Source organism: Salvia hispanica, chromosome 3, assembly GCF_029641045.1.
Source record: "Salvia hispanica isolate PSC_SH4W2 chromosome 3, Shi_PSC_v1, whole genome shotgun sequence".
Taxonomy (NCBI): Eukaryota; Viridiplantae; Streptophyta; class Magnoliopsida; order Lamiales; family Lamiaceae; genus Salvia; species Salvia hispanica.
In genome coordinates this window covers 27,283,384-27,422,085 of record NC_142694.1, presented here as the reverse complement: position 1 = coordinate 27,422,085, position 138,702 = coordinate 27,283,384, and the positions used below count along the sequence as shown (strand labels likewise).

Here is a 138,702-nt window from a genome sequence, read left to right as displayed (position 1 = left end):
GAGATGTGTTCTCTGCAGCATCTTCTCAACCACCACAGAACTCCTCTGGACCTGCATATCCAACAAGTAGCGGACCTGTCTCATCTATGGGGAATTCAGTGTTGTCTAGAGACCAGCCTTCAGTTAAGCCAAGTGGTGTTTCTCAACCTCCAACTACTCAAGCTCAACAAGTCCAGTCCGCTGGAAAAGCAAGCCAGCATGTTTCGGCACATAAACCTCCTCTGTTTCCACCTGCAGCTGGCCATCATCCACCTGCAGCTGGGCACCATCCTCCTGCAGCTGGACAATCTAAGGGTCCTTGGCCAAGAATAACCCAGTCTGATGTTCAGAAGTATGGCAAGGTGTTTGTACAAGTTGACACTGACAGAGATGGGAAAATTACTGGTGACCAAGCACGCAAATTATTCTTGAGTTGGAAGTTACCTCGAGGTAAGCTCTAAAATATTTAAATCAGAAACCCTGAACCCTTCAAATCTTATCAAATCTTCTTTTTCTAAAATAACTCAAATCATTATTAATGCTGAATCTTTTCACCTAAATCTGATCCTAATCCATTCAAATCACCAAAAACAAAAATAAAACCGTTGCAAAAAAAAAAAATAGAAAAAAAAATGAAACCATTGCAGCTCCTCCTCTTGTCAAGACATTAATTATTCCTCATTATCCTCTCAATTATTTCTTCCTTCTTCTACTCTAGTTCTTTTTTAGTATAGCAAGAATAGAAGGTTTCTAATCTGTTGGTGGACTATCTATGCCTCACTCAGTGAGTAACTGATTTTATCCAATTTGGGAGATTTGACTAGTACTAAAAGAGTAAAAGGTAAAACCGTGCTCAAATGGTTAAAAGGGTATAGTCCGGTGGAAGATCTATTTTCCCTGCCTTGTGCTGGTCCCTTTGGTGTGAAAGAATGAAGTCTCAAACTTAGGTGGTTTGTTATTAATGGTATTTGCTGGATGGATCTTATGATTGCTTGTAATCTTTGTAAAAAGCATGTCGCCATTAAAAGTTTAAAACTATATGCTATCACGGCTGCCTCTTACCAGTTTTCCTGATATGGATTGTTGTATTTGTTTTGTTAGAGGTCTTAAAACAGGTCTGGGACTTGTCTGATGAAGACAATGACAGTATGCTTTCTTTGAGGGAATTCTGTGTTGCTCTCTATTTGATGGAACGGTACAGGGAAGGGCGCCATCTTCCTACAGTGCTTCCTCACTCTTTTATATTAGATGAGACATTGTTTTCTGCCCCTAGTCAACCTACTGCTGTGCACGGTGTTACATCATTCAGACCACCTTCTGGTTGACATTTTATTCTGTTCATTAACAACATGTACATCGACAAATGGTTTACTTGACTAATGTCAATCTATTCTATGTAAGGTTTTCAACAACCCCAAGGGTCTAGCAACGCAAGAGCTATGCCTTCTACTGGTCCCGGAAGGCCACCACGCCCAGTGCCTGTTCCCCACCCTGATGAGCCCATTCAACAAAAGGCTAAAGTACCGGAGCTGGAGAAGCATCTCTTAGACCAGCTTAGCTCAGAGGAGCAAAATGCATTGAACAAAAAGTTTGAGGAGGCAAAGGATGCTGAGAAAAAGGTTACTTATTTTACGCCGCACTTCTTCTTTTTCCAGAAATTCATTCTTGTTTTGGATACTAAATTTGATCTTGTTGTGGTTTTTGTGTTTAAATGATTTGGTTACAATACTGGACAGAGAAGTTATACTAGTATAGTCTCATAGATTGAAATTGTGTATGCATGTGCCATGTATATCTGGACTATCTCTTCTATCCCAACCTATCCCTTTCATGCTTATTTTCTCCCTTGCTCTTATTCTTGTTGAAGTCACACTTCAATAATATGGTGCGGTCAATACACAGAACTTGTAAATCAACTTTTGTGAAGTGACACTTAGAGATCAAAGCAGAATGCTTTAATACTGGTCAAACTAGTATATAATTTGCTTCTTATTTTAATTGACATTTCTTAAGTGATTTTGAATTGACTAGTTACAATACACAAAACTTGTAAATCAACATTTATGAAGTGTGACACTGAGTTCAAAGCAGAATGCTTTAATGCTGGTCAAACTAATATATAATTTGCTCCTTATTTTTATCGACATTTCTTCAGTGATTTTGAATTGTCTAATTACTCATTGCTGTTGGAGCATTTTTTTTGAACTCATGTCATGTAGCATTTTTTTTTTATCATGAAACTGCTTGTTGTTGCAGCTGTTTCTCACACATCATGTGTCTTTTGTTATTGGTCACTATTTTTAGACCAAAGAATTCAACGCATTTAACTATTTATCAAAGTAACTTTAGTAGAGTAGCAAAATATAATTTGAACATTTGTTTTACAACAAAACAATATGTTAAAATAAAAATAAGGATTACAAGGGGATGAGAAATCCCCAAGCCTGAAATTAACCTAAGTACATACACAATTCAATCCTTAATATCTGATGCAAAATAGGCTGTTATCTTTCACTTTGCCAGCATTATCTTTTGTACAATGGAGCATTTTCTTTCTCTTAGGCTTGTAGTTGAACTTGAGGGCAATATGATCAAACCAAAGAGCAGAGAATCTGATATCAGTTTTCTCCCCTTTACTTTGGAACCCTTAATTTTTTGACATGCAATCTCTTCTATACAGGTGGTAGAGCTGGAGAAGGATATTCTGGAGGCTAAACAGAAAGTTCAGTTCTACCATGCTAAGATGCAAGAACTTGTGAGTTCTTTGTTCATTTATGAGAATGAAAAGGCATAAAGACACAAATTTTGTGTTGGATATACACATGTCAATTTTTTATCTCAAAAGTTATCTTGAGCTTTTACATGCCATTTCTTTGTTCAAATTACCAATGTTTTCTCCCATTACAAAAATTCTAATAATAAGAAATTCCCATTTGATGTCTTGTGCACTTATGACATATCTGCTGCATCCCTCATGTACCATTTGATTTCAGGTCCTGTACAAAAGTCGATGTGATAATAGGTTGAATGAGATATCTGAAAAAGTTGTAGGTGACAAGAGAGAGGTATATTCTTGCATATGACTCATTCATGTCCACTTTTTATTGCTATTTGTTGACTCATTTGTCTGAGCTGTTCTTCCTCAGGCTGAGTTATTAGCGAAGAAATACGAAGAGAAGTACATGCAGGTTGGAGATGTAGCTTCCAAATTAACAATCGAAGAGGCCACATTTCGTGATATTCAGGTGACCATTGTGTTTCATTACTCTGTGATTTATAACAATGGTGTTGCCAGTTCTATGATTCTCATTCTTTTCAGATGTCTGATGATACTATTTTGGTCATTTGATATGTAGGAGAAAAAAATGGAACTGTATCGGGCAATTGTTAAATTGGACCAAGGGAATGCTGATGGTGCTCAGGTATGTACCACCTCCAATTGATTTAGTTGGGACCTGTGAGAATTTTCAGAGTAAAATATGTTCACTGTCTACCAGGATCGAGCTAATCAGGTCCAATCAGATCTTGAGGAACTAGTGAAAGCTTTGAATGAACGTTGCAAAACTTATGGATTGCGTGCAAAACCAACTTCACTCCTTGAACTTCCATTTGGTAATCACAATATATGCATGTGCCATCATCTGCATTTCTTGTTATTTGAATAATTGAAAACCACTTTATTAGCCCTAGTTTATGCAAAGTACTATGTTTTAGTACAAGTTACTACTTTGCTGTGTTATTTGTCACTGCAATCTAATTAATGTGTGGTCTCTATATCAAATCCAGGCAATTAGTTATGTGCATATCAGGTACTAAAAGCTGGAATTTAAAACTTGAAAGCATTTAATGTTTGTTATCTATAATCTGCAGCTGTACACCTTCAGTTTTCTCTATCGTTTAAACTGTTTTCTTATGTTACATGATTTTAGTGTTGACCTCTCTTTGTTGTAATGATGATGTTTTGTTTCTTGCTTTTGGTTGGTAAATTTTCTTTTATGCTTGACTTGCATAAGTGAGTCAAGCTAGTAAAGATAATCTACATTTTTTCTGTAAACTACTGTCATCTTCACAGTGCAATTGGATAAATGCCTAGGTTGCATACTTTCCACTAGTTATAGGTTTAAAGAAGTATTGATTTGGTCAGGATTCTCACACAATCATGAATATAAAGCTGCCGCTATAGTTTATACTTGGAACCCTAAATTCTGTTAACTAATCCACAAAAGACTCTGTACCTTGAGAGAAGCAAGGTAGATGGCAGCTCAACCAATTGGCTTCATTAAACTGATTCAAATAAGATATGATGAAGTTTGTCATGCTTGATAAGATATATTTTGTTTATCAATATTTCACTGCTAAGCTCATGTCCAGGTTGGCAACCTGGCATTGAAGGAACAGCAGCTGACTGGGATGAAGATTGGGATAAGTTCGAAGATGAAGGTACTTTTTGTGAAGCTAGATTCTATTGATGTTAAAAGCATTTTTGGATACTTATCAGGGTTCAGAGCTTTTTACTTTTACCTAGAAAGAGCAGAGAATTCGTTTTCGAATAATTTGCTCTTATTTGCCTCTGGTGGTGCTCATTATTGTAGGATTCACCTATGTCAAGGAGCTTACTCTTGAAGTGCAAAATGTGATTGCTCCTCCCAAACTAAAATCTGCCTTTAGAGAAAAGGTTTCTTCATTTCACAACAGCACGACTGGAAAATCACCTTCTAAGGCTGATAACAACTCAGAGTTGCCAAGTTCTGTGGAGAGAGTAACTGAGGATGACAGGCTAGAGACCAACAACTCAGAGCATACAGCAAGAACTCCACCTGACAGTCCAGCAGGAAATAATGCAGTTGCCAGCCCGTCCAAGGAATTCCGAGATTTGCGAATGAATAAGGACTTCAACATGAATGGTTCACCGCATGCATTTGACACCCAAAGGTAATGGCACTACTTGTTTCTCCATATTTTAGATTAAAAAATATTTTCCTGTCACGAATAGTCTGGCAACTTTGACATCTGAGTACCCCATCTACTAAAGGTTTTTCGATCTTTTTATTAAACTTCGTGCTCTTGTACAAGACATCCTGAAGTAACCTGCTACACAATTGCAGTGAATATGGGGCTGAATCTATATTTTCTGGGGACAAACGTTTTGATGATCAAAATTGGGGTACCTTCGATTCACATTATGATGCGGATGCAGCATGGGATTCTGTTTCTGTTGCTTCAAAGGTATGCTGGAAGAATGTTATTGTTTCAGTAGTTTTTCCAGCTTTAATTTGTTCGTTTGCTATGGCGTCTTAAGCCTTCTCTTCACATTGTTACTCAGGAAGCTGGTTCGTTGTTTGGCCCTGACGACTGGGGTCTAAACCCAATCAAAACAGGGGCCAGAGGCACAGATGGATCTCTTCCTAGGCAGGGGCCATTTTTCGATTCAGTTCCAAGCACCCCATCCAACACTGGTTTTCCAAAGCAGGGCTCATTTTTCGATTCAGTCCCCAGCACCCCATCCAACGTACCTTCTCAAAAGCAGGGGCCATTTTTTGATTCAGTTCCAAGTACTCCACTTTACAATTTAAGCTCTCCTCATGCGGACAATCTGTTTGCAAGGAATAGTCTGTTTGCAGACTCCGTGCCAACCACGCCAATGTACAACTTCAGCTCTCCGAAAAAAATTAGTGAAGGTTCAGAAGAGCAGCATTCATTTGATAGCTTCTCAAGATTTGATTCCTTCAACATGCAAGACAGTGGCCCTTTCAGTTCACGAGACTCCTTCTCCAGATTTGATTCCATGCGAAGCACTAGAGATTCTGCTGACTTTGATCAGGGATACTTCGCTCAACCAGAGACCCTCACAAGGTTCGACTCTTTCCGCAGCACTGCAGACTCTGATTATAATTTTGGGGCATTTCCTCCACAAGCGTCAATGACGAGATTTGATTCCATGAGTAGTAGCACACGGGATGCAGATTATGGCCATGGATTCGATGACACAGCTGATCCGTTCGGGTCAGATGAGCCATTTAGGTCGTCTCGTGAAGCTCAAACACCATCGAGGGACTCTGGTAGTTGGAAAGCTTTCTAGTTTCCGCAATTTTATCATTAATTTTTTTTTGTGTGTGCAATCATGTTTGCTATGGAGCTATGTTGTGTGGGAGTTCAAGTTGTAGGTGAGGCGACTTGGTTCTTCCATTTGACAGGAGCATTGAGCCGATCAGTTTTTCCTTTTTCTTTGTGTAATTACTTTATTTTGACTTGCTTTTGATTATTAGTACTAGTATTTTTTATGGTGTTGATAATAGCATATTCATTTTCAACATTTGTCAGGATTGTAAAATTTGTAACACTGTATGAGAAGTCTTTTCTTTAATGGTCAGACATTTTCAAATTTTGATGAACGTGCTTGTGTGGTTCCCTTCTCATATGTCATTGAAAAATTATGACTGTATTTATGTGGAATAGGGAGTGTATTTCTTATTTATTTGGATAATCCGCGTTTGACTTGACGTAGTATTTTATAGGAAATCTAATGAGGTTAAGATAAAAAAAAATTGATGCCAATAATGCTTAAAGGTAGGTTCACGTATCCTTGTTAACCGCCGAAGCTTAGAAGCTATCAGAACAGCATTCACAATATATTAGCTCAACCCATGACTCTATTGCAGTGTGCAAGACAGAGGGACGGCCTTGAAATCCACCCTAAGTGCGGTGCATTGCAATGGTGTATTCGGTGCCATTGTGGCTTGAGAGTTGCAACAGTCACACTGTAATTTACTTACTAAAAAAAATGCAAGGAGTGTGGTCGAATGACATGAGATTTGTCCATTCTTAACCAAATGGTTAGGGGATCGATCCTTGAGTATGGAGCAGTCTTAAATTCTTGGACTAGCTAACCCACCCATGAGGTGACTACAAATCTGCTAATACACCAAAAAAATAAAAAAATATATATCCTCTATTTATACACACTTTTGCAAATATCTTCATTTCATTTTTAAATATATTTCTCACTGATTTCTTTTCTATACCAGCCAATATATCACCCACTTTGAATCTGACGTGCATTCATTGGCATAGCTGGATCGAGTAATGATATGAATCATTCGATCACCGATCATCAGTGAAGTTTGTGCCAATCGGGCTCCAACAAATACACCACCCACTCTGAATCAGACATGCATTCATTTGCAATAGCCGGATCGAATAATGATATGAATCATTCAATCACCGCTCAGCAGTGAAGTTTGTGCCGATCAAGCTCCAACAACTGAATTCCTATCGACAAGATCATATGGGGTATCACTTTTGGCTATAATGTGATTCATCCAAAGTGGTTGATATTCGTGAAGTTGCTTAAATGTTCGACTGATCTAAACAAGGCATCATGCTCAAAGGCAAAAAGTAGTACGAAAGGACGTGAGAGGGCATTTAGTGTGTTGCAATCTCACTGAAGAAACTACTGATAGTTACTTTGTTAGAACTTTGAAGGATTTATCTCAATACAAAGTTGAAGATAGAACTACACGAATTTGGCGGAAATGCAATGAGTTCAAACTGCAAGTCTAACTCCACAAAATTTGAATGGGCATAAGTTGAGCTCTAAGCTTTAGGAGGCAGCGAAACAAGGGATCTCCATAGCAAGAGTTTGAGAAGATATAGAGGACGTCTCCCTCTTCAATAAACAACCTAGAGATCCAACATTTTTTCTAACTCTATGATTTTGCATAAATAATTAAAATAATTCTAATTCCTCCACCTCAAGTCCGAATTGAAAGACTGCTATGGAAAGATTTATCAAATTACAGAAACTAGAACAGCTAGGGCTTGCTCGGCTCGGTCACCTGACCCGAAAAAAAGGCCAATGAACACAAACATGTCTGAAAATGAATTCCTATACCAACCAAATAAAACAATAGCCACTCCTTCAAACAGACCCACTTTGCTCAACCAAGGTCTAGACTCTACGAGGAGGTTCGACTCTTTCCACAGCGCTTAACTTGGGGTCAGTGAAGCTCAAGCACCATCTGAGGTTTCATTATATTTTTGTTTGCCAAGTTGTGTGGGAGTTATAATCAACTTGGCTCAGTCCCTTATTCAATTTAGTCAATCTCAGTGCAACAAATAGATAAATATCTCAAATTCAAACATTTCTATGCTAACAAACACAACAAATAACTCAATCTTCTACTCAGTATTTGACATATTCAAGCACAGACTTTTCACCTGGGATAATGATACATAACTAAACCCTCACAGTATAAGATTGAACTACACTTTCAATCTCTCTCCTTATTATGGTGATAAGCATTTTATCATATTAAACATGGATCATAGGCAAAATTCACAAACAACAAGCACGAAGCATTCATTTTTATAATCATAACATCAAGAGTTGATAATTTGTTCAACAAAAATTAACCCTAACAAGCCAATCAAAATGATGAAATCAATCAAGCTCTTTCTGCACCTTAATACCCATGGAATTGGCAGTTCCAATAATCGACTTCGAGATGGACTCCAGCGACATGTACTGGCAGTAAGGATCGCTCTGCTTGATCTTCGCGATCTCGTACACGTGCTTCACCGTGATCGTCGACGCGCTCACGTGGCCCGGCCGCCCGCTCCCGTTCTCGATCCCCGCCGCCTTCTTCAGGTACCAAGTCACCGACGGAGACTTCACCGTGAACTCGAACGTGTTGTCGGTGAAGGCCGTTATCGTCACCGCCATTGGGGTTTCCGCCTTGTATTTCTGCGTTCTAGCGTTGAAATCCTTGCAAAATGCCATCAGATTCAGCCGGTACTGACCGAGTGCAGGCCCCACCGGTGGCGCCGGCTTCGCGGCTCCCGCCGGCACCGTCAGCCGGATCGTCGCCGCCACTGGCCGCCGTGTTAGGATTTCTTTGAGCGTCGCCATTTTTGGATGTTGAAGTGAGCGACGGCTCTGTTTTACCCTTTTGCTTGGCCCATCAAAGGGTTTTAGGCCCAATAAATGCTTGGCCCATCAAAGGTTTTTAGGCCCAATCCAAAAAAACTTTTCTACTCCGTATTTTCTTATTTTTAGCTTTCAACAAATAAAAAAAAAACAAAGAGAGAAAAAAGACGCTCCGCCTCTCCCACCACAGCAACAGCTTCTCGACGCCGCCGTTTACCTCACAATCCCGAGAGCTTTGCACCGAGAAAGAAGCTTGAAGATGTTGCAGAGCAAGTCGTTCGTGAAGAAAACGAAGCAAGGAAAAGTTATGAAGGTCATTGATTTCCCCTAGCTATATAGTTTCTCTGTTATAAATTGAACACGTCGCTCTATTTCATCTAATTTAGTGATTTTAGTTTGTAGAAATGTAATTTGTGATTTGTTATATTGGAACTAGGGTTTAATTTGGCATTTGTTTTATTCAGGTAGTGAGAGAACACTATTTGAGAGATGATATTTACTGCGGCGCGCCTTTCTGCAAGGTTTGCGATGTTACTGGCGCGCGCCTTGACTCGAATGCCTCAACGATTATCGTAGTAGACACCAATGTCGTTCTCCATCAGGTGGAATTTATTTATTTTGGACAATTGTGAGGAGTTTCAGGACTGTTACGAGTAAGAATTGGATTGTGCTTATGCGTTGTTTTCTGGTCTTTCTTATCATGTTAGATTGATTTGTTGGAAAATCCGGCAGTGGATAATGTTGTGGTGCTATCAATCGTCCTCGAGGAAGTGAAGAACAAAAACCTTGCTGTATATAATAGGCTTAGGGCCCTTTGCAGCAATACGCTAAGGAGGTTCTTTGTCTTTTCAAATGAGTATCACAAGTAAGTTCCTATACTTATTCACAGTCATGCATTAATAGTTGGTTGCTCTGTTTGTCATGTTTAACATATTGCCATCGGTGTGGTACTTGCTTTGCTTTAGATTACATGTTAAAATGTTGAAACTTGAAATCTCATTTGGAGCTTGAACGAGCTTTTGTAACCACTAGTTCTAGTCGATAAGTGTGATAATTGGAGCTATGTAGTTGTAGTAATTAACTAGATTGCGTCGTAAACTTCATCTGAGGGTCAGAAAATTTGGAAAATTTGAAAATTTAACAAAAAATTGATGCAATTGGACCATATGCTGTTGGTTTCAAGGTAGATGACAATCATGATATATGTCCATAACTTCCAGAACAAACCATAAGTGACATCCTATATAGATTGCCTCAGTTAATATGAGAGTAGAGCATACTTTTGCTAATTATGGGGTTTGTTGATTCATTTTTCTTACCCGATAATATAGCTTGCACTATTAATATTTAATAGTCGGTGAATTGTTGCTCTCTGAACGTGTTGCCTTGTGCTTTCGAACTGTCTTTCTGCAGTCAGAAAAGATGAAAAAGTGTTACTTATTTGTTCGTTCTCTTGCTTTAGGGATACATATGTAAAAATTGAGACTGGTGAAAGTCCAAATGACAGGAATGACAGAGGTATGTTCTTGCTTACAATTCATGGCTCCACCCTAAATTAAGTATGCCAAGATAACTAATGCAACAAAATTTGAGCAGTCATACTGATAAGAGGAAGAAGGAAATCTAATTTTTTTTACTGAAACTGCCAATTAGGTTTTTCTCTGCGAACTGATTCTGATAATATTAGCAAACTAGTACTTCACTAGGAAAGTTAAATATAATTCCCATATAAATGTAATAGCCAGACACACTGGACTCTGCAACAATATTTTTCTGCTTGAAATGTTATATTTTTTGGCATTAATGCTGATTTCAGCAATTCGGGTGGCGGCCCAATGGTATCAGAATCACCTCGGCGCTGCAGTACGAGTATTGCTGGTTACTAATGATAGAGATAACAAAAGGAAGGCTATTGAGGGTGGCATTCCTGCAGAGACAGGTATTGTTTATTGTTTCTACACCATTTATATTGGCTTTCTCTGCACATAATATTCAACTTGAGGAGCTAAGTTGGTTTATAAATACCATTGGTGCTGGGCTTTTACTCTGCTTGTATATTAATTTTTCCCTGAATTATATTTGTATGAAATGATATTGTTTTTGGGCATACTTACTTAGATATATCTGATAATATCTGGTGAAATTGTTTTACCATTGCAGTTGAATCATATGTCAAATCTCTTGATCAACCAGCACTGCTTGACCTGATTGTTCAGGCTCCAGCTGAAGATGTTACGATGGAGGATGCTGAAGATTTACGGCCCTCGAAGAGAAAAACAATATATGCTGAGGTATTCAGGCCAAATATTATCCTGCCTGGATGTACCTAACATGATTGATTTCTGTTCTTTCGCGGATGGATTTTGATAATTTGTTTTGTAATGTGTCCTCATGCAGCATAAGCCCATGTCTGAAATTACTTCTGGCATGCATCGTGGAATTTACCACCAAGGGAAACTTCGGGTTAATCGTTATAATCCATTTGAAGCATATGTTGGGAGTGAAAGTATTGGAGATGAAATTATTATTTATGGACGTACAAACATGAACAGAGCTTTTGATGGTGATATTGTGGCTGTGGAACTTTTGGCTCAAGATTGCTGGAAAGAAGAGAAATCTCTTGCAATAGCAAATGATGGTTTGTGATTTTAATGCATCTATTTTATGCTGTCCATCTCTTTGCCTGAGGATTTTTTTGATATGTTGAAATCATAGTGTTGTTTTCATCCTAACAGTTGACATTCACAGCTACACTTGTTTTCTACAGTTCTTGCTGTGATGTTCCATCTAACCCTTTCTTATATTGTGTATCAGAGGATGAGGAGGAGGATGATTTTCATTTAGCGCCGAGCAGTGCTGATGATGCTCCTAGAGGCTCACATCCATCACAGGTTTCAACCGGAAACAAGAGTGACATGCCTACTCGCCCATCTGGTCGTGTTATTGGCATTATAAAACGGAACTGGCACTCGTAAGCTCTAGTAACTGAACTAACACATGTATTTTTCTTCACGAAGCAACTTGTCCTCCTGCGTTCTTAGGCATTTGTCAAGTGCTTCACATCTATAAACCATTTATAAGTTTATCTGCATTTCCTGATATGGAAATTTTATTGTTGGTTGCTGAGTTAAAGCATGATTTACACATCTTGATATGACCGGAACTATGTGTTGGGATATTATACCATGAAAGCTCTATATTGCCCCTAATTTACAATAGAAGAACATAATTCTCTGTAAGAAGTCTTGTAGAGGTAATCAATACGTGCCTGTAGGCATTGAAGGAAAACCGACTGTCTTCTACTCTTGTACTTGTGAAAAAAATCATTTAAGCAGCTCATTGAAACCTGAACCAAACAAGTAGTTGAAGTTTCGTACAGATAGTACTATATCAAACGGATGGCTAGAACGAGTGTAGGCGATACATGACTCTTTTTATTTTAAAGGTAACTGTATTGTTCTCTTTATAGTTTATCGTAAGCTTTATCTTATGTGCAGTTATTGTGGATCTTTGGAGCCAATGCCTATGCCTGCTGGTGACGGTGGTATTGCACATGCTCTGTTTGTCTCAAAGGATCGGAGACTTCCTAAGATTCGCATACAAACCCGACAGCTTGGAAATTTATTGGACAAACGAATCATTGTTGCTGTGGATTCATGGGACCGCTTATCTCGATATCCTTCTGGACATTATGTCAGAACCATAGGCAATATAGGTGATAGAGACACCGAAAGTGAGGTATGTTGTAGTGGAATTTTGCTTTTCAAAACATATGGCGTCTTTTCAGTATCATGAACAAAGTGAGCAACAGCTATGCCTTTTACCTAACTAGGTTTAACATCCAAAATCAGCACGCCTTCATACTTCCGTTAATGAATATCATGCTCAAAGCTTGGCTGAAGGAAGTTATAATTTTTATCATTTTAATAGACATGCATGAATAAACAAGAAAAACTAAAATTGAAGATATACTGCGGTTACTCTCATACTTGTTAATGGTAATGGAATAATCTAGTCTTATGTTTTGTTTATACCTGCACATTAACAGTTAGTTTAATTGTGTTGTAATCAATTAAATATAATAGGGGATGGCTAAAAAGGTCTAAATAAGGTTCTAACCATCAAATAATTTCTCATATATCCATGATTTGCAATAATAAGAATAACTGGTATGGATAAAAATAAAGGGAAAGATCAGGTAGACTCATGGAAGATTAAATTAAAATGTTACCGTAAATATATTAGGTAACCAATAGAAGGCCTGCTTAGTCAACACAGTGTCTGGTGGGACCATAATAAATGAAGCACCCGTGATCAAACATAATATCAACCAAAAAAAGTTAATCAGAAGATGTATAACCTTTCCTTCTAACCTGACCGTCATGGAAAAATAATGTCATTCAGAGATCTGTGTCTGAAACAGCATAAATGTGTTTTGCAGGTGGTACTGATAGAAAATGATATTGATGCAAGACCATTTTCCACTCAAGTTTTGGCATGTTTGCCACCCTTACCGTGGTCTGTGTCTGCTGAAGATATAGCAAATCCCATCAGGCAGGATATGCGTCATATTCGTGTCTTCAGTGTGGATCCTCCAGGTATTTGATCTATCTGTGATTCTTCATTCTTCAGAACTGAACCACATGCTCTCTTCTTTATTAGTGTTTTATGATTTCCTTAAATCTCCTACAATGTGCATGTGGAGATGGCGCTTTTGGGGCTTCATATCTCGGGTAAAAAAATTGGTTTTGTTGGTGCAGGTTGCAGGGATATTGATGATGCTTTACATTGTACACTTCTTCCGAGTGGACATTTTGAAGTTGGAGTCCGTAAGTTGTAGTTTTTCACAAATTCGATGAGTATTTAGTTTCCTTGGTTCTACTGCCAGTGAAGTATTTTAGTTCCCGCACCTTCTACCATGTACAGGCTCAACTGCTAGTTTTCCATGCTTATATTAGCATGCCTCCTTAATATATTTGAATATGGATGATCCACAGTGCGTTACAGCATAATATTTGCTTAATAGTTGGTTGTGTCATACTGTCATTTCTTTTAGTTTGTAGACTTCGCCTTCATCATATAATTATTTGTAGTTAAAACCAATGTGTGATGTTTGTTCTCTCTATATGCTTTAGATGTTGTATCTAATTTTTGAAATGCTATTAGAATGCTTTGTCCCCTTCATAGATAGATGGTTGTTTGCTTCGTTGTTGATCTTTAGTTCTGTCAACTAGATATCGCCGATGTTACAAATTTTCTTCATTCTGGAACCCCGTTGGATGACGAGGCTTCACAAAGGGGCACTTCTGTCTACCTTGTTGAGAGGCGTATTGACATGCTTCCAAAACCTCTAACAGAAGGTGGTCTTGCTTATATTTTTAGTTATTCATATTTGTTTCCAGAACTTGCAATGTTGCTGTATTTTTTACCTAAATGATTAAGTCTATTTACGTGATGTTTTCTATTTTTGCAGATATATGTTCTTTGCGCGCAGATGTAGAGAGACTAACCTTTTCTGTTATATGGGTACATGCTTATCTCATTATAATTAGATTGAAAAAGGTTTATCTTCCATTATTTCCTTGTTGCTATGTGTATCATGAATTGAGATCTAGATCTGCTTTATGAATGGCCCTTCTAGAACAATAGTTTGACTAATTGAAGAAGGGTACATAATTTGCAGTGCTACGGTTGTACCAAAAAATGATGTGCTTGCAGTCATTAGTCTCAGTTATATGGATGCTTTGTGAGCTTATTGTAGTTGCACAATTGAGACAGTGCACTGCTTCACACTGAAGATATTTCTTGCGAATTCTAAACCCTATTTTGAGGGGATACAACTAACTCGTAGATACCCTATTCATTTGTCATTTTTCTTGCTGGGCTGGAGATTGGGAGCTCTTTCAACTATCGACCAAAATGAATTGGCATTTTGAAAGATATGGATGCAAAGTATATTCCTCTCATATTCCTTCTGTGTGTCCCATATCGGCATTCAGCAATTTGATTCATTAATTTTCCTTGCAAGTTCCTTTGACTTCCAGATTAGACTAAGTCAAACAATTGAAACCTTTGCATTGCGGTTTGCTTTATTTCATTTGGAAACTTGAGTATGCTTAACAGTCTGATTAGGTACACTGCATTATATGTGGCTAATCACCTGTAGGCAATCTATCTCTTTTTCTTCTTTCTCTATTCTCCGGTTCCCCGTTTCTCTATGCTCTCGTTCCCCCTATTCCCGTTTACATACCTGTCTGTTTCCATTGTTGTGTGTGGTAAACCAACAGGTCACTGAAGATTTCACCACCTACATTTTATGATATAGGAAATGACTCCTGAAGCAGAAATTATTTCTACAAGATACACAAAGGCCATTGTCAAATCTTGTGCTGCATTATCTTATGTTGAAGCTCAGGCGAGGATGGATGATAGGTAGCTATCCCAAGGATCATCTTTCAAATTCATCCCTCAGTTTCTTCCTTTTCTGCATGTGGCTGTTCTCTTCTGTTTTATCTAATACTACCTCTTGTGTTTTTAAAAACATCTTTCTTTTTTTCAATCTGTTTGTGTCTGGCTTGTTTAATTGCTTAGAGAACAAATATCTGCTTCCAAATTAGTACTCCTGTTTTATATAGTAATTGATCCCTTGTGTCCATTCATTAAAGGTCACACATCTGGTAGTTTCATTTAAAATAAGTAATGTTATGTGATTGCTGAACCAAATAACTGTAACATTATCCATTGTTTCTCTTAATACATTACCTTGATTGAAATTTACTTTGCTTTGTGTGTATTTATTTGGAACTACCTCTTTTCTAACAGCATTTGGCAATTTTCTGTCATTATTTTGTATGCAAGTGAGACATGCACTAGTTATCTGATTGATAATTTCCTTGCACATAAAATCTTAATCTTCTATGAATGTTATTTCCCACCTAATCATTTAAATTTACAGTCGCATTGCTGATCCATTAACTACAGATTTGCGGAATCTGAACAAATTAGCTAAGGTAACTTTTGAAGACTTTTTCTAGTAAACATCCTTCCTTTCCCTTCTTATGGCCATTATATAAAATGTTTTAATGTGGTAGATAATGAGGCAAAAACGTATTGAAAGAGGAGCCTTGACTCTTGCTTCTGCTGAAGTGAAGTTTCAAATTGATACTGAAACTCATGATCCGCTTGACATAGGTATGTTTTTCCTTTTCATGCCCTTTTAAAGAATTTGTTAATAACAGAAGTAGCAAAAGGGTTTTAGCTATTCCAGGCTAGATATTATGAAATCATACTGAAAAAAGTCTTTATCTTCTCATTAAAGGGATCGATACTACAAGTATTGTTTTTGTTTTTGGGAGGGGGCAGGGCGAATGTTTTTTGGGGGGGGGGGGGGGGAGAAAAATACACTAATCTGCTGCCTCTCATTATACAGACTAAGAACATTAACATGTGACTGAACTTAATTAATCATGCTTTATGATCTGGAACAACTGAATTTGATGTTTCAAAAGTGTAAGGTTCATTATCTGCTGCTTTTTAAATATTAGTAGTATGTTTGGAACACCAATATGTTTTTAAGATTGATCACGTTCTGCAAAAGTAAATTGAAGTCGTAGTCAATAGGTCTAGCCTTTCTGCTTGTTTTGGTTTGCATTTATTGGACATCACTGTGTGTTCTATTTAAAGCCCTTTTCTCTTATGTGGCTATTTGATGTGTTTATGTGCAGGCATGTATCAAATAAGAGAAGCAAACCAGATGATTGAGGAGTTTATGCTTGCAGCTAATATATCTGTAGCTAAAAAAATTCTTCAACATTTTCCCCCCACTTCTTTGTTAAGGTACTGTTAAGTCTCTTTCACCAGAAATATCATTTTCTCATTTGGTGGGATTGTCAGTTTAGAATCTGTTTTGAATCTCGTGATTCACAAGTAACTGCTCCTTGCTTAAATTAATTTATTGAGTGTTCCTATGCATCCATGCTGCTATGTCATAGAGAAAGATGGTGGCTGGTGTATAATTTTTATGATTCTACGATTATATTCATTGTTGGTGGTGGCAATTGTAGTGATGCTAAATTTCTTTTGCAGACGGCATCCAACCCCAACTAATGAAATGCTTGAACCTTTACTTCAAACTGCTGCTTCTGTTGGTCTCTCTTTGGATGTGACGTCTTCTAAAGCACTGGCAGATTCACTTGATCGTGCTGTGGTGAGCTAGTCACTCTTGAACTTCATTGCATTAGAAGTCCAAGGACACTTATGTGTAGTGCATACTACTTATCCGTACTACAAAGAGGAATACTTCAGTATTCTAGTGATCATGTGTAAAACAATTGTTTACATTCAGTGTTCCCCTTTTCATCCTAGAAATAACATTTTCTTATAAATACGAGTGCATTATATGGGTAGTACTAAACTGTTAAAGTTAAGCTAGATATTATAATACCGCTCTACTCTGCTACAAAGAAATTAGATTTTTTAGGAGATAAGTAAAGCATGTGGTATGTACGATATATATAACCTAGGCTGTGTTTTTTGCATGCATATTTATTGCATTCGATATCTGTTTTTTTCATTTAGATCTGAACTCCCTCTTTCCCACACATATCAGGGTGATGACCCATTTTTCAATAAGTTGATCCGCATTCTGGCAACAAGATGCATGTCACAGGTACCTAACTCAATATAAGTAAATACTAGTATATGTTTCTTCACGATAAGGTACAATAAGAAATGTGGGTTTATCCATGTTGAATTTTCAGGCAGTGTACTTCTGTAGTGGAGATTTAAGCCCTCCAGAGTTTTATCATTATGGTCTTGCTGCTCCCGTATACACACATTTCACTTCTCCCATAAGAAGATATGCTGGTATGAGTAGGAATCTGTTATTTTTCATCAGTTTGTGATTTGAAATTAGTTCTGTGATTTTAAAACTCAATATGCTTACAGATGTGATTGTACACCGATTGCTTGCGGCATCCTTGGGGATATGCAGACTCCCAGATATATTCCAAGACAGACCACGGCTTACTGGCATTGCTGATAGTAAGTAACCACCTTGACAGATTTTATTTACGTCAACGTTCTGGTTGATACATATGATACTTTTGCTCTTGTTTATTTCATAATCTTGGAATACTATAAATTTCAAGTGGTGCATCCTAGTGCTACATATATATTTGTCTTGTTCATTCTGTAATCTCCATGTGTACTTATTTTAATAATCATCAAACGATGGAGACACTTAAATTGGGCTAACCTAATCTTTGTTATGAGATTGTCACCTTCGGTCATGCAAGATGCTGTAGACAATAGATGGTAGTTAATTTCGATGTTCAAGTGACTTCTTCACTAATCTCATTCCATCATTTTCACAAGGAATTGGCTCATTAAGTAGTTAGCATAACTCATTTTGCCAGAGTATAGCGTAACAGTTTCACTGTAAATCCAAACATGTAGAGCCAATTTTGTTGCTCAATGTCTTACGGTATAATCTAGGTATCATTCCGATTGCAACAAATCGAAAGGTTGCATTGAGTTTGCTACACATCAAAACTGATGTTATAAACCATACTTGGCGCTAGGTGGTGATTCAATATGCAATTAACCCAAAAGAAAAAGGATGCTTGTTTGTACGTTTCTTACAAGAATTATGGTTTAATTCTTTGTATCGATCTTTTGTAGATTGTTGTTTTTTGTTGCGTTGAAATTCTCGTCACTGGTAGTAAAGCGTGGTGTTTTGTGCTACAGATTTGAATTATCGCCACAGGAATGCCCAGATGGCTAGTCGGGGTTCAGTTGAGCTCCATACACTCATTTATTTCAGGAAATGGTAGCGACTGAACTATTTACTCACACCCTTTCTTACTCTCCTCTCTCTTTCTCTATCATTTAAATGGCTAATGGTATCTCTTATTCAGGCCGACTGATACGGAGGCAAGAATATTAAAAATAAGAGCAAATGGCTTCATTGTGTTTGTGCCAAAGTAAGTTTGACTATAACTGATAGCATATTTATGTCTTTCCCATCTGACCCTTGCCACTTTCCATATCGAACTTGTTTGCTAGTTTAGTACTCGTTCATTTACTTTTCCATCCTACAATTTGAGGCTGTTAAAAATGGTTTTGTACACTATTAATGTTACCATTTACTAGCAATGCCTTGGAGAAAGTCCTGTATCGCCATTTATTTCTTCTTATTGATGATGATAACACTAAACTCTTGTGCATATTGTTCAGATATGGGATTGAAGGACCTGTATACTTGACATCGAGAGGGCAGAAAGGAAGTGGTGAATGGATCATTGACGAGCAGCAGCAAAAGATTAAAAAGACTAATGGGGAGGTGTCTTACGGCGTTCTGCAACCAGTGAGGATTCACATGGAGGTCGTAGAACCACAGCCCAACAGGCCTAAGCTTGAACTCACGCTTATCTGATAACGGTGAGACTGTTTCCTTATAGTTTCTTCACTACCCTCTTGATTGTCTGGGTTACTTCCATAAGCTTTTATAGGAAACTAAGTTTTTAATTTTATTTTTCTGGTTTTGTTATCTTTTTTTCATTCCATGCGTTAAGTTTATTAGTGATTCTTCGTGGCTGTAGAGTAGATGATGCTGTTATGCATTACTGTTGTACACATTGTTCCCTAAAATAGCTATACAAGTACTAATATATTTTTTTGCAACGGGGCACTATATATACTTCAAATAACTCAAGAGTGATGTTCTATCAGACTCTAATTCTCCACACATTTAGGGCAAAAGCTTGTGTACATCCGGCCAGAGTTTTGTACTGTGTTTCTTTGCAGTACATGTGCTGACTTGAATGAATAATACTATGTCTATATATATGCATCAATACAAGCAACCAAAAAATGAAAATATGATCGAAACAATCAATAGAATACCAAACGAAATAATCTGCTGACTTGACTCGTAGTATCTTTATTTGTTCGATTTTGCTGCTGCTTCTTTGAATTATGGGGCTTCCAAGGATTGGCATCCGAGGTCAAATGCATAATTGGTTGATTAGGACAAAACCCACATGAAAACAGTGCACCACGCAGTGAGCGAAAAGGCGGCTGCTATGTAGGTCCAGAGAAATAGGACAGAACATTCCTCTTGTGCGACATCAACTAGTTGTGTCATGGTTCCAATGTTCATAGCTGGTGGAAGAGTGTACTGGACCATGAGCACGAACTGGAACAGTGGATCTTCCGGGAGAAGCCCAAAATGCGCCGCTGCTTTCACAACTCCAATTCCCGCTGCTGGAAGCAACATGTATCTCACTACGATCACCACAACTGCCAGTTTTGGCTCCAATTTCGACTTGTTGAATCCTGCATCCAAACATCATCGTTAGTCGTTACTGCTAGCTCGTTTTTGAATTTGAATCAATCTACTTGATTATGCAAAAGTACCTTCTGTGAGGTTGCCCCCTAGGATGAGGTTGATGCAAGGAATGGTTGCATCCCTAAACACAAACCCAGGTTAGATGATGATGAACATATATACATCAAGAGAGATGAGTTAGGCTCCTACATACCCTATGACTGTGATGGAATCATTGACCACTTTAAGTGGAGCATTGCTGCCAACGACAAGGTTTCTAAGCCACGAAACAGCACCAAATACGAACCCCACAAACTGAAAAACAACCTCCAAGTGTGAGTATGGACATATTCATAGCAAGGAAGCGAAAAAACAAAGAGAGTAAGAAACTGACAGCAGCAACGACGGGAGGTGCTTTTAGCTCTTCCAATATTTGACGCGAAACTGCCAACAATTTGTTCCCTAGTGCTTCAGCTGGCTTCAGATCCGTTGCCTACACAGAATATTCCCCATTTCGCAATCAGAGAAAACAACTTAATTGTAAACAGAAACATCAGTTAGAGGTACATACACTACTATGATGATGAAGAAGACTTGTTGTCTGAGTGGCTTCCAAATCCTTGTTTTGTTCGTTCGCGGTCTCCCCCTCCCCAAGCATTGCACGATACACTGTGCTCGAGTTTTGTATCAAGTGGTACGTGTACGTCCACATGTAGAAGCAACCTAGCTGCTCACCATAATCAAACCAAACCAAACCAACATTATTATACATTAAAATCAAACACATGAGTTGTTGTTAGTAAGTACTAGTACATTATAATTTAGACTTACAGCCATTGAGAGAGAAGCATAGGAGAGACCAATTGTTCTGCAGGCGGATTTTTCTCCGAAGGGGTTGCCGGGCTCTTCACACATAGCTGGGATAAGAATGACCATAATGTTTCCCAAGTTGCCAGTAGCGCACATAGCCACCACCAGATATTGGAGGTAAGGTTGTGGTTTTAGTATTTTGACAGCTATCCATCCAAGTGTGCCTCCTATCATAAAGGTGATCCCAATATTCACAGGCATGAACCACCATGAAATAAGGTCTTGGAGCTTCACTGTCTTTGCAAGACTTGAAAACACCAATGCTGGAGTGAACACTGAAAACACAATCTGCCACCACAAACATGTACTATTATTACAAATCATGCGTATTGCAAGTTGGATGAAAAGGAGGAGGAATTCAATGTAATTACGCGGTTCAAGGCTCGTCGAGTTTGGGCCGGGAAAAGCTTGAGATAATCAGTAGCCATGAAAGCTCCCAACATACACAATATAAGCACTTGTAGAATTGGCATCAATGACACCTCCAACAATGATATCAACCCCATTTTTCACCTCCAAAATTCTAAAATCCCACTTTTTGCTTAATCTGCCACACAAACAATATTTATTAGAGCAATTGAAACATTTTCATTTGTACACAACTAATTTGAGAACATAGAGAGGTTTGACCTTCACAATTGTATAACGTGTTCTAGATTCAAAAGCCGAATCATGCAAAGAATGAAAGTAAAGTGACCTTAAAAACTACTCAAACAGCTAGAGAAGTACTTAATATTTAAATACATGCACGTCTAATTTAATCTATCTTCGTTGATTTTATGCATTTTGAATTGTATAATGAGGAGGCCACACACATGAATTATCACCTCCCTTCAATTCAAAACACTAGTAGCATTATTTAAAGAGTTACTATGATTTTTCACCAAATAAGTGCTGTTTTAGAATTTATATTGTCGATATTTCTTCTTTCTCAAATAACCTCTATATCAATCAATTTACTTTAGAAAAAGAGTAAGTATAGCTGGATTCTTTTTTGAACAGTGGTCCATACCACATAGTATTTGATTCTCCCATATGGATTCCAGAAGTGAAAATAATATTTTCATATGAAAAATATAATAGTAATAGGTGAGATCAAATGAAGTGAATTAAAACCATATTAAAATACATTATTATATCGCCTGAAGATAGTTGCGATATTTATTTTGAGTACAAAATTTAAGAAATTAATATTTAAAAAATTAAGAAGACGGAATAATACATTAGGAGGAAAAAAAATACTAGAGTAAGAAAAATTAAAATAATTTGCCCCCCAAAAAAAGAGCAAATTAGATGAAAATGTAAGGTGTCAAAGCTGTCACGTCACCTAAATTACATCCTCTATAAGTACTCAACGCGTCAAATCCCGCCTCATATTCCGTAACGAAATTTAACTTTGCACAATGTGGCATCGTTATCACAATTATTCCACTCAAAATTATTGTCATCACAAATATTTCCACCCTAATTTAGTAAAGTATACAAAAAATTACTAATAGAGTTCGTTAAAACAAAATAAACTGGTTGTACAAGTGTAATTACTATTTTATGTGATTCTGGAAGTTTATTAATTAATAGTACTCCGTATTTATTTTGCTGACGTAATTTCCAAATAATTATTGAGTTAAACAGATAAAATCATTATGTTTTTTTGAAGAATATTCACGAATTGAAGTTTTGGAATAAGAGAAGTGGTGTTGATAATGAACTTGGTTTTGAAGTCAAAAATAAATGTTTGAAAAATGAAAATTGTTGGGCACAATATTTATGAGTGAAAGTACATTTTTCAAGACAAATCCATATATTCCAGTACGAATCTCAAAAAAAAACAAAGAATTTCCCAACATAATAGAAAAATAGGAATATGAAGTAAAGCAATTGTCCATTACGTCGGAAGAGAGCCAAAATTCTCCGTTGCCTGACTGTACAAATCTGGAGAAGAAATAGCTGTCACAATTAATGAATATAAATCCATTACTAATTAAGCTACGCCATAACAACACACATATATATTTTATGAATTGATTATATAGGAGTACTATATTTGGTCTGTGTGTGTCTGAAGAGAGAGAGCATGCAAAATTTTGGTGAGTCACTTTGTTAACACCACAAATCAACAATTTGTTTGGAAAGGAGAAGCAAATCTATTAAACAGATTATATATGTATATGGTTAGCAAGAATGAAAGAGAGAAATAAAATGAAATGAACAAACCTTAATTTTAAGTGAGAGAATTTGCAGGCTTGAAGTTTTGTTTGAGTATATGAAATAATAGGGAGTATATTAATTGTGGGTAGATGTATGTGTATATATATAGGCGATTGGTAGGTGATGACTCAGCTTTATATATGAAGAAGAGTAGGAAATTAATAGTTGGCAATTTTGGTTTTCACATGTTGGAATTTCATTACTGGCCCCCTACTAACGTGCTACAATATCATAAGTAATCTACTATTCCCATCAATTTTCTTTCATTATTAGTAACGCAAAAATATGAATACAATCATTGTTCACACTGATTTTTTAACCAACGTAAAATTCATGCTACCTAAAATCCTCATTATCCATTATTATTATGTCTACATAGTCATGACTCATCGCTATTTAAGGAGTAGTTGTTTCCATCAAGGAAAGAGCCGTGTATGACCTGGCCAATGCTAATTCTATAACTTTTAGGGTTATTTTTTGGAAAATATAAAGTTTTATAAATGTTACTCCATCCCATTTAAAATGGAGTATTTACTATTTGTCACATAATTTTATGCATCCTTATTTTGTGATTAGAGAGAATGAAGTGTGGATGGTGATATTTTTATTTTACTCACTTTTAATTGAGATAGATAGAATATTATTGAATTAATTATATTAAGAACAGAGAAATTTGTCTCGTACTTTGATAAATATATGTTTATTTATGTAAACACATAGTACTTCATTCATCCTCCCCAAAAAATAGTGCCATTTTTAATTCATCTCCTAATATAATTCAACTTTGTTTTTTGATAAATACTTCACTCATTTTCTTTTTCTTTTTCTTTTTATTTCTCATACTTTAATAACATGTTATTTTTAGATATTATATTTCTAAGGAACGGGGAAATACTATTGTTTTTCAAATTTTATTACTTCAATAAATATTTAAATGAATTTTTTTGGATGCTGCACAATCTATTATAATTCGTTGCCTAACTTCTCGTTTCTTTTGAGTTTGATGTAAAATCCAACTGTATTGTTGGATTTTTTTTTTTAATACCGTAGAAATTTGTTTTTATATACCACGTACGAAAACTATTTTTTTTGGACAATGCCAAATTACAAAATACTTGTACTAAAAATCGTATGTAGACATTAATTCGTGAAAATATTTTTTTTTATAAAATAAATTTAAGTTGTGCTTCAAATTTATTTTTTGATTAAATATCTAGTCCCGTCATTGGTTCACATCTATATCCTAATTAATGTTCTCAACTAACGACCAATATTCACCAAAAAAACCCACTCAAATGCACTCTAGATAGATCTACAATAATTTACAATATACTGTATATACAAGCACAGTAAATAATCAATTAAAATTTAAACAAAATTGGTTTTGGGTGGGAGTCTTGACTACCCCAATCCAGACAATAAAATATATTCAAATTCAAATATTAGTTGTAAAATTATTACCTAAAATATTATCGTATATATATATACGAATTCGTAGATAAAGTGCGTAGCTGAAAACAAAGAATGTTGTTGTATACAAACGCGGACGAGATTTTACATAATTAAAATAGTCAAAAAGTAAGATTATGTAAATGATTATAAAAATAATAATTGGTGTGCTTGTGCATGATTGGTTAGAATCATTAGTGTCGTCAAGAATAGTGTTGATCACGTGTTTAAATTTGATGTGACACATCAATAATTTAATTGAATTTTACAATTTCTGGATAGAAAACGCCAATCAAATTAATTTTTATTATTTAATTGGAATAAAATTTACAGTATTTTTCAATAAGAATATACGAAAGGAAAGAGAAGCGAAGCTGCCTATCTAAAAAATGACAAACAGTAGTGGGGAAATTGAAAGCGTCAAATTTGTCGTCGCAATATAACTCTCTTCCCCAATTTAATTATACTCCATTTTCGCTTCTTCTCTAAAGATGGTACCCAAATTTGTTAATGCTACTCATCTAAATTAGATTACGACTCAATTTAAATTGATTCAATTTAATGCTGGCATGCTCCAACAAAACGACGATATATTTAGATATTTGTAAAATAATATTTATATTTTTTAGATTTTAAATTAAAATAATAAAAGGATATTTTGGAGAGAATATAAAATTAATACTAGTACTATATTTTTATTTTTATAGCCACTATTAATCTTTACCTAAGAGCATTAGCAATAAGGCCTGAAATTCCGACTGCCACATATGGTGGAATTTCCGGTTATTGTAGGTCTTCTTTTTCTCGGTCGCCGGACGTTTTTAGCCCCAATCTCAGCGGGTGCCGGGCGTTCCGAAGGGTTTTTGCGGCCTTATTGTGAGTCGTTCCCCGTGGAATCCGTCCACATTCTTAAATTTCATTTTTTAAAAACATTTTTCCATTTATTAATACCTTCATTCTACCATTCCCATTAGCCATTTCCATTTGACGAAGAAATTTGGACCTTTAGTTATTAAAGTTTAATGTAGGATTTTAAATTAAGTTATGTCATTGTAATGGTTTGTTTAAATCGTATTGGTATTTTAATTTGAGTAAAATGAAAAACTAAAAAAAAAAACAAAAAAAAAATGGTGAAATAAGTTGAGGCTGATTTTAGAGCTGATTTATTTCAGGTGTTACGGTAAAAATTAGAAACGCTGACATAGCAGGAGAAAATTGGGCTCAAAGTAAATTTATTTAATTATTTATTATTTGGCCTCTTCTAAATTTATGTGTTTCCAACTTTAGTACGTAATTGATGGAGTACTATTCTTACTAGTTGTAAGTTCATGTATCTTAACTGTCACATATTATTAATCAGCAATTATAATTATTAAATCAGCAACTTGTTTTTTGGAAATGGTGAAAACTATTGACTTGTGTTTTGTACTCTCCTAATTGATAAGCCTAACCTCATCAGATATTTCGTTATTATCTCAAACACGATCGATAATGGATGGCGACACAACTGTTCTTAGCTTCAAACATTATGTGGTAGAGAAAAGTATTAACAAACACATTATTTAATAAATACAATAAATTTTAATGGGCTGTTGCATTCTGTATAATATTCTCTCCGTCCGTTCTATGGTAATAGAATTATTTTGTCATTTTGGTACGTTCTATAGTAATAGAGTCATTTCCCTTTTTAGTAAAAGTCAACATCTTTTTCCACACCTACTTTACTTTTATCTTCATCTCTCTATCTTTCTCATTTTTCACTTTATTCTCTCTTTACTTAACTCACCTAACACAATTTTTCTTAATTTTCGTGCCGAAAAGAAACGCCTCAATTACTATGCAACGAAAGAAGTACTACTATATTATTATTAATATTATTATTATACTCCATTTGAATACAAATTGTATGCACAGATATTATCGCCTCGAATGAATCTCAGGTATTCTGCAACTTCTAGTGATAAGTGCATCTGAAAATAAATAATCAAGTGGGTCAGAATTCAGTGACATATATATTTATATAAACTATTTTTAATATTAAAAGTAAGAATGTACTGTATATGAACAATTTCATTTGAAATTGAGTGGTTCTAACTGGACCATGCGACATTATTGGATTGAATCAGTACCTGTATAAAATTTGTTTTGTTGTAAATATTAAGTTGAATTATATAATACTACAGTATTGCATACTAAGTATAACATATGTTAGAAGCAATTCAAGATCATATAATGGGTGCACCACCTTCACTCAGGATCATGTTTGAAATACAAGCGCATAACTCATGGTGTTTAATTAGATCAAATTTCCCACTACTTGCTATTTAATTACATGAGAATTTTATATAATAATCTTGTAATTTAATTTAATTTTTATTTAGGTAAATAGTCAACTGCGTAAATCAAGACTCTTAGGTTATTTTTTGGGTTAGGCAAATCGCGTTCTAAATTTATATAATTGCTTGCAAAATCAAGACTTCTATCTAAGTGGCTACATACTTTATTAATCACGTTGGTCGCAGTCGCATAACTTCCATGGAATTAATTAGTGCCACATGCCACGAACGGATTCATATCGCTTTCTTTATTTTAAATGTGAAATCAAATTTTTAATAAACGCGCATCACAAATAATAATACTCCATATTTGTGAATTAAATTTGTAAACTGTAAAACTCTATATACCTTCTACTATATCCACTCCTTCCATTCATCAATCATCATGATATTGATATGCTACACTTAATTCCACAAGTAAGAGTTTTTTCTTTTCTTTTTTTCGTAAATAATAATGATCTTTTAAAACCCATTGAGTACAATGAGGATTTAATATTTTCAACTTTGTAAATATACCAATTCCTTCATAACAATGTACTTTTGGGCATTTGGCAGCATCAACTTAGAAATTAAAGGGCTTGATTGCAATAAATGATAGGATAAAACCTTTAACTATGAACCTCTGTATTTAGAAATTAATTTGCAACCTAAACATATATAGGGGTATATTCAAACAAGTAAACAACCCCTTGCAAAAACTATTGAATTAAAAAACAGAAGAATAGGAGGCGGCGGCTTTTGTAGAGATGGAAAAAAGAAGAGTCAAATTAAAAATGACCCTTTTGTTGAAAATCCAATTTTGGGAAGTTCATGTTTATCTTACATGCTTAATCACTCTTGATCTTTGATTAAATTTTATCTAATGACTCTTCAATTTTCCAAACAACCATTAATTCTTTCTCAAGTGAAAGAGCTCTCTACATCACCTAAACACGCTTCAATATTTTATCGAAAACATACAAAATTATCCCAAAACGAAACATTGAGTATTTATATATATAGATTAAATATATTGATAATAAAAAAATCTTAGCAGATTGAGCTGATTAACTAAAGAGTTCTAGCTTAGAAACTCAATTATTTAAATAATTCCATGATCTGGAAAATATTATACTATTGAAAGAAAATTAATCAAAAATAGGAAGTAAAAGTGAGAAATTAGGGTTTAGGGTTGTTGGACCTTTGCTCACCTTCTATGGTTTGAGCCTTTCTTAAACAAATAAAAAAAAAAGTGAGCAACCACATTACTAAATTAGTAAATTGGTCGAAACTGCGAAAATCAACATCAATATAGGTGACAAAGACGTATGTATATGAAATGAGATGATGATTGATATCTCAACAAATATGATTATTTTATGTACATTAGTTTCATACTATAGTAGTATATATAAAAATATTATATGAAGATACTATCAATCAAACTGATTCACGTGATGCGTGTTGAATCTAGATTCTGAATAACTTATATAATAGCTGGAATGCAAGTTGAAGCCATTTCATAAGATTTGGTTGACAAATCATGATTATACTTCATCTTTTGGGGCAGCTGGTTGTTGGTCAAGAAAGATTAGTTGACAAATCATGTCCAATTTTGTCAAAAAATGATGACATAAATTTTGGGTAAGTAGCACAGGTCAAATTGGTCATTTTTGGATTTTAAGGAGACACATTAGAATTAAACTGGTCAAAATTTAATTGCTAACAAAATCAAATAAAATTGAAATTTTAATCATTGCTGAGAGAATTTATAAATTAGTGTGCAAATCCAAAATTTAATCAAGTTCGTGGACAGTTAATCCCTAATTAAAATATGAGAAAGTAATTGCGAAATCTTGGTGAGAAAATTTAGAAGTTTGATGATTTTCAAGTCATTGCACTTCATTTATTGATGATGATAAGTATTCGAAAATAAATAGGAATATATTTTTTATGATGGTATTATTATAATAATACAAGGGGACAAGGAAAAACATAAGCTGCAAATTGGTTTTCATTTTCGGAATTAACGAATACGTTGTTGAATGGAAAAAGAAAAGGTCAAAAAAGGTGTGTAAATTTTCAAAACTTTAAAGAATAAATTAAGGACCGCAAAGAAAGAATATATTTGATCGACTATTCGATTTAGATGGATTGCAATAATCGAATGAATAAAATACAAACTCATTCTCAGCATGTTAGATGGAGTAATAGATTTGATGACATTATATTATTAAAACAAAAGAAAACAACTTAGCAGATCCTGATCCTTAACATGGAATTATTGGTCTGGACATGGAATTAGATCAACTAATTTAGTAGCTCTCCTCTAAAATTAAAGAATAACAAATCGGAAAAAAAAAAAGGTACTACTAGTACTCCCATTGTCCCTCGCTAAGCGAGACACTCTTTTTTTTCACTTGTTTCGAAAAATAAGTAATGCTCCTATTTAATAGAATATAGCTAAAATGGAGAGAAATAAATAATGTAAAAAGGAATGTTTTCTATTCCCCTTCCATAAAAAAAAATGGAACTACTTTTTTAAAAGGGAAAATTTATACTCATACATTACCCATTTTTCCTCATCTCTTTTAAATTTTATCCATTTTTTCTCTCTATCTCCCTTATTTTAACTACCTTTTTCAACACCTTTCTTATTAATAGTTTGTCATTAAAATTCGTGTTGTCTATAAATAAGACTATATTTTGTAAACCGAAGAAATAATGTTGTTATCTCCGAAAACTACAAAACATCAATAATTGTACTTGTCCGACAAAGGCAATTGGGTATTGTCCAGCAATTTAATCTCTACCTTTTCATTTTAAAATTTTAATTGTACTTGTCAATCAAATCGAGTTAACTGAAAATTTATTAGCTCACCAATAAGTATAATTACATTTCTATTAACATTAAAAAAATACCGTAACACTTGTTTCTTGATGCAAAATATGGATAGTGAAAACCAATTTTCTTAAGAATTGAAAGATGCAAAAACAGAATAAGCAAATAAATTGTTCTCATCTCAGAATCAGAAATTTTCTGCAGTAGACAAAAGCTGAATCAATTTTCTTCACAATAAATTGCTCTATGAAATTCCATTCCTTTCATGAACATTTCAAAGTTACAAGAAAAAATACATAGTAATTCTCCTGATATCACTTCAACCTTCTCCAGATCCTCTCACCATTAGTATAAGATTATGATACAAAATCGAAGTATCTGATAAACGAATAAAAGAGCAAGTGGCCAGACAATATTCTCCCTATCAACAATCTATATGCCTTCTGATTAACATACATCTTTAGAATCTATACTCCAAGTTGTGAGTGCATATCCTTCACCATTTCCTCAATCATATCCCCAATGATCAAGCATTCGATGTCTCGACTCAGAGCATTTACATCGTCATCGATTGATCTAGACCACGGGGTGGATTTCAGATCAAGGGCCAACAAGTTATCAAGAGCATAATAACATCTGTCTGTTGGAGGATGTACATACACTCGAATACTATTCCATACGAGAGATAGCAATATTCTTCCATTTGGAGACTTGTGCTCGAGCCCGTTAGCCTTCTCCATGTATCTAGATATGTTCACCGGTTCTCTAAGTATGGCAGGAAGCACTTCATTCAACAAATCAACTATCATCTTGTGATTTGTTTTTTCTGCCTGATCTTTAACCTTGGTGCTTTCTTTATACATCTCTTCAACTTCCTCGAAGACCTGGGCGGTGATAGGCTTACCAAGTGGTGTCCATTTTGACAGCGATCGACTAAATGAATCATCATACAGACCAGCAGCAATCAACAAATCTCTAATGTAGGCTTCAGATTGGTCCTCTATATCTGTTTCAACTTCTGCAGGATGTGGTTCATGCATAGTTTCCTCTAGACAAGCTCCTTCAAATTGATCTAATTTCCTCCGCAACTCTGAAATTTCAAAGAAAATGAGGCTTAAACAACATGGGACAGGAAAAGAAGAAGAATTTTAAGTTGACCGTGTGTAGTGGTATCAGAGAATGACATTGTTTAGTATACTTGAACTGATTGCTTCGACTTGTTTCATAAAAACATATTCATTCAAGTAACGAGATTAAGGCCTATTCAATCTTTTTAAAAGAAATGGAGGTTCGGAAAGTTTCCAGAACCTCAAGATAAGCATTTCAATTCAACCTAGCTCTAGAACAGCAGCTCAGGACAACCCTAAAATAACTAAAAGCCTACATGAAGCTAAACTAAAGATGAACAGTGCCATGGTTTTGTGAATTGAAGATTTTTCTGAAAAACTAATTGAGAAAGTATAGCTAGTGGACTATGTGCTTGATCATTTATAAGTTCAATCATAAAAAAGAAACCCATGCAAGATTACTCCATGATATTTTCTTCATAATGTTCAAACTACGACACCTTATAATCAAAATCATGGGCTACTTCCATTACTAACCCGTCAAATTTGAGTTTATTTCTCTGAAAACATTGGACACGTCGCTGTCCTCCAGTTGAAGTCCACCTGATGATGATATAGGACTTAGGTAGTCATTTGACCTCCAAAACTCATCATGAACACTACTGCACACGGATGCGGGGCTGGGTGGCACTTCAGTGGAATTCCCCTATAGTAATATCAAAACGAAATTTAGTACTAGTTGTCCGTTTTAGCACTTCAGTGGAATTTCCCAACAATGTATCAAAATTCAATTATCAATGTGAGTCGAATAAGATCCTCACATGTGTGTCAGAGAAACTCATCATGGATACTGGTCCATTTGGAATATTGTTGAAGAGGTTGTTTTTGTTTTGACTGGATCTCTCCATAGACTTCACTCTCCTACGGAACAGTCTCACTCTGAGCGTCAAGTTGTATCGAAAGCTCGAAACCTTTTCCCTTATGTTAAATTTATCCTTTTTCTGTTTTTTAATGTTCATGGGGACCTTCTCAGTTGCTTCATGCTTCCTCCTGATTTGTGTCCCAGTTAGTACATGGCGATCCTCCAGAAGGAGATTTCCAAATGATCTTCCAGATACCGAGACTGGAGTTGATAAAGATCTCACTAGGTTCCTCGGAGACATGTCTTCCTGGTGGTGCATCCCAACTTCATCAGGATCCTCTCTGAAAGAGCAGCTGCGCTTTTGTAATTCATTTCTAAAACTATCATGATGGCGCATTTTATTTTCAGTCCATGTACTCCTTAACTGTCCGGGTTTACCCTTCTCAAAATCTGACATGGAAAACGTTGAACTATTACGGACAGCTTGACGATGTCTTTCTCCTTTAAGAACATTACTCAACCTCTCTGCTAAGAATTTCCTTGTATCTCTGTTGATGAACTCAGGAGAACCTGTTCCGTTCTGAATTCCACTTCTGTACGATCTTGTAGACTGAGAACGAGGTAAATTCATCCCAAGATCCCTTGAGACACTATCTCTCACCTCTTGTGCGATACACTCAGCTATTTCTCTTGATTTTGATGGTTTTTCCCTGTAAGGGGTCTCAATCCCTCGTCCTCTCACAGTTGTGCTCCTCTTAGAACATTTACCTTGCAACTCAGACTCTAGTCTTTCCTTCACATCTGCAAGAAAATCTTCTATAGTATCTGCCCCTGCTGAAGTGCTGGGAGTATTGCCCCACGAACCATCACTGATACTTGTCATATCAGGACCAGGCCTTAAAACCACAATCTTGGAAGGAGCTGAAACAATATTAAGCAAATGACCAGAACTCATGAGTTGAGAGGCCCTAAAGTCTGTTCTTATCCCTCTATTTGGATGTAAAGATTCCTTTCCCCCATCTGAATAGCGTAAATTTTTCTTTGCAACCCTCTCAAAGTCAAGCATGTTGCAGGAATCATTTAGTTCTGATAGATCATCATCTTCCCTTAGGCTCTCACACTTGTTAGTTCTACAAGAAGTAGCATAAAGATACATCTTCTCTCTATTGAGTTCTTCTTGTGCAAGCAGCTCGGGTGGAGGACTGTCAAATTTTACAAAATTAGAACATTTGTTAAATCGTGCTGCTTGCCATACTTCAAAGTCCTGCTTGAACTTCTGTAGCTCCTCTTCTTGAGGATGTTCCCTGGGTTTAGGTCTATTCGACTTCAACCTGCTGCTGGACTGATAAGGATAGCCATCAATATAACGACCAGTGTGATCAACTTCTATCTGCTTGGAGCAATTGGGGATAGAGACTGTATGACCAACTGAGCCCTTCTTAGATCGATTCTCGTCCATAAACTTGTCCACTGGACTTCCATTTCTTATATCAGTCAGTTGCATCCCAGGTTTTGAATCAAAAGGTAACACATCAACTCCCATTAGGCGAGCCACTACGCTTGGTGATTTTGATCTTAAATCAGGTCTTTTAGAAATCTCTTCACATATTAACTTCTTCATTGGAGCCTCAGTGGAGTAGTAGTCCTCACCAGATAATTCCTTTGTCATGTGATGAGCATACTGAGACACATAGCAAACATTACAAATATTATATACATGACATCACAAGTCTATAACGCACACTGAGGCTTGAAGTGTAACTAAGCTCAAACCATTCATGCTAAAACTTAAAATTAGCAGTTTCGACTATGATAAACCAGCCAAACAACCACCTTGCAAAGGCAAGAAGAAAATGATTTCATAAGTAAAGGGTGAGAGCTAAGACGGAACTGCTTGTACCAATATATTATCTCTTGCAGCATATAATCCATAGGATGACTCAACTGGCAGTTCCATACTATTTCGTGGAGCTTCAAAACCTGAAAATGTAGAGAACAAATCCATTACCTTATGTTAATAAACAAAATTTAAAAGAGCTTTTAAGTGAGTACACTACTTTCATGGAACATGGACCCCTCAAATATGGATTAATGCCAAATTAAAATATCCTTTATTCTGTGAAAATGTATCCTCACCAAGCATGGTAACCGGAGCTAAAAGATGATAAATGTGAAAGCCAAAAAAAGGAAAAGCATATTAAGCTCATTATATTGATCTTAATTAATTGCTAAAGTACTTTTTTGTGCATTGATATTGTGACAAAATCTAAGAAAAAGCACTACTGGTTGAAGTAATCCCAAAATAAAATATCGACCAACTCATTTCATGAAAATTATCTCAGTAATCTAACAATTCTCTTGAGTACCGCCAGTGCCTAGCTAGTGCTTACCACCATCATATCTCTTATGCAGAACAACTTTCCTAGCCATCCCGTTCTCGTTATTGTCAGGCAGGTACATCAAGCTTCCCATGCAAATATACCCAAAATAAAGCAGCAAAGTGCACAGAATGTCATCAAAACATTATCCGGTAAACTGGTCCCATCTCACTAGCTACATCCCAATCACATCCTGCATAATCAAGAATAAGAAATGAGTATGTTTGAACAACTTCCTAATAGAAGAGAATTATAAGCAATATCTAAGTATAACTAATTCCAACTGATCAACACTAATTCATTCATATCACTGGCTAAACTTTCCTCCTCATAGAGAAAGAAATATACAAGCTTGTATGCTGCCCCTTTGAGGTAGACTAGTGCAGTAGAGTGGGCAAGCTTATGACTGAAATCAAATTTCACTAATACATTCTCTAGTGTACTCTACCTCTCCTAGGTGAGAACCGGGCACAACACACAGAACGCAACCTACTCCATGTTTCTCCTTCTCATGCTTAAAATAGACAGTAGCATTAATAACAATGACATATACTACTGCACTATTTCAGAAAAAAAAAGGTCAAACTACTGTATTTTGTCCATTCATTTATGGGAATAAAAAGAAACATGCCTCTCCTGTGTATGAGAAGATGCTTTTCTGGCAATCTTTAGTACATTCCACAGCAATCTAAGAAAAATGCATCTCTTAAACAACAGAAAAAGCTGCCCAAAAATATTGCAGAGAAAAATTACACAAAAAAATACTATAGTTCTGAAAAGCATCGCATCACAAATCATTAGATGCTAAATTCGATAGCAGCCACATTATTTTCAAAAAAATCTGACAATTTCCACTGTTGCATCAAAGACAATTATTGATGATGCTTAATTATTTCCACACTTTAACAACCTAAACAGTATAATGATTAAAGCAACGCCAAGTCAATAAAGTCGTTGATTATTCCTTTTCAGTAATAATGCCTACAAAAACTCCGAATCAAAACAGAAATCAGCCATCACCAAGCACGAATTTCCAGTTTAAAGTAAAAAAAAAATGGTCACCTTTAGTAACTGTAATCAGAACTTCAACAGGATCACAAATTGGTCATGAAAAAGTCAAAACTGAAGCGGAATGAAACGATTGGACGAGGTTTGGATTGAGGAAGGGAATTTGAAGAAGGATTAGAAAATGCAGTTGGGGAGAGAATGAGGAGGTGGCAATAATGAGGGAAGAAAAGTAGTAGTAATGGTTATAGCATGACGATCCATTGCTGGAATCACACCTCTCTCACCAAAACTGTAACCTCTTTCTGGATTTAGTTTTTTTCTTGGGCTGCGATCTGGTGCGGCGAGGCCTACGTAAGGGGTTGTAACTTTCAGTAGAGCTGGCAAGGGCCGGCCAATCGTAGTCAAGCGGGTTATGGACAGCGAAGGTGGGTGCGAAGCAGGGGATTATGGGACCGGTGATGTGGACAGCGGAGAATGACCTATAGCGTATAACCAAACAAACGGAACTGTTGCTTTCTTAACACAAAAATTTTGGGATATGTATTTATGATTATATTTTATTTATTTATTTATTGGCAGTTGCGGAATGAGTCAAATGTAACAGCTCAGGTTGAGATGTTGTTGCCACGACGCCACCATCTATAGCCTGCAATACACCCATATGTCATAAGGCCTCATTTGATTGTTTTGTACTCTCAAAAACACAAATGTGGAAATAGGCATTTTCAGAGAAAATAGGTTTGGGTTTTTAACAATTACACAACATTTGGTTCGGAAAGTGGGCTATGTGTTGTTTGGTCCAACATATATTGCGAGTATGTTTTATCCTTATCAGATCATCTCCAACCATACATTAAATCTAATTTTTTATGTAACTAAGGGTGTGTTTGAATGAATAGATGGACACATTTAGAATGTATTTAATGGCCTAATTTAGTGTTCGATTTGTTGGTTAAATTTTTCTGTGTGATCCGCTAAATGGGCAAGGGCCCATTGAATTAAGGGTGAAAATGACCGTTTTATTATCATGAAAAATTGAGTGATTAAAATATAACACTATTTCAATCTTAGATTGCCTAAAATTAATAATGTAGCCCTTAGTCATGGAAATATGGAAAAAGTAAGAGGATAGTTTGGAATTTCCTACTATAATATGGCTTTAAATAATAAACCAAACATGTATTATTAAGGACTATAGATAATAGGGTAGTGATAAAATGCAAACTTATATATTGTACAAACTCAAAACTTCTCAACACAGCTTCAACACTGTTTCAGTAAAATATCAACACAGTGTAAAATTTCAAGATTTTAATATCAACACAGCATCAATCATTGACTACCATTGAAATTCTGTTGACATTTTTCTATTGATATTTTTTTGTGATCTGTTGATATTTTTCAATGGGCCAGATTATAGTTTTGAGTTTGTACAATATTTAGATTGATCACATTCTATAGATAATATACCATCAATTCAAACACACCCTAATCATACACTAAATTCAAATCTATTTTTGAGTTTTTCTATGGAACAAAATCAAAATTTAGGGTAAACACCAAATGTTGGTGGGTATGCAAAAAAATTCAAAATATTGCATATCAGCCCTTATTATTTTATTGTTGTAAATGTTGCATGCATATAACAAGACGTCTACTTTCTTATGCAGTAAGTACTTGCTAGATTATGGATTGGAAATTTTGAATATCTCTTTGGATTGGTAGTAGTGAAAAACTAAAGAAACAACGTGGTAATAGAGATCCAACAATGTTTTAATCAACGTCAGTGTCTATATTATTTTATTTTATTTAACGGTATAAAATAAGTGCTAACAAAATAAAACATATGGTGCATCGGACATGTGTGACACTAGTCCAATACTACCCATCACCCATCACCCATTTCCCCTAGTTTTTTCATGTCTCTGTACATTGTAGCGACGACCCAATTTGCAACTCATAGGCGAGATAATCAATCTTGGAATGGAGATGGATCGAGATTATAAGCACGATTTTGCTTATCATCAATCAATCATCAAATACTAGGATAACATTAGCCAAGAATAATAAGTTAATCTTTGTTCTAATCTTTCTAACCATCCACAGCCTGGAATTGTTGAACAATCATCCCCTGCTTTTGTATAATGGCATAACAAAAACAATGTTGGCAATTGCATTATGTATTTGAATTTATGAATTTTTACATTTAATAAGCAACCATGGCCCATACACATTGCGGAGCCTTGGCTTAGTTTTCCGAAATATTTTTTCGAGGGAATTTTTACATCTTAAACTTCTTAATTAGCCTTAATTGAGACACCCAATAGAGGAAAATTTAATCAATCAAATCGGTTTTCAATAAATAGAGGAAACATTCTACAATGATACCTTTTATAACAAACAAAACAAATGGCCTATTAGCTCAGTTGGTTAGAGCGTCGTGCTAATAACGCGAAGGTCGCAGGTTCGAAACCTGCATGGGCCAGAAATTTCTTTTAAAATATTTTTCGGTCTTTTAAATAATTTTTCCTTCTAGGGCTGTTTATTTTGAATAAAAGCTTTCCAGTCTTTTCAATAAAACTTTTCTGTATTCAGAGGTATTTCCAGAGCCTCTTTTAATGTATGAGTGTGCAATTGATAATCAACAACATAATCTAATAATGTTGGACAGTTAATATATATTGTCAGTAGTACACAATGAAAAATGTACTACTAGTTTATAAAAAATATTAACTAAAATTTGTGGAAATTAGAGAATGCATGTTTTAGTTTTATATTGGAACTACTTATTCTTTTTTTAAGTGGTATAAACTATTTATTCTGTTCATTCCTTTTGTTATAGACTATGTTCCCATTGGTTTCCAAATATGAAGGATAGGAAAGTATAGAAAATTTATCAAATTTAGTGGTCCACGGATATTTTATTGTATGTTCTTTTAGAAGGAGAAATAGGTTTAAGAAAAGGTTAAAATACGGAAAATTGTCATTTAAATTACAATTTTTGATTGACTTCTAATCAATACCATAGCTTATAAAAATAGCTAATTAAATCATAATATTTGTATATTGCTCAATTATCCCATGCAAATAATATTTTAATATTATTTATTGTGACTTTTATACTTTTAGTCATTATATCTTCACTATTACATAATAATCATCTAAAATCAACCACAATATTTTAGAACCACAATAATATACTCCTAGAACAATGCTAAATTTATTTAAAATTTAACCAAAAATTAGTATGATTTAAATGAAAATTATCATTAAAATATTAATTGTATGGGACACTTGAGAAATGTGAAAAAATTATGATATAATTAGCTAGCTTTTAAGTTCAGAATTCAACCAAAACATATGATTGAATAACAATTTTCTATAAAAAAATACCATAGCATCATTCACTTTTAAGTTATGGGATTGACCAGAATTCAACCAAAAGATACAATTTGAATAACAATTTCCCATAAAAGAAATATAATAGCATCAATACTCCATGATATTATTATCATTTCAAGAATCAATTTTGAAAAACTATGTTGTGACTTGTGAGTAGAGAAATAGTGGAACATGTGTGGTATAGTTGTAAATGATTAGAAAAGATATGGATAAAGGATAATGAGATTGTGTCCAAAAAAACCGAGAAATAAGTGACACCGTCATTTCTATAGTAGGAGTTGGGCTTTAAAATTCATTGTCGAGTTGTTTAAAATCAAGCATAAGAGAAAGTTCATATCTAGTTTACTAATTATGGCACCTCTACAAAGATGAAATCGTATCTTGACTATTATGATGTGATGCAAAATTTTGTTATTGGGTTATTCACTATTTATGGGGAACATGGCACTGCTCATTTCTTTGGTCCTATTATTTCACGCTACAAAGATAAAATGGCATGTCTTTCAAAAACATTTTAAAAGGATTAAGTAGTGACCACACGCCAGGTGTACTAAATATGGATATACCATACACATATGATTAGGTAAAATGTTACATATAAATGTAAAAAGCACATGCACATTTAGGACTTATTAAATTTAAATATTAAAAAAAGTTCTCTTTATTCATGAGAAATTTACCAAATTTTAATTTTCAGTTTGTCTATGAAAAAAGTTGTTACTTCCATTTTCATATAGGGTGTGGCTAAATTCCACAAATATATTGAAGTTTGATTAAATTAATTAGCTAAGGGCACTCCCAATGGTTTTAGGCGTTATTGTCGGCGAAAAATCGCTGAAAATCGCCGAAAAATCGCCGGGCGTTGGAGGGAAATCGGCGATAATTCGGCGATAAATCTACCGATTCATCGCCAACTCCCTTATTATCGCCAATTTATTGCCGAATCATCGCCGCCCACTGTGGGCGCGATTCGGCGATAATTTTTTTTTTTTTTTTTCCAACCCCTAACTCTCCTCCACTATATATAATTCCTCCTCCTCCATTCATCACACACAATCTTCATTCTCTCTCTCAATTTTTCAATCTCATTATCTCAATCTTCAATCTTCAAAATTATGAGTTCAAGTAGAAAATTTCCCGAAAAGGTAAGGGAAAAAAATGATGATGTATTGTTCCAATGATTAATACAACGATGAATTGTTCATTATAAATCTATTTATTAAACACATTTGTAGGGAAAATTAAATAATATTAAAAATGATGATGTAAAAATGAAATGTTGAGTTAGGGAGAAATAAGGGAGAAACCATTGGAGCAGTTGGCTAAAAGTTGGCTAAAAACTGGGGATAAATTTTGGTGCTGATGTGGCGCTGATGTGGCAGGAGTTAGAGAGAAATAAGGGAGTTTTTAGGGAGAGCATTGGGAGTGCTCTAACTTTGACATTTTTTCTCAATTGTTCCATTGATTTAGCTCTGGAGATTTGAAAGCTAAAATCCATGACTCTTTTTTGCGTATTTGTACTCCCTCAGTCTCAATGTAGTTGAGTCGTATTACTTTTTGAGTTGTTCAAAAGTAGTAGAGTCGGTTCTTTTTTAGCAAAAACTTTATCTTCTCTCATATCTTACTTTATAGAGATATCTTACTTTATTTCATCTTTTACTTTACTCTCTCCACTTTAATCTTTAAAGTATCAATTTCTTAAGACCGTGCCTAAAAGAATGTCTCAGCTATCTTGGGATGGACGGAAGTAGTATATCAAAGAAAAAATTGGACTATATATGAGAGCGTTAGAAAATAAATCTATTTTCATGGTATAAATGACCGGACAACATATGTTAGGGCTGGCAATTTTTGACACGACACGATAATCCGACACGAATCCGCACGAAATTATTGGGTTTGGATCAAGTCTTATTGGATGCGGGTCATTATTGGGTCGACCCACTAAGAACGCGAAAAAATCGGGTCGGATGCGGGTTGGATGCGGGTCGGGTCGGGTCGGGTAACCCGTTAAAAATTAATATTATTATTTTTATTTTGAGTAAAGATAAATTTGCAAAAATTGTATACACAAAATGCCCTTCAAATTTTAAAAAGGATAATATTAATTTATTTTGATTAGATAGCATCATTAATTACATATTTTTGTGACTAATTTGACCTTATTTACTATAATTTTTCATTTTTCATTTGTATTGTTGTACAATATGTACCAAGACCCTTATTAAAAGATAAAATTTTAGAGAGAATAACCATCCATAGTATTTTAATGGAATAATTTTTTATTCATTTTATTTAAACTATTATAATGATATAAAGATAAATAAATTGCTTTTTTTTTTATAAAGTATAAATTAGGAAAACACTCTTTTGTTAGGAAATTCTCTCATATTATTTTTGAAACCATTGATATTTTATCATTAATTTCTAATTTTTAATTTTGAAAATAATATTATACATATTGGTTGATTATTCTATCTAAAATTATTAACATTATAATATGGGTCATTCAATGATGAGACACTGTTGGACTCAACACATATAATAGTAATACAACATTCAAATGTATAGCACTTGCTCCAAAAATTGATAAGATCATGAAAAATTATTAGTATTACTGTATAGCACTTGCTCCAAAAATTGATAAATCACAATATTTTCAATATTTCATTTACTGTATTATTTTAATATTACTTTTATAATTATTTTCATAGTGCGTAATAATATCATAATAGAAATGGTATGATGATAACATGTGGAACCCAACATGTAAGTTGTAACATATCCTTTAATTATATGACTGCTATATAAATTGATATATTTAAATATTATGATAAACCACGACAAATTTTAGACCCATATTATAAAATTAATTTATGATTAATAATCTGTTATATATTATAGTGCATCAAATGATACATAAGAGCTAGTTCGACGATAGAAGGTTGTTGCTATCAACGTCTAGGCGTGTGACTTCAAGTATATTAGTTAATATATTCAAAATATATAATTATGTCTTCATTCATGTAATTTTGGATAATAATATTAAATGACCATGTAATGACCCTACTTTGCATATTTCTTCATGTGTTATAATATATAGAAAATATTTGAAATTACAAGCTTCAAATTATATTTCAAATTACAAAAATTAAAGTAGTCGAAAGAAATGAAATAATACAATGTACGTGAGAGATCCAAGTGAAAAATAAAACTAAATCAATTAGTGTTTAGAATAAAGGATAATTTGAATAAATTTATGAAAAATAAGTTTATAGTTATAGATACAAAACGTTAATTCAGATATTATGTACTAGCAAAACTAATCAACAAATAATTTTATAATATAATTTATTTTACTATTATATTCTTTTTATTTTGATTCAATAAATTTAATTTAATTTTTAGTATTTTCACTCTTTTTTGTTTTGTTCTTTTTACTTCTTTAGTTCTTTTATCTTGTTTCAAATTTTTTTGTTGGGTTTTGGAACAAAAGTTATGTATTTGGAACAAAAGTTATGTATTTTGTTGGGTTTTTATGATTTTGTTGGAGTTTTGTTGTTTAAAATGGAACATCTTCATGCTATATGGCTTTTTAAAGTCTTGATCATTTTTTGAAGCAATATGTAATCGTGTTGTTATCGTGCTTAGGTTGTTGTCGTGTTGTTATCGTGTCGGGTCAACCCAAAGTGGTTTGTGTTGGTATCGTGTTCAGGTCGATATCGTGTTCTTATCGTGTCCAGGACGATATCGTGTTCTTATCGTGTCGGGTCAACCCAAAGTGGTTCGTGTAGTTATCGTGTTCGGGTCGTGTCCAGGTCGTGTCCGGGTTTGAAGGTGGCGGGTTGGGTTCGTGTTCGGGTTTGGGGTTTCCTTAACAGGTTGGGTTCGAGTTTGGCCTTATTGGATTGGGTCGTTATCGGGTTGACCCGATAACGACCCAATCCGCACGATTTGCCAGCCCTATGTGTGAACACACGAATTTAAACTAGTCGGGCCACCAAACAAAGAAAAAGGGACCTTTCGACTAACAATACTTAATGAGGCAACCTACATATCTTTTCTTGTGTATGTATAATAATTTTATTGTGGTTCCACGCATAAATGTGTGTAGTGTTTGTGGGTGCAATTATTATGATAACTTTTAAGAATCAGCATCTTATCTTATAGGCATTTGTTGACGTGGAAGTTCCATTGGCATTCATAATAGATTTTCTAATAAGATACGAGAAATTAAGTGGATAAGAGATCAAATCCTTTTAAAAAATCTAGAGTAATAACTAAATAAGCAATGGTCAAGATTCTGCAAGGTACAAGTTTTGATACCAAATTCAGTGAAGAGCATAAGGTGTATGGTTCATATTTGACCTTATAGAAGGTCATATATTAAATGCTTGTTACTCTATTATACCCTTCAATAACTTTTCATTTCTTCACAAACCAAAACTACCAAGTATAGTGATAACAGAATTACCTGTAGCATCATGCAGCTGCAGAATGCCTAGAGAGTTGCTTCCCTCAACTACACTTGAAATACTTTCAGCCAAAAAAAACACTATTCAGATCAGACGAGAAACTCAAATACAGATTTACTTGATGCACAACAAGTGGAAAAAACTGACTTTCATTCCACACGGATCTTCTAGAAGTTCGAGGAAGTCAGTTGTGTGAGTCACAGAGTAGGAAGCTCAAGCTTTTGACAGAAGCTAGTGGTTTTGCAACAAGTCTACCAAGTTGGAGTATATTTGTTCTTTCATGGCATCTCGGTTGCTTGTATTCAGCGTATAAATGGTTGCTCCTGGATGATTTTTCAGCCTTGCAACTGTGTAGCAGAATACTTGCATTATAAAATGATCAACCTGGTTCACCAGAAAGAATATAGAATTGTCTACAAGTTTTAATCAGGAATAGGCACTCTAAAGAAAAACTGCATGCGGCTTGCATGAGATGTAAAGGAAGATCGAACTTGTTTTAAAGGGAATGCAACAAGGGAAAACCACCAAAATGAGGGGGAAGGTATGCATATTTGGATATCTAATTCCTCAATAAAAGGAAAATTTTCAGTTCAATTCAGAGTTGGATGGGATTGCCAATATAATAAGGAAGCTGACATATGGTTGTAAAGGTCCAAAGCCACTTCTGTAGTCATGATGAACAAGAACAAATAGATCTAGTTAAGCAAGTATGATACAAATTGACCGTTTTCAGATTTTACACCATGTAGCATTTCAACAAAACCATACCCCTCATGGAGTACTTGCGGAAGAACAGGCTGATGCTCCTTCATTGACACGCACTTAAAGAAATGGTTTCATAATCCAAGTAGATTCATTTTACTATGTCTTATCATCATGAAATAATAAAAGTTGCAGCAATTGTCAGATTTTACTCAACCAAGTACCTCCAGGAATATCTCTGCCAGATTTTGGGACAGGGACTGTTGCCAACAGAGGGATATTGGATTCTAGAACTCTTAAGACAGCAGGGAAGAATGATGCACTGAACAGCTCCATTTTACCAACTTCATCAATAATGAACAGATCGGTGTCTTCTTTAACCTGGACATAGGTGCATTCAGTTCAAACTAAAAGATTCACCTGCATTACAAGAAAACTGTTTGGCAGACGTCATCCTAGATCTACAATTTTAACAAGATTCGCCAGGAATTGATCTCAAGGTTCACATAGCTCTCTAGAAATAGTATAGTACAAAAAGGTAGAACAACAGCATAGAGTTTACTGACCTCCAACTCAGGCAATGCTAATGACTCAAATGACGAGACATCTACTTTGTACCTCCCCACGTTTGGCCATTTGTGAGATTCACGGCTGCAGTAAACAGGAAACTTTGTATTGAAAATATAGCGCCCACAGTCAAAGGATAGAAATGAATTGTATATAAGGAAGGAAATATAGCTAATTAACTTACACTGCCTGAAAATAACAAAGAAATAATTATGCCCAATTATACTAGCAAGTGGCTGGCATAATAATAAGAAGAAAACGAACTAAGAAAGAATCAATTAGGAACTACATATTCTGGATGCAGCAACATAGTCAGACTTTGTTATCGGTGTTCTTGGTTAGAGTAATACAAATATGACTGAGAATTCAATCTCGAGTAAGAATCACATGTCTTATCGAGGACTATGGTCAAAATGTAGAGGACATCTTGAAGCTCTCTTGAAGGCAAGTGTTGAATCTCTGAGTAAGATTGTTATCAAGGTGTATCCTCTTCCATTTAAGCTATATATAATCAAGTGTAATAAGTAATGCATGACTTCCAAAGTTTACTTATTAATACTAGATTTAAGAGTTCCATAGAGAAGTTTTTAAGCATTCAAGCTATTAAAATACTTAAATTCCACTCTCTTATGTAGAAAGAATCTAACAGAATAGTGTTAGTAATGTCATCCTAAAGCAAAGAGAGTATGAAGGTTAGCTTTGCTCTCACATTTAAATATTTGTTTCAAGAAAAAGTGTCAACACAATGGCTGTTTGATTCTTGTCTTCTGTTATGTTATACTAGCAAACTTAAAGTAGCAAGTGAGTGCAGGCATTGTGATAACATATGAGTTGCTAAAACACAGTAGTGCTGTTCTTGAAAATGTTTAATCTTCTATAACCATAACGAAACAAACACAATTTGGTTCATTCCATTTCGAAATGTCAAAATACAAACTAAATTAAAGAAATGATCATCGCAACCTCATAGCCAAAAGCGATCCATTGCTGGTATACTTGAAGATTCGGTATAACATAAAAATGAGAATGTGGATGGAAGAAATGAAAGAGCAAATAGTACCTGGTGATATTGGTGGATGCCAGAGGACCTCTGCGGCTATCAACAGTAACCACTTCAAATCCTACCCTATCACACCCTTCTCTTACCTCACCTACGTAAATCAATTATATTCATCAATAACATACTCCATTATCATCTACCCAAAGCGAGATTCAATAATTTCCTCATCAATTAACTAGTGATCAATTGCAGTTATTTTAGCTCATTTTACTCCATATCACTTCAAAGCAATTCCAGTAACACACCAAACAACAGCACAGCATAGAAACAAAGATATCAAATCTAAACAACATCGAAACAGATTGAAATAATCAACGCAATTGATTTAGTAAAAGGAAGAGGCGTGATTAGGATCGCGTACGAGTATAGAAGCCCTGAATATTTAAGCTAGGATTGAATTGTTTGAGGGAATCCAGAACTCGGATTATCAGAGTAGTTTTCCCCACTCCCTGCATAAATCACCAAACAATGACTGCACTGAATAGTATAGAGAGTTTCTGCTTTTATTTATATAAACAGATACTCACCGGAGATCCGGTGACGAGAAAGCATTTTCCGGCGCCCGCCATTACAGAAGCGCTTCCAAAATTGCCACGACACCGTTTAACACTGGGCTCACAAAAGAGTGAATTTCGTTTTCGGTCCCCACCCTTTTCACCAAATACATCTTTTAATTTCTGTACTTCGATATTTTAATATAAAAATGAATTTTCAATTGCATAATAAAACTTTACCTTGTTAATTCGGTTTGGATATGCTGTAGTTTGCGTTTATATTCTGATGTTAAATTATTATGATTCAGAAAAGAAAATGATATTTAAATTATTTTACTGTATAATTTTAACATAATTTATGAAATATTACTAACAATCATCATTTCCCAATTTATTTAAAAAATTGAATGGTGAACAACTATTTCAGGAGATTTTTCCTTACTTTCAAGATGCACAAGATGATGTGATTTTGTTGATGTGAATATGCCAGCTTATTTGAGAATAGCATAAATTGACCATGGAGTATTTGTCAAGTATGCATTTGTCAACAGTGATTTTATGGATATTTCCGATTTCATTGGATTAAAATAATACTAGTACTAGTATATTTCGCTTTCAACATGCAAACTTCCATGTTGAATATCAATATTGAATTCTTAATTGCTCAAAGTCCATCAATAATCCTACTCAACAAACCCATTATTTTCGCTTTAGTAAGACCGAACAGCACATAACGTTAATTGAATATTAGATAGAGTATTCCACACTATAATCTAATACCATATTGTTTTCTATTCTATTCACCACTTTCAAGATATTGTGTTAAACAAAATTCCATAATAGAAGGTCAAAGTCCAATCTAAATTGTAACCAAGCATAGTCAAAATAATCAAGGTTCAAAATTGGAACTTCATTACTGCAGTTAAAATATTACTAAAGACAAAAGGTATATGCCTCAAATCATGAATATACGTTTCCATCAACACAATCAGGATATATCTAAAATACTAAGAGCACTCCCAATGGAGTTCCCTAAAAACTCCCTTATTTCTCCCTAACTCCTGCCACATCAGCGCCACATCAGCACCAAAATTTATCCCCAGTTTTTAGCCAAGTGCTACATTGGTTTCTCCCTTATTTCTCCCTTATTTCTCCCTAACTCAACATTTCATTTTTACATCATTATTTTTTATATTATTTAATTTTCCCTACAAATGTATTTAATAAATAGACTAATAATGAACAATTCATCGTTGTATTAATCATTGGAAAATATAATACAACGAGAAAAAAAAAACTACAAATAAAAAACGCAAATAAACAAAGATTTTAAAAAAAAAAATCTAAGACGGAGGGGCCGGAGGGGCGTCGGGATCGAGCCCCAGCGTACTCTGCAGGTGTTGGATGCATTTCCAGAGGGCCGCCTTTTCTTCAGGGGTCCCGCCGCCGGTGAAGTACAGCGTGTACATCTGGGTCAGATTGGCGACATTGCTCGAATAAGTGGCTTTTTCTAAGTCGATGACGGATTCCGACGCGACTTCCGACGTTGCGCCCTTCCCCTTCCGCCTCCCCTTCGCCTTCTTCACTCCCTCCGGGCGCTCGTGCGGACCATCCCCACTCAAGTCGATGTGGGCCGCGCTCCCCTCGCTCTCCGAAACGCTAAGTCGCGAGCGCACCGATTTCCCGTGCAGCGCGTCGTGCATTCCCGTCCGGAATTTGGGGAGATCCTTCAGCTTATCGTAGATGTTCCAATACTTGAAGCCCTTCGTCGACAAGTACTGGCTACTATACATCCGGATGGCCTCATCTCGGACCATGTGCTCGTTCTGGCCACTCGTCATGTGAGTCATCAAGTTAGAATAAATACCGTTGAAGTGCCCGCAGTCCCTCATGAGGCGCTCCCAATGCCGACGGATCGCCTCGCTGCCATGGTCCTTCATTGAGGCAGTCTTGTGGCTCCTGTACTTCGCGGCAATCCGCTCCCAGAATATGATCTCAGTCTGGTAGTTGCTGCGCTCCGCGTCCTGTGACGTGTCCGCCCAGCAGTCGGCTATCAGCTCGGACTCTTGCAGAGTGTAAGTAGTCCTTACCCGCTTCGGCCTCTCATCGGAACCCGTATCAGTCGCAGCCGACGACGCCGGCGCCTTCCCCCTCCCGCTCCTAGAAGGCGGCTCGGTGGGCGTTTCTTCCACCTCGAAGTCCTCCGCGCTCAGTGTCGCGGCCTGAGATTCTTGGTCGCCTGGGGTTGATCCGGGGGTGTCGAACTGGGGCCGATACACATCGTCGGCTGGAAAGGGCATTCTGCCGGCAGAGTTGAAGTACGGAGAAAGTCTCCGCGCCGGAGGAGTCTGCAAAGGAGACGGACCCCCGTATGGAAGTTGGCCGGGAGGAGAACCCATCGCCAACAACGACTGCATCCACTGCTCGTTTGCTTCATCCGTGTTGGGAATTTGTGAACTCGACTCTTTCCCCTTACCCTTATCCTTACCCGATCGGGAACTTTTCTTCCAAAAGCTCATAATTTTGATGAAAATTGAAGATTGGGAGAAGAGATTGAAAATGGAGAGAATGAAGATTGTGGGTGATGAATGGAGGAAGTGGAGGAAATATTTATAGGGGTGGAATGTAAAATAGCCGTTGGGTTCAAAAAAAAAAAAAAAAAATTTTAATTATCGCCGATTATCGCCGAGCGTCGCCACAGTGGCCGGCGATCGCTCGGCGATAATCCGGCGTTAGAACGCCACTCGGCGAAGCAACGGCAACATTATCGCCGAATTATCGCCGACTTCGCCACAATGGCCGGCGATAATTCGGCGATAACCGGCGATTTATCGCCGAGAATTCGCCACCTCCATTGGGAATGCTCTAAGCACTACAAATATAAAACTCGTTCAACTAAAATACACATGTGAGTGGATCGGGCGAATATTAAGAGAGACATGACCAAATACGTTTTCAATGAAAACACTATTTACAAACCTAAATCATGTATTTACCATTGCTAATAATATCAGAGTCTACTTTTAGAAAAAAGGAAAATGAACGAGACCGGAAAAGACAGAATAATGAATCAATGTGTGGACAGGTGGAAGCGCAATTTAAAAAGGTTGAAACCATCTCATAATTCTCGTGTTTGACCAACACACAAATATCTCATACATACATCTACCACACAATTCATTAAATTAAAATCCAAATCAACAATAAATCAAGAATATAAAAGCATTAAATCAGGAATAGAAAAGAAGTGCGATTGATTATCATTAAGCACCGAAAGATCTAAACAAAGAGTACATAAACCAATCCCATCTGAACATCACCTATTTTAATTCTTTTTTCCTACACCAAATTAAAAACAAAAAATATAGGAAAATAGCGAAGAAGAAGAAGAAGAAAAGATGAAAGCTATTTATAAAAAGAGAGGGGTAACTAGTTCAGATGGCAAAGTGGTAGTAGTAGCATAATTTCTAGAAGACCACGTCTCCTTCACTCGTCGTCCTCATCCTCATCATCCTGCAAATTGTAACATAAATTAAAAATATTCATAACAAAAATTAATTTAATTAAGCAGTGCTTAATTACATCTGCGCTGCCATCTTCGTCTTCGTCATCTTCATCGTTCACCTCCGACTTGGATTTGTCGGACTCGTCATCAGCACCACCACCGTCGTTCTGTTTGGAGATTTCTACTTAGTTGACTCGTGAAAAATTAACAAAAAATAACAACATATGGTGAGAGAATTACGAGTTTCTTGTTGTAAGCCTTGAGTGTCACTTCATAATCACTTTTCCTTTTCTCCGCCTTTGCGACGTATGGAGCTTTCTCCTGTAAACCGAAGATCATGAACTCAATTGAATAAACCATTTGAAATTTGAAGAAAAATGATGCTATAATCATATTTCAGAGCGCTTACAGCTTCAGTCATGGATTTCCATTTCTCACCACCAGCCTTTCCAACCTAGGAAGAATTTGTGTATATGATTCGTCAAAATTTCATAGAAACAACTAAAACTATACTCAATTCTGGATCTAAACTAGGTATAACTACTCACAGCGGAGACCGATTTGTTGTTCGGGTGCTTCTCTTTGTAAGTCTTCCTGAAGTCCTCCCTGCGAATTTAAGATGTAACAAATCAGAAAAACAAATTCACACAAAAAAGTAGAGGAAAAATCAACATGTACAAATCCATACATGAAGACGAAGAAGGCACTAGCAGGCCTCTTAGGCTTGTTCGGATCCTTAGCCGCCTTCCCCTTCTTCACCGCCGGCTTTTTACCGCCCGCGGCTCCTTTCTTCACCGAAAGCCTATTCAAAGCAAATAATCAATTAGTCTCGGAAATCACGGATCTAAACCAAAACCGATCGGGAAAACCTACTTCGCATCCGCTTTCTTCGTCTCCGCCTTGGATCTTCCTCCTTTCATGACGAACCTGCGAAATCGGCGGAAAACTCGGTCAGAATCGGTGCAACTCGGCGAGAAACACAAATTTGCACTCACCGAATTCTAGAGAGAGAGAGAAACGAAGAGATATGCTTTGCGTTGGTGTTGTGTTTGTGCGTTAGCGAGAGAGAGTGGTATATGTGAGAGGGAGGGATAAGGGGTCTGAAAGGAAAGAGCCTCAAAAGTTCTCCAAAATTCACTCACAAACCAAATTGAAGTCCGGGTTTGGGCGGGATTTCAATTTCCCCCTGCCATGTCACCAATCCGCGTGAACCCCATCCGACCGCTCTCATTGGTTGGATTCGTTACGCGCTGCACCTTCTCTTGGCTCTGTGTTTTCTCTGTGTTTGTTGTGGAGGGGGTCGCGGCCGTTGGATGTGGCGCTGGCGGTACTGTAGGGGCACGTGGCGCGATCGCGTCGGCTGGGGGTTAAGTGCCTCATGGGGCGTAATGACTCAATTAGCCTTGTGTGTTATGACGATTAAGGGCCTGGCAGAGGTCGTTGTGGCCCTTTATTAAACAAATATTGATAAACTTGATATGATTGAGATGCGCTATGTGAGCTGTAAGGTCTTTTTCGTAATTTCGTGTGCTGCTGCGATATGTTGAATTTAATGTAGTCTAGTTACCGATACGTGTTTCATTATTATACACTCTAATTTTAGATTTTCGAATTTGAGGCAATGTTTCTGACTCAATAGAGCGATAATAGGATAATAGCCACTTTATAAAATTTGAATGACAATACAGTATTTTCAATTATTTTATTTCTATTTTTCTCAATGTTGTTCTTATTTGTAGGTTGGGTCATTATTTTATTTTAGGCATAATATAGTCAAAATAATAATTCGCATAATAATCAATTTAGTACTAGTACAAATTAAGTGAGATCCAGGTACAGAAAAAAAATTACTAATACTTTACATAGAACCGAACACGATAACTGTACAAATGAAATCAGATTAATTTCCAATAACCGAAATCTTGATTCTTTGCAACTAAACATGCTACTAGTACTAGTACTAGTATTTAGTAAAAAGGAAAAAGATAAATATGCTACTAGTACTAGTACTAGTATTTAGTAAAAAGGAAAAAGATAAATGTACATAATTGTACATGTAAGAATAAAAATGAAGTGATATAGAAATTTTATGTCGAATCATAACATGATTTTGAGCTTGATTTGAATTAATTATACAATATTTAGTTTATGTCGAATCATAACATGATTTTGAGCTTGATTTGAATTAATTATACAATATTTAGAAATAAAATATTTTTTTACTTAAATATACAAATATTTAAATACAAATTTAATTTTTTTTTGAAGTGTTACAAATGATTAGTATGAAATTTATTTTAAGTCAATTAATATTTATAAAATGAGTTGTCAATGTAAAATGTTAATAAAAGTTCGGTTATGTATTTAAAAACTTCTTTTTACCATATATGTATGCCATGTGCCCATGTCGTTATGTTTTTTATAATTATATTTTTATATTTTAATTAATATCTTAATGCTATATTAGGATAGTATAAAACTGAATATTCTTATCTAAAAAGATGGAGTACATATTTTCAAAATTCATATTATCATATGTTTATACATATGATAATATCAAATTGAAAGCATATAACCATTTATGGAGGATTGTGGCATGAAAAAGTAATCTAATTCCAATTTTATGAAAATTTAAAAAGTAAAATGATTCCTAACTATTAAATTATTGTGTTTGGTTGAATTAAGAAAATTAAGGAAAGTAATCAGATTCCTAAAATCAGGAAATTTAATATAAAATATGAGGATTCTTTTTCCTCCATTAATCTTAAGTATTCTTTTTCTTTAATCTAGGATTTTAAAAGAATGATTTTCTCTCAGGCTCCACTCTGCCGCTCTGCATCTCTCTTCTCTGTATTTCTTCATTCTTCATCTATGTTTTATCTGTATGTTATATTCAAGTTAAATACGGTACATTTTCTTCTTCAAGCTTTCATCTATAACTCAAATTTCGAAGTAAAATTCTTAATTAGTTGGTAGGAAGTATAGTATAATGATTAATTAGAATTGCGACATATCCAATCAATATATATTAGTTGAGAATCATCTAAAAAAATTCGCACCCAGAAGATGAAAAAGCAATAGTTGAAATCATATTTTTTATTGGATTTCAATTTCGCAGCATTGGTTTTTGTTGTTTGCTTAACTTACGATCAAATTTTATTTGATCATTAAGCTTAATAATGATACCACTGCTACGATTTTTCTGAATTTATAAATGTTGTGGCTCAATCTACAATTTTTTTTATTTCAACCTTGTTTTCTATTGAAAGAAAGTTTTGTTTAATTCAAATTCATAATAAATTCAATGTTCAAAAAAGTTTTGTTTAATTCAAATTCATAATAAATTCAATGTTCAAATTTATGTAAATAATATATTTTTAATATATTAATTTAATTATATGAAAATGATAATTTATGAATCTTAACATGTTTCCAAACACATATTCTACTGGATTCACATTCTTAAGAATTAGATTCCCAAGAATCATAAATCCTAAAATCATAATCCTAAGAATCATAATTACAAAAATCATTTTTCCTGACAACTTTACTTTCCTGCCATTAGTTCTTAGGAGTAGTTTATAAGAGTTATAATTGAGTAAACATTTGTGAAATAAAGAGTTATATTACGATCTTTAGAGCATCCGCAGCGGTGAAGGCTGCGGTGCTCGTCTGTCCGTGCCGCTGAGCACGGTATCGTCCGTCCGTGCCAGCAGCACGGCCCTGCTCTTAGCTAAGAGCACGTCCGTGCCGCTGAGCAGCCATATGTGGCGTCTTCTTATTGGCCAACGGCATAGCCGTTGGCAAATTCGATTTTTATTTTTTATTTTTTTTAAAATTCATAAATAATGCCGTTGGCAAATTCGATTTTTATTTTTTATTTTTTTTAAATTCATAAATAATTCAGAATAATACCAAAAAATAAAAAAATATATTTTTGGATTCCCAAAAAAATAGAGCCGTTTATAGACGTTTTTTTTTGGATTTTTGTGAAATTTTTTTTTTTTTTTTTATCCCAAAATCATCTATAAATACACACATTCATCATCCACTTTGCACATCAAATTATCTTTCATTCATACTTTTTCATACTAAATCATCTACATCATCCTCTCTCACCCAAACTCTCTCTAAAAAATTCAAAAATGGATTTCACCAATCTCATTGCGGAAGCGGAGCGCGAAGAACAAGAATATTATGAACAATATCGTGCCGCCTATGAAGCCTATGTCATCGCCAATACCCCCGCCCCTCCTCCTTAACCAACTAGAGCAAAACGTCACTACATCCCTCGTGATCGAGAGGGAGCCCATGAAAGGCTCGTTGCCGACTATTTTTCCGACCAGCCGCATTATCCAAAAGATTACTTTCGGCGCCGTTTTCGCATGTCAAAACGGTTGTTTATGCGTATTGTCAACACATTGTCCACCCGCGTTGAATATTTTCAAGAAGGTGCGACGCAACCGGTCGGCAAAGTCTCACGGCGTTGCAAAAGTGTACTTGTGCCATCCGACAACTTGCTACTGGGCAAACGGCTGACCTCTTCGACGAGTATTTGCATGTCGGTGAGTCAACTGGAATCCTATACCTCAAGAATTTTTGCGACGACGTTCGTTCTGCTTTCGGCGAGGAATTCCTTCGGGCACCCACCACCGACGATTGTCAACGGTTGCTTCGTCTTCACGAAACAGTCCACGGTTTTCCCTGTATGCTAGGCAGCATTGGCTGCATGCATTGGAAGTGGAAGAATTGCCCGACTGGTTGGAGGGGGCAACACTTAAGCGGCCACAAAGGTGGCGGCCCAACGCTTATCCTTGAAGCGGTCGCCGACTACCGCCTATGGATTTGGCATGCATATTTCGGTGTTGCCGGATCCAACAGCGACTTGAACGTGTTATATTCTTCACCACTCTTCGATGATGTTTTGAATGGTGTAGCACCGGCGATCGACTTCACCGTCAACGGAAATGCATACCACACTATCTCGCCGATGGTATCTACCCAAGGTGGTCGACATTCGTGAAGTCGTTCAGCAATCCACAAGAGCAAAGACGGATTCTTTTTGCGCAGCGTCAAGAGTCTGCTCGGAAAGACGTCGAAAGAGCTTTTGGTGTCCTTCAAGGCCGATTCAACATTGTGAAGTCCCCTTCTCGGCTTTGGTACGTTAAGAATATCGCCGACATCATGTACACGTGTATTATCTTGCACAACATGATTATAGCTGACGAAGGACCGATGGCGGGTAACTTTTACGACGAGGATGAAGCCGGAAGCTCAGCCGTGAGGTCTCCCCCACGCCGAGGTGTGCATGCGACGGTGAACGAGAGGATGGAAAGAAGACACAATGCGCGATACAAGAGCCCACACTGGGCTACAAAAAGATCTAATCAATCACATTTGGGCGAAATTCGGCAACGAGTAGTGTAATTTTTAATTTTTAGGATTTTAATTGTGTAATTTTTAATTTTTAGGATTTTAATTGTGTAATTTTTAATTATTTTGTAATTTGTAATAGTATTTCGAATATTTTAATGCATTTTAATATTGTGGAAATGTTTTTATTTAAATTGAATAATAGAATGGTGGGACCCTTGAGCTTATCCTTAGCTAAGAGCACGGATGTGGGTGTTGTGCTCTTAGCTAAGGAAAAGCAGTAAAAGTGGGTCCGGGCCCACTTCCGTGCTCTTAGCTAAGAGCACGGATGGGGATGCTCTTAGTACTACTTAGTTTATGGAGTAAGAGTTATAATTGAGTTGACAATTGTGAAATTAAGAGTTATATGATGGTCTTTAGTTTTAGATATGTATATATAGTGGGTGATGTGATCAGATCAATAAATGAAATTATGTCAAAAATCAAAGCAAATCTCAGTAATTGGATCTTGTGATGTAATCGTTAGATGAATGTCACGTGTCATCTAATAAAGATAATTTTACACGACATATATCAAATTAAATATAATTTTATAAGTATTCTAACAAGATCTCACTTGCATATGTTCCGATGTCAACATTTTTAAAAAAATTAAATTTTTGTAATTTTCAAGTAACAATTTTATGACAATATAATTATCATAGTATGTTAATATAATGCATATAAAATGTCAATACTAAATTGTGTTGACATATTTAATGAATTTTATTGATATTTTAATACACTATATTGATATTTTAATCTAAAAACCTAATATTGGTAGTTTTCTAATCTTTTTAAATTTAAATAATAATAAAACAAAATCACACATGACAATTTATATACCACTAGATCTCTACATACCTTATAATTGTAAATTGGTTGTAATTAGCAATTAAATGATAGTTAGCAATTGATCACTCATTTGTATATATAACTACTATGTTTATGAGTCGCGTTAAAATAAAACCAACCTTCTAATCCAGAACCCAGAACTATCTCAATATTATGTATTAAAATTATCAACACAAAGACAAAACTTTCTCAGTATATTTGTGTTGATAAAATTATATCTTTGTGTTGAGATTTAAATTTATATGTTATGTTGATAAAGTTATATCTATATGTTGAGAAATTTCCAACATAATGTTGAAGTTCTGGATTATGGATTGAGAATTAGTTAGCATTTGATTACCCCCTATGTTTATAGGTTAAATGATCAATACCTTCTTCTATCTTAAATTCAATCTTTTTCATACATATCATATGTACTTATTAAATTTAATTCGGTTTATGATATTATGATAAATTAAATAATCATTTCACGATAATAGTATTTGTTGAATTGATAAAAAATGTTACATAAAAAATAAGAATATCTAATGTTAAATCATACGAATTTTATATTTAATCAAAAATTTAAAAAAATAGTATAAATTAATCCTTAGTATAGCAAAAACATTGTGTCTCGTAAAGTCGGACGCTTACACTTGTGAAAACAAGCGTGCTTTATGTGAGAAAAAATAAATTAATATAAATTGTACATACATAATCTCTCTTAATTTGATTTTAATTTTTAATGATATATTCATGTCAAAATTATCCTTAGTATATACTCCCGTCCCGATTAAGAGTCACAGTTTTCTATTTCGGTCTGTCCCCGATTAAGAGTCACACTTTTCCATTCCGGTCTGTCCCCAATTAAGAGTCACACTTTATTTTTACCATAAATAGTAAGTAGGTCCCACATCCCACTAACTCACTTCACTCATATTTTATTATAAAACCAATATAAAAAAAGTGGGTCTCACATTGCACTAACTTTTTCAACCAACTTTTCTTTACATTCCTTAAAATCCATACCCGGTCGAAGTATGACACTTAATCGGGGACGGAGGGAGTATTTTTTTATAGGTTTAACACTATTTTTAAAAAATTGTTGAATTAGATTATGAACTAATTATGATAGTACTAATTATTAGTACTACTAGTATGCTAGTACATGTTTATATTAATATAGTTACTTATAAAATAAATTTATAACATAATATAATACTTATTTTATAGTTTTCTTTATGATTTGTGTTATTCTTCTACAACTGGTTACCTTTTTTTTGTTTAAAATTTCTAAATTAAATCATCATAGATATAAATCATCAATGATAACAATGAAGTCATTCATCTTAATATGTGAAAAAAGTTAAGTATTTTCTTATTGAAATAGAGTACATACTAAAATAATATATTTATAATTATTAAGCATTTTTCTTTTGCTCTATCTTTTTATTTTAGTGTTATTTGCCTTTTATGTCATTTTTCATTAAATAGCCAAAACATATTGTATGTGAATATTTTTTATTTTAAATTTAGTTTTTGAGATGAGGTTTTTATATTAAAAAAAATATTAATTATTATTTATTCTTTAATTAACATGAAGAATGATTACGTAAATTGAAAATTTTAATTAAATAAAAATTCATTACTTTCTAAAATTATGAAAATGGCAAAATTATCCTATATATATTCTCCATATAATTATGTAAATTTATTACTATCTTGTCCATTAACATTACCTAGTCATTTTTTTTGCTTTAAATAATTATATCATAAATTTATATTTATAATTACCAAGAACCATAACTCAATTGATAAAACATCCGACCAAATTGAAAGAATAAGTATTAAAGTCATATGGACCATACATACGTTTAATTAAAATACAAACAAATGCACATGAGATTTTGTAGTCAAGCGACGAATCTAGCGTTAAGCTAGAAAGGGGCAAATGCTATGCACATATTTCACTAGAGTAACGTGATCAGATGAATATTCTAAATATGGTATAAACTCAAAATTATGATCTGAACCATTGTAAAATGTCAACAGATCACAAAAAAAACATGAAAATGTCAACAGAATTTCAACTAGTCAATGATTGATGTTGTATGATACTATGTTGACATTAAAACCTTGAAATTTTACACTGTGTTGATACTGTATTAAAAATGTGTTGAAACTGTATTGAAAAGTTTTGAATTTGTACAATATATTAGTTTGCATTTTATCACTACCCTTCGTATACATGAATAATTTATTACAATTTTTTGTATTAATCTTCCAGTGATGGCCTCTTCTTCAATTTTACAAATTTCTCCATATATATATTTGCCCATTTTACTATGAATTTCTAGCTCCATCCCTGTCGTCAAGTATGCATGTTTATATAATTACACATTATACTTAGGGCATGTTTGTTTTCTTATTGAAAACAATATAAAGTAAGTATATCTTGAAGCAAAAGTGCCTTTCATAGCCTCCACGGTGACTCTCCGAACAGCCCTAGATCCGCCGGTGCCTCCACCCACGCATAAATAATTGTTGGAGCTAGATTTAACATGATATTGTTAGATTTAAGTAGACCTGAAATAGTAGGCCAAAGACTTAGTTCTTGACATCTTGATATTGTAGTAGTAGTGTGATACGAGTGTGGAACTCCCGCTAATATTGGATCCTCCAGCAGAAGAGGAGGTAGATGGCGATCCATCACAACGGGCAGAGGAGGAGATAGAAGTGCAGGATGCTAACCAAAGAGTGGAACGGAAGAAGCAGGATCGTCCGAAGAGACCTGTGAAATACCAGGATCATGTTTCACGTTGATTCCTTTATTTTGAATATTTAGTTATCTAGTTTTTGGACTATTTTACATATTTAAATTATGTTAATTATAAGTTCTGTTTCGGGTTTTCTTTGTTGGTTCTTTGGAGTCGAACCAACCCTAGGGATCTGTTATTGAAATATGACATCAATACATCAGACTTCCCTACGTTTATCTTAATTTAATTTCTCTGCACACGTTTATTTAATCTCAACGGTTGCTCGACGGGAAAATCAACTCTTGCAGACGGACCACTTGTCGTCGGCGAACTGATACGGCTGCTCCGTATCATAGTGATGCTGCTGCAATACCACTCTGTTATTTTTATAAGTGAACATTTTAAAATGCAAAAGTTGAATTTTGATCTGTGGTCTCATCAACTCAGCCTAAGAATCTGGATGTTTAGGAGGACAATAATTTGTTCCTTTAGAAGGCTGAAAATACCCATATGGACCTTAAATTTTACCCATATTTGCAGACTAAGTGCTTGTCTTTTATTATTCCATCTGTAGGCATGACCTATTTTAAATAGAGGGAAATCAGAAAGTAGTTGTGCTCCAGTAGAGGGAAAATTAGAAGGTTATTGCCTCATTAATTTGCATGCATTTTGAATATGGGGAATGTTGAATTAATGTTAACAGCATGATTTGATATTTATAATTGGACACGCTATAAGTGGTTATGACGTGAGAACAAGATTCATACTAGGTGATTAGGCATGAATCTGCTCTTTCATTTCCTATTTTGTCCAATCTAATTTCACTTAACTTCTTGGTGAACTAGTTTCACGATAATATGCTAACTCGCCATGTTGTACATTCCTAAGAATATAGGTAGATGATTTTCTCCCATTGCACAAACCTTTTACTTACAGGAAAACTATTTGAAAATCTCATTTATGTAATTCTGGTTAGCACCATCTGACATTGTTTTACAGTGTCTTTGCCTACATTCTTGTTTGCATTTGTTTTCAAGAGTGTAAATAGAATTTCATGTCCAATGAAGATCTTATTTACACATCTCCATTTGTATATTCTCATTTATCATTCCAATGATCTGTCTATTATTATTCTCTTTTTCTAAATTGTTGGGTGGAACTTTTTTTTCTCAAGTCTTATCATCATTTAACAACCAACCAGGTAGTTTTAATTAGCAACTTAATCAGTAACCACTGTAGATACTACAGGTTATTTTGCAAAGTCAGATGATATAAATAAAATAACCATTAGCTCAAAGAATCAAAGTACATGGATTGGTGGCCTTAATTAGACAGTTTTTGCTCGACCTTTTTAGGTTTTCTAACGCAATAGGGGAACTTTCTCAAGCTTTTTGTCGCTGTGCTGCTGTCAAGGGGTGCATTTATGTAAGTACAATAATTAGTTACCTATGTTTGTCTTTGATGATTGTTGTCATTTGATATATGTATTTTCATTCTGTTGCTTGTTGATATTTTCTATCTGCAGATTCTGCCTATGTCTTTCTTTGCAGCATTTTGTAAGTGCATTTTTTTTTATTCTGTTTTGTTATAACATATCCATGTTTTATATTAGTTCCATTCCAAAATTAGCCTATCCCAAAATGATTAAAAAAATTAAAACAAATATTATGTGATGTGTCATGTGAGTTAGTGAAGAAATCAGACTGAATATGCCAATATTTTGGTTTGAATTTCATATATTCAAATCTTGCACGGCACAGTTTTTGTGGTCATTGAAATTTTTGGGTATGTAAAATTTAATGTGTGAAGTGTTTGGTTTTCAGTTCACCTCATTATCGAATTCTGGATCCGCCTTGCTTGGGAACTACCTTTCGTGCTCATTTGTTGGTGTATAAAGGTAGAAGACTAACGCACTTCAAGTTTGTCGAACAAAGAATACTCTGTAATGCTGGAGACTAGAGAGTATTGATTGAGCAAGAAAAGTTAATCTAGGATACATGTGATTTATCAATAATATGTATTTGGCCTATAAGGTTATTTTGCTTTCTACTTTCTTTCAAAGGTTTATCAATCATATGCTAAATTCTCAGGTTTAATAAAACAGTTATCCGTATATAGCCGTTTTCATGTTTGCATATGAATGGTGCTTAATCTTGAATAGCCCTTCGATTCATTTTGGACTTGTTAGATAGTCCCTAATGTTTTTTTTCCATCTCTTTATTTTATTGTACAGGATTTAAGGATTCCTGTAACTGCTCTGATCATGGATAAGGTTTGACCGATATCTTATACTCATAGTCGGATTTTTAACACATGAATGATTCTTTGTGTATGATATCATGAGTGTATCTATGTTTCTTCCATTTCAGTAATGTGATTTTTTACAGGATGGCCGTACATATCAAGGTGTAAGATTAGTATATGGTCAGGAGCTATCCAGTCCTCTGCTGATTCTTGCTCCCTTTTTCACGATTCCAAAAACTTTGCTTCCTGGTGTCGACGTGACAAATTCTAATGATAAAAGTCCCTCAAATTCTAATGATTCTTGTAAAGCCAGAAGCTGCTAATTGCCTGCTGTTCTGTATTAGTACAATAAAAATGATATACTTCAAATAATATTTTCTATCAACTGGTTTTTCCATATATGGAATATCAACCTGCCCTAGATCGTTTGGAATAGGGAGCCTTGAATCTTTTGATTTTTGATCTAAAAATATAATAGAAGCTGAAAATATCTAAATCTGTTCTAAAGGAACTCCTATGAGGCTATAATGTGATGAAAGATCACATTTCTGTAAGGTGATCCATGAGAGTTTCAAATTGAGTACGTAAACTTTGAAGCTAAGAGATGTGTTTGGAATTAGATACGCGATGTTGGAGCTATGGTCATTGGGGAAACCTTAGCTGAAGCCTGAAGGTGTTCTAATTAATCCAGTTATTCCAAATTAAAAACGTGTTTTTTCTTAGTCTAATGACTCTAATCCATGTTTTGTTTTTGTTTTTGTATTTGTATTCGCTGCTTCATATTTATACAGCACAACAGGACGTCTATACTATTTAACCTTTAATCATAGGACTTGAGGTTGTGGTAAGTCGATAATTGTTGGGAAATCAAGATATGAAAAAAAAAGACAAACTAATTAGCAACCCACCATTAGATTAGAAGATCTTGAAATAATACCATATGGATTATATTTTTATTTACAAAATTAATAAATAAAATGAGAGGGTGTTAATGTCAATTTTCTCTCATTAAAATCATCTTAAAACTTTAAAGTTACGTAACTCTCTCAATTTAACTTATTTTTTCGCAAAAAAATATATCAAATTAAAGATAATTTTATAAGGATTCCAACGAGATCTCAATTGCATATGTTCTGACGACGTTCGGATGATGAAATTTATTTTATTTTAGTTTTCGTAAATGTTGATCACCAGATTTTTATCAACAAATACATCAAAAAATCTCAATAAAATCATGTAAAAATCTCAATAAATATGTGTTGATATTTTCTTATACTAGTGTTGATATTCTTATGTCATATTGTTGATATTTGTAATACACTATGTTGATATAAAAAAAACATTCACGAAAATTATCATATGATAACATAATGACGATATTATCCTTTTGTTGATATTTTGTCTACTATTTATTGAGATTCGTAAGATTTAATGTCATCAACTCATTTTAAAATCTAAGGATGGAAATTTAGTCTTAATTTTGGATTAAGATGCTGTAAGCATTAGAATATGACCCTGAACCAAAAATTAAAAGAAATGTGAAGGCTTGTGGGAATTCATTCAGCACTGTGTTTGGTCCGAGGCGACAATTAGAATAAGTATACTTATAAGCCAAACCAGTAAATAACAGTAATTTAGAAACAAACCAAAAAAATGATTTTTTTTTTGGTATGGATTGAGTATGTATAATTTATAGTACTCATAAACTTTGTAACTGTCATCATAATACATCGTTATATTTAACCATTGGAATAATTGCCGCTTACATCCCGATTTTGGATCAAATTCTTGTTTGTTTCATAACTTTTATAATTTGGAGGGCTATCAACAAAATTTTAATTTTGCACATGGTTATTATTTTTGGCTAAATCAAAATCGAAGTAGTGGATGGTCCTTAAAGACAAAATGCCCAATCATATAAACAATATCGTTTGGTGAGCTTAGAAATGATGTTGTTTCATTAAGGACTGAGCATTGGGCTAATTCTTATTTTTCTTATGAATTTTATAATCCGAAAGATAATTCATGAATTATCATAAAAAAATTTAATTTCTGAAATTTAGTTTAACAGATGCATTGCTATAAGCTCAGGGTTTAAGATGATGAGATCGATCATCATCATATTCAAAGAAAGAAAAGGAGTGAAAGAAAACAAAAGGAGGCTTTTGTGAAAGAGAGAGATGAGAAGTGAATGAGCTGGAAAATGTTTTTGTTGACTCAATTATTCATTTTTGTCGCATATCAGCAATTTGAATACTCCTAATCTCTCTCGAGTTTGATTTAGTTAAAAATTTTCCATGCCAGCAAAATTTTATAAACTTTTAACCAAATATTGAAAGTTATATGACACACCAAAAGTTCATATTTTAGCGGAAAATCCGGAGTGACTCAACATTTGGTTTGTGAAATTAATCAACCACAATATCAGTATTAAATTATACTGTAGTAAAATCATTTTATTGAAAATTTGAAAATCACGAATCGATCTAAATTTCTGATTAGTGCAATTATCACTAATCATTTTATTTTAGCACACAAAAAAGAGAGTAGAGAGATTAAGGAAGCCCACGTTGTGAGTTGACTTTTCTTTCTTTAATTTTCAGAAAACGTTAATACCTTGTCTTTTTTTTAATATACGTAATGCAATGCACACACGTATATTTTAAAGTTTAATTTCTTCAATAATTTGAAAATATTGTCACTTCTAGCCAAGTACAAACAATCAAATCAGTAAATGTTTATTTTATTTGAAAAATAATCAATTTTGCATACAATAGTTACGATTTCTCAATTTGTTAAAACATTGGATTCACCTTTTCTAGTTGCAAAATTTCTCGATTTGTTGAAGCAGTTTTCCTACTTAAGTTGATATAGTTTTGAATTTTGATGACTACAAATTCACACAAGATTTGATTTTTCGAGTAATTTCTAAAAATGATGAAACTGTGATCTTGAAAAAATTACTGGGAGAGAAGCCGAATTGTAAAATGTAGGCAAAATCCACTTGAAGAAATGTCAATGGTGCATGATTGTACATATGTGTAAAAGCAGAAAACACCACAGAATATTTATAGAAAAATCATAATCCTCATTTCCAAGCAATTATCTTTTTCACATTCCATCAGCAAAGGCTCCCCCTTTTTCTTTCCAACTGTGCTAAAACATCATGTAATATGCATATGAATTAATATCTCAGCTTTCCCCCCTTCCTTTGATTCTCAAGTGGAAATTCTAGCTTTTGTTGATGGGGAATTGCTTTGGATTTCAAGCTGCTGCCGATCCGAACCCTAGCTCTGCCAACTCTATCAAACCCTCCTCCACTCCAGGTATCTTCTCAAATTCACTTCAACTTCAGCTGTAACTAACTGTGTGATATGCTTTTCAATCACTGGTTTGGATGATTTCATTTATAAGAGAAGTTCTAAGGTTTATAATTGCGAAAGGTGAAATTTTTGAGGGATTATGTGTTTAATTTGAAGAACATGGTGTGTAATTGTGTTAAATTTTGCTACTTTGATGTAGGGACTTCTCGAGATTACAGCAATAGTGGAGGTGAGTTCTATGATTTGTGATTGTGTTGGTGAGATTTTCAGAATTATGTGTTTATAAATCACTGAGAGCATGGTTTGGTATAGGGACATCGCGGGAATACAGCAACGGTGTAGGCCATTCTGCAACGAGCAGTAGCGCTGGCCTCAGCCGATTCTCAGCTGCTTTCAGTGACGATGGGCGTGCGGGTTCAGGAGACATACTGCCCACTCCGAATTTGAAGGTTTACAGTTTTAGTGATTTGAAGACTGCGACGAGGAGTTTCAAGTCTGATATGGTTTTGGGAATAGGGGGTTTTGGCACTGTGTATAAGGGATGGGTGGATGAGAAGAGTCTGCAGCCTTCTAAACAAGGGACTGGGATGATGGTTGCAATCAAGAAGTTGAATCCTCAGAGCATGCAGGGCTTTGAAGAATGGCAGGTAAGTCGTACTCATCCGTGTGTGTGCGTGTTTAAGTTCCTTTTCCGTCTAGGCATTGATCTAAGTGTGCCAATTTGGAGTTTATGGGGATAAGGTGTGAATATAATTCAACTTATAGTAGGAAACAATTTTATCCGCTTGATAATGTGTGGGAGACCGACTTGAGAATCCTAGTGCGTTATAGAAGATTTTTCCTAAGCATGGGATGGTTTGCAGAGTGATGTAAGCAAGATTAAGTCAAGATTGTCATGTTCCCTGCATTAGTCTGCTTTTGGATCTAGGATTTCAGGCTTATTTTCTTATCCATTTTGATTGGGATGAAGTGGAACGTTAATGCAAATGAGCAACTTATGATCGATTTTATAAGAAATTTGTTTTCTATGATCTTACGAAGTTCTCAGTAAATGTCTGGTTGCAATAGTACATTTTACTCGTAATGAACACATAGGAAACTTTGTCCTATCATAATGATATTCATGTTTTCGTTTACCTGACTTTCCAATTCTACAGCTTTTTTGTTAGTATATCACAAGAACTTAGATGCTTAACTTGGATATGCAGTCAGAAGTGAACTTTTTGGGAAGGTTGACACATCCCAACTTGGTTAAACTCTTGGGATACTGTTGGGAAGATAAAGAAATGCTGCTCGTCTATGAATTTATGCAGAAGGGAAGCCTCGAAAACCATCTTTTTAGACGTAAGAAACTTTTACTTAAAAATCAATATGTATATAGAGAGAGCGCGAATGAGAAACTAACCTGGCCTATTTTTTAACATGCAGGAAATGCTTCTACAGAACCATTGCCGTGGGATATAAGACTCAAAATAGCGATTGGAGCAGCAAAGGGGCTGGCTTTTCTGCATGCCTCGGACAGTATCTATCGAGACTTTAAGGCCTCAAACATTCTTCTTGACGGGGTAAGATTGTTTAGTGTTGTTTATGGTGCTTGACTAAGATTTCCTTCTCTTTCCTTTTTTGTTGTTCAACCTTCTTTAGCATAACACTGATGCACATTTCTCTGGACTTATGTAGAGTTTCAATGCAAAAATATCAGATTTTGGGTTGGTGAAACTGGGGCCTTCTGGAGGGAATTCTCATGTCACAACCCGGGTGATGGGAACATATGGCTACGCTGCACCCGAATACATTGCAACAGGTGACCGCCCTTACATACATTCCTACATTTTGTATTTCTGTATATTCTCCTCAAAACTGGATGCTAATCAGGTTACTTGCTATTCTTTTTAACAATAGGACATCTATATGTGAAGAGCGACGTGTATGGGTATGGCGTGGTGCTGCTGGAGCTGCTGACAGGCTCGAGAGCCCTTGACACGCAACGGGCACAGCAGAACCTGGTGGATTGGATGAAGCCCCTTCTCTCCCAGAAACGGAAACTGAAAACCATCATGGATGCGCGACTACAAGGCCAGTATTCGTCCAAGGCAGCAGCACAGGCTGCTCAACTCACCCTCAGATGCTTGGAGCAAGAGCCCAGAAAGCGGCCTCCAATGAAAGAGGTGGCTGAGGTCTTGGAACAGATTGCAGCCATGGAAAAACCGAGAGTGTCCAAGAGTAGTAGGTCGACGCATTCTGCCTCCTCGTCTCTCCACCACAAACAATCGCCCAGATCGCATCACTCGAGAAGATAGATGATGATCAAAGGTGGTTTAACACTCAAGTGTATATGGTGTTTTTGCATTTTAGTTGTTACTCTTAACAAATGCTCCATTCTTTTTCCAAGGAATTTGTGAAGTTGGTTTGATTAATGTATGTATTTGAGAAACATGAGTATGCCAATGTATTCATTTGTGGGATTTATTATTCCCTCTTAAAATTGGTTGTTATATCACAGGTTATTGATGACTTCATATATGCTTGATTATAGAGGTGAATACTAGTTAGTACCACTTTTTTTTTTGGAGAAGATTTAGATACCAATTTTGGACATAATGTCCCACCACCCACTCAATCCCAAAAGAAACCAACTTTATTTTTGTGGAATTGTCACTTCAACTTCTTTTATCAAGCAACCATATTTCTTGTTATATCATGGAGTGCTTAATAAATAATAACGCTAATTAATCGTAGTAACCAAATTGTTTAACGACAAAGTCGTTGATTCGTTTTCCAAATGATAGATTACAAAACTCATGGTAAGAGGCTAAGATTAATATATGGCGCTTATTTGTTTATTATCTATCTTAATTTTACTTTTTACTCCTTCCGACGACAACTAATTTAATGCATGTTTGTCATGTGAATTTGAATCTCATATTTCCTTACGTGAAAAAAAAATATCTTCAAGACGAGTAATGCATATGGCTGTCAAAATGGATATCGAGTATTCAATACCCGATATCCAAACCCGAAATATCGGGTAATTGGATACCCGATATCTGATTTTTCGGGTTTCGGTTTCGGGATCGGGTACTCAATTTTTGAATTTTCGGATATCGGGTAACTCGATACCCGATCGGGTATATCCGAATTTCCCAATTATTTTTTAATTTTATATATTGTTAGTTTATTTTAATTTAAATTACCAATTATTATTAACTAATGAGTCAAACAGAAAGTCTGACTAAGTAAAATTAAAATAACCCAAGGGCCCAAACGGCCAAACCCAATTCCCAATTCAAATTCTTATTCAGTTGAAGAATGAAGTGGGCGGCGCTCCCTCTCCGCCTCTCGTCACCCTCTCGACTCTCCTTCTCCCCCTTGTCCCTCCCTCCTCCGCCGTCCACCTCCGCCACGGCCCTCTCCCAGCGGCCAGCGACAAGGCACCCTCTCCGCCACCGTCCCGCTCACGGCTCAACCGCCATCCATAGCCGCCGCCTTCGCTACCGCCGTCAGCTACGAGGAGTGAAGGTAGAAAACAAAAATCAAAATCACAATCGGGACTTGATACCCGAGTCGATTATCCGGGTACCCAAAATCAAATTCGGATCAGGTATCAGATATTGAATTTTGAGAATTTCGCGATCGGGTTCGGTTATCCGTGGGTAGTCGATTTGACAGGCCTAACTAATGCATACACATATTTTTGTTGGAAAAATTTACTACATCCGTCCACCAAAATTTGTCCCATTTTGACTCGGATTTTAAGAAATGTAACGGAAAGTGAGCTGAAAAAGTTAGTGGAAGTGTCCTACTTTCATATAATTATATAATAAAATATGAGTAGGAATGAGTTAGTGGAATGAGGGTAGTATAAAATAAAAGAGTAACAAAAAAAATCGTGAAAAATTGAGACTCGCTTTATTAAAGAAAAACTTATCATAAATAGATACTAGCGGCGGCGGATCCAGGTGGGGTCGGATGGTGTCGGCCGACCCTACCACCGTCGCCGTAGAATCACCGGCTATAGATTGTGATTAATTATTAAAGAGAGAATATAAATTATAAAATTTTAGAGGATCGATCGTGTTATCTTACTTTTAGTAATCCTCATTGGTTTGTCATTTGATTAAATTGGTCTTACTTTATACCAGTAACAAAAAAACAACACAATATATGTTGAATGAGTGTTTTCAATAATAAAATTTGTGAAAGTCAGAGCTACAAAATAAGTTAAAAGATGACTGGTTTAATGACATTTTAATAGTATAGAATGAAAAGGAGGGTATTTGCCACTATTCCCAATGAAAAAATTTGAATCGATTTCAAAATATTGATATTCGTAAAAGTAAATTATATCGCATAACATAATATTGTGATATTTATATTTTATGTATTTTCGCATAAATATATCTAATATTATATTTACTATCTTGTTTAATTCGACTCCACAATTAATAAATCCTGAATCCGCCGTTGAATACTAAAACTTCGTACATGAATCGATATAAAAGAACATAACTATTTTTGGTCCATGGGCAGAATATAGACAATGCTCATAGAGTTTGTAATTGGCGCCATTTTTCATCCCTATAATTTATCATTGGAATAACTGTCGATCACATCACAATTTGGATCAAATTTTGGTTTGTTTCATAGAAACTTTTAAAATTTCGACGACGATCCACGAGCTTTTGATTGTTTTTGAATTTTCACACGGTTATGATTTCTAGCTAAATCGAAACTTGAGTGGTGGATAGAGAAAGTCTACCGAACAGAACATCCATCGACATGAACAATATTGTTTCTTAGAAAACACTACGAATATTTATAAACGCATTTGCAAGAAATCACTCTTTTTCACATTTGATCAACAAAGCCTCCCCCTTTTCATCATCTTTTTTCTTTCCAAACATCATGTAATGCAATTCATGTGGCATATAGGTAATGCAATTCATGTTTGCATATGCATGAATATCTCAACTTATCCACCCTTCCTTTGATTTTCAAGTGGAAAATAAAGCTTTTGTTGATGGGGAATTGCTTTAGAAATTTAGCATAATGTGCTTTTAGTTATATTGTCTTATTTTTTGTTTTGGTTATTATTAGGAACTTTTTGAAGTGACGCAAATTTAATTATAAAATTGATAAAATAAGAAATATGCAGAAAGAAAAAAAATGTAAGTGGAAAATGGATCTCAATTCATTAGAGAGAAAGAAAAATTTTATATTTTAACATTGTTGGAATCGTGGTCCGATCAATTCAATTTGACGGATCGTTCAAGTGACAAAATATTTAATTTTGATAAAATTAAATAATTTATAATCGATCTACGCTCCGAGTAGATGATTGTGGTATATTCACTTTCTCTAGACCGATTCCCGGTGAGTGAGAAATAATATATCAAAGAAAGTCACGATTTATGGAGATATGTAATTAATTATTTAAATAATTAATTAATATTATTTTGGATACGTAGATTGACGGACCAGAGGTTTCCCCACTCTTTCGAGTGTTGTGATGGTTTTCGTATGTAATTTGGAGTGTATCCAACTGATCAGGAAGAGATTCCCGACCCAGCTGAGTCGTTGGTACGATAACCGGGACCTGGCTTCAAACAAGTTTCCTCAACCCACTTCTACTGATTAGTATAATGGAGGTAAGGGTCGATTCCCACGAGGATAGACACGTTTTGATAACTGCGGTGACTTTCCTGGGTGTTTTGGTTAGCTACCACGCTTGGGTTGAGATTTTACCTAGACAGGAAATAAAGGTGGTACTCTACTGACTAGTAGGCGTGAAAATAACAGACATGTGGGAGTGTTCGTGAAAATAGGGGACAATGTGTCTCAGAGGCATATGAAAAGTAGACAGTTACTAAAAGGGAAATTTAGACTACAAGGCATATTTGGTGGCTGGGTGGTTCTCTGACAGGTCTGGGCAGTACATCTGAAAAGTAGGGAACAAAAGCAAAAGTAACTTAAAAGTAAAGTGGTTCAAACTAAAGTTGATTTTGACGTTTTCTTCTTCACCAAGTATTAACAGAATTCAGATAAACACAAACACCATGACTGAACTTCAGATTCACAAATTCAAACTTAAGATCCATCGATTTAAATGCTCAAACTTAAATTAAACAGTGAAACTGCAACTTTACTTCTACTGACTGACATGCAAGGTGGTAATCACGGCGCAGAAAAGAAACTCATGCACGAAAACTTGACTAAACATAGCTACAACTTTGAATCAATAACTCCCGATAAGAAAACACTTAGAAATTGAAAGCAATAACTAAATCTAACTTTCCTAGGCAAAATGAAGCAAACTCGAACCAAAGTGACATGCGAAATAGAAACTTCATAATGTAAAAGTTGGAAAATAACAAAGTACTTCAAAAGAGCACAGCGATGAGTGTTTGCAAATAACTAACGATGAAAACAAGTAAACTTTAAACTAGGAAAGCGATTAAGATTGTTTGTGCCACTCCGGGCGATGATACTACTACACTGCTACGATAACTGGCTGGAACGGCGGACTGATGACTTCTCCGGCAAACTCTTCGACGTCAAGTGACCATGGCTGTGGCGAGGAACGAGAGGTGGGATAATGCTGAAGAAACTGATCTTCTAGAGAGAATTCTACTAAGTGTATTGAGAACCGAGAACTTCGAACCGAACTCTTAGGAGGCGTCCATCGGAAAAAAAACTCTTTCTCTCTCTCCAAGTGGCTTCTTTTATAGGGAGGCTTGCCCTTGCTTTTAGGGTAGACTTCTCCCGCGTTTTGACCTTTTTGCCCTTGTCAATGATCATCCCAGCTATCCTCCTTCTCCATCTCGAGCCTTTTCTCTGGCATGCATCCTGGTCAGTATCGCACCCTTCTGGCGCCCTTTTCACTTGCGTCACCTGAATCGTCTCCTACTGACTTGGATCCTTTAATCCTGCATACTTAAGCAACTGTTTTGCAGATAATACATGCATTTCACGACATACTGACCAGTAACCAAGGCTTAGAATACGACTTATCATAGATAAAATAATGTGGCTTCGTAGAATGCGTGCACATTGATCGGGCAGTCCAGATACATTTCTGGAATGAACAACTACGTGAGAGGTATCTAGATACATCCGTCCAGGTTCATCCTCATTGGTTGACGTTTGTAACGTCTGTAACGGCTAGTAACCCCCGGGGGTTACAATCTAGCCATAATGACACACATTATGAGTGTTGACTCCATCAATTCAAATGAGTGGGCTTGGCCTATAAATAGGCATGCATACTCTTGCATTCTCTACACCATTCACAAGCATTTTAGAAGGCATAAGCTCTCTCCCTCTCTTGCATTGTTCTTCTGTCGAAGCTCTGCCCTCTCCTCCATCCAGTTCGCCAGAGCTCTGCTGATAGCGGTGCTGCTTCACCAGAGACGTAGCTATTTTATCTTTGGGGACGAAATGCCAATCCGAAGAGCACTACCGGGGCGTATCTCGTCTTGCGGAAAGAGGCCTCCTCGACCCGACTAAATCTTTTACGGTTTACAGTTTCGATTTTCTATTTGTAGTTTCAGTTTTCCATTTGTATTTCTTCTTGGGTTGTATTACGCCCGACTAGTTTATCTCTTGTAAATCCAGGAATCCAACAAATATTTAGAGAACGAATCAAAAAGTAAAGACTTTTTTACTTTTTAGGGGGAAAAGGAGTATTAACTTATGTACTCCCTCCGTCCCACAAAAGATGTCACACTTGTGGGACGGCACGGGATTTTAGGAGGTTTTTTTTTGTGTTATAAATGAAGAGAGAAAATATAATTTTTATATTCATGTGTGAGAGAACTTTTTTCCAAATAGGAAAATGTGACATCTTTTGTGGGTCAAACTAAAAAGGAAAGTGCAACATCTTATGTAGGACAGAGGGAGTACTACTTTGTAGATAGTAATGAATTTATTATTCTTAAGTTGGACTTTAGCCTCATCATTGGCTAGAGGAGGTTATCAAATACAAACTCCAAACTATAATCAGGACGCTAGAAAATGTCAACATATATAAAATAACATCAACAGAAAATATCAATACAGTGTCAATGGTTGACACCGTGTTGACAATGTGTTGAAATTGTGTTGACATTGTATTGACGTTATGTTGACATCAAAATCTTGAATTTTTACACTATGTTGACATTTTGTTGACGTTGTGTTAACACTATGTTGAAAAATTTGGAATTTGTACAAGAGTAAAGGCCAAAACTGGTCCTGAACATATGGTCATTTTACCTTTTTGGTCATAAACATTATCTTTTGGATTTTTTGGTCCTGCACATATGGAAATTTGATCATTTTGGTCCTTCATTAAAAACTAACGGTCAATGGGTTTAATGTCGATTTTGACCAATTAAAGCTGTAATTATGATTACTTACTCCATAATTATATTCTTAATTATTTTAATAAATTACTATCATTTAAGTATGCTAATTTAATAATTTAATAAACCCACGTGCCTCCCCCGCCGCTATGCCGACGATTGAGTTCCAGCCGCACCACCCGCCCCTCCCCGCAGCGGCTCCAACCCTAACAATTCCCCATCTCCACCGCCGATCTCCTCCTCCTACTACCCCTCCGCGCCGCCCTCCGACGTCAGCCACCACCACACCTCCCCAATTTCCTCCTCCTTCTACAGCGCCCCCACCAGCCCCACCGCCGCCATCCCCTTTCTCTGGGAATCCACCCTCGGCACCCCCAAATCCAACTACGGCGACGCCGATCAAGACCTCAACGACACCAACTTCGCCTTCGACTTCACTGGCCACCTCTCCTCTGCCCCTTCACCGCCGATGAGCTCTTCCACGCTGGCAAAATCAAGCCCCTCAAACCCCCTCCCCGCCACCTCAACTTCCTCTCCAATTCCCCCACCAAATCCTACCCCAAATCCCCACGCTCGTCGCGGAAGAACATATTCTCCCCCGCCACAAATCCAGAGACGACGTCAACCCCTTCGCCGCTGCAATCGAACACACCACAAAATAAACCACCGCCACCGACAGAAGAGAGAGTAAGTAATTTATTAAAAGGTTAATTTGGTCAAAATTGGAATTAAACCCGTTGACCGTTAGTTTTTAACGGAAATGTTGACGGGAGGACCAATTGTGATCCGGTTTGAAATGTGTAGGACCAAAATGATCAAATTTCCATATGTGCAAGACCAAAAAATCCAAAAGACAATGTTTAGGATCAACAAGATAAAATGAGCATATGTTCAGGACCAATTTTGGGCTTTACTTTTTGTACAACATATAAAGTTTGTATTTTATCATTAATTTGACTAATATTGTGTGTCCACGTATGTATATTTAATTAATCAGTAATCATGACAAATGTGGCAAAAGAGAAACGAAGTTATATAATGATAATCTTATTTTTACCACACAGTGATGGAACTCAAAGAAATGATTATAGAAGAAGAAAATGATAGGGAGAAAAAAGAGAGAGAAAAGTGATGGAGAGAGTTTATATTGGAAAGAGTTTTCTTTTAAAAAAAACTCAGTAAAGATTGTGTCAAAATGTCACGGGTTTATGATTTATGGGAGAAATTGGTCGGCGGTGTTCTCGACAGGGAAGAGCTCCGGCGACTTGCCCTTCGCTCCTGCTCCAGTTCCAGCTGCTCCAGTTTTTCCGATTACTCCGTGATTATGTTAAATTGTGCATCTTTTGATGCAGGGACGTCGCGAGATTGCAGCAATAGTGAGGGTATGATTTATGACTGTATTGGTGAGATTTTCAGGGGTTGTGCATTTATTATTGGGAACATGGTTTGGTGTAGGGACATCGCGAGGATACAACAAAGGTGTAGGCCATTCTTCAGTGCGCAGTAGCGCTGGCCTCAGACGTTTCTCGGCTGCTTTCGATGATGATGATGCGTGCTTGGGTTCAGGAGACATACTGCTCACTCCTAATTTGAAGGTTTACAGCTTTGGTGATTTGAAGAATTCGGCTAGGAATTTCAAGTCTTATATGGTTTTGGGAATAGGATATTTTGGCACTGTGTATATGGGATGGGTGGATGAGAAGAACCTACAACCTTCGAAACAGGGGACTGGGATGATTGTTGCAATCAAGAGGTTGGATCCCTAGAGCATGTTGAGCTTTAAAGAATGGCAGGTAACTCGTACTCATTCGTGTATGTGTGTTTTAAGTTTCTTTTCTGTCCAGGCATTGATCTAATTGTGTCAATCTTCAAGTTTATGGAGAACAAGGTGTGAATGTCGAATCAACTTCTAGTAGGAAACAATCTTATCTGCTTGATAATGTGTGGGAGACCGACTTGAGAATTCTATAGAGTTGAATGTGCGTGTGTGTACATGTTTGTAATATTTCTAGTCTTTCGAAGAATTGGTATGATTGTGCTAATCTTGGAGTTAATGGAGGGTAAGGCTTGGAATGTTGGATCAACTTTTAATAGGAAACAATTTTGTCAGTGACAGCGTGCAGGAGACCTGCTTGAGAGTCCTAATCTTGCTTAATGTAAGCAAGATTAGGCAAGATTGTCATTGTTACGAATTGATATTAGTATCCCATATAAGTGGTGTGACATAGTCTAGCTTAGTGCCTTGTACTATATATATGTGGTGTATATTGAGTAATGAGATACACCTACACCTACTACTCTTCTCTACTATGTCTATATACTTCTCCGCATATATCTATATTTTATTGTTCTAGAGTCATGTTCTATGCATTAGTCTGCTTTTCAGATCTAGGATTTCAGGATTAGTTCCTTATCTCCATTGATTGGGATGAAGTGCAAGATCAATGCAAACAAGCAACGTATGATCAATTTTATAAGAAATTTGTTTTCTATGATCTTACGAAGTTCTCAGTAAAATCTGGCGGAAATAGTACATTTTACTCGTAATGAACACATAGGGAACATTGTTCTATCATTATTGTATTTATGTTTTTGTTTATCTCGACTTACCAATGCTACAAATTTTCTGTTATATCACAAGAACTTAGATGCTTAACTTGGATATGCAGTCAGAAGTGAACTTTTTGGGAAGGTTGACACATCCCAACTTGGTAAAGCTCTTGGGATACTGTCGGGAAGATAGAGAAATGTTGTTTGTCTATGAATATATGCAAAAAGGAAGCCTCAAAAATCATCTTTTTAGACGTAAGAAACTTTTATGTAAAAATCAATATTATATAATAGAGAGAGAGAGAACAATGAGTACACTAATCTGACTTGTTTTTAATGCACAGAAAATGCTTCTACAGAATCATTGCTGTGGGATATAAGACTCAAAATAGCGATAGGAGCAGCAAAGGGACTGGCTTTTCTGCATGCTTCGGACAGTATCTGTCAAAACTTTAAGGCCTCAGACATTCTTCTTGGCGGGGTAATATCATTTAGACTAAAATTTCCTTCTCTTTCTTTATGGTGTTGCTAGACTAAAAATTTCCTTCTCTTTCTTTATGCTGTTAACTGTTTCAAATAAGTTAGGCTTATTTTGTTGTTGTATTACATGCACCAGCAATTAGTTGATATCTTTTCATCATAATCCACACAATCTTCTTTAAATGTGTAGTTTTGTATGTTCCCCTCTCATTACAGTAGAAAATAATTCTTTAGCATATCACTGATAGCATTTATCTGGACTTCTGTAGAGTTTCAATGCAAAAATATCAGATTTTGGGTTAGAGAAACTGGGGCCTGCTGAAGGGATTTCTCATGCCCCAAACCGGGTGATGGAAACATATGGCTATGTTGCATCTGAATACATTGCAACAGGTGACCTCCCTTATATACATATGTACATTTTGTATTTCTGTATGTTCTCCTGAACTGGTTTCTAATCAGGTTAGTTATTTTTTTTAACATTAGGACATCTAAATGAGAAGAGCGACGCGTATGGGTTTGGCGTGGTGCTGTTGGAGCTGTTGACAGGCTCGTGAGCCCTTGACACACAAAGGGCACAGAAGAATGTGGTGGATCAGATGAAGCCACTTCTGTCCAAGAAACAGAAACTGAAAACTATCATGGATGTGCGACTAAAAGGCCAATATTCGTTCAAGGCAACAACACAGGTTGCTCAACTAACCCTCAGATGCTTGGAGCAATTTCCCAGAAACAGGCCTCCGATGAAAGAGGTGGCTGAGGTCTTGGAACAGATTGCAGCCATGGAACAGATCGACGCATTCGGCCCCCTCCACTCTCTACCGCAAACATTAGCCTAGATGCGCATCAATCGAGAAGATAGATGATCAAAGGTGATGTAACACTTTAGTGTATATGGTGTTTTTGCATTTTAGTTATTACTCTTAACCAATGTTCCACTCTTTTTCCAAGGAATTTGTGAAGTTGCTTTGATTTCTGTATGTGTTTTTGAAATATGAGGATGCCAGTGTATTCAGATTTATCCCCTCTTAAAAGTGGCTAGAGCATCCCCATCCGTGCTCTTAAATAAGAGCACAGAGGTGGGCCCGGACCTACTTTTACTCCCTGTCCTTAGGCAAGAGCGCAACACCCACATCCATGCTCTCCGTAAGGACAAGCTCAAGGGTTCCACCATTCTATTATTCAATTTAAATACTTCAATTACTAAAAACATTTCTACAATATAAAAATACATTAAAATATAAAATTAACATAATTAAATCCTAAAAAATATAAATTACATAATTAAAATCCTAAAAAACAAAAAATACATAATTAAAATCCTAAAAAATAAAAAAAATACATAATTAAAATCTTACAAATTAAAATCCTACAAATTAAAAATTACATAATTAAAGACTAAAAAATACCCTTGTGGAAGACTAGTCCTCTATCCCCAATGTTCTTCGGAGATCCTGTATCGTTGCCACATGTGTTGCAAGTTGGTCGGGAGTCATGTTAGACCTATCGACCATATTGAGTTGACCCAAGAGGGTCCACAATGAGTTGATCGGGGGTTGAGGTGGCACCAAGGGAGCAGGAGCGGGATCGGGGCGGATGAAGTCGGGGCGCGAGGGCGGTTGGCCGTCGCCTTCTTCATTCCTTGCGGCCAGCGGGAACTGCTCGGGCCAGCGTCGGGGCTACCCAAGTTAGTTCCGGCAAACTGGATAGCCACCTCATTGGAGGCGCCGTCAGATAGGGCTACCGACCTCGACTGTTTTCTAGAGGAGCTGGAGGAGGATGCTAGTATGCCACTCCTATACTTGTCTTGATGGCGCACCTCCTGCCAACAACTGAGGTACTTGAACTGTTTCAAAGTCATGGATTAGTAGGTCGCCAAGGCGGCACTGATGATGTCGAGCTCGCTCTTGCCACTCCCCGCCGACCGCTCTTCCTGGAGATAATACCCCTGGAACTTACTGATTGCTTGGTTGTCTCTGAAGATGGAATTGCGCACCATACTATCATTGCGATAGATGGTTCCCCCGACCGAATTTCATTGTACATACGAGTGACGCGGAAGCAAAACCTTTCCCTGCTTTGGTTTGTGCCAACCTCCGGATCTTCAGAGACTGCCAAGTAGGCTTTGAATAACTGATTCATCTCCGCCGGAGTGTACGGAGTTTGGGTACCACGAGTAGGAGGACTAGGACTAGGAGTAGAAGTAGAAGTAGGAGTAGGAGTAGAAGTAGGTGTCAGGCGGAAGGAGCGGCGGAGAGTCGGGGCGGAGGAGTGAGAAAGAGAAAGAGAAAGGGGCGCGGAAGGAGCGGATGGCGAGTAGGGGCGGATGAACCGGCGATGCAAGGCGGTGGAGCGACAGGGCGGGCAGAAGGAGCGGCGGCGAGTAGGGGCGGAAGGAGCGCGGTAGTAGCAGATCCAATTGGGAAGAGAAAGAGAAAGGGGGCGGCTCTTTTGTGTGAAGAAGTATTAGGGTTAGATTAAATATAAATTTATTTAGTAAAATATTTGGGCTTTATTTCGGGCTTTTTTTTATGTATTTGTACTAATTGATATTCTCTTTTTTAGTAAATGAGATTTAATTTGGATGTTGGGACTTGGGACTATTAATTTATTGTATATCTGTCAAGTTCCATGGCCAAAAATAATTGTTAATAAAATACTATAATTTGTTTTGTATTGAATAATACTCCCTTCGTCCTCCTTTAGGAGTAACACTTTGACCGAGCATGAGTTTTAAGTATAAAGAAAAGTTAGTTGAAAAAGTTAGTGGAATGTGTTTTATGATAAAATGTGTGTGAAATGAGTTAGTGGAATATAGGACCTACTTACCATTTATGGTAAAAATGAAGTGCTACTCTTAATTGAGAACGGACCAAAATGGAAATTAGTAACTCTTATTCGGGGACGGAGGGAGTAATAAACTTAGTCAATTTCTCAATTAATATCACACATTAATATTAATTTTGTGATATAAAATGTAATATTAAACTAAAGTACATAAATTAATTATGAAAAGTTTTGAATCGTAACAAAAATTAAATATAACTATAAATTAATAATTTTTTAGAATAAGATTTAAAGGTTGTTGATATTTAAGAATTTATTCTAATTTATTACTACTACGCTTTTGTAAAACTTTTTGTAAAACTATAAGTATAAAAAAAAACTTAACAATAAAGAATAATATATTAATATTGACAAAAACAAAATACCAAACCTAAAATTTAAAAAGTGATCGTTTTATAATTATAGTGATATTGATACATGGAGTTAGTTCCCATTTGATTTTAGAAGTTAATTATAGTAAGTTTTATATTACTAATTATATTCTGTTAGAGAAGTTACAACTCTAAATATATATAAATACCAAACCTAAAATTTCAAAAGTAATACGTTTTAAATTATTGTAAATTGTAAATTTTGAATATTTATTTCAATGCATATATGTAGTTAATTTCCAATAATTCGAGAACTATTTTATAGTAAGGTCTATGACACTAATTATATTTAATTATAAAATAATTATAGTACTCCTGCTAATCTTAACTGAAAAAAAATTAGTTTGTTAAAAAATTATTATAATAAATGCTTATGATTTATATTTTTAAAGGTATATTTAATTATGCTTTCATCAATCTTTCTAATATACTTATATAATTTATTAATTTATAAAATATTATATTAACAGAAGAAAATTAGTTTGTTAAAAAATTATTATAATAATTGCTTATGATTTATGTTTTTAAAGGTATATTTGATTATGCTTTCATCAATCTTTCTAATATACTTATATAATTTATTAATTTATAAAATATTATTATTATTATTTTTTTATTTTAATTATAATAAACCAACCAAACCAAACTAATCAACAATTATTTTTTTCCTTTTGGGTTATGCCAAAGTCGTTGAGTCATTATAATAAATACTTACTACAAATTTAATTTTAAGAGTTTATATTATTGATTGGTAAATTAAATTTATTGTGGTATAACTAAATTATTATAATGAATATTTGTAGATATAATTAATATAATGGTTAAATTAGAATGAGATTATGCTTTCATCAATCATTCTAATATACTTATATAATTTATTAATTTATAGAATATTATTATTATTACTTTTTAATTTTAATTATAATAAACCAACCAAACCAAACTAATCAACATTTTTTTTCCTTTCGGGTTATGCCAAAGTCGTTGAGTCATTATAATAAATACTTACTACAAATTTAATTTTAAGAGTTTATTTTATTGATTGGTAAATTAAATTTATTGTTGTATAACCAAATTATTATAATGAATATTTGTAGATATAACTAATACAATAATTAAATTAGTTATTATATTTTATTCAAGATATATACCCATAGGTACTATTTATTATCTATTTAACTTAAATTATACTAAAGTAAGTATATTAATTATGAAAATTTTAGGTTATTTTAGTATTCTTGGTCTATTTCTAAAAGACATGTTTTTAGTCATAGGGCAAATGTATGTTGTATTTTCAAGAGACAAAATTATACTTCATCCGTCCCATAGTAGATGTCACATTTTGGGAGATGCAAGATTTTGGGAGATGTTATTTTGTGTGTTAAGTGGTGAAAGAGAATATAATTTCATAATTAATGTGAGACGAAACTTTTTCTAAAAGAGAAAATGTGTCATCTTTTGTGAAACAAACTAAAAAGAAAAGTATGATATTTACTATGAGACGGAGGGAGTATATTCTATAGTGATGATGTTGATGTTAAATTTGATTCTATTATTATGTTGTTTACTAAAACTTTTTCTATAATTAAAGTATATTTGAATTTTTCTATTTGATTTAAAGTTCTTTGATGAGACTGGTCGTCTACTGTTTGTTAGAACCCAACAGAAAAAATTCCGTGCTAAAATGTATAGTGGTTTGGCGGAGGCTGTATTGCGAGGTGAGACAGATGATTCATTGCACAGAAAACAAATCATTCTGTCTTCCAGTTCTGTTGGTGGTGCAAGATATATGATCCAGAATTACCAAGATACGATGACTATTTATAGATTGATTGGTTATCCAAATTTGTTTATTACATTTACGTGTAATCCGAAGTGACCAGAGATTGTTACTCCCCCCGTTTTTTAAAAATAGCAACTATTTACATTTTGGGTCGTTCCTTAAAAATGAAAACTTTAGAATATTTCTATTTTAGGACATGGGCCCCACTATCCACTAACTCTACTTTCTTACTTTTCTCTTTCTTACTTTTCTCATTTTTCTTTTCTTCTCTCTTACTTTACCAATTTTTCTCACTTACTTTACCAATTATGCATTAAAATCCGTGTCGTTTTAAATGTTTATATTTTTTGAATACGGAGAGTAGATTTCTTGGGGTTAAGGGACTAAAATCAGATGATCGTTCAGATATTATATGTAGGATTTTCAAATTATCTGATTTTACTTTTTAGTCTTTATTTAAACATATTATTTTATTTTTTCATTTTATTCTGTTTTTATTTTTTAAAATTCTTTTGTCCCATGCATAGCATGGGTGTTAACACTAGTACTCCAAAAAAGTTGAGTTAAAGGGAAATTGTTGGAATATCGAATTCAAACTCAATGCTCATAGTCGGGAATTTGGGGAAAATTATGGTGTCACTCGTTAAAATTCTTAAATCTTGTCCTACGTCGATTTGGTGACGATCTTAGCTCATTTATAAAAGTATGGATAACTCTCCTCCTTATAAGGCCTTTTAAGGGGTGAGTGATCAATTTATAATATTGATGGAGGAATTCCAAATTTTGGGTGAATTGGATTGTGAGGTATCGTTGTAACAAAGATAAGAGGAGTGGTTACTGAGGATGTGTTTAGAAAAGGAAAAATTATGTGTAATTGTCACTTTTTAACTCCTTTTAATAATCAACCGCATGTCTTGTATTATAGACTCGTGATGCATATACTAACTCTTAAAACCAAAGTATACAGCTGACCAATTTTATAAAATAATCATAAAAGTATAGTTGTGCGAATTAAAAGAGCAATTCAGTTATTGAGAGAGAGAGAAAGAAGAAAATAATTTTGATATTATAAAAGGGGAATGGGAAGAAAATTAAAAGAGTAGTAATTCAAAAATCCAATAGGACAAGGTTTGCTTAAGAAAAAAATTTCTATAAGTAAAATCAAGAAACCTTTATCTTAAAAGGCCCTATATGCATGAGTTCTCACACTTATGCTGCATTATAAAGCGCCAAATATATGTGTAGAAGTCTAATACTCCTATGACCATGCATAGTTGCATATTATATGAGGAGGCAAATTAAGAATTGTATTACCGAAACATAAATAAATGAAGCTAAATGTCAAATACAAAATATACCTCACTGGGGGTGTGTTATATTACCGATTCACCCTTAAATTGCTAACATCAACTACATGATAAACATTATATCTTCAGATCAAAGGCTAAGATCATTCAACTTCGAATATCAATACAGTGAAGAAAAATCGTTAATTAGGATATTTAAGTCAATTAATAAAAAAATAGTTATAACTAACTTTTGAAAAATACCTCAAAACTTTAAATGCATATAACTATCTCAATTTAAATAATTTTTTCACAAAACATATATCAAATTAAAGATAATTTTATAATGATTCAACGAGATCCTACATGCATATGTTAAGAAGTCAAAATTTGAAAAAAATTCTAAAATTTTCGTATTTTTAAAGATTCAGATTTATATCAATATGAGTTACATATTATGTCAATATAATGCCTGTAGAATGTCAATATGAAATTGTGTTAGCATTTTCATGCCTTTGTGTTGATATATTTAATAAACTATATTGACATTGAGTTTCTAAATCCTAAAATTTGATGATTGTTATTATCTTTTTATATTAAAAGAATAAAAAATAAAATTACACTTGATAAATTAACAATTAAGTGATAAGTTAACAATTGATCACATCCTAATATATGGCTGCAATAATTGAGTGAGATGATGGAAGAAGATAAAATATGGTCTGACTTTTATACTGCTTCAAAAATTAGTTATATTTATTAGTACTATCAAACATAAGATGTTACGTTAGTGGTTGATCGGCTGTTTGGGAGCTCTGGCCTCTGTGAGCTACTCCATTGGTCGGCCATTTAGAGTTCGGTTAATAAATAATTAAAATAAAGAAATACTCCCTCCGTCCCCTATTAGCAGTCACAGTTTGATCGGACATGAGTTTTAAAAAATGTAAAGAAAAGTTAGTTGAAAAAGTTAATGGAACGTAGGACCCACCTTTTTATATTTGTTTTATAATAAAATGTGAGTGAAGTGAGTTAGTGGAACATGGGACCTACTACCATTTATGGTAAAAATGAAGTGTGACTCTTAATTGGGGACGAATCGAAATGGAAAAATGTGACTCTTAATCAGGGACGGAGGGAGTAATAAAGTAGAGAAAGAGAATAATATTATTTTTTTCCTTATCATTTCAGCGTCCTCTCAATGAGTTCCCGTCCCAAGCCATGGAATGAAATACTACTGCACGAACTAAGTACTCCATGGAAAGAGTTGAATTGTTGATTGTGGAATGAAATAAAATATGGTGTGGGGTCCATAGTGTTGACCAAGTGCTGCTCGTGGAACAAGGAGAGATCCATTTGTCTGGTAATCAATCACGCGTTTGAAAAATTTCAGTGAAGATTGTGTAAAAATGTCAAGGATTTATGATTTATGGGAGAAATTGGTCGGCGGTGTTCTCGACAGGGAGGAGCTCCGGCGACTTGCCCTTCGCTCCAGCTCCAGTTTATCCGATTACTCCTCGCGCTTCAGTTTCGGTTTCGGTAAGATTTGAATACTTAGGTTTGAATACAGAACTATCAAATCAAAATTGCGTGGGATTTCAAGTGATGATGCGTGCGTGGGTTCAGGAGACATACTATTGCCCACTCCGAATTTGAAGGTTTACAGTCTCAGTGATTTGAAGTGTGCGACCAGGAGTTTCAGGTCTGGTATTTCGGGAATGGGAGGTTTTGGCACAGTGTATAAGGGATGGGTGGATGAGAAGAGCCTGCAGCCTTCGAAACAGAGGACTGGGGATGGTTGCGATCAACAAGTTGAATCCCCGGAGCATGAAGGGCTTTCAAGAATGGCCGGTAACTCGTACTCATTCGTGTGTGTCAATCTTGGAGTTTATATGGAGAGTGAGGTGTGAATGAAACAATCATATCCGCTTGATATGTGTGTGTGTCTATACATGTTTGTGTAATTTCTAGTCTGTGTAAGCATTGGTATGATTGTGCTTATCTTGGAGTACATGTCTGGTGGCAATACTACATTTTTACTCGTAATGAGAACATTGTTGTATCATAATGATATTTATGTTTTCCTTTATCTCGACTTACTAGGGAACATTGTTCTATCATAATCATATTTATGTTTTTGCTTATCTCGACTTACTAATGCTACAGCTTCTCTGTTATATCACAAGAACTTAGATGCTTAACTTGGATATGCAGTCAGAGGTGAACTTTTTAGGAAGGTTGACGCATCCCAACTTGGTTAAGCTCTTGGGATACTGTTGGGAAGATGGAGAAGAACTGCTGCTTGTCTACGAATTTATGCAGAACGGAAGCCTTGAAAGTTATCTTTTTAGTCGTAAGAAACTTTACTTGAAAAATACAGAGAGAGAGAGAGCAATGAGTATACTAATCTGGCCTGTTTTTAACATGCAGCATGTGCTTTTACAAATTCATTGCCGTGGGATATAAGACTAAAAATAGCGATAGGAGCTGCAAAGGGACTGGCTTTTATGAATGCTTCGGACAGAAATTATCGAGACTTTAAGGCCTCAAACATTCTTCTTGATGGGGTAAGATTGTTTAGTGTTATTTATGGTGCTAGACTAAGATTTCCTTCTCTATCTATATTTTGTTTTAACTATTTTAAATAAGTTAAGCTTATTTAGTTACATGTACAAGCAATTAGTTGATATCTTTTCATCATAATCCAGACAATCTTCTTTAGATGTGTAGTTTTTTGTATGTTCCCTCTCAATACAGCAGATAGAGAATTCTTTAGCATATCACTGATAGCATTTCTATGGTCTTTTGTAGAGTTTCAATGCAAAAATATCGGATTTGTGGTTAGCGGAACTGGAGCCTTGTGGAGGGAACGCAACACTCAAAATACCGATAGGAGCAGCAAATGAAATGGCTTTTCTGGACGCTTCATACAGTATTTATCAAAGAACAGGTGACCACTCTTATATACATTCCTGCATTTTGTATTTCTGTATATTCTCCTGAACTGGCTGCAATCGGTTAAGTTACTTTTTTTTTTTTAACATTAGGACATCTAAAGGAGAAGAGCGACGTGTATGGGTTTGGCGTGGTGCTGCTCGAGCTGCTGACAGGCTCGAGAGGCCATGACACGCAACGGGCACAGCAGAACCTGGTGGATTGGATGAAGCCCCTTCTCTCCCAGAAACGGAAACTGAAAACCATCATGGATGCGCGACTACAAGGCCAGTATTCGTCCAAGGCAGCAGCACAGGCTGCTCAACTCACCCTCAGATGCTTGGAGCAAGAGCCCAGAAAGCGGCCTCCAATGAAAGAGGTGGCTGAGATCTTGGAACAGATTGCAGCCATGGAAAAACCGAGAGTGTCCAATATAAAAGAAGAACCGAAGAGGCCAAGATAATCCTCCGAAAGAGGCCTACGGTTGATACCGTCCTAATACACTTTATTTTCCGAGATATTTAGCTCTTCTAAAGATGAGCTATTTATAGGGATCCTACGAACTCTAATCTAGGAAAGTGAATCAACCTATACAAGGAAACAAATCCTCAATATTTAAACTAATCTTTCAACAATCTCCATAATAATGAAAATAATCTCAAGAGATAATGGAGATCATTAGCTTGATCTCTATCATCGCATCAATCGAGAAGATAGATGATCAAAGGTGATGTATCACTTAAGTGTATATGGTGTTTTTGCATTTTAGTCACTCTTAACAAAATGTTGCACTCCTTTTCCAAGGAAATGTATGTGTTTCTGAAATATGAGTATGCCAATGCATTCAGATTTATCCCCTCTAAAAATTGTTTGCTTATATCATAAATTATTGATGACTTCATATATGCATGATTTATAGAAGTGAATACTAGTAGTTTAGGAAATATAATTAAAATATATGATTGAGATACCATTTTTTTGGAGAAGATAAAATACCAATTTTTGGACATATTCATGTCCCACCAACTACTCCATCCATCCCAAAAGAAACCAACTTTATATTTCTGGAATTGCCACTTTAACTCCTTTTTTCAATCAACCGTATTTCTTGTCATATTATATAGTACTAAATCATTAAACCAAGGTATACGACCGACCAATTTTGGTAAAATAATCATAAAAGTATAGTTGAAAAAGCAATTAGAGAGAGAGAGAGATATGAAGAAGACAAAAATTGAAGAAGAAAATAATTTTTGATAATATAAAAGGGGAAAAGGGAAGAAAATTAAAAGAGTGGTAATTCAAAAATCCAATAGGACAAGCTTTGCTTAAGAAAAAATTACTATATGTAAAATCAAGAAACCTTTATCTTAAAAGGGTCTATATGCATGAATTGTCACAGTTTTGGTAGATTATATAGCGCCAAATATATGAGTAGAGCTCTAATATGACCTATTGAGAGCATCTGTAGCGGTTGAAAAAACGCCGTCCGTTCGTCCGTTCCAGCGGCAAGGACAAGCTCGTCCGCCACTGCAAGCCGTCCGTCCGTGCCGCTGAACAGCCCTACGTGGCACGTTGTGATTGACCAACGGCTTAGCCGTTGGCAAAAATTGATTTTTCTTTTTTCTTTTTAAAAATTCAGAAATAATTCGAAATAATACCAAAAAAAAAAATTGGATTCCCAAAAAATTGAGCCGTTTATGGACGTTTTTTTGGATTTTTATTATTTTTTTAATCCCAAAATCATCTATAAATACACACATTCATCATCTACTTTTCACATAAAATTATCTCTCATTCATACTTTTTTCAAACTAAATCATCTACATCTTCCTCTCTCATTAATTATGTAATTTTTAATTTTTAGGATTTGAATTATGTAATTTTTAATTATTTTGTAATTTGTAATAGTATTCCGGGTATTTTTAATGCATTTTAATATTGTGGAAATGTTTTAATTTAAATTGAATAATAGAACGGTGAGACTCTTGAGCTTGTCTTTAGCTAAGAGCACGAATGTGGGTGTTGTGCTCTTAACTAAGGACAAGGAATAAAAGTGGGTCTGGACCCACTTCCGTACTCTTAGCTAAGAGCACGGATGAGGATGCTCTAAGACACACAGTTGCACATTATATGAGGATGTAATAGGCAAATAAAAAAAAATGGAAGAATTGTATTAACCGAAACATAAATAAATGAAGCTAAATGTCAAATGCAAAATTTACCTAATTGAATATATGCAGCTGCAATAATTGAGTGAGATGATGGACGAGGATAAAATATGGTCTGAATATATGCAGCTGCAATAATTGATCGCATTCCTCCTTGTCTCATCATAAAAAATAGATCTTAAATTCATATTTTTATTAATTTCTTAGTGTTTGCCACATGTATACGTGCCAGCGGCGGATGCAGGTGGGGTCGCGCGGGGTCGGCCAACCCCACCGCCGTCCCCAGAGAACCGCCGGAAGACTCCTCCCAACAGCCCCCGACCCCACGGCATTCGGAACTCCGCCCCACGATTCATCCTCAAACCTCAAGCAGCACAGCTTTTCCGATGAACTCAAGCAGCGCAGCTTTTCTTCTTTTTATGTATTGGGCTTAGGTTTAGGCTTTTTATTAATTAAAAAATACAATTAATACTTTTCCTTTTAACAATTTTATCTTTATATAAGTGTTTAAACTTTATTTATAAATAAGAAATTTCGATTTCTAGTTTAATGATCATCTTTTAATCATGATTTATTACTTTCTAGTTTTATTTTTAGTAGTTTATTGATTATTTTTTAATCATGTTTTATTAGATTTTACTTTTATTTTAATATAGTAGGAGTAGTAACTGATAATTTTTTTATCTAGCTTTAATAAATTTTCTTTTGATCATTGATTTTAATTACTTTTCATTCAGGTTAATGGATACATTTCTTTTATAAAGATTTTGCGCTTTCGTATGTTCTTCTAGTACTAATGTTGAACACGAACAACGACTAAAAGATATATCCATAGCTATTTTCAATAAAATAACTTTAAGTTAGCTTCAAAACATGAATACTCGTAGAAGTCGATTATCGCGCTTAATATAAAATAGAGATATTTCATTTGCAATGTATTTTTATTACTATTTTATATATTTAAATATTACTCCTTATATTAGTTTTCTTGTCCGACCCCACCATTTTTAATTCCTGGATCCGCCATTGATACGTGCAATATTAAAATGACAAAAACTAAATTATACTAGTACTACTATATAAAATAAAATCTTATCTGCATGTATGCACGTTTGTGTTCATAAACATATGTATTCATTTACCGATCATTGCAATAAACACAAGAAATTTGTGATTCCATTTTTGCCACTCTTTTTCATAAATTTGAAACTATATTTTCCAGCCAGAATTTGCTCCCAATAATCGCCCATACCAAGACCGTGCAACTAATATTTCACTAAAAACTTGTTAAAAAAACAATTCACTTTTTTTTTCTTTCTATTTTCACTGTTTGTTAACTTACTGTATTTGATGAAATCGATTCATGTTTTCTCTCTTGTGCCTTCCTTTCACTTCAAAAGGTAATCTTGAAAAAATTGTGTTAGTCTGTATTTCCCCATTCTTCTATTCATATGTGATTGTGTGCAAATGTATAGTTTAAAAGCACATGATCTTTTGTTTAGTAGTTAAGTCGATTCTGGAACACGTTAGGCAAGCGATGGAGCGGCTGTTTGGGAGCTCCGTGAGCTATATCAGACGATGCATTTTCCGCGTCCTCTCAATGGGGCCCGTCCCAAGCCACCTTGCGTTCATCCTGGATGGGAACAGGAGGTACGCGAGGAAATGGAACTTGGGGGAGGGGATGGGCCACAGGGCCGGATTCCTCTCCCTCATGACCATCATGAAGTACTGCTACCAGCTCGGTGTCAAGTACGTTACCATCTACGCCTTCAGCATCGACAACTTCAAGAGGAAGCCAGACGAGGTGCAGGCTGTGATGGACCTCATGCTTGAGAAGATCGAAGGCCTATTAAAGGAGGAGAGCATCATCAACCAGTATGGAGTCAGAGTGGAGTTTGTTGGGAATTTGAGGCTGTTGAGTGATCCTGTTCGCGTTGCTGCTGAGAAGGCCATGAGAGCCACTGCTGCCAATAGCCGAGCCATTCTTCTCATCGCTGTTGCCTACACTTCCACTGATGAAATCGTGCATGCTGCTCATGAGTCCTGCTTAGGCATCGGTGAGGGGAAGGATGTGATGATCAAGGTGGACGATGTGGAGAAGCGTATGTACATGGGGGTGGCGCCTGATCCGGATATGCTGGTGAGGACTTCAGGGGAGACGCGCCTTAGCAACTTCATGCTGTGGCAGACCTCTGGCTCGTTGCTGTATTCGCCCAGGGCGCTGTGGCCGGAGGTGGGGCTGCGCCACCTTGTGTGGGCGGTGTTGAATTATCAGAGGGCTCAGCCTTACCTAGAGAGGAGAAGGAAGAAGCTGATGTGATGATTTTTTGTCTTTTTTTTCCCATTTTGTTTCTGGTACAGTTTGTTTTTGTATGATTTTCGAGTTTAAGAATAAGCATTGAAAGGTGTTGCACACTTGGTATCGAGTGTAAATCCAGAGAGTTTGCAGCAACTGATCATTCTTGGCAAGAAAGGGATATGATAATCAATGAAATAATAGATGTTTATGACAGAGCCAATGGAAAGGACTGCACAAATACATAAATCCTCTGAAAATAGTAGTATAACAAAAGAGTTGATTGATGGTAACTACAATCTAGGACAAATCACAGCAAATGTAGTGAATTTATAACTTCAGAAATCTGTCAAGATCCAAATACCCTTTAATTCAACTGCATCACCACTTTGTATCCCCACGAAGGCAAAGGAAGTAACAATGTGGATATGATGTACTTTGTGATTCCATTCTAGAATGTAGCAAGGGCCCTTTTAAGCTTTTGTTATGATAACAATAAAAAACATGCAACAGATCTCACAAGATTATCCATGTATAAGAAAAATATGGAATCAAGAAATGTGAAAGTTGAAGTGAAATGTGGTACTACTAATACTTAATAAACAGAACACACCTAAAAGGAGCTGAAATTTCTCTTATTCATTGTATATAATATTTTGGTGTTGAAGTGTTAACACATGTATAAGTTGTTGATTTTGAGAAAATGCAAAACTTGTGACTTGAACAGCTAGCTAAATTTATGTTTCCATCCCACATTTGGCCCTAATTCTTGGCCCACACCAAGAATGTGCTACAATTCTAATTACCATGCAACTAATTTACTAATATTAAGACTTGCTCTAAAATATTTGTGTTGCAGTTTGATATTCAAAAGGGTTTTTTCTCAGCTTAGATTAAATTGATGCAGCAAAGTTCTTCCACAATAGGTAATCTTGAATTGCTTCTGTTTATGCTCCGAATTAGTGAAAAATGCTAACTGGCTTTTATGAAAGATTAAGGTATAAATATGGAGAAGCAGAGCGGCAGTGTAGTGGTTCGGTTGTTGGGGAGTTTGGTGGGCTATATGAGGAGGTTCCTGTTCCGCTTCCTGTCCGTGGGGCCCATACCACACCACGTGGCGTTCATCCTAGACGGGAACCGGAGGTACGCCCGGAAGTGGAAGATGGACGACAGGATGGGGTACAAGATGGGGTTCCTGGCCCTGATGAGGCTTATGAGGTGCTGCCATGAGCTCGGGGTGAAGTACATAACGGTCTACGTGTTTAGCATCGAGAACTTCAAGAGGAGGCCCGAGGAGGTGCAGACGGTGATGGAACTGATGCTCGAGAAGATCGAAGGGTTGATCAAGGAAGAGGGCATATTGAATCAGTATGGAGTGAGGGTGGTGTTTGCGGGGAATCTGAAGCTCTTGTCTGAGTCTGTGAGGATTGCTGCGGAGAAGGCCATGAGGGTGACGGCTCATAACAAGAGTCTCGTTCTGGTGGTGGCCGTCGCCTATACTTCAACGGATGAGATGACGCACGCTGCTCAGGAGTGCTGCCGAGACAAGGCTGATCATGGAAGCCAGCAGCAGCTAGTCGAGTTAGCAGATGTCGAGAGGCATATGTACATGGCAGTCGCGCCTGATCCAGAAATTCTTTTGCGCACCTCAGGAGAGACGCGTCTCAGCAACTTCATGCTCTGGCAGACTTCCAACTCGCTGCTGTATTCGCCTGCGGCGTTGTGGCCGGAAGTTGGGCTGCGCCACCTCGTCTGGGCGGTGCTGAACTTCCAAAGGGTCCAGCCTTACCTCCACAAGAGGAGGAACCATCTATATCTTTCTACTCAGCAATAAGCATTTTTCATTTGCATTAAAATTTAAAAGCTTTCATAGTTATGAATTTAAGAGGATATCAACATCAAACGAAATAGATTACAATAGAGGAACCGAGGTTTACAAGTGGCTGATTATATGTATATTGAGAAAATAAGTGGGTTAAGTATATGTATCAGCTAAATAAAATGTGAGTTTCACAATGAAAGAATACAAGTAGAATATAAGTTAACAATAGTAGCAGACTAGCTACAGAGTTGCTGCATGTAGCTAAAATCCTCGGAGCCCAGAATCAACGTCTAGGTTGGTGCAGACGAGGGCGATTACAGAAGGTGCGGCCATTGGACCTTACAAATACTGCTATAGCCAAACTCATGCTTGCCCACATGAAGGAAAATAATAAACTCCATAGATCGTGTCGAGCTACAAAACAACAAGATACTAATTAGTGGTACTCAATGCTATATGGATCAGGAGATGCATAAGAAACTATACATGAGTAAGCAGTTAGACTAATGCATTTAACTTCGAGAACTGTTCATTGATAAAGTGGCAACGACAGTTCAGCATGTGACATTGTAAAAAGCTAGATTTGTAATACTCTAGAAAAACATATTAACATTTGTAAATGGAGTTCAAAACTAGAAGCAAAAGCATTGACAAGAAAGGCATTCGTACCTCGTCTAAGTGACAACAGTGCGAAGAAGAAGCCAATCAGAATCACTCCCAAAGCCAATGGAAAGGACTGCAAGACGTGCAAAAAATTGTAATATAAGTCCCGTATTCAACTAGTTAGCATAAATAACATGAGCATAGTTATATTTGAATAGATTATTAGGGTTACACGATTAAAATGACTTTTCAAATAAATAATTACATATTTAATGGGGAGAAAGCTAGTAAATATAGATTACTTACTGCCACTGCCTCAATACCGCCTTTCTTTGCTGTAGGAGTCATGCTTCGAGAAAGAGAAACAATATAATGCCCTTGTATTAAATCACTAGCATCCTTCAAAACAGAATCAAAGCTTAAATTACACAGCTAAATGCTTAAACTAGATGAGCCAGAACTGGGAGTATATTTGAGCATTAATCTATTCAACAACTTTCCAAGCCAATTAAAACGAGGAGGGAAAGCATGCACACCTGCTTTGTACCATCAGCGAAGTTGTTTAAATAATATCGCATGAGAGCATTTTTGCCATCATTCAGAATACCTTGAATTGTTCTCTGGCCACATCTGTTATTCACCAAAAAAAATCAAAAAATCAAAAATCTTGTGAATTTATCCCAGTTAACATATATTGTTCCATCCAAAGTAAGGGGAAATTACTTTTAATATGATAAAAAAAACAAATTTTAAAAGCATACATATTTAGGATACTGATAACTTAAGAAGCTTCAGTAACATCAATGTGCTTATGAGGTTATTCACAAAGTCTAGTCTGGATGACTTGAGTTATTTTAAATTTTGAATTGAGGAAGTCCATTTCAATGTGCTTATAGTGTCCTGACAAGAAGAACAATCTCACACTAAAGCTCATATTTAGATTGCTGAAGAAAATCAGCCCTAAATCTTTCTCTCCCCTCCTTAGTTATTTGAATCCTCTCTTTGAAAATATGAAAAAACTTAAAGCTAATTGCTGAAGTTTATTTCCCCAGGTATACTTCAAACATGTGGACCTTTTTACAGATTAACTACTTTAACATTCACTAAAATCATAAGCCCACAATCACTCAAAGCAGACTAAAGTATGAAACTGGAACTGATTAAAGAACATAAGAAGGTACAGATTAATATACCATAGTGTTGTTGTAGTGAAACTTTTATTTACCATCAAATTATTTTCTCCAGAGGACCACTCAGGAATCAGTGCTAGTTTTATCAAAGGGATAAAAATATATACCTGACAAAATCCCCCTTTAAAGCAGGAGTACCAGAATACTGGATGCTTACTTCATCCCCATGGTTAGCCCACACTGGAAACAAAAGTAGAGTGATGGAAAGGTTTGAGAAGGATGATGGGCCATAAATGATTGTAGCAACTAGCTAGAATGTAGCCCAAATTAAGAATATTGTTGATTAAAACTGGTGCATTACAAATTTTAAAGCTGTTATCAAAATTGGGGTGTGAACTGATAATCTCCTCAGCTTCAAAAATACCAAGCCGCCGGAGTTGGAATTCCAGCATTTTACGTGCTATCATGCTCTGCAAATAAAAGATGAAGAGGAAAAATTGAATGAGAAATGCTTCCCTAGAACCAGAAATAATTACACGTTTTATTTTGTGGGGGCATTGGGGCGGGATGAATGATAACATTTGCTATTGCTACATTTAATCAAATATGCATTACATTCAAATCAAGAGAAAATTGCTCCCCCAGCAAACTTAACATTTTGTGCTTAATAAATAGCACATCTTGCATCTGTTTGTTTCAGTAAAACAGGTATTAAAAGCTCATGTTCCCAGTAAGTTTTCTGAAAGTATAACTGCATACAAGATGATACTCGTTGAAATTGTCTCAAGCCCAAGAGTGAATTCTCCATCCATCAAAACAAGTAGCGATGACATAGAAAGAACCACTGAGGCCTTGAAAACTTTGGAATCATCTCAATCATTTCAAATTTTCATCTACCATTGTAACTTTTGGTCTCTGTGAAAACTTAAATCAGTTTTCTTTCTAGGAAAAGTTAAATATAACAAAGCTCTAAGTTTAGCTGGTTTAAGAAATATCTCTCAAACTAAAAGAATACTAGACATAAAACCTTAAAAAGATGTAGTATGCTTTTACAAGATTCACATATTCTTTAATTTGAAATACATCACCATTCACCAATCTGTATCCTTACAAAGATGATAAATAACTGGAAATGATAAGGCGTAGATCTATCTATGATAAAGTGTTGATAAATTTACGGAAACACAATAAAGCTTTACAGAAGCTAACTAATCCTACATCATTTAGTTTCAGTAATAATTTGGGAACAAGAAACTTTTCAAGTTTAAGAAAACAAAACGTACCTGAGTTACATTTGTACGGTCCAAGCAGTCTATGCAATTGGTCCTCACAACTCCTCCTTGAGTTTCAACCTTTTCCCCCTTCTCATTTAACAAAAAGTACCTATAGTACAAACAAAGCAGTAAGGACCTGAAATCCCTAAAACTCACACACAGAGTAAATGCTACAAATTACATAGTCAAATATTTGGCTTGACACCAACGATTATGACTGCAAAACTTTTGTTTTTCTTCTGGATTTAAAGAAATTTCAATTCCAAAGTCGAAGACAAATGCAGTTTAAAAGCAATTCCCTTAATTTTGTTAGGTGCTTCTGAACAAAATTCCCTTAATTTTAACAGATACCAATTTTTTGTGGAAAGTCTCATTCTATCACAAACATGTAAAGCTGATTTTCAGCTCACTTAACTTCAGAAGCAGAATACTGAAAGACAAAAAATTGGAATAACTACAAGCTGTTGACACAAAATTTTAACACTGTTAAGGTAAGTGGAGAACAGCAAGATTTTGTTCTATATCTTTATGCTTTTAATGCTCATTCCATAGTATTATTAATGCTTTTTGGAGATTAACCATCTACAAGCCTGGAATCTACAAACCTTTTGTTCATCTTCTAAGAGCTCTCTGTGTTAAATGGATCAGTAAACAAAGTTTTAACAGTCAATATGATTTTCCCTTCTCGAGGGAGAAGGAATCAACTTTGAACAGTTAAGGCTAAAAGCAAATTCATTTCACCACAACTATCATAACAGGAACAGAAAATACGGAATAGTTTCATAGACAATGCAAACTATGAAATGTGTAAAGCAAGCAGTTCTTTGAAGAAACTAAACAGACTCGAGCAAGAAAACCATAAGTTCGTCCAAAAAGTAACCGCACCTGCTTTTAATGAGAAAATCCTCAATTTGTTCGTAAAGAATGGATAAGCGCTCAAAGTGGACATGCCCACATATCTTGTGAAAATCAAAGTGCAGATATCTGAAAAATATTGTAAGTGAGGATATAGTGATTTCACACCCAAGTGATCGTCATGTATAGCTGCAAAATAATAAGATTGAAACAGAATCTACCTCACATCATCACTAACAATAGGTTCCACTGCCTGGCAAAACTTTTCAGACAAGCGTCCCTCATTTCCATGCTGTTAAAATATTCAAAGAAATAGGGCGTGAATACCAAGTTTACCAACAAGAAAATAGATTGTACACAACATAACATATAACATGGCAGGAGTTACTTTGTCATTCCGAACAAAGAAAGGGGATCTAGAATGGAATATCAGTAAAAGGGAAAATAAAATCATTACTATTGTTTAGCTGAAAGAGATGTTACATATAGGCATATGGCCACCCTCATCCACTTATTTGTTTTAACACCAGTTTCACCTTGGCAGTAGAATTCCAATATGTGTACCAGTCCTAGGGTTTTCCAACCTATGTTCTGGTTCTTATGATCCCTTCAAATGATGAGAACTCCTTTTCGAACTAGCACAGGTGATTATGAACCCTTTTTTTCTAAAATATAAAGCATTTTCAGGACACTATTTTTTTTCAAAAAAGAAAAAGTATTGTAAAATCAATTTTTATTACATCTTTATAGTAGATATATTTTTGTCTTTTAACAACTATAGGTGACTAATCAGGTACATTATTGTTGAGAAATATTCAGGTAAAGTGCAACCATGATGAAGATGGAAGTCTGCATTGTGCAACAAAATGGTTTCTATGTACCTTGTTCACTAGATCAACTGCAAGAACATTTCCATATTTCTTTCTTAAATCCAAAAAATGTCTTTCAGCCACTCGAGGCTGCACAAATGTGTAGAGGAATCAGCAAACCAGATGTGATATGTTAGGCCAGAACATTATAAGAAGATTAATAAAAGACTTACCGCTTCCTCAGGTTTCACGATTTCAAAATTTGGCTTATATGTCAAATCAACAATCTGATCCCAAAGAAATGGCATGGACCCTCGCACCTAAAATAGGAAATTAGTTTATCAGGCCATAATAGTAAGATACTGTAAAATAACAATTAATCATTTGATTGGATACATATCATGCATAACTGAAACTCTCACACCCTAATGAGCACCTTAAGTAAGTATCTATATCTATAAGTGAACAGTATGCAGTATAGCGACCATATTGGTGGTGCTAGGCAAGTAAACAAAAAGCAATTAGAATTCAATCTACAAAAGAAACAAATAAATGTGGTTTTGCACCAACATTGTGCAAACCTAAACTAATTAGATGGTATCCATCCATTTATAACATTTCATTACTGCAAGAAGTTCTCAAGGCATTGCAATACAAAAAATGTAGTACCACATATAAATCTTATCGTAACCCTATGAGAGTTTTACCTGGATAAAGGACGCAGTGTGCCCATTAATTTGTATGATTTGTTCAGTTTCCACAAAATTTGCAACAAAACCATCCGAATCAGCTCCTCTTCTCCACATTCTTGTGCCTAACAACAAAGTACAAGTGGGACAAAAGGATATTATTAATTCTCCCGCATCATAGAAATGGTTCTAACTGGAACAGATTATAAATCCTTGATCAGAGTATTTTTTAAAGAAAAAAAGGAAGAGGAAGAAGAAGTACAACAGAGTGAAAGTTTATGTGTTATAGTATTTCTGTCAAAATCAATGGTTCAGAGTTTGCGGCTTTTATCAAAGTTAGTTGTAATTGATGAGTTCCCAGATCCCACATCACAAAAGAGCAAGATGCCAGAATAAGAAGGCAGAATTCCAAAATCAAGAACCAAATAGTATTATAATAAAATACTTGGCAGAGAGATCCCAATGGATGCCTTTCAAGAATACCATGTCATATTCCCGACCAAATCTCAGTAGCAACATGCACAAGCACATTTTGCCTGAACACTTCAAATTAAGTTTAGACGGACCAGTGGTTCATGTAATATCAGAAATTAATTGCACAAAGTCTCATAAACATAAGTGCAGGTTCTGAGAAAGAAATCCAAGTAACTTGGGGCAATAGATGTTGGAAGACAGAAACAAATAGAAAATGGAGACAGAGAGGAAGTAGTGAGAATGTGAGATACTGATTAAAATAAACAGATTACCTGTTCTTCTCGTGCATCTTCGTGCAATTAGTGCAACATCAAGGATTTCCTTCCCAATGGCTGCTTGAATGTTCTGAAAGCCTAATGACTTGTCAAGGCATCACTTATTATAAAATTATTATTCTAACATTATGGGGCATGAGTTACTAGAATATCAGGACATTCGAAAGGATACTGCCTTGAATGACAGGGAGTAGGTATGGGTCAAGCTGCATGAGGATGATTTCTGATTCAGTTACTACAATATAAAAAGAAAAACTTCCTAGAAAAAAAATTGAAGTACTCATATGATTTATCCAGAAACTTGACCTTGCTGTCTATAAGAACTTCCAGCATATAGTTGTTCCAAAGAAATCGAGGGTCAGCCTGGAGACAGAATGTACACACAGTAAATTAGTGTGAGGACTGCAGTCAACATAGATATAGAAAACCCAAACCCCAAACTGCTCTCAGCAAGAAGATTAAGCTGCTACATGGGTAGAAACACAGTTTGGAAGATTTAGGTTTCAGCATTAATCATTCAGAAACTCACTTGTCTCCAAAGAGGCAGCAATTTTGACTCATCACCCAAATCATTCAGCCGCTGAGCACTGCCAGAAAATCACAAGTATTGATAAGACCAATTGTTTGAAGTACCAAACATCCTGGACTTGGAAAAAGTAGAAATATAAGTGCTATTTCATTTTAAAATTTTTAAGTGAAGTCATATTTTTGGAAGCACTTCATGTTACTAATAGGCAATATCAAAGCTCTCCCAACGAGTCTCATAAACAACACACTAACAAGAGAAAATAATTACAGGAACAAATAAACAATATAAGAAATCACTGGGTACATGTGCAAAAACTTCACCTCAGGGTCATATTCACATCATAGGAGAAATATAGGCCTGGAGTCCTCTCTGCAACTTTTAGCAAGCGAGAAAACTCGGTCTCCATCTTTTTCTGTTCAACAGAGGTATATATTAAAGTGACTTGGAAAACAATAATTTACTTTAATTGTAAGATGGTGGACATTGCCAGTACCTGTTCTTCTGGAAAATTCTTGAGCGAGTGGTCGCATGGAAAAACCTTCAATGATGTTACTTTGAAAATGGAGTGACCAAGATAAGATCCAACACATTCACGTCCAGTTATCACTAATAAATATGACCCTAAAGTAAACAATATGAAAAATCAATATTGTGGAGAAACAATGATGAAACTAAGGACCTATAAAAAAGATAATTAGGGCAACCATCAACTTGAGAAAACATATTGCAAGCAAGAGAATGGGAGTCAACTAAAGGTAAAATTGAGCAACCAAACTGTGCCTAATGTGCATACAGGCTGCACTCCATCTTTTTCCCGAAAGTCCTCTTTCTGGCAATTGAATTTCTCACTATTACAGTATTTGTTTCTTCAATTATTAATTTATGACTTGTTAGAGCCCAGTACATACAAGAACTTCTAAGTGGAGACAGAATCCTCTTCAGGTGCACACATGAGCTATGTCACCTCTCACATGGACTATTGTGTAGAAATAGCAGTTGCAGAGTGGACTTTGGAGCACTCCGTTGATTAATAAGACCGTAATAGCAGCTGAAGTGACAGATACCAGCAATGGGGCCAATTTTGCTAATTACACCTAGAAACCCCTACAAAATCCTTCTCAGTTTGGAGGTAGCGTTGCTCTTAGACAACCCTGCCCCTACCCTTAAGGTACCTACCTACAAGAGCAACCATACCAACTAATTTCTGGTAAGGTCGCTGAGGCCTAACTGAAACAAAGAGTATACATCACAATTTACAACGTCTAAGATTATTTCATCCAACTTTCAAGAACTCGCCTCCAACTCAACCCCTATCCAGAAATATCCCAGCAGTCACTGCTAACCTCGACCACATTTTTCACCCCAAGTCCATATCCTTCTAGAGTCAGTAGTATGAAGGAAACTTTCTATGGTAATCAGTGGATCAAGTTTATAATTTTATTCCACCAACAAAAGTACAGTGTTGAAATAACCACTTGGTGAATAGAAAATGTAAATCAGAAGTTTCAAACTCTCCAAAATGATTGCAAACACGCAAAATCGCAAAAGGCACTTGTGAGCAACAAGTTGATTCCTACTTTTTTGAATTCACAAGTAGAAGAAAAACTTCCTTTGACCATCATGAGGGGAAATTGAAACATGATCCTTCGTTTCTTTAATGCTTCTGATGGTGCAATGATAATCATCATACTAATAAATTTACTCACCTAGGTAACAAGTAGACCTTTTTGTGGTCACTATTCACTATTAACCAAAACACGATAGAACATGAATAAGTGCTAATTATCTTCTGGTAATTAAAAAACTTGCCTGCCAAAAGCTTGAGCATACCCACCACACCATAGATGGTCTGAATTTTAGGAACTCGAACCGTGTTGCATTGAGGTATTTCATCTATAGCACAAAAGGAGAGAAAATTAAAAAAGACAATTTCCACAATACCACAAAACTACAGTAGATTATCAAGAAGAGAAAAATGTTAAGGAATGAAATTACCAATAAGATTCATGGAGCCATCAAGGCGGCTAATAGCGAGAAACGATGCGGAGGATCCGTCAGTCGGCTCAACCAAGTACTGATCGGGGAATTCCCAGAGGCGCATTGTGGTATACAGCTTCTGCGCGGGATCTACCTTCTCCGCCATGATTTAGATCAGGACTGCAAATCAAAATCGAAATCCACTGAATTCGATCCAACTCGATTTGATCCGAAGGGGTAAATCGAAGATGAACAGATCACAGAAACATTCTTACAGAAAAATGTGAAAGGAATCGGAACGGAAGCAAAAGGCGATTGATTTAAGGCACCTAAATCGGGAGAGGGATTGGTCAAATGAAGGAAATTAGGAAAGGAATGGAGATGTGCGGACAAATTCAAAACGGAATTAACTGAAAATCCGTGTAAGTAGCTGCTGTTCTTGCCCTTACTGCAATATATTTCACTTTTTTCTATCTTATTCTTTTCTTTTTCTTTTTTTTCATTAGGTACCAGAGTAGGTTAAAATATTTTGTATGTATCTAATTAATTTCAAAATGATTATAGAATTTAATGTTACGAGCACAAGAAATAGGTGAAATTAACGGATTTCGTTGACCAAAAAGAACCCAATAATTGGGGCAGTAGTTTTTATTTCGAGAGTGGTTTTTCAGTTAAGTTGGGAATTAAATGTGTCAGCGGCGAAAACAAATAATGATGTGAGATTTAATAACGATAATTAAACAATCACTTTCACCTACTTTTTGCGATGAAAATTAAGGTGTATATACGTAGGTTTAACATATATACGTAGGTTTAACTTTTGCCTAAGCAAAATTTATCTTCTAATGCAATTTACTTTTTTCATAGTCTATATGTAGGTATACTTGTTAGTTGTCAGTTATAAATACTACATGTATGAATAATCATGATAATTACCGATCTAATAACGATAATTAAACAATCACTTTCACCTACTTTTTGCGATGGAAATTAAGGTGTATATACGTAGGTTTAACTTTTGCCTAAGCAAAATTTATCTTCTAATGCAATTTACTTTTTTCATAGTCTATATGTAGGTATACTTGTTAGTTGTCAGTTATACATACTACATGTATGAATAATCATGATAATTACCGATCTAATAACGATAATTAAACAATCACTTTCACCTACTTTTTGCGATGGAAATTAAGGTGTATATACGTAGGTTTAACTTTTGCCTAAGCAAAATTTATCTTCTAATGCAATTTACTTTTTTCATAGTCTATATGTAGGTATACTTGTTAGTTGTCAGTTATAAATACTACATGTATGAATAATCATGATAATTACCGATCTCCTAAAAATTCCTAAAAAAAATAAGTGTTCTCTCCATCCTTAATAATTTGTCATCATTTGATCCGGAATGTAATTAATTTTATAATAAAATACGAATAAGAATAAGTCAGTGTAACGTGGAGTCACTACAAAAAAAAGGTAAAAATGAAATATGACAAATTTTTAAGAATGGACAAAATGAAAATAAGTGACAAATTTTCTAGGAGTCACTCTTTGACCGGACACGGGTTTGAAGAAATGTAAAGAAAAGTTAGTTGAAAAAGTTAGTGGAATGTGGGACCCATTTTTTTATATTGGTTTTATAATAAATATGAGTGAATTGGGTTAGTGGAATGTGTGACCTACTTACTATTTATAGTAAAAATGAAGTGTGACTCTTAATTGGGGACGGACCGAAATGGAAAAGCGTGACTCTTAATGGGACGGAAGGAGTATTTGTTAAAAGAATAGAACTAGTCATAGTTTAAGGGAGTTGCTATATTTGGAAACAATAGCATCATTGTCGGCGCGCTAGCATGGATGTTAAATAATTAAAAAATTTAAGGATACATGCTTTAATTTAATTTAGATTTATCATCAATATGTTACAAAATTAAATTATTATTGGATACATATTTATTTATATTATTTATATATACGATATCGATATTGCTTAAATTTTGAAATATTTACTACGAATAAATTAATGGTGCATCCAATGCACGGGTGTTACATTGCTCTGATATCTTTTCTCAGAATGAACTAACGTAACAGGCTATTATTCATATCCCATCGGGTGGTACATTGCTCTGCTATCCTATTATATCCCATTCAAATAATACGACAACTGGAATATGAAATACATTCTCCTATGAGAGAATAGATAATTACAATTATTAATAAAAATAAGTACAAAATCAGAAAGTTACATGTCAATGATTAATGAACAAATTTAATAGCCACGCAACGCGTTGTGTTGCAAGGACTATCTCATTATTCTGTTACATATTTTGCCTACTGTACAAGAAAATCTGCAGGTTTGCATCTTGCCGCATATCCAAACTTAGCCGTATTGTATTTTCTATGAACTCCAGTGAGTTTCCCGGCAGCCGCCTTCTGGTGGAACCCCACGATCATCCTCGAACATTCCCTGCGCCAAGTAAAAAAAAAAAGTGAATAGGCATTTCACAATAGCATCGCCTAAGAAAAAACAGATTTGTAGGATCAAGACTCACAGTAGTTGATCCTCTAAGTAGCTAGTGTGCCACTCGCATGTCTTGCTCCACTGTGCGACGCCATGGATCGAACACTGGGCCGTGTATATCGCTGCAGCAGCCAGGAACGACGGGGGATACTTGAGCATCTCGTATTCCACCAGACAAAGTTCAATCAAGAAGTATGAGAGTAGCTCGAGCTGTTACACAGCAAGGGATGTCAAGCCATTTTCATGTCAAGTGAATGTGATCTGATCGCGATAGTTACCGTTGTATCTAACTCACCTTGCTGTCGGACTTGGCCGCCTTGAGGAATCTCAACATGAAAACATACGCAGTCGGGGTTGACATGTTGAACTGCAGAGTATTGAGCATCAACTTCTCCTGGAAACAGATGTGATCATGTTAGTGTTTTTTAGCCTTGAAACAGATTAGGAGATGATCGAGTTGAAAAACAGCTACCATTTTGAGCACTTCTTTCCTCTCGTAAGCCTTATCCGATATAAAAACTAAGTCCTCCACAACCGGAACTGCAACTTCCTCATATTTGCAAGCCAAGAGCATTGCTACTAGACCGATAAGCTGCAGCTCCTTTCTCACCACCGATTGCTTTGCTAAGAATCGATCAATCAGATTTACTGTTAGAAACAACGTCTCTTTCCTCAGATCGAATTTGTGGTGCACCTGTTGGTAAACAAAATTCGGTGATGATGAGTTCAGCTCCACTAGACTAGCAAAGCGTATGCCCTTAATCAAAGTGTTGCCACCTACCTCTATGAGCCAGTCGATTAGGATGGCCCTCATTCTTTCATTTATGTCCGGTTGTTGTGACATATATTCAGGCAAGACATGGCTCGCACCCTGCACCAATCGTACGCTAGTATAAATGATTTTGATTCAAGCTGAGCTCGAGCTTAAGCATATAAATCGTTGCTCAATCGAATGAGGAAGTTCATACTTGTAAAAACGACTAACTTAAAACATCATTCATTCCAAGCTTACCTCCATTTTCTTGTAATAAGCATATAGATCCTCAACATAGTCCACAACACCAAGCGGATTCTTTGCATCGCAAGCATCGATGTCTGTACTTGTGTCTTCAAATATGTCCTCCATTTCAACCTCCTCCTGCAACGAGCCTCCTCTAAATCACTCAATCATTTCCAAAAAAACCAAACAGTGATGAGAAAGTAGAAAGTGATGCACACCATTTGATCCTTGTCTCTCATTTCAATTTCCGAATGCTCCAACGACATTGGCACTGGCTCATGATCAACTTCAACATCTGTCAAAGCAATGTCCTCCAATACCGCGGACTCATGCTCAGATGTCTTCAACTTAATCGCTTCCTATACAACACCGAATTCACCATAAAACCGATTAATCACAAATCCTTTGCTGAATGAGTTCAACAACTTCCGAATTCGAAAGAGTCTCACTTACCTCCACACTAGGATGCCGCTGCACTGCCATCACAGCAGCCGAGTTCCTTAATAAATCAAGCAATCAACATCAGCTAATTGAAATCTATAGCCATAAAAAAAATGCGTCTAAAAAGGGAAGCATCTTGAAATAAAGAGGTTTGATCTAACCTAACAGTTGGCCTATGTCCAGAAAATCCAGCTCCATTGTTACAAACCCCTCCCACTCTGTGATTCCAGAATTAGAAATTTGATCAATATATCTCTAAGAAGCAAATTCTCGAACAATATCTAAACTTATAACCAAAGATTTAACAATTTACTTTGCAAATCCTCGCTTTTTCGCAGCATAACTATGTAGATCATGATTGATCACACTTAGAGCTCTTCTATTGCGTCCTCCACCTTCCATTTTCACAAAAAAATGATCAAAATCTCAGGGGAAAAAAAAAGGATGGAGCTTTCAAGCAACTTCAACGCGTTTCATCAAACAGTTACCTCGCACATTTGTGGGGCCTACGTTATTCTCTTTGGATATAACCATTTTTCAAATATATTTGTTGGATTATGCGAAGAAAATGAAGGATCAAAGAGCAGTTAGGTCTGTTAAGAGAAGTGAAGCAAACAGTATTAAGTAGTTTCCGAGTGAATGGAGGAGCGGAAACGGAGCGGCGTTGTTTCCTTTTTTGCGCTATAGTTTATACCTTTCAAACGCAACGGCTACTTCAGTTAATTTCATTCTTTCCGTAGAAAGAAGAATGGATATTGATACACCAACGGTCAAATGAGTTGTACCACTATCAATATTCGCTAAATCTATTGTTTCGATTTTTGTCTTTTTATGAATTTTAACTCTTTAATGCCATTATTATTTATTACTATTATTTGAGTAAATATAGAAGTTATGAATGCTAATAATTTAATTGTTTTATTTAATGCTCAAATAATTGATACTTATTACTTTTTCTATTTAATTGTACTTGTTTTTTAGTTCTTATATTTGATTTTTAATTTTTATAGTAATTTGTGTATTACCATGTATAACTACGCTCTCTTTTTAAACTCAGCCCGTTTTCCAAAAATAGAATTATATTTTTTTTTCCAGACACCTAAAAGTAGAAACTTTCGCTTTTAAGTGATGAATCCAATAATCCAATAACATAAATTACTATTTTTTCCTTCTTTCTTTTACTTTACCTATCTTTTCCTTTTCTCTCTTATTTTCTTAATTTTGCATTAAAAGCTATGTTGTTTCCAAAGTTCCTATTTCTGGTAAGTTGTAATTTTTGTAAAACCATGCATAACTATTAACTACAATCATATTTAAATGCATAACTAGAGACCAAAATAATGGGTGAACTAAGATGTCATTATAGTGAAGAGTTTGGAGTCTAGTTCGGACGTTGTAGTTCACTATAACTGCAGTTTAGTTCATATAAAAACGTTTTAATTCATAACACATTGAAATTTGGTCTTTATTTATGTATTAAAGTGTATTTATGCGCAGATCACTAATCAGTAATCACAATCCTAATGCATATAGAATGGAAAGACATAATACCATGCATACTAGTACTGCCTAGAGACATATTTGGAATTATTAAAAGTATTTTAATTAAATATTGCATTTAGTTTTAATTTATTATTTTAATAAATCTTTAATTAAAGCGAGTATATAATACAAATATGATTTTGACTTGCGGGTATGATAGAACCATACCCATAGTCCCATATCATAAATTTATATACTACTACTTCATTGTCATTTAGGGTTAGGCGTAGCTCTAAATGTGTGAATAAAAATATTTATATCGGCTGTCGTAAAATATATTTAGTGAACTAATTATGAATTTTATAATGACATTTCTCACTCACAGCCCTTGAGAATAATCTAATTATCAAACTAATGTATAGTATTTTTTATAATTTATTAATGTATAAACTGTTGAAATTCGAAAATTAATTTCTCATTGTGATTTAACATGGGGCATAAAGACCATTTACATTACAATATAAATTATTACGGCCCTAAGTGAGTTTGTGTAGAATTTCTACAAGTCACGTGCTAGTAAATTATAAAATACTCCTATAAAATAATCCGATCATTTACAAAATGGACGAAAAGTAAACATAAAAAATTACTACCTCCTTCCCCCAAAATTTGCCACACTTTGACCCGACACGGGTTTTAAGAAATGTAATGGAAAGTGAGTTGAAAAAGTTGATGGGATGTAAGTCCTACTTTTAAAGTATTAGTTTTATAATAAAATGTGAGTAGAAATGAGTTAATGGAATATGAGGTCCACTACCAAAAATGATAAAAGTGAAGTGTATCAAATTTTTAGGGATGGACCGAAATGGTAATATATATCAAATTTTCAGGGACAGAAGTAGTAACACTCATGTATAAAAGAAAATTAAGGGGGGACAATTGAAATTTGAGCAAAGTGGTATAGTTTAACTTCACCGCAACATTTGATGTGTTTAAATGACGACTATGGACGTATTCATCTCACCTTGAGTCAATTATAGAATTGAGAATGAGAGAAAGATAATTTGTAGAGGAAAAAAATTGAGTGAAAGGGAGTTTTTTTAGTGTCAAAAAATTTATTCCCTCGTCCGTGAAATATTATTCACTTTGTTTCTGTTGCATTTTTAGTAAATGGACCTCACTTTTTACTAACGCATTATACTCACATTCTATTATAAAATAAAACTACTCCAAATAATAATATATAAATGTAGGACTTACATTCCACTAATTTTTTTCACTCACTTTTATTCACATTTCTTAAAACCCGTATCAAGTCAAACATGGACAATATTTTACGGACAAAGAGAGTATATGATAAATGTGGTATTTAAAGATGAGTTAAAGGATAAATTGGATGATAAAAAATGAACAAAAAAAACTTTAAAAAATTGATAATATTTGAGAAGTAGAAAATATTTACTCTATCTATTCCACAAGAGCATGCGCTCTTTCATTTTAGTTGGTCACACAGGAATATGTACTTTTTATTTTAAAAAGTCTTTATACCTTAATGAGCTGAGACCCATCATCCAATAATAATACATCAATCATTTTTTCCTTGCATCTCTCTTACTTTATCAATAGTGCTTTAAAGCTCGTGCTCAACCAATAGTGCATACTATTGTGGGAGGATGAAGTATTATTTTTATGAGTGAACTACCTCAAAAGTCCTTAACGTTTTCAATTGTGACACTGGAGATTCCTAAGAAAAAAAAATATCTTCAGATGTCTCTAACCTTAAACATAATCACGTATCTTGTTTTTTCTGACTAAAAGACCCTTCAGCCCTTAAAGGGAATTTTGGACAAAGCCAGTACAGAATGTGCAGTGGCAGCCTGCATGCTGACATCGAGCAGTGTTCATCGCCCGTTGCGATTTGACATCTTGTAGCGTCGGTTGGTATACTCTGTCTAGACACTAGAGACTCTCGCTTCAATTACACGCCACATGTACATATACACTATGTGTTTATTTACTAAAGTAAATAACACAACTCAAATATTTCACAACTCACTCTTCCTAAACACACACCTGCCTGTAAACCCTTTCTTCTCTTGCATGAATGGCGCCAAAGCGGAAGCGCACTGGAACCTCAGGCGCGTCATCTTCGCGGAATTCGTCTCATCGTAAAAAGGAACCCTCACCACCGCCACCGCCACCGAGACCAAGATCGGAGGTCACAGATGTGGATAAAGAAACATGGGATGTCCGAGATCCTGAGCTGGATTTTTTCTACTCGAAAGAGGAATATAGTAAGTTATGTTTTTAATTTCATCCGTATATTAGAATTTCAGTATAGATATCCTCAGTTTGTGATTAGGGCTCCGATATTGATTTTTTTTTTTAATATGTTTTGGTTGAGCTGGTTTGATTTTTTGTAAATTTGTTTGGTTTGATTTTTGTTTTGTTTATCTGATATTTTTGGAAATTTAGGGTTTGATTTTTTTCCTTGACAGAGGAAGATCCTGGAAGGTTTTCCATTGCTTTCCATCATGGTGGTTCATTCTTCCATATCAACGAGGAGAAAAAGTATGTTGGGGGGTATTTGACTTTCTTCAACTATTGTACCATGGACCAATTCGAGCTCCTAAACCTCTCGAGTATGGTGTTAAAGTTAAAGTATGATAGGAAGATGATATATGAGTTCTATTATTGTGATCCAAAGTACAGTGATGACTGCAAGGGGGTTTTAATAGGCGGCCCTTTGATGCCCATTATTGAGGAGCCACATCTAAAGGATTTTCCTCAAAGTGGCGGCTACTTCCACAAAGCTAGTTCATGTTTACCGTCCTTCTTTAGAATATGATCCGGACGGATGTCATCTGGATAATGAGGGATGTACTACTGATGATGAAGACGATGAGGTCGGGCATTTTAAATCGTTGGCCAACATGTGTCGAGATGAACAGTTGTTTACCTCATTCTATTAGTCGTTATGTCAGCAACAACAACCGGAACAGCAACATCGGAGTGTCGAGCCGGAGACCGAAGCAGAGGGTAGAGCTGCCCAAGGTTTACCGAACCGGCGGTTAAAACCGAAACCGTAACCGGTGGTTACGGTTCCGAACTGAAACCGCGAAAAATATGCCGAACCGAAACCGTGAATTTTAGAACCGTGGTTCGGTTCAGGTTCAAAATTTTTCGAACCGAAACCGCGACCGAACCGCCGGTTCCGGACGGTTCCGAACCGGCGGTTTCACGGTTCCGAACCGCCAACGCAATGATAAATTTAAACATAGTTAATCCTTATATTAAAACTATACTCCATTAAATAAAACATTGTTGAATGATCCGGTTTATGAGTTTTATACTCTTATATATATAATTTTCATTTTTAGATTTGGTAATATCCGTAGAAACAATAATGTGGGACAAAATTTTGTAGCAAAAATAACTTTATAATACTATTTGGTAAAATTGGATGGTAATTTGAAAAACATAAGATAAAAGATAATAAAATAAAAATAACTAAATTACAAGATGGAGTCTATGTTGTATGGTTTATGGTAATAACTTTATAATACTATTTCCGATTTTATTAATTAACATATTTTTTTTACGTATGGAATCTATGGAGTATGGATAATTATTAATAAATATTATCCAACATTTTTTAATAAACTTAGAAGAATTGATTACTTTAAATAAAGTATAATAAATTAACATTGGTTAATGTTGTAGTCTTCAAAATTGATTAGTTGAGTCTTCAAAATTGATTGGTTGACGGTTGGAGATGGCTGCACTATTCAAAATTGACTGCACAAAACACCATTTCTTTTATTTTTATTTATTTATTCTTAAATGTTGATTTTAAATTCAAATTGGATCTCATTTCTCTCTATTTTTATCTATATTAAATACTCCTCTTTATCCTTACTTACACTCACCTCATTTTAGTGTTAACAAGAATTTCTCTCTTCAATCTCTCAATTTAAACTACCCATTTCCTTGTTCCAATTTATTTTATAATTTCAAACTATATGGCAAAAAAAAAATTAATGAAAAAAACCGTGAAACCGCGAAACCGAACCTAAACCGCTACGAACCGTCCGAAAACCGGCGGTTCCGAACCGAAACTGAAACCGCCGGTTTTCGAACCGAAACTGAAACCGTGAAACAGCCTCACGGTTCGGTTCCGGTTCCATATTTCCCAAAACCGGAACCGGCGGTTCCGAACCGAAACCGCCGGTTCATGAACCGTGGGCAGGTCTAGCAGAGGGGTCTGGAAAGCAGAGTGGTCAAGACAGTGGTGGGTCCAACAAAAGGCAAAAAATATTCCCCTGTTGTGAACAAAAGAAACTCGTCGTCCGATACAAACGCACTATGCGAGCAAGAAACCGTAGATGAGCTTCAAGATCTACAAGATCTTGAGGATTTGGAGGGGTTGCAGAGAATGGGTATAAAGTACACTCCTTTCAAGCTGACCAAGGAGCTTCCAGTTTGGAGGCCTGGTGATCTTTTCACGGATCGAGATTTCTTCTACAAGGTCATGCGGCAGTAGGCGATAATGACGAGACGACATGTGCATGTGAAAAAAATGATGGAAAGAGACTTCAAGCCATCTGTAGAGGCAAGGCCTGCGAGTGGTATGTGTATGCAAGAAAGATTGAAACCCACAACAACACTGATTATGTGGTGGTGAATATGCAGAGGGATCATGTTCACACGGGCTCGCAAGTGTTGGATCAGAAATGGCTCACGACCAAGTGGCTGGCTGAGCGTTACATGGAAAAAATCAAAGCCAATCCTCATGTCCCATTGGCATCTATTCGGCAGTGTGTGGATGAGGAGTTCGGGTAAAAATTTGGTAGGATGAAGGCATATCGGGCAAGAGACACCGCATTAGAAGGCATCTTTGGGAAGGCGGGACTCCAATACCGAAGGCTGTTCTACTACAAATCTGAATTGGAACGGACACACCCTGATTCAAGTGTGCACATACACTATGAGAATTTCAGGGATCCTGACACTGTAGGCCCCATATTCTTGAGGTTTTATTGTTGCTTGGGGCCTTTAAAAAAGGGTTGGATGCGTTTTTGCCGTCCAATTATCTTCCTAGATGCTGGTTTATTACGAGGTATGTATAGGGGCCAATTGATGACGACCATTGGAATTGATTCCTACAACGGTTGGTGGGCTATTGTGTGGGCAGTGATTGAGACAGAGAGCTACGCTCAGTGGAAATGGTTTCTCTAGTACCTAGCTGAGGACCTTCAATTGCATGACAATGACCCTACATATGTCTTCATGTCTGATCAACAAAAGGTATGTCTTATGTGATTTCAGTATAACGTTTATACTTCAAATGTGATTTTTAAAATATTTATACTTTGTTTGTGATTTGACCTATACATTAATATTTCGATTGTGATTAGAGTCTAGATGTTAGCTGGGTGTTGTGTTGTGCTATGATATTACTTTGATATGACCTATTTTTGTACTTATATTCATTATACTTGTTGTTATATGTGCTAATGGGTTTTGTGTTGTGTTTCATTTGTAGGGACTTGCAAAAGCCATTCTTGAGAATTTCCCACAGAGCGAGCATCGCTTCTGTGTTCAACACATATACAACAACTTCAAGAAGCGATTCATCGGCGATCATTTTAAAGAAATGTTGTGGTAGCTTGCGTCGAGTACAACCAACGAGCAATATGAGGAGCAGATGGATGCGTTGCGGACTATATATCCCCAAGTACATCAATACCTACTCGGTGTTGCTCCAAAAGAAAAATGGGTGAAGGCATATTTCTCCTCACATGTTTGTTGTGATGTTATCCTCAATAATATCTGCGAGACCTCCAATTCAAAGATAGCGATTGCTCGAGAGTTGGCCATTATCACCATGTTGGAGGAGATTCAGACGAGTCAGATAGAGAGGATTCAGATTAGAGGCCAGTTGATCAAGACCTACGATCAAACACTGCCGTCCGTTATCAAAGAGATAGTGGATAAGTTGTACGTGGGGGCTTCTTCTTGAAGGTCAACATGGAACGGAGAGGATTCGTACCAAGTGCTGGGACCGTTTGCCCAGTATGTAGTGTCAACATGCGTGACTTTACATGCTTATGCAAATCATGGCAGTTGACATGGATCCCGTGCACTCATGCAATCGCTACAATCAACAAGAAAGGATAGGATGTAACAGACTACGTCTCCCGTTATTATTTAAGGTCCACAATGTCGATGTTGTACGAGAATGTCTTTTACCCAATCAATGGGATGGATCAATGACCCAAGACTACTACTGTTGGATTTGAATTGGCGCCACCAAGGACAAAGCGACAACGTGGACGGCCGAAGAAACTCAGGCGCGAAGAGCCCCAGGTTCGACATGATGAGAATGGAGCAGAGTCACTAAGGCGAACCTATATACTAAGATGTCGTCGGTGCGGACAAGAAGGTCATAACAGGAGAACATGCACCAATGATCCCCGTGTAGATGCTCGTACTGAAGTTGGTCAAAGTTCGTCACAGGCTAATGACCCACACACGACGGATATCGGTAACATGGTAGAGTCATCCAACTCGGGTCAAAACCAAGAGGTAGTATTCAGTACGAATATATGAATTCCCCATCCGTTGGGCATCTATTTTAATGTTATGTTTGTATGTTACAGACCAATCCAGCTCCTCGGGGACGGGGACGGCCTAGCACACGGCGGACTAGCGTCGAAGCCTCCAACCAACGACAAAACCAATAGTTAGTATTCAGTATCCATCAATATATTTCATATTTTACTCGTTGGACGTGAATTTGAACGCTTAGTTGTTTGTTGTAGACAATTCCTCCGAGGCCTACCATACGTCGGACTAGGGCTCATCCGCAGTGTTGTGGCCGTCGCGGGGATCAGGATTGAGTACTCGCATGTGGAACAAGATTGGAAATATTGGGAAGAATGTGAAGATTGAGAAGATTGGCTTCTGTATAAGTCTAAGTCTAAACAATGGTGTTGGTTTTTGTTAGGGGGCTTTAAGCCTTTTTTGTCAAACATTATTATACTATGCTATTATGACTAAGGTTTCTGTATGTATGATCACACAATATTTTGATGAGTTTTGATAGTTGTCAACAGCGTAGTTATGATATGAATGGGTTTTTGCGTATGTATGTTATTAATCATATGAACTAGTCTAGCACAATTATTTTGAACTAGTCTGCTTATGGTATTTTATCTTTTACGTCGTGTATTATTCCGCACAAACAATACTACTTTAGTCGTGATTATAAAAGTCGAGATATATATATTCAGCTAATAGCAAGTACTTCATTCGTGATTTTAAATCAGAGGAGTGGTACTTCATTCGTGATTTTATTAAACGTATGTAGTGACCTGTAGTTTAGGGGTTTATTAAATGGGACATAGAGAAATGTATAGTATTGACCTGTAGTTTCTCCACTGCTTCGTGCTCTCTTACTGCCTACAAGTTGACCCCATCAGGTTATGAATGGGGGAATAGCAACAAAGATGCGGTAAGCAACCCCCATGGTTACCTTCCTACGTACTACGAGAAGGTTAAGATGCTTTTGAGTGACCGTTTCCTTGGATTTTATATGGTAATAATACACTCTTCAAATTATATTATATGATTTAGTATCATCCATCGTAGTCCTTGTGTATATCCTAATTTGACCTTTTTACAGATCCCCGATAATGGTCCATGGAACTACAATTTCATGGTTGAGAAGCACACAGTGAGCATGAAATATGTAGTTAAACTTGGCACACCACTAGAGTTCTATCACGAGGATCATCGACCGACACATTTCCTCGACTTATCCAACTTGGAGGAAGGCGACACTGTCGAAGGCGACAGGGAGGACACTTTCACTTGATTATTTTAATAAGTATGTCAGAAATTGCATCTTGTTACCTAATTTTGTAATTATGAGTGCTACAAGCTAAACTAAACTCTGCATCTTAAGTTAAATCTAAGGACAAATTGTGTTGAGAAACTAACTATGATTTTGTGGACAAGATGTTCTCTTATAAGGAGTCATTTTATTGTTTCAATCAATGTTGTCAAATAGCGGCCATGTCGGCGCAATGGTGCTATGTCGTGGCGGTTTGAGAGTGAAACGTCATCGCCACGACGGTCATGGCCGCCGTGGCACCGGTATATCGACCATGGCCACTGTGGCACCGCCATATCCTGCAATGGCGGTGAATTTTGACTTTTTTTATTCGGTTTCGACTTTTTTGCTTCAATTTAAATTTTTTTTAATTTAAATTTTGACTATCCATTAAGTTATACTCAATAACCCGGCCCATTTCACACTCATACCCGGTAAGTTACCAAAAGATGATATGAAGCTGGCCCTAATTTCACTCATCTCCTCCCCTCTTACGGTAATTCTACCTGTGCTGCAACTCCTGCCCAGCCCCTCGCCGCAACCGCCCAGCTCCTCGCCGCCACTGCCCAGCCCTCTCCTAGCTTCGCTGCGCTGCCAGCGCATAACTCCAACCCCTCTGCCTCACCTATCTCAGCCGCCGCCCTTCAGTCTCTTCGGCGCCCTCCTGCCTCGCTAGCGACCTCCAGCGACCACTAATGGTTTTATATTTTATTGAATTAAAGACTTTACTTGGATTATTAGACGTGTATTACTTTTATATAATTTATTAATTGTTTTAAGAGTTTTTAATGTTATATTTTTATCATTTTCTAATTCTAATAATTTGAATTATATATAACTATATAATTATTATTTTATTTAATTAATTAATGACCGTCATATCCCGGCATACCGATACTTCATATTTAAAGGTCAGGTACGTTTTGTGTATTTTCATTCAAAGGTGTGGTACTTCATTCGTGATTTTTTAACACAAAATTGTTATACATGTTTGTGTATTTTGTATTTTCAATCAAATATATTGCACTTCATTCGTGATTTTATTCAAATGGGCTTATTCAACTAACAAAGTTGTTAACACTACTGGTAATGATTAAAGGAAAAGGAAAATGAAACAGTTAACATTACATAAGGAGAATAAGTACAACACATAACAACAACACTACAATCTTCATATTTCGGGACACTTTGGTTGCTTTATCAATTTGTAACTTAAGGCTTGCGCACTCCTCAGATTTTAAGCTCAATTTTAACTTCATCTCTTCACATTCGTCAGTTTTCAAACGCAATTTATCTTCAAAACACCGTCCATAATTTTGTGGCATCGGAGTTGTTCTTCAAACTTATCTCGTTCGAGCTTGATTTTTTGAAAGTAAGTGTCTTGACTTGGGGAAAGACCAGCATCAACCCATCGAAAGAATCTGCAATCATCTTCCTGCATAATTCATTCAAAATCATTACATTTCGTATCTGTAATGGAACATTTTCTTTATGATTGTACCATACCATACCTTCCATATTGGACAACGATAGTAACGTCGACCAGGATTAGCAGCCGTCCTAAATATCACTAGCTCAGCCTCAAGATCATGATTGTAGTTCTCAATATCTGGACGGGGCCAATTCCAATTAAAACTTGACCCGTACGACTTAGAACTAGAAGAAGACATTGCAACAAGCACCCGAATTACAAATTAAAAATTAACACATATTAAAAACTTATACGCCATTATTTTGAAAAGAAATCCCCAAAAAATTGCACGACAAGCCTAACACGCATAAACCCAAAATTGTATACAACCAAATTCAGCTGCAAAATCCACCCACCCAAAATCAGGTGCAAAATTGACCCAAATTCAGCTGCAAAATCGACCTGAATTCACCTTACCGGTCAGAGTGCAAGTTACCCAAATTGTGATGTCAAACTCAGCTATAGGATGATCGAATGTGTATATGAATGATACGGACCACACTCATTAAACGAAAGAAAATGAGAGGATGAATTCAAGTGAGAGAAGAGAAATTAATTTCAAATTTCAAACCCTTAAAATAGAGATACATACACAGAGTGAGAAATTTCAACTATGATTTGACAAAAGTATTTGGGTAAGGTCTACAAATTGTGTAGGTGTTGGCAGACTAGGTCGGCAGGTCGAGGGTAATATGTCTGAAATGCCCTTCAAGGAATTTGGGTATTTTGTTCCGAAAATTGGCTACAAAAACAAGATACGTGATTATATTTAAGGTTAGAGACATCCGAAGATAATATTTTTTTTCTTAGGGACCTTCAGTGTCACGACTGGAAACGTTAGGGACTTTTGAGGTAGTTCACTTTATTTTCATTTTAAAAAAATAAATTAAAATGATCAAAATACGACGCTCATTCGAGTAGACAAAACCGTCCACACCATATCGCGCCACGTTAGGGGGAGCGTTGCATGCTAGCTCACGAGCTCTCCAAGAGCCGTTCGACCTGCAATGCGAGCTCATTGCGGTTGAGCCGCACTGTAGATGCCCTCAGTTTCACCTTTCAAATTAATTTGAAAAAAAAAATGAAATACTATACCTGTTTCAGAAACCTAACCGGAATCGTAATCAGCTCGATGAACCGAAATTTCGTTTAACCGCCAGCCAACGGTTCCCATTTTGAACCGGATCTGAGCCGAGACCGTTTGCAGTTTGCACCGATCATACCTATCTACATCTGAGAAATTGAGAATGCAGATCTTATGACATTTACCAAAATACCCTCCCTGAACAATTACAAAGCTTGATAGTCGATTTATGCGACGGCAGCAGTGCAGTGACTCTATTGATGAATTATAGTGTGTGCTTGTGATTGATTTAATTTATTGTTCAGCTTTTGGTGGGGCAGCTCATTTAGAATTACATCTGAAGATGAAGAAAGAATAAGGTCATAACTGAATCTGCAAGCATGTCCCAAGAAGAGCCGGAAAATCATGCGCCGGATGTTGCAGAGCACGAAACTGAGGAGCAACTGGATAGTAATCTTGCGAATGAGAATGGATACCATGACGATCTTGTACAGATGGTTCAACATGAATATATGATGACTCAGGATGAGGGTTTAAAGACCCGTCCTGGATCTGATCTGCAGGCTGAGAATGATGATTCTGTTCAGCCTGACCCACAAGAAGTACAGGAACGGAATGATGATTCTGATCCGCCTGACCTAGAGCGTAGCTTACAGGCTGGGGATAATGATTCTGATCAACCTGACTCAAAAGATCTCGGGGATGATCTCACAGATCTTAGTGGAGAAATTGAGTCACTGAAGAGACAACTTCTTGAAGAAAGGCAGACACGATATGCTGCCGAGGAGGCTATGAAGCATCTAAGAGCTGCACACTTGGAGGCAGATACGAGAGCACAAGAGCTTGCTGCTAAATTTGATGAAGGTTTATATTATTTAGTTTCAATACGATCTTTAGCCCAACTTATCTGAAACCTGATAGTATCTTTTTGTCGGCACCTATGCATAGGGTTTGTTCTTCTATACTTTTGGATTTGTTTATACTTTTATCATGTAGACTTAAGCAAATTTTACGTTTTATTACTCTGCCATAGCTCAAAAGAAGATGGATCAAGAAATCAAGGAGCGAGATGAGAAGTATTCTGAACTTGACACTAAGTTCAACAGGCTTCACAAAAGAGCCAAACAACGTATTCAGGAGGTGCAAAAGGTACACGCCTGAATTTTTGTTCAACTCTTCTTTTCCTGGCTGCCGTGATTCATTTTCTGTGTCATTCTCTCTCTTTTGGTCAGATTGATTGGAGACATCATAACTATTGTATCATTCCTGACTGCCAACCTGAAAGCATTATTATCTCATTTTTCTTAAATGTTATATACTCATATTATTATCCTGAAGAAAATGACTGATGGCACATCTCTGAAATAGTCATAGAGTAGCTTGAGGTCATTTTCCATTGCAGAGTTCAGAACAGTGAGCAAATATAGTTATAAATAACTGGCTTGAGAACATTTCTCCCTTGGTCCCTCACCCTTACTCTCCGCTAGGCTCTATTGCACTCACTTCTTAATCAACAGCCACGATTTCGTTCTTAATCTGCAGCTGCTCTATTGCACTCACTTCTTAATCATCACCCTTGAGTCACTAAAACATTTACAAGTTAAAAAGTAACTCTTGAATCTTTTTATTATGAATCGCGTAGCAACGTATCGTTTCACAATAAATTATCAACTTACAAACGAACTCCCATTTTTCGTTTCTGGAATTAAACATTCCCTTGTCTACAACTCAATTTTGACGTTCAACATGTTGAGGGTAAATTACGAATGTTGCTGAAGTTCGCTCATTCCTAGCTGATCACAAGTCAGCCATATTGATCACAAGGTGTTGGGGCAAGGTCACAGTCGCATGGTGTGTTAACAAATATCCAACGCACAGGTCATCATCCCTATCCATCACATTCCAACTCGCTCGAAGAGGAGTGTTGCTGTTTGGAGATCCCAAACAAAGAGCTTCAGATTCTCTGTTGTTCCTGTCCAAGTGTTCGAGGTTCCAAGTTCTAATATCCATTGTTCTCCAACTGTTCCGAGGAAAGGTTCACATACAAGGTGTTTGTTTAAATTCCAACCTGCATAGTTGGGTGTTTTGCTCTAGGAGTCAGCCTTCTTGCCGTCCGACGTGCTGGAAAAATGGATCCTTGGGATGTGCTCCCCATCGCCCAACTAGGACCATATCATGTTTTATGCTGTGAATTTTCCTCCATGGTTAACATTTTCTGTTAATATGGATTTTCTCATGGCATCACTTATTGTTTCATAGTGAGAGACATCTACAATATTTTTCTATATATTAGATCAAAGAACTCTCTGAGAGTGAGTTTTGGCAAAGCATCTTTGGTAGGGGAAAACCTTAAAATTATATGTTGTTGGATGTAAGATGGCAGGCTGGTTCTGTGGTTGGTGTAAAATGTAAATGAAGCTGTCTGGTGGGCAAGTAATTGACTTGAGTGATATTTTTGTGAATTGTTTCTACTGTTTTAAGGAAGGAGATCTGCTCCCTGTTATGCTGCAATTGCATGTTATTTTCCTGTGGTTATATTGTACAAAACCGATTACGCAAGTCAAAGAAGAAATGTAGAACCACTGATGATGTTTGTTGTGTGAGTCAGTGAGTTGATCTATATATTCCTATAACCGTTTGAAATAGGAGTATGTATTTAGCCGACAAGCATATTTCCATGCTTGCTAAAATGGTTTTCACTTTTATGGTTGAATTGATGATTGATAACCGGGTTGTGCTCTCAGGAAAAAGATGACCTTGAGGTCCAGTTCCGTGAAGTTAGGGAGAAAGCTGATATGGCGTCGTCCCAGTTGTCATCAATCAAGCAGGAGTTGGAGCGGAAACAACAACATGCTAATGAAGCACTGAAAGCAATGGATGGAGAGAGGCAGCAATTGCGAAGTGCAAACAACAAGTATGGTCTCCATGTGTTAGGATTTCTTTTTGCATAACACATCCTCTACTCCTGCTATCTTCAAATGATCACTCATTATAATTCAAGAACATGATATGCTACTTCTAGTAATGGTTGCAATTCCAAAATTGGAACTAATTCACGCCACACCTTTTCACTTTTGCCAGTCGCACTATGCTTTCTGCACAGAGCAAGAAGTGTGTACTTTTACATGGAATGGTGGAAATATGATATCCCTCTACTAGAAATCTAAAGGCTATTTCCTTTCCATTTAAAGTTATAGGAGTACTCCTTTTGATACTGAATTAAAGTTGTGTATCCTTCATCAAGTCATAGAGCATATTAGCCTGATAAACTGTGATTTAGTTAATTGAGACCGTTTAGGTTTGACCTCTTCAGTTATGCATACTTTAGGACTAAAATTTCTTTGTTTCAACTTAATGAGTGCTTATATACTACTCCCTCCATTCGATAGTAGTAGAGTCATTTCCTTTTTTAGTAAAAAGTACTCCCTCTGGCCCATAAAAGTTGAGTCATTTCATTCTGTGCACTCGTTTTGAAAAAATCGTAATAAATAGTTAAAGTGGATAAATAGTAAAGTTAATTTGAAAATAATGTAGAGAAGACTCTTATCTTCGTTATTCTCGATTTTACTTTACTATTTATCCATTCTAACTATTTATTACGACTTTTTCAAAACGAGTGCAAAAAATGAAGTGACTCAACTTTTATGGGACAGAGAGAGTTAACATATTTTCACACTCTTACTTCTCCCTCTCTCTTACTCTATCATCTCTACTTTTTCCTCTCCTACTTTATTATCTTTTTATTTAATACATTACACACTTTTTTCTTAATCTTCGTACCAGTAAGAAATGCCTCCACTACTATGGAACAGAGGGAGTACTTAGTTTTTTTTGTAGAAATAATTTCGCAATATTCTCTTATGCAGACTCCGGGATAGCCTTGAAGAATTACGTCATTCTTTGATTCCGAAAGAGAGTGCTTTGGAGGCAATGCAACAAACACTTGGGGAAAAAGAACAGGTACGCCGTTTTCTATAGTAAGATGACATTTGAAAATATATCCATCTGTTGTGATCACTATCTGAGGTATGAATTTATAATGAACACACTTTCTGTCGCTTGTGTTTTACTTGTTTTCTGTTATCATAACCCGGTTCCATGTATAAACAGCAACTGTTCCTTATCTGATAACAATGATATACTGTACACATTGTATCATCAGGCTTGTTGTGTAGTAAGCAAGTTTTTATGAAGTTATTGTGTAAATACTTTGTTTGATTAATGTTATTTGATTGCAATGTTTCAACTTCCTTACCTATAAATAACTCCAATTAGGCTGACTGTAGGTATGCCTGCTTCAGGTTTAGAATCTCAAGGCTGCCAGTGTTTCTTTCTCTTATACAACTGTCATAGAGTTTGTCAATTCTGCATGTCTACTGCCTGTATTTGTGTGTGTCCCTCCCCTGCATCTGTATCTACTTTATGCTTTTTTACCGTGCATCTTAAGTGACACCATACTTGGCTTTATTATGATGCTTAATCAAGATATTAGCAGATGTATCGGTCTACACTTTAGATGCAGCCTGCTCCTACTTTATGGTGTTTTACAAAGTTGTTCTTTTATTAGGAAATAAAGAAATCTGTTTTCCATCCATTTTGCATTTTCGTTTAGCTTATATTGTTTGAGATGTCCTCGTATTTTTTGCATGTTTTATGTTTTAAAACTGACTGTGAGTTGCCTGGAAGGTATTTATGATAAGCCTGCTTTTAAAATGGAGTAGCATGGTTGTAGTTATATGTTGTTATATTTGTACTAAACTGTGACTTCTGCTAATTATTTTTTGCTTGAATTTGTTATAGCTGATACCATGTTGGGATAACTAACAGTGCAAAAAAGACTTTCACTGCACCAAGACAATAACTATGTTTATAAAGTCATTTAAGAGAGGAACAGAGTGATATTCTTATAGTGATGATAAATCTTGTTACTGGCCGAATATATTGGCATTATCTTCACGCTAATAATTTGTTGATGTTCTGAAATTTCAGAAGGTTATGTAATCTTGAAAGTTGGATGGACGAGTGATGCTTAATACGTCGGAAATTACTCATCAGTTTGACAATAATACACTAAGAATTTCCATATAGCCATTAATATCAAATGTTTATCTTATGTTCTGGGTATTTATATAATTTAGTTGGTTTTATTATGTGGCTCAAGAAAGGCAGGTGCGTAATTGACTTCATATAAGTGACACAACTATTAACATATCATGGTACATAATAGTCAAACTTATCGAAACAATTTTCAATGTTGATAAAAAAGTGAACTTTGAATATTTGCTCCATAAAGAATACATTCTGGAAATCAGCTTCTAGATGTGAAGACGTATCAATATTTACTACTATGAAATTTCATATTGCTCATGTTGTCCTGTTCAGCAGTTTTAAAACCTTTTTTTTCAATGCTACGGTCTCCATGTCCGTCCATTAGAATTGCATGGTCACTGGTCTTGCATGAAACACTCACTTCACTTTACTTAGAATACGTGCTTGAATTTTTGCAGATGCTGGAAGACCTGCAGGGGTTACTCGCGTTGGCTGACGAAAAGCGGCAAGCTTCACTTACAGAACTCTCCCTAAAGCATCAAAAGGTGAAATTCATGCAGACATCAGGCAAACCCTTGCAATACATGAAGGGTTCTTTCTTCTGACCTTACTTCTAAGTGCATCTTACCAGCTTGAGATTTTAATATCTTGTTCGAATATTCTCTTTCTCAGCAAGTAGAGAATTTGGAAGCCCAAATTGCTGAGGTTTTAGCAGAGAGAAGCCGAGCAACTGAGACAATTTCATCTCTGCGGGTACTTTCCCTCATTATTCTTTAGTTTGTTTTCTCAAATTTTGAGCACCAGTGATTGATCTTTATTATCTTTATTTTATGTTCCATGTATACTGTATGATTAGTAAATATCATATTTTTATCCTACTTCACAAGTAAGAGAGTGGCATTTTGGAGTTTATGTAATGTGTAGTTAATAAGGATCGTGTACCTATCTATTTTCAGGCTTTAATTCTGGAAAAAGACACCAAGATTGCAGAGATGGATGCAGCTTCAAGTGGTGAAGCTGCACGACTTAGAGCTGCCATGGAGACTTTGAAAGGAGAGCTCAATCATCTGAAAAATGAACATGTATTACAGTTCTTTAGTTTTCTGATTTTGTGGATGTAACGAATCAAGCAAGTTACTAGAAAGTTGAGACTTTCAACATTGCATAAATCTCTGAATATAATGTTTGTTGTCATCCAGGAGAAAGAAAAAGGGGTCCTGGAAACTACATTGCAGTCCTTGAAATCAAAGCTGGAGATTTCTGAGAGTAACAGAATACATGCTGAAGTTGAAGCAGCAAAATTGAGAAGTATTTTATGTTACTTTAACATTTCTTTTTTGCTTAAGACATGGAATTCTATTCTCATTTCTCTTTATCAGGTCAATTGGAGTCGGAACTCTCTGTGCAAAATCAGCTGCTGAATAACAAAGATTCTGAGCTGATGGAAGCCAATGAAAAGGTTTTTCTTAAATTTCTTTTTGCCTCCTTTTTTAAGAGAAATTGCTAATTTTGTCTCTTGCTGGTCAACTTTTAACATTCTGGTAATTAATTTTCCAAAAGAGTGTTTTTCATGGGAAATGCAAGGAAAAATCAAATCCATTTGCACTTTTAGCTTGAAATTGATAATTTTTAATAATAATTTTTTCCTTTCACATATGAGATCTGTTAACTTTTATCAGAAGATTAAGTGTCCTTATTGCTTTCTGACTGCTTATTGGATCTTTTCCTGTGTTGCATTTGGAAGCGATTCAAATTTTCATCTTGCTGATGGTTACAAATTACAGATAAATCGCATTGAAAGGGAATTTTCTTCTTACAAAGTTCGAGCTCATGCGTTGCTTCAGAAAAAAGATGCTGAATTAGCTTCTGCAAGGGACAATGATCAAGTCAAAGCTCTTGAGGAAGCTCTGAAGGTTAAACCAGCCACTGTTCCAGATTTTCTGGGAAGACATAAAAATCCTTGAGCCCATATTTGTATCTTGCTCCTCATTATTCCTGATTTTGTTGTACCTCAGGATGCTGAAAAAGAAATACTATTGGTAAATTCAGAAAAGGATAAAGCTCTCCAGGACCTTAAAGATGTTCAGAAAAATTTGGATAAGGAGATTTTCACCAGGTACCAATTCTTCTTGATATGCCAATTAAACTTCAGAAGAGTTACATATAGTCCAACAAGAAATAGATATTCGGTAAACAATTTGCAGTGTGATGAAGTAGGATATACAAAAGGCTGGAAATTATTAGTTTATTTTTCTTTCATTTTGTAAGACAGTGGTTTAGGGTTTAGGGTTTAGGATATACAAAAACCGATGCCCTTCGGAAATTTATGAGTGAACCAGAAATGTAGGACAAGGTGTCAGATCAGACATTGAATTGATCAGTTCAGTAAAGTTGAGTTATAGTAATTTACATTAGATGAGTTACTCTCAGGCAAAGAATTTTTTCATAGGCAGACCTAAATCAACAAAGGTATAAAGTGCCTAATATGGATTGGGTACAGCTTGGGTTTAGGGTTTAGGGTTTTGCGCCTTCTGTTCATTGAACTAAAATGCATTATATTATTTCACACTATCTCTCAGAAATATTTTACACAGAGCCTGCTTGTCTTTATAATTAATTTAGGGAGCAAACCTTAGATAACATGCATAAGTATAAGATGTCTTAGAAACTAAAGGGATTTTTGGTGGTAGCAAAAGGTTTTTCTTGGGACTGAAAAAATTGGCACTAGAAGGAGGCCACCTGTAGCTAGTGCCTGATGTGAATGGCAAAAAAGACAAGGAGTAAGAAGGGGGAGTCGGTAGGGAGGAGATTCTGTGTTGGCAACAATGCCGCAAGGGGGTATGTAGGATGTTGGTGTGGGATACAAGAGAGGAGGGAAGGAGTTCACCACTTGCTGCGATCAACCTAAATTTATTGTCTAGTCTACATGTTATTAGCTGAAGCAAAGGTCGTAATTATATCCTATGTTTGGAGATATATACTTGCTAAGACAGCTTAACTAAGGTTGAAATTACAACTCACTGAGACATGCTAAGACAGTCCCAGTGGCAACTGTATAATTTATATGTTTGCAAAAGTTGGATGCAAAATATTGACAGAATCTTGGGTTAGATATCTGCAATAAGGCTGGGACCTGGAAAAGCTGAAAGGTAATTAAAATAAATGATAATTCCAATCATTGTATGTACACCTCTGGCTTATATTTTTTTTGACAATTTATGATTCTACAAAAGATTATGTTTCCTTGCAATTTTATAAACGATTACTCTGCTACTTTCTCTTTTTCCTTTTCATTGTACAATTATTCCGACCTCTAAATTTCATCATAAAGCAAATTAAGTTAGAATGTAGGTGCTAAATAATACTCCCTCCGTCCATGAATAGGAGTCCCATTTCTTTCCGGCACGGGTTTTAAGAAATGTTAAGAAAAGTGGGTGAAAGATAGTTAGTGGAATTTGGACCCCACTTATATATATTAGTTTTAAATGATATATGAGTGGAATGAGTTGGTGGAACCTTTCACCATTTATAGAAATAATGAATCGGGACTCCTATTCACGGACGAACCAAAATGGCAAAATGGGAGTCCCATTCGCGGAGAAGGGAGTAAATTCTATGTTCCATACCCAGTCCTTTGGGTCTTACATTAATAAGACAATGCTCTGCCAGGATGTCTATGTTTCATACATGTGTATTTGGAAATACTTGTCAATTTGTCTTGTTCCTCTGTCTATGGACGTTGCACACATGTGTGCACGCAAGTAGGCAGGTTCCCCGTTAAAATGTAACTGATTGATATGTATCGTGATTTGTTTATCATATGCAAGTTCGGTATTAAAATCCAAGTAGCTCGATGGCAGAGGAATCTGTTTTCAATCGATAACTTACAAATTCTGAATGCTCTAACTTTACTTGCATCCTTAGAGATGAAGCTCTCAGCATAGCAGAGCAACAGATTAAGAGCTTGCAATTGAAGTTTGACTCTACTCTTTCTAAACATCAATCTGAGAAAGAAGCATGGGATAGCAGCCTCCAAAATGTGGAAGAAACATGGCGATGTAGTGCAATCATCTTTTTACCTCCAGCTTATATGCACATTTCCTTTACTCTTTTTGCAGAACTGCAGTTGATTAACTTGAATGTTAACTTTACAGTGAGATGTGAGGCACTGGAAAGGCAAAATGAAGAGTGTTCCACTCAAAATTTGGAAAAAGAAGTATATGAGCTGAAGTTACAATGTAAAAAGCTGAAGGTTGTGGATATTCTATGGATCTTTTGACCTGAGTATTTGCTTCATTTACTTATTCTTTATCTATATATTTGTCAGGAGGAGCAACGTTCTTTTCATGATCTGGCTGATAAAATGATAGAGGAGAAGGACAAAGAGATTTCTAGGCTTTTGGATGATAATGAGAACCTCCGTCAGTTGCTGGACTCAAGGCCTTCTGTATGGCCCTCCCTCCTCTACACAAATTATATACCTACCTACAAGTCAAATTTGATTTTCCTTTAGGCTTCTGTCTTTATATTCGTTGTAGTACTTATGCTCCAGATATATAACCCTAATGTGCAAGTTCTCTGATATGTTTACCACATCTTGACTATTTTACAGGTTGAATACTCCGAGGACCATACAGGTAAAAGGATTGTTTTTGAACTCATAAAGATGTTGAGAGAAATTAAAATATTGCAAGTCTACTGCTTACAAGCTGCCTGAGTTTTAATTATCCTTTGAAACTTGTTAATGCAGCTCTTCATAAACAGGAAGCCTCAACTTCTAGTACTTCAGCTGCAGATCAACAGATCCTAGTATGCAATTTTCTCAATAACTTGACGAAGTTACAATGTGTTTGAAATATAAACATGTCGTATTAGATTTTCTATCTCTTCCTAGCATGCATCTGAAAGAATATTTTCCGTTCTTATGATGTCAATAACCCCTAAATTATAGTTGTAGCCTGTCGAGAAAGGGCAAGATTGCTTGAATTGGATATGTTGTCATATTGAAGTAGATCTTATCTGCATATAGTTGAGGCATAAATTTATTGAAAGGAGACTTTATGCTCACTAGGTAAACAGGAATATCTGATCACTCAGTGAAAAGGGTTTCTGATGCCAATATCTGTACCTGGTTATACAAGTTAAAACTACTGATATTTTTATATGAGGAGATTGACATCAAGAAACAAATCTCATTGCTATAACTGATGTTCTCTTACTGGGTGATTCAGACAATTTTCCTTTCAGCTGAAGCCTTGCCATTGCACTGGCTTAGTTTGCTTCACTAAATTTCTGTAGATTAGGCTTGAGTTGGATATTTTTCATGCACATTGCATAGTATCTAGTTTTTTATTTAGTTGTATTTTTCAGATTTTGGCAAGACAACAAGCCCAAAGGGAAGATGAGCTTGCCCAAACGCAACGACATATTCTCGCACTTCAAGTATGTCTTGTAGAAATAATCTAATTTCTAAGTGCCAACATAAATTCGAGTTTTTGAGTTTCTTTTGTAGTTAAAAATTGATGAGGGTGGACATCAGAAACTAGTTATTTAATGTGGGAGTGGATAGTTCATTAAAAACAAAAGGCAAACAAAACAATAAGAGAGATATAGGAAGAAGTGTACATGGTTTCCTCTTGAAGTGCACTTGAACACAACAATCTAATAGTATAGACTTCCTTTGGGTTTTTCTCTTGGGTTGTCAGTGAAGAATTATTGTCCTTCTAGTTGAATTTAAGAGTTTCAAAAGCATTGCCATTACAGTTACCGATTGCAAAAGACTTTGAACAAAACTGCAGTTTTGATAGACTAGTAGTCAGGTAATGAATGTTTTAAAATCTTTTTTACAACAATCCCTTGCTTAAAACTCCGTTATAAACGTACTCTAAACCTGAATACCATTTCTGAACTGATGCCTATTAATATGTCCAAATAAATAAGATCCAAATCTGCTTCGTTATACGTGGGACTGTTATCTAGGTAGTAGAATATCTTGAAATAGCCAGCTTTGCAGTTTTAAAAGTTTCCAAGGTTTTGCATTTGGTTTGTAATAAAAATTTTCTTGTTGACTGACATTTATGATTATTTATATGCAGGAGGAACTTGAAGAGCTGGAGCACGAAAATCGCCTTCACCGGCAGCAGGTATTTCATATTGCTAGTGTTTGTACAGCTTGAATACTAAACTAAGAAGCTTTTTCTGAAAATCAGACAATCCCATTCCTGAGTGGAAATCATTTCCATCTTTGCTACCATTAGCTGCTTTCTTGTCATCCCAAATTGATTATTTTGGATCAGATGATCAAAAACTCTCACTGGTATATCAGTAACATTTTAGCTGATATCTCACAAATATGGGTTGGGGTTGATTCAATCCGATAAATTAACTTTCTTCCTGCAATTTTTGAATTTGTACTTGTAGAAGCTGGTTAATGGATTATCTATGTACTATTCAATTTCCGTCTCTAGATGTCCAGGCGATTTGAAAAGCTTAAGTTGTAAGTTTGGGATGAAATAATATGCTTTGCACGTGTAAGTTGTATTCCTTTTTAGATGATGAATTTCTTTTTTCATTGTAGAGATAGATTTCTACCCAAGTCCCTTCTAATTCTTTGGGAAATTAGCAACTTTAAAGATGCCCAAAGCAACCAACCATTTAAATGTATTAGTCAGAAATTCTTAAGCAGCGGTCCTCGACCTCGTGGACTTAAAAACTCATTCATTGCCGTACCAGACCCTCTTTTACTATCATTATTTAAGTCTTCTGAGAGTGGACTACCCAATGCTGTCAATGTCATCATTAAATGTTCTGGGGCCTTGCAGTGCTTTGCGGTGGTTGGTGAGCTATAAACTTACACCAAGGGGAAGTTAGCTGACAATGTCCACCTTCTTTATGGTATAAAATCTGTCAGGAAGTTAGAAAAAAGTGTAATAATTGAGTCACTAGTGCATTCAACTATAATTCCTCTAATAGCATTTTCCCTCACTTCAGTGGAAAATAGAAATTGTTTGGCACCGGCACACTCCTTAAAACTGTCCTGTGTACTGTCTCCAAAACATTGATAAGTTGCAGCCATGCTGCAGTTTTTTGAAAACCGTGGAAGTGCACAGAATGCCAATGTTTGATATAAATTCTTAAAGTTGCAATTCAGTTTGAAAAGAAACAGGGGCTAGAACACCCCAAATTTGGAGGGAGATGTATCTTGACTAGTGTGGATCACAACTTACTTTCATATTTTTATTACAGTTTTAATTGCATATACATTTAGACTTTAGGGTCTCTGTAATTTTGTGTAGGCATACTCATTCAGGCAATTATGCATTCCCTCTCTATATTGTGCTACTTGAGCATTATAAACAATATAAATAGATTTGCTTTACACTTGAAAATTGATATTTGTTGCAACCTTGATGATAATGTTGCAGGAAGCCATGCTAAAAGAAGAACTTAGGAACATGGAAAGAATGCAGAAGAGGGAAGGAGTGGATTTGACATATCTTAAAAATGTCATCTTAAAGCTTCTAGAGACAGGTATCTTGTATTTCAGACTTTCAGTATGCTCTCATCTTCAATTGTACCTACGCTTTCACGACCAACTACCCATCCCAAGGCCTCCCCCATGTTTCAATGCTTTATGGTTCCATGCTTTAACTTGAACAACAATTTAGTTTTCCCTGGTGCTATCTCGTTGATGGACAATTAAGAAATGAAAAGGAATAAAAAAAATCAAGCTGATTTGAGTCATCAAGCATTCAAGCTATTTAGTTGTATGTTTTTAAATACTCATACAAGGTGGTGAACATGTATTCATTTGTACACTAAGTGGTTGTTCGGTTTGCAAGATTATATCTTGGAATTAAATAATTGTAAGTATTGTGTTTGATTCATGAGATTGAATCTCACAACTCAATCGCAGATGGATAATCATGTAATAATTAGTCATAGACATCCCCCTCCAACTAAAATAATCTCACAACTTAATCCTAGACTACATCTCATAATTATTTTGTCTAACAAACCGAACATCCACTAATTATATGCAATATTGATTATTTGAATCTCTGCTCCATGACCATTCAATTGATAGGTGAGGTGGAGAGATTGCTACCTGTTGTAGGAATGCTTCTTCAGTTCAGCCCTGATGAGGTGAGTTTGTTTTGTCCTTCTCTTGTTCCACGCTCTAATGTTGCAAATAATCCTTGTGTGGAAAAAGATGTCTATCTTCATATCCTACACTAGTTTCATGTGTAAAAATACGTGCAGCATGTTGACCGCAGACAGCTTATTTTTCTTGCTAATGCACTATGGTTGTGTCTCATGCAGGAAAGATTTCCCCAGCCCATGTGAAGTTCCTTAAATGAATTTTGCTGCTTATGACTTATGATCTTGACAAAATATGCAAACTTGATAGACTATCGATGAATGAATCAAAAACTTGAAACTTGATAGACTAGTTTTCACCTCCGAAGCTATTAACAATTATCGGCACCTTTCTCTGTTTACAAGCTGCTCCAGACAGTCTTATCTATTTGTTTAGTTTCTGCTTCAGTAGAACTGAAGGGTTTTTGAAAAAAAAAAAAACTGCCAGACAAGAGGCAGATATGAACTTTTCAAATCTGGCTGTTGGATTTTCTCCTCGATACCAAGTTGTTGCAGTTGAAAACTCAGTATCTGCTTCAAACTGCTCTTAAAAAAGTTGTCAACTTACTAACAAGTCTGTAATGCATTTGCAGATACAGAAGTGCCAACAAGCCTACCGGGCTTCAAGTGAAGTTCCGCCTAGCCCTTCAAGTGATTCTTCACGATCTGCGCCGTCTCTCTTCTCAAGATTCTCATTTGCATAGAGAGAATGGAAATACTTTTGAAAATATATGATGGAATGGAAGAGCACGGACCAAATATTACATATTCTTACTGGAATACTAAAATCAGATATCTTTGTGTTCTTTATGTACTATAAAATATTGATTAAATGTTTTAAAATATCTGTTAGAACGGAAATAGAAATGGGATACTCTGTTTACGGAGTAGGCCAATTGAGATACAGGCATACAGCTTTTACAGAAAAATTGTCGAAAGTTTTGTACAGACGATTTCATTTAACTTTCACCATTTGAGCTGATGAAAGGAATCATATTCTTTATTTTAAAGAATCGAAGTTTTATATTCAAATGCATGCGTTTTAATTAATTCTTTGGTGTTGGGTCTTGAATAAGTTTGTGGAACGATTTCAACTTGAGCTGTGAATTCTGAAAGAATAAATTTTGATGAATTAGTTCATAAACGGGTAGAAAATGCGTCAGTTTGTAATCAAATTATGTAGGCGTCTGAGAAAACATATTGGCTATGCAGTTGTAGCATGCGATGCTCATTCCAAAATTTGTTGTATTAATATAACAAAGTACTCAACATTTCAATCGCAAAGAAACTTATGTTAGTAACAGCTTGGATGGGCTTGAATGTTTACTGGCATGACTTTTACTTAAAAAACCATTTACTGAACTTTGTATGGTGACAAGTCTACAACTCTCTTCAGCAATTTAACCCAGACTCTCTAACATCATATCGCATCTGTAACCTACTATAAGCAAATGGTGTATGCAGAGGCATTGCAAAACTAAACAAACCATAATAATGTAACGCTTATGCAAATAAAATGCTTAGAAACTACCAGCACCTACAAACATAAAATGGATCTAGCATTTTTATGCGAGAAATTAGACAATAAAGCATGATCAGGAACCTACATTTAAGAATTATCATTGACCAATAGGTTTTTCTCAGAAGCATGAAAAGCCAAAAGAGACCAGTAATGATAATCCACTCATAACAGCAATGCTTGCACATATTAAGGGGGCATCTAAAGTACAACAAGTTGATCACACTTAACGTAACAGTGAACAGACAATAGTTGCATCAATATATGATTCAAACAAGTCTCAAGGATAGTTCTACATTTTGTAAAACAACTGCAACAGTGAAGCCATATTTCACCTAGAACCACGTGCATAGTTCCTTTCAGGACTGTGTCGGGGAGGAGAGTATGACCTGGACCTTTCCCTTCTTGATCTTCCACTTCCACCATAAGGAGAATGTCTGGGTGAGTAATCACGTCCACCTCTGGGAGAGTAATCACGTCCACCTCTGTATGGCGAGCGTCTAGGAGACCTCCTGTAGCCATAATCTTCGCGGCTGGATCCTCCACGATACCTTCCACGATCACCATAACCTTCCATCAAAGCAATATATTAGTTTGATATGCAACATTAAAAAACACTTAAATAATGAGAAACAAATTACTCACCATCACCCCGTGAACTTTTCAGACCAAGATAATGACCAGGAGTGGGAGTCCTTGCACGTTTCCGCCGTGACTAAAGAAAAATGATAAATATAAGCTAATAGAAGCAGGGTTTACAGCTCATAAGGAGAAAGTAGAGCTCCTCAGTACAAGGCATAAATAAAAGGATCTCCAACTTCAAAAGCATTATTTAAAAAATATATAATTTATGTTCCCTATATCTTTTCTAAGGATAATGCACACAAAGACAAGTTGACTAGAAAATTATATTTGGCATTTGCTTTACTCAATCAAATAAAGGAAGGAAAAATCAATGCCAGGTATGGGATACCATAAAAGCCTGATTACAATGTTGACAAAAACGCTTGATTAATTGGGAGTTGAGTATTCGCTGAGGTTCGCTTGATTAATTGGGAGTAGAGTATTCGCTGAGGTTGTAAAGTTGTTGGGGCAATATAGATGCTATTTAGTTGTTTTAGCTTGTTGCGATGGATGGACTGATCATCTTTGATTTCTGCCAACATAGCTGATGCAATATCTTCTGAATATAACCAGAAAACCTTCAGGTCAAAGAGATTGATTTACGGACAAATAGGTCATCAGATACCAAATTCTATCACACAGGTAGCTTACCCTCTCTACAGTTATGTACCGGCCTTCAAGCACTGACTGATTGAGGTGTTTGATACAGCGATTAGCATCATCTGAAGTGACCATATTGACAAAAGCAAATCCACGAGATACACGAGATCGAGGCTCCACAACCAAAAAGACGGACTTAACCTGAAGAATAAATTATAAATGCCAGCAGCACAGATATAAGTTTAAAAGCAGTGTATGAGATTGAAAAATTATTTCAAACTTAAACCAACTCAGAAATCACAAGTTCTGAAGTCAATACTCAATACGTTCAACATAACTTAGATCTACACTACATAATATAGTGTGTGACTTACTCAAAGAATAATGAAACAAAATATAACAAAAGATCCAAACACTAACCTTTCCTTCCTTTGAGAAATGATCTTCAAGTTCTTTCTCAGTGACCCGTGTAGATAGGCCAGTAACATAAAGTGTAGTTCCATCATTAACAACTTCTTCCCTACATGACATAAAGATCAATACAGATAATAAAGAATATCGACAGGGTAACAGACTAAGTATGCAGACAAAGGACGTCAAAACTAACCTGCCAGTGCCACGACCTCTTGACCTAGACCTTGATCTAGATCTCTCCCTTGGTCTTGACCATGATCTAGAACGAGATCTGGATTTGGACCTAGATCTTGACCTGGATCTCGAATTTTCTTCCCATGGAGAAGGAGAGCGTACATACCTAAACATAGTACAATTGAAAATCCAAGTGTCAACCACTGATAATGCAAAGAAAACCTGTCCAAACACATATTAGCTCCCAGACAAACAGCATGATAACCATGCCATTAGAAATCAGAAAGTAAGGAAATCCTCATGATTGCAAAAAAAAAAAAAATCAGACTTGATTACTGAACCTTTAACCCAAAAGCTGAAAGCTATCTTCAAGTGTAGCTCAAATAAAAAAGGGAAGGACAATAAACATGGACCCTAAAACTAAGTATGATGAAAATTACTTCACATGACCTTGGGTCTAAGGCACAAGAATGAAATCATATAATGTTGTGGCTGCCGAAAGAATACATGCCAAATTGCTAAGCAATTGTGAAAATCAAACAAACTGAAACTTCGGCATGCCTATGTTGCTATGTAGATACAGCAACTACAGAGAAATTGCAATATATTCATTATCACTCCCAAGTCCCAAGCTTCTAAAAGTAAATGCAAACATAACATCATATTCTAATACATAATTCTTAATGTATCAAAATAACAGCAGACAAAGCCAGCCCACATGTTACACAGATATTAGCATACATTCAAATAACTGCACCAACATTAATACACAATTACAATTGAGATTGAAAAACAACAAAAAACACACCCACGAAGTTAACACACACCAAAAGAACACAGATCACGAACCAAACTAGCATAATATGAAAATCAAATGCAAATTTAATCAAATAAAGACCAAGCCCAGAAAACATAGCACAAGCACCCAAACTGGCACCCAAACTGCCAGGAAAATAGCAAAAATACAAACAATAAGCAAAAACACAATCAGGCTTATCTATCTCTATCTGCGATCCTAGTTTCTTCTCTAAAATAGAAACCCTAATCCGCACCCCCCCCCCCCCCAAATCTCAAATTAATAGATCGGAAACCCTAGCACAATTGCGCATGAATGTATCAGCGTAATGAAAAATAACATTGGAACAACGATTCGAGAATAAAATTACCGTTTTCTCGGAGAATCAGCCTGCAAAATGAAGGGAATTCTGATGTTATAATCAACGATTTTCACCCAGGTGACGTACATACAGATGAACCTCATAGAAATTAACATCTCAGACAAAGAGAGTAATCGATCTTACCATAGTCGGAGCAGAGACGACGGAACCCTAAACCCAGTCGCTTATTCCGAAAGCTAAATTTGAGCTCGTCTGCGTGAATGAATTTTGTTGATTATATATTTATATTTATAAAATTAAAATAGGCGAGTTGCACTTCCGGTTTTCGAGTGCCAGACCAATTTCTTACCTGCCAGATCAATTACTCAACGAACTGACACTTTTGCCCCTCTCGAAGGTGATCTGACAATTTACTACTCCATTTCTTAAAACAGACGCTGAATAATATCGTTGTTCCATTTTATAAAATTTGTTTCATTTCACTTTTTACCAATTTTTTTTTAGTAGATCATATAAAATTAACATATAAAAATTAGATTCACATTCTACTAATTTTTTTAACTCATTTTTTATTACATTACATTTCTTAAAATTTGTGTCAGATCAAACTAGGACAATATTTGAAGGGCGGAGGGAGTACATTTGTATGATTTTTTTTCATATTTTAGACTTAGGTTTAATTTTAATTCATTTTTTATATAGCTTGAACCACGGTGATATAACTGAATGAGGGAGATTCACTATTTTTCCTATCAAATGCAATAGTCTCTATGAATGAAATTGATTCTCATACCATGAAAAAAATAAACGAGTTCAAATTGGTGCAACCAAGGTAACCCTAACCAGGCGAACTATACATATCATAATATTTGAGCAATTTCTAGTACGATGTTCCAATGTTAGAGGTTCTTGCACGATGGAGTTCCGGTGTGCACTATTTTGGGCTCAAATAATACATGAGAATAGCCCCTTGCACTGTTTCTGATGATGATGAAATAGAAAATTATCCAATAAAAACATTGAATAGATTCATCATTGTGATAAAATTATGCAAGAGTTCAATCATATTGATCATTTGATCAGATCGCTTCAAAATTATCATATTCCGTAATCGTTTGAATAAAAGGAAATAAGTAGAGAAATGATATTCGCTCTCTTATTTCTAACTATAAAGAAAAGGTTATTTTATAGAAAAAAAAACCGAGTTTAAAGAAGAAATGTGTTTATATGTAACAAAAGAAAAGTGATCATATTCGATTATGTTTGCTTGTAATTGAAAGCGCAAAAAGGTGAAGGTAGGTCCTCACACTAATCATGACCGTATAAATTATTGCCGGCATAATATTGTCTATAAGAAAAGATAATATTAGCCATTTGGCTTTGATAAAAGAATATTGGTTATGACGGAAACAGTGACGATTATTCCCCCATCACGTCATAAGAGTCGCTCTTGTTCTTGCTCGCCTCCAACTTTCAAACATTTTTAAAATAACTGTGAGTCGTGACACTCGATTTTAGGATTTTGAAACCTTGCTTCCTTGAGTTATACAAGTATTTATGTGATCAAAGTAAATATGTCCAACAATGAATTACTCCCTTAATTGATAGTGTGGATCACCTAATGCTTCTCCTACACTATCTTCTACTCCATCTCTCATGAACATGAATAATGGACCTACTATCATATTTTATGTTTGTGAAGAATAGAATAAGAGATGATGTGTGAGAAGTATTAGGGGATCCACACTGATTAATTGATGGTACTATTTTTACTAATAGACCCCTTATATTATTAACTAATTCTACTTATATTTTATTATAAAATTAAGTATATAAAAGTAATAAAACTTGTATAAGTTAAATGGTGCTAATGGGGGAGAGTAAAAATTAAGTGATGGAACATATCATTAATGTAATCTATCCCTCATAACAAATGTATACATAATCACATCCCCTCTCCAGGCTCTCCCTGCACACCTACACTGCCATGGCGTCCTCAGCAATCTGGATATCAACAATTCAGCAAAATCCCCAAAACCTTCCTCTACTATTCCCTCTCCTTCCAATCTCTCCCCTTTCTCACTCTCGCACCATCCAATTTCACAGACCAAACCACAATCACGCCCTCAAGCATCTCCACTCCTCTTTCCAACCTCTCTACGCCTCCGTTTCACCACCTCGCCCACAAGACCAGGATGAAGATGAAGACGAAGACGACGAAGAACCTGCCATCGGTGACTGCCTCGTCTACGAAGAGGGCATTTTCCACGACCCGTTTATCGAAAACACCACCAATTCTAGGCGCTCCGCCGCTCGCACCACTACGTCGACTGCCAATAAAGACGCGGATGTCGCCGCGGAAAACCTAATTCCGGAGGAGTGGCTGGATGTGCAGAAGGAATTGAACATCTCAAAGAAGGAGCGGCGGAAGATGGCGCAGGAATTGGAGTACGGCACGCGGGTGATGAAGCGGAGGCAGGCTCTGATGCCTCTGAATTCGGAGGGGCAGGATAAAATTGAGCAAGCGAGGCTGGAGAAATTTGAGAAAATTAAGCAGGAGAAGATAAAGCAGCTGAGCCCCGTGGTGCTTGATAATCCCAAGAAGGAGTATTTTAGGGAGATTGAGCCTCGGAAGGAGGCAAATGGAGAGGCTGGTGGAGGTAGAGTGACGCCGAGGAATCCGAGGCTGGCAGTGTATGGAGGAGGGTTGGAGGATGTTTCTGCGTTTTTCAGTAGTGGCAAGTATGAGAGCGGTGCTGTTAATAAATCTCAAGGTATATTTGCTGCATCTTGTTGTTTGGTTTCGTGTTGAATTAGCGCATAAACATTGATTTTGTGAACGGAATTGATCTTGTGCATTTGTGATGTCATTTTTGTTTTGGTCTTTAGACTTGATAATTGAGAATTGGGAACTGTAATTGAAGTTATGTCATCTTATCTGTTTGGATATGGCGATCTTGGTAAAAAATTTGGGATTTTTCTATGTTATAAGCCCCGGAGAAGTGTATGGCAGTATCCTGCATGCACAATCTTCCCACGGAGGGGAGGTAGGAGAGATTGTTTAGAACTCGAAAGATTAAGTGTAGGAGACGAGGTGATCTATTTTTCTTGGCTTCATAGTGTATGATAGTAGCCTTGATGCATAAACAGAAGTATTTGGAAATCCTTGGTATCCATGCTGTTGTCAAGATTAGCAGTCACATATTGAATATGAATCTCAGTCTGCATGAATGGTAATGTTATGAGGCTTATGACTTGTGATAAATACAAGTTTCAACTGCTTAAGATAATTCTACTGGCCACTCAATAACTGTCATCCTAGGAATTGTGGTGGATTATCTGGTGCTTATATTGTACTTATCTCGCTATCTACATGCCTCTTTGCTCTTTCTTATCTCCAATATTCATTTCCCTGAGATTGCAATTTTGTTGAAGGCACTCGTAAATTATTCTCACAAGAAGAGAAGGCAATGATGAATAGGCGGGTTCCTGATGTAGCAATTGCTACCTCGGTGAGTATCTCATGCCCCTGTGACTTTTGTGTTTGGAGACCAATAGTGTAACGTTGTGTAAATGTGGATATTATGAGACGTCCCTACCATTTCAATGGTCACATTTCTCCTGTTTCTGCTTTCTAATGATTCTCACCTGTAAAGATACAATGATATTGCTATTTTAGCATGTCTGTGTGCTAATTCAGGGTGCCACGTATTTTTTCAGGGAAAATGGCATCCTGTGCATACCCTTGTTGCTGCTGGAGAATTTTACCTTGTTGATTCTTTGTTAAAGCACAACCTTGATATTAATGCCACAGACAAGGTAAAGTGCGACTGAACTCTCATGTTACTGGATACCTTGTAAAAATATCTATCGGGAAGGGTGGCATTATCTCAATCTGGCTGCTAATTCCAGTTTGTTGCTATGGTCCCTTTTCCTACAGAATGGTTTGACTGCAATTCACAAAGCAATACTTGCCAAGAAGCAGGCTATATTTAACTTCCTTTTAAGGGAATCAGCAAATCCATTTGTTCGTGACAATGTAAGTTAAAAACCTTTTGCTGTTAGGATCATAAACTTTGATTAAGATCTTCCTCTGTCATGCTACTGCATATTGTTCATTGTAGGCCCTGCCTCTGCCTCTGAATAAACATGATAATTGAAACATGAGAAACATAATTAACTTATTCATGATCATGACAACATTTGGCAATAGAAACCAACTACAGTATCAATTTTCTAGATGCTTCAGCTCTGTAATCAACTTCACCGTGGAGTCCAGCAGCTTTTTTTATTATCATTTTTCGGTTCCAAGGATTTGTATTTTTAAGATGTTATCTCCTTGTTTTTACTTTTTACCACTATTACAGCTGTGAAGAACTATTGGCTTTAACTTTGTTTCTGAGTTATTTTTCTGCTACAACAGGATGGAGCTACCTTAATGCACTATGCTGTCTTTGCAGCTTCTACTCAGATGATAAAGATCTTGTTATTGTACAATGTTGACATAAATCTTCAAGATAATGTAAGCTACCTATTTTGACTCATTTTTATGTGGTACCCTGAGTTTAACTTTTTCTTTTTCTCTTTCTCGTATTACTAACAGGACGGATGGACACCATTGCATTTAGCAGTGCAATCCCGTAGGACAGATATACTGAGGCTTTTGCTGCTCAAGGGCGCTGATAAATCTCTAAAGAACAAGGTAAGATCTTGGAAGGAAATGATAAATGGATTATTGGTATCCTATGAGAGATGGCACGAGGTGCTTATTTTTGTCATCGGCTGTGTAATACACTTCATTTTTGTAAATGTTATATGTTCAGCTCTGTTTACGCATCTTATTTTTCTTCACCAATTCCGTTCTTGCTCAGGATGGATTAACTTCTCTAGATCTGTGCCTCTACTCTGGTAGAGATACAAGAACTTACGAACTCATTAAGCTCCTCAAACGCATTTACTAGTCTCCAGCCGGTCAACAAATCATCCATCCGACTGCTTTTCCTGCAATCATGGCTCGGATGGCTGGCTGGTGGTATTTGTCTAATCATGACCGTCCCCGGAACTTTCCAGCTTATAATTTAGCTGCATCATTTACACGGGACAGCTGCTTAAAGTCGGAGCAAGGCCCGCACAGACATCCTTCCTCGCCATGCTATGATGCAGCTGATACACAGCTCATGAAGGAAAATGCTGCACTCAACCATCTCATTGCCACAAATTTGAGAATGATATGGCTGGATTTAGAGATCTTTTTCATCTCTTGTATATTGTAATTTTATGTTCAGAAAATGAATTGATAAGAAAAACATTCTTGCATAAAGTTAAATTAAATCATGTAGTAGATTTGCATCCCTTACAAGATATTTTAAGCAACTATTATATTCCTTCTTCTGCCATTAGTTTCATTTCTTTTTCATTCGTATGTTAATAAATCTATGATTTCTTTTATTATTTTTAGCACGTGGATTTCACATTCCACTGACCTATTCTACTCATATTCTATTATAAATCAATATATAAAAATATGATCTATATATTTAACTAGCTATTTTATTATTTTTTACAAAATCAAATAATTTTTTAAAATTTGGATTGGTAAAAAATGAGACATTATTGAAGGGTGAACAAAGTAATTAAAACAGAAGAAGATCTTTGTTATACAAAC

The 138,702-nt window shown here is 35.8% G+C and overlaps 15 protein-coding genes, 1 non-coding gene and 3 pseudogenes across 38 annotated transcripts in view; 11 read left to right on the top strand and 8 right to left on the bottom strand.

Moving 5' to 3' along the window:
* Window positions 1–6,371, top strand: part of LOC125211430 (uncharacterized) — an 8,482-nt gene extending 2,111 nt beyond the window's left edge. Inside the window, exons 2-13 of the mRNA XM_048111212.2 lie at window positions 1–429; window positions 1,081–1,299; window positions 1,381–1,598; window positions 2,660–2,734; window positions 2,973–3,044; window positions 3,126–3,224; window positions 3,336–3,401; window positions 3,477–3,591; window positions 4,351–4,419; window positions 4,572–4,911; window positions 5,085–5,205; window positions 5,303–6,371. The exon at window positions 1–429 is cut by the window's left edge and continues 634 nt beyond it. Coding sequence (XP_047967169.1) covers window positions 1–429; window positions 1,081–1,299; window positions 1,381–1,598; window positions 2,660–2,734; window positions 2,973–3,044; window positions 3,126–3,224; window positions 3,336–3,401; window positions 3,477–3,591; window positions 4,351–4,419; window positions 4,572–4,911; window positions 5,085–5,205; window positions 5,303–6,058 — 2,579 coding nt within the window. The 3' untranslated portion in view covers window positions 6,059–6,371. The remainder of the gene's footprint in view (window positions 430–1,080; window positions 1,300–1,380; window positions 1,599–2,659; window positions 2,735–2,972; window positions 3,045–3,125; window positions 3,225–3,335; window positions 3,402–3,476; window positions 3,592–4,350; window positions 4,420–4,571; window positions 4,912–5,084; window positions 5,206–5,302) is intronic.
* A 1,942-nt stretch (window positions 6,372–8,313) lies between these two features.
* MRPL11 (mitochondrial ribosomal protein L11) lies at window positions 8,314–8,920 on the bottom strand. Its single transcript, XM_048116649.2, has one exon. The coding sequence runs from the start codon at window positions 8,885–8,887 to the stop codon at window positions 8,420–8,422; it is 468 nt and encodes a 155-aa protein (XP_047972606.1). The 5' UTR covers window positions 8,888–8,920; the 3' UTR covers window positions 8,314–8,419.
* Window positions 8,921–9,055: 135 nt separating this feature from the next.
* Window positions 9,056–19,588, top strand: EMB2763 (ribonuclease II family protein). 2 transcript variants are annotated; one of them, XM_048112548.2, is made up of 24 exons: window positions 9,056–9,218; window positions 9,370–9,507; window positions 9,613–9,770; window positions 10,368–10,423; window positions 10,722–10,844; window positions 11,066–11,196; window positions 11,303–11,543; window positions 11,720–11,876; window positions 12,403–12,643; window positions 13,347–13,503; window positions 13,666–13,734; window positions 14,140–14,265; window positions 14,379–14,431; window positions 15,231–15,337; window positions 15,861–15,915; window positions 15,997–16,096; window positions 16,630–16,741; window positions 16,991–17,111; window positions 17,514–17,573; window positions 17,665–17,770; window positions 17,852–17,947; window positions 18,653–18,734; window positions 18,823–18,888; window positions 19,142–19,588. In XM_048112548.2, exons 1-24 carry the CDS (start codon window positions 9,165–9,167, stop codon window positions 19,338–19,340), a joined length of 2,808 nt encoding a protein of 935 aa, XP_047968505.1. In that variant the 5' UTR covers window positions 9,056–9,164; the 3' UTR covers window positions 19,341–19,588. The 2 variants fall into 2 exon arrangements, with proteins under 2 accessions (XP_047968505.1, XP_088923331.1); XM_089067205.1 differs by lacking the exons at window positions 9,056–9,218; window positions 9,370–9,507 and having other exon boundaries at window positions 9,752–9,770; window positions 10,751–10,844.
* A 14-nt stretch (window positions 19,589–19,602) lies between these two features.
* Window positions 19,603–23,452, bottom strand: LOC125212390 (protein PIN-LIKES 7). 4 transcript variants are annotated; one of them, XM_048112549.2, is made up of 9 exons: window positions 23,319–23,421; window positions 22,994–23,036; window positions 21,476–21,651; window positions 21,066–21,392; window positions 20,806–20,961; window positions 20,629–20,727; window positions 20,449–20,549; window positions 20,324–20,376; window positions 19,603–20,242 (listed from the first exon to the last, which is right to left on the bottom strand). In XM_048112549.2, exons 3-9 carry the CDS (start codon window positions 21,608–21,610, stop codon window positions 19,932–19,934), a joined length of 1,182 nt encoding a protein of 393 aa, XP_047968506.1. In that variant the 5' UTR covers window positions 21,611–21,651; window positions 22,994–23,036; window positions 23,319–23,421; the 3' UTR covers window positions 19,603–19,931. The 4 variants fall into 4 exon arrangements, with proteins under 4 accessions (XP_047968506.1, XP_088923333.1, XP_088923332.1 ...); XM_089067207.1 differs by having other exon boundaries at window positions 22,994–23,051; window positions 23,319–23,371; XM_089067206.1 differs by lacking the exon at window positions 22,994–23,036 and having other exon boundaries at window positions 23,319–23,452.
* Window positions 23,453–30,122: 6,670 nt separating this feature from the next.
* On the bottom strand, window positions 30,123–35,547 carry TRM26 (RB1-inducible coiled-coil protein). 4 transcript variants are annotated; one of them, XM_089068951.1, is made up of 7 exons: window positions 35,288–35,547; window positions 34,857–34,913; window positions 34,238–34,418; window positions 33,739–33,827; window positions 31,807–33,528; window positions 31,523–31,691; window positions 30,123–31,008 (listed from the first exon to the last, which is right to left on the bottom strand). In XM_089068951.1, exons 3-7 carry the CDS (start codon window positions 34,317–34,319, stop codon window positions 30,386–30,388), a joined length of 2,685 nt encoding a protein of 894 aa, XP_088925077.1. In that variant the 5' UTR covers window positions 34,320–34,418; window positions 34,857–34,913; window positions 35,288–35,547; the 3' UTR covers window positions 30,123–30,385. The 4 variants fall into 4 exon arrangements, with proteins under 4 accessions (XP_088925077.1, XP_047974674.1, XP_047974677.1 ...); XM_048118717.2 differs by lacking the exon at window positions 34,857–34,913; XM_048118720.2 differs by lacking the exon at window positions 34,857–34,913 and having other exon boundaries at window positions 33,748–33,827; window positions 35,288–35,546.
* Window positions 35,548–37,644: 2,097 nt separating this feature from the next.
* Window positions 37,645–37,718, top strand: TRNAI-AAU (transfer RNA isoleucine (anticodon AAU)). The gene has a single exon. It is a non-coding gene; the product is annotated as a tRNA-Ile (tRNA).
* A 5,301-nt stretch (window positions 37,719–43,019) lies between these two features.
* On the bottom strand, window positions 43,020–46,089 carry LOC125215518 (uncharacterized). Of its 3 annotated transcripts, XR_016136508.1 has the most exons (7): window positions 45,967–46,089; window positions 45,801–45,888; window positions 45,440–45,530; window positions 44,379–44,463; window positions 44,037–44,193; window positions 43,258–43,457; window positions 43,020–43,171 (listed from the first exon to the last, which is right to left on the bottom strand). XR_016136508.1 is itself a non-coding variant. In XM_048116953.2 (6 exons), the coding sequence occupies exons 1-6, from the start codon at window positions 46,006–46,008 to the stop codon at window positions 43,342–43,344; spliced, it is 579 nt and encodes a 192-aa protein (XP_047972910.1). In that variant the 5' UTR covers window positions 46,009–46,089; the 3' UTR covers window positions 43,020–43,341. The 3 variants fall into 3 exon arrangements, 2 of the variants coding, with proteins under 2 accessions (XP_047972910.1, XP_047972911.1); XM_048116953.2 differs by having other exon boundaries at window positions 43,020–43,457; XM_048116954.2 differs by lacking the exon at window positions 43,020–43,171 and having other exon boundaries at window positions 43,355–43,494.
* Window positions 46,090–49,170: 3,081 nt separating this feature from the next.
* On the bottom strand, window positions 49,171–50,581 carry LOC125216531 (high mobility group B protein 3-like). The gene is made up of 8 exons (XM_048118270.2): window positions 50,434–50,581; window positions 50,312–50,365; window positions 50,127–50,240; window positions 49,987–50,044; window positions 49,848–49,892; window positions 49,679–49,759; window positions 49,516–49,605; window positions 49,171–49,446 (listed from the first exon to the last, which is right to left on the bottom strand). The coding sequence occupies exons 2-8, from the start codon at window positions 50,356–50,358 to the stop codon at window positions 49,420–49,422; spliced, it is 462 nt and encodes a 153-aa protein (XP_047974227.1). The 5' UTR covers window positions 50,359–50,365; window positions 50,434–50,581; the 3' UTR covers window positions 49,171–49,419.
* A 13,174-nt stretch (window positions 50,582–63,755) lies between these two features.
* LOC125214242 (putative serine/threonine-protein kinase PIX13) lies at window positions 63,756–66,529 on the top strand. Its single transcript, XM_048115178.1, has 7 exons — window positions 63,756–64,013; window positions 64,210–64,239; window positions 64,323–64,657; window positions 65,219–65,354; window positions 65,439–65,575; window positions 65,691–65,814; window positions 65,913–66,529. Exons 1-7 carry the CDS (start codon window positions 63,932–63,934, stop codon window positions 66,308–66,310), a joined length of 1,242 nt encoding a protein of 413 aa, XP_047971135.1. The 5' UTR covers window positions 63,756–63,931; the 3' UTR covers window positions 66,311–66,529.
* Window positions 66,530–73,423: 6,894 nt separating this feature from the next.
* On the top strand, window positions 73,424–76,401 carry LOC125211677 (putative serine/threonine-protein kinase PIX13). Of its 3 annotated transcripts, XM_089067254.1 has the most exons (7): window positions 73,428–73,734; window positions 73,808–73,947; window positions 74,015–74,145; window positions 75,022–75,157; window positions 75,247–75,383; window positions 75,652–75,775; window positions 75,869–76,401. In XM_089067254.1, the coding sequence occupies exons 3-7, from the start codon at window positions 74,122–74,124 to the stop codon at window positions 75,937–75,939; spliced, it is 492 nt and encodes a 163-aa protein (XP_088923380.1). In that variant the 5' UTR covers window positions 73,428–73,734; window positions 73,808–73,947; window positions 74,015–74,121; the 3' UTR covers window positions 75,940–76,401. The 3 variants fall into 3 exon arrangements, 2 of the variants coding, with proteins under 2 accessions (XP_088923380.1, XP_088923379.1); XR_016136504.1 differs by having other exon boundaries at window positions 73,424–73,734; window positions 73,808–74,145; XM_089067253.1 differs by having other exon boundaries at window positions 73,808–74,145.
* Window positions 76,402–82,857: 6,456 nt separating this feature from the next.
* LOC125211432 (putative serine/threonine-protein kinase PIX13) lies at window positions 82,858–85,296 on the top strand. 8 transcript variants are annotated; one of them, XM_048111222.2, is made up of 7 exons: window positions 82,858–83,029; window positions 83,129–83,205; window positions 83,369–83,570; window positions 83,881–84,019; window positions 84,097–84,233; window positions 84,478–84,616; window positions 84,714–85,296. In XM_048111222.2, exons 3-7 carry the CDS (start codon window positions 83,385–83,387, stop codon window positions 85,061–85,063), a joined length of 951 nt encoding a protein of 316 aa, XP_047967179.1. In that variant the 5' UTR covers window positions 82,858–83,029; window positions 83,129–83,205; window positions 83,369–83,384; the 3' UTR covers window positions 85,064–85,296. The 8 variants fall into 8 exon arrangements, with proteins under 8 accessions (XP_047967179.1, XP_088923318.1, XP_047967178.1 ...); XM_089067192.1 differs by having other exon boundaries at window positions 83,360–83,570; XM_048111221.2 differs by having other exon boundaries at window positions 83,293–83,570.
* A 2,800-nt stretch (window positions 85,297–88,096) lies between these two features.
* Window positions 88,097–89,223, top strand: LOC125209654 (dehydrodolichyl diphosphate synthase 6 pseudogene; annotated as a pseudogene).
* A 703-nt stretch (window positions 89,224–89,926) lies between these two features.
* Window positions 89,927–90,930, top strand: LOC125216505 (dehydrodolichyl diphosphate synthase 6 pseudogene; annotated as a pseudogene). The gene is made up of 2 exons (XR_016137203.1): window positions 89,927–89,993; window positions 90,060–90,930. The product of XR_016137203.1 is annotated as a dehydrodolichyl diphosphate synthase 6 pseudogene (transcript).
* Window positions 90,931–90,959: 29 nt separating this feature from the next.
* On the bottom strand, window positions 90,960–99,956 carry ATSAC1B (Phosphoinositide phosphatase family protein). Of its 2 annotated transcripts, XM_048118238.2 has the most exons (21): window positions 99,780–99,956; window positions 99,523–99,684; window positions 99,337–99,420; window positions 98,021–98,148; window positions 97,848–97,939; window positions 97,528–97,585; window positions 97,305–97,361; window positions 97,171–97,204; window positions 96,996–97,076; window positions 96,268–96,374; window positions 95,794–95,880; window positions 95,633–95,710; window positions 94,973–95,043; window positions 94,782–94,880; window positions 93,906–94,005; window positions 92,984–93,092; window positions 92,790–92,862; window positions 92,029–92,122; window positions 91,799–91,891; window positions 91,559–91,625; window positions 90,960–91,303 (listed from the first exon to the last, which is right to left on the bottom strand). In XM_048118238.2, exons 2-21 carry the CDS (start codon window positions 99,668–99,670, stop codon window positions 91,173–91,175), a joined length of 1,791 nt encoding a protein of 596 aa, XP_047974195.1. In that variant the 5' UTR covers window positions 99,671–99,684; window positions 99,780–99,956; the 3' UTR covers window positions 90,960–91,172. The 2 variants fall into 2 exon arrangements, with proteins under 2 accessions (XP_047974195.1, XP_047974194.1); XM_048118237.2 differs by having other exon boundaries at window positions 99,523–99,956.
* A 1,718-nt stretch (window positions 99,957–101,674) lies between these two features.
* LOC125215447 (G2/mitotic-specific cyclin-2-like) lies at window positions 101,675–104,136 on the bottom strand. The gene is made up of 11 exons (XM_048116866.2): window positions 103,955–104,136; window positions 103,780–103,861; window positions 103,628–103,684; window positions 103,479–103,524; window positions 103,244–103,384; window positions 103,038–103,163; window positions 102,807–102,896; window positions 102,498–102,719; window positions 102,321–102,419; window positions 102,057–102,235; window positions 101,675–101,971 (listed from the first exon to the last, which is right to left on the bottom strand). The coding sequence occupies exons 1-11, from the start codon at window positions 103,998–104,000 to the stop codon at window positions 101,836–101,838; spliced, it is 1,224 nt and encodes a 407-aa protein (XP_047972823.1). The 5' UTR covers window positions 104,001–104,136; the 3' UTR covers window positions 101,675–101,835.
* A 6,519-nt stretch (window positions 104,137–110,655) lies between these two features.
* LOC148930477 (uncharacterized) lies at window positions 110,656–112,827 on the top strand (annotated as a pseudogene).
* Window positions 112,828–115,644: 2,817 nt separating this feature from the next.
* ATGRIP (Golgi-localized GRIP domain-containing protein) lies at window positions 115,645–129,601 on the top strand. 2 transcript variants are annotated; one of them, XM_048113918.2, is made up of 21 exons: window positions 115,645–116,264; window positions 116,434–116,549; window positions 118,145–118,314; window positions 119,267–119,360; window positions 120,908–120,994; window positions 121,122–121,202; window positions 121,406–121,531; window positions 121,649–121,757; window positions 121,829–121,908; window positions 122,234–122,362; window positions 122,465–122,565; window positions 124,374–124,507; window positions 124,604–124,701; window positions 124,777–124,896; window positions 125,062–125,086; window positions 125,200–125,258; window positions 125,820–125,891; window positions 126,545–126,592; window positions 127,874–127,979; window positions 128,536–128,594; window positions 129,182–129,601. In XM_048113918.2, the coding sequence occupies exons 1-21, from the start codon at window positions 115,781–115,783 to the stop codon at window positions 129,290–129,292; spliced, it is 2,409 nt and encodes an 802-aa protein (XP_047969875.1). In that variant the 5' UTR covers window positions 115,645–115,780; the 3' UTR covers window positions 129,293–129,601. The 2 variants fall into 2 exon arrangements, with proteins under 2 accessions (XP_047969875.1, XP_047969876.1); XM_048113919.2 differs by lacking the exons at window positions 128,536–128,594; window positions 129,182–129,601 and adding an exon at window positions 127,271–127,343.
* A 660-nt stretch (window positions 129,602–130,261) lies between these two features.
* Window positions 130,262–133,333, bottom strand: LOC125215640 (RNA-binding (RRM/RBD/RNP motifs) family protein). 2 transcript variants are annotated; one of them, XR_007175292.2, is made up of 8 exons: window positions 133,221–133,333; window positions 133,086–133,105; window positions 131,939–132,085; window positions 131,752–131,851; window positions 131,383–131,532; window positions 131,081–131,309; window positions 130,753–130,822; window positions 130,623–130,677 (listed from the first exon to the last, which is right to left on the bottom strand). XR_007175292.2 is itself a non-coding variant. In XM_048117122.1 (7 exons), the coding sequence occupies exons 1-7, from the start codon at window positions 133,221–133,223 to the stop codon at window positions 130,439–130,441; spliced, it is 729 nt and encodes a 242-aa protein (XP_047973079.1). In that variant the 5' UTR covers window positions 133,224–133,333; the 3' UTR covers window positions 130,262–130,438. The 2 variants fall into 2 exon arrangements, 1 of the variants encoding a protein (XP_047973079.1); XM_048117122.1 differs by lacking the exon at window positions 131,081–131,309 and having other exon boundaries at window positions 130,262–130,677.
* A 1,625-nt stretch (window positions 133,334–134,958) lies between these two features.
* On the top strand, window positions 134,959–138,421 carry AKRP (ankyrin repeat protein). Its single transcript, XM_048118878.2, has 7 exons — window positions 134,959–135,811; window positions 136,473–136,549; window positions 136,758–136,856; window positions 136,978–137,076; window positions 137,461–137,559; window positions 137,641–137,739; window positions 137,909–138,421. The coding sequence occupies exons 1-7, from the start codon at window positions 135,025–135,027 to the stop codon at window positions 137,996–137,998; spliced, it is 1,350 nt and encodes a 449-aa protein (XP_047974835.1). The 5' UTR covers window positions 134,959–135,024; the 3' UTR covers window positions 137,999–138,421.
* Window positions 138,422–138,702: the final 281 nt, after the last annotated feature.

Excerpts from the sequence above, each read along its gene's own strand:
- MRPL11 (XM_048116649.2), bottom strand. The coding sequence starts at position 8,887 with ATGGCGACGCTCAAAGAAATCCTAACACGGCGGCCAGTGGCGGCGACG.
- EMB2763 (XM_048112548.2), top strand. The coding sequence starts at position 9,165 with ATGTTGCAGAGCAAGTCGTTCGTGAAGAAAACGAAGCAAGGAAAAGTT. Across the intron at positions 10,845-11,065 it reads TGGCATTCCTGCAGAGACAG|TTGAATCATATGTCAAATCT; the intron begins GTATTGTTTATT and ends TTACCATTGCAG. Across the intron at positions 13,735-14,139 it reads ACATTTTGAAGTTGGAGTCC|ATATCGCCGATGTTACAAAT; the intron begins GTAAGTTGTAGT and ends TCTGTCAACTAG.
- LOC125212390 (XM_089067206.1), bottom strand. The coding sequence starts at position 21,610 with ATGGGGTTGATATCATTGTTGGAGGTGTCATTGATGCCAATTCTACAA. Across the intron at positions 21,393-21,475 it reads CTCGACGAGCCTTGAACCGC|ATTGTGTTTTCAGTGTTCAC; the intron begins GTAATTACATTG and ends TTGTGGTGGCAG. Across the intron at positions 20,377-20,448 it reads GATTCCATCACAGTCATAGG|GGATGCAACCATTCCTTGCA; the intron begins GTATGTAGGAGC and ends GTTTGTGTTTAG.
- TRM26 (XM_089068951.1), bottom strand. The coding sequence starts at position 34,319 with ATGGGAAGCTTGATGTACCTGCCTGACAATAACGAGAACGGGATGGCT. Across the intron at positions 33,828-34,237 it reads GCATAAGAGATATGATGGTG|GTTTTGAAGCTCCACGAAAT; the intron begins GTAAGCACTAGC and ends CTACATTTTCAG. Across the intron at positions 31,692-31,806 it reads TGAGTTTCTCTGACACACAT|GGGAATTCCACTGAAGTGCC; the intron begins GTGAGGATCTTA and ends ATATTACTATAG.
- LOC125215518 (XM_048116953.2), bottom strand. The coding sequence starts at position 46,008 with ATGGCGGGCGCCGGAAAATGCTTTCTCGTCACCGGATCTCCG. Across the intron at positions 44,464-45,439 it reads GCATCCACCAATATCACCAG|CCGTGAATCTCACAAATGGC; the intron begins GTACTATTTGCT and ends TGTTTACTGCAG. Across the intron at positions 44,194-44,378 it reads TAGCATTGCCTGAGTTGGAG|GTTAAAGAAGACACCGATCT; the intron begins GTCAGTAAACTC and ends ACCTATGTCCAG.
- LOC125216531 (XM_048118270.2), bottom strand. The coding sequence starts at position 50,358 with ATGAAAGGAGGAAGATCCAAGGCGGAGACGAAGAAAGCGGATGCGAA. Across the intron at positions 50,045-50,126 it reads AGTGCCTTCTTCGTCTTCAT|GGAGGACTTCAGGAAGACTT; the intron begins GTATGGATTTGT and ends TTAAATTCGCAG. Across the intron at positions 49,606-49,678 it reads AGGCTTACAACAAGAAACTC|AACGACGGTGGTGGTGCTGA; the intron begins GTAATTCTCTCA and ends ATCTCCAAACAG.
- LOC125214242 (XM_048115178.1), top strand. The coding sequence starts at position 63,932 with ATGGGGAATTGCTTTGGATTTCAAGCTGCTGCCGATCCGAACCCTAGC. Across the intron at positions 64,240-64,322 it reads AGATTACAGCAATAGTGGAG|GGACATCGCGGGAATACAGC; the intron begins GTGAGTTCTATG and ends GGTTTGGTATAG. Across the intron at positions 64,658-65,218 it reads AGGGCTTTGAAGAATGGCAG|TCAGAAGTGAACTTTTTGGG; the intron begins GTAAGTCGTACT and ends TTGGATATGCAG.
- LOC125211677 (XM_089067254.1), top strand. The coding sequence starts at position 74,122 with ATGTTGAGCTTTAAAGAATGGCAG. Across the intron at positions 75,384-75,651 it reads CAGACATTCTTCTTGGCGGG|AGTTTCAATGCAAAAATATC; the intron begins GTAATATCATTT and ends GGACTTCTGTAG. Across the intron at positions 75,776-75,868 it reads ATCTGAATACATTGCAACAG|GACATCTAAATGAGAAGAGC; the intron begins GTGACCTCCCTT and ends TTTTAACATTAG.
- LOC125211432 (XM_048111214.2), top strand. The coding sequence starts at position 83,076 with ATGTCAAGGATTTATGATTTATGGGAGAAATTGGTCGGCGGTGTTCTC. Across the intron at positions 83,206-83,292 it reads GCGCTTCAGTTTCGGTTTCG|GAGACATACTATTGCCCACT; the intron begins GTAAGATTTGAA and ends GCGTGGGTTCAG. Across the intron at positions 84,617-84,713 it reads CAGTATTTATCAAAGAACAG|GACATCTAAAGGAGAAGAGC; the intron begins GTGACCACTCTT and ends TTTTAACATTAG.
- ATSAC1B (XM_048118237.2), bottom strand. The coding sequence starts at position 99,670 with ATGGCGGAGAAGGTAGATCCCGCGCAGAAGCTGTATACCACAATGCGC. Across the intron at positions 97,586-97,847 it reads GATGTGAATATGACCCTGAG|TGCTCAGCGGCTGAATGATT; the intron begins GTGAAGTTTTTG and ends ATTTTCTGGCAG. Across the intron at positions 97,205-97,304 it reads AAGTTCTTATAGACAGCAAG|CTTGACCCATACCTACTCCC; the intron begins GTCAAGTTTCTG and ends ATCCTCATGCAG.
- LOC125215447 (XM_048116866.2), bottom strand. The coding sequence starts at position 104,000 with ATGGTTATATCCAAAGAGAATAACGTAGGCCCCACAAATGTGCGAG. Across the intron at positions 103,525-103,627 it reads GGACATAGGCCAACTGTTAG|GAACTCGGCTGCTGTGATGG; the intron begins GTTAGATCAAAC and ends TGATTTATTAAG. Across the intron at positions 102,897-103,037 it reads CTTATTACAAGAAAATGGAG|GGTGCGAGCCATGTCTTGCC; the intron begins GTAAGCTTGGAA and ends CGATTGGTGCAG.
- ATGRIP (XM_048113918.2), top strand. The coding sequence starts at position 115,781 with ATGTCCCAAGAAGAGCCGGAAAATCATGCGCCGGATGTTGCAGAGCAC. Across the intron at positions 119,361-120,907 it reads CACTTGGGGAAAAAGAACAG|ATGCTGGAAGACCTGCAGGG; the intron begins GTACGCCGTTTT and ends GAATTTTTGCAG. Across the intron at positions 125,259-125,819 it reads CTGCAGATCAACAGATCCTA|ATTTTGGCAAGACAACAAGC; the intron begins GTATGCAATTTT and ends TGTATTTTTCAG.
- LOC125215640 (XM_048117122.1), bottom strand. Across the intron at positions 131,533-131,751 it reads ATTTCTCAAAGGAAGGAAAG|GTTAAGTCCGTCTTTTTGGT; the intron begins GTTAGTGTTTGG and ends TTTATTCTTCAG. Across the intron at positions 130,678-130,752 it reads GAAAAGTTCACGGGGTGATG|GTTATGGTGATCGTGGAAGG; the intron begins GTGAGTAATTTG and ends CTTTGATGGAAG.
- AKRP (XM_048118878.2), top strand. The coding sequence starts at position 135,025 with ATGGCGTCCTCAGCAATCTGGATATCAACAATTCAGCAAAATCCCCAA. Across the intron at positions 135,812-136,472 it reads TGCTGTTAATAAATCTCAAG|GCACTCGTAAATTATTCTCA; the intron begins GTATATTTGCTG and ends ATTTTGTTGAAG. Across the intron at positions 136,550-136,757 it reads ATGTAGCAATTGCTACCTCG|GGAAAATGGCATCCTGTGCA; the intron begins GTGAGTATCTCA and ends GTATTTTTTCAG.